This window comes from Mobula birostris, chromosome 19 (genome assembly GCF_030028105.1).
Source record: "Mobula birostris isolate sMobBir1 chromosome 19, sMobBir1.hap1, whole genome shotgun sequence".
NCBI classification, from domain to species: Eukaryota; Metazoa; Chordata; class Chondrichthyes; order Myliobatiformes; family Myliobatidae; genus Mobula; species Mobula birostris.
Genome location: NC_092388.1, coordinates 32338253 through 32447240, shown reverse-complemented (window position 1 = coordinate 32447240; position 108988 = coordinate 32338253). Strand labels below are relative to the sequence as shown.

General features: G+C 41.2%; 2 protein-coding genes across 4 annotated transcripts; both read right to left on the bottom strand.

The window, feature by feature from the left end:
* Positions 1–1432: 1432 nt before the first annotated feature.
* Positions 1433–55604, bottom strand: LOC140212501 (sodium-dependent neutral amino acid transporter B(0)AT3-like). 3 transcript variants are annotated; one of them, XM_072283375.1, is made up of 12 exons: positions 55383–55604; positions 49436–49576; positions 47151–47288; positions 36902–37086; positions 29774–29884; positions 25169–25281; positions 21601–21729; positions 20456–20612; positions 11802–12006; positions 5831–5990; positions 2896–3058; positions 1433–1799 (listed from the first exon to the last, which is right to left on the bottom strand). In XM_072283375.1, the coding sequence occupies exons 1-12, from the start codon at positions 55537–55539 to the stop codon at positions 1617–1619; spliced, it is 1842 nt and encodes a 613-aa protein (XP_072139476.1). In that variant the 5' UTR covers positions 55540–55604; the 3' UTR covers positions 1433–1616. The 3 variants fall into 3 exon arrangements, with proteins under 3 accessions (XP_072139476.1, XP_072139477.1, XP_072139478.1); XM_072283376.1 differs by lacking the exon at positions 47151–47288; XM_072283377.1 differs by lacking the exons at positions 47151–47288; positions 49436–49576.
* Positions 55605–58361: 2757 nt separating this feature from the next.
* On the bottom strand, positions 58362–88031 carry slc6a19a.1 (solute carrier family 6 member 19a, tandem duplicate 1). Its single transcript, XM_072283374.1, has 12 exons — positions 87735–88031; positions 79015–79155; positions 77744–77881; positions 77388–77569; positions 76824–76934; positions 75809–75921; positions 75575–75703; positions 73202–73358; positions 71622–71826; positions 66531–66690; positions 62944–63106; positions 58362–60720 (listed from the first exon to the last, which is right to left on the bottom strand). Exons 1-12 carry the CDS (start codon positions 87949–87951, stop codon positions 60511–60513), a joined length of 1926 nt encoding a protein of 641 aa, XP_072139475.1. The 5' UTR covers positions 87952–88031; the 3' UTR covers positions 58362–60510.
* Between the last annotated feature and the right edge of the window lie 20957 nt (positions 88032–108988).

Sequence of the window (108988 nt, the reverse complement as noted above, 5' to 3'; positions counted from 1 at the left end):
GCTCCATCATCTGCAAAAAGTGATTTACCCAGCCAGTACCTATCTCAGAAAATATTATCAATCGTAACAGTAAACAATAAAGGGCTACAAATATTGCCTTGCGGGGTCCCATTCTTGATCTCATACCTACCCTTACCTGCATTGACTATCCAAATTAAAAAACTAAAAAAAAAGCCTTCCTTCTCAATCCTAATGTCCATAATTTAATCAAAAGACTTTCCTTCCATAACAGATCATATGCTTTTTCAATATCAAAAAATACTGCTATTACAACTTCCTTATTCACCTGTGCTTTCCTAATATAATCTTCCAAACATAAAAATGAATTCAACGTCATTCTACCCTTCTGATAAAATTCTATATCGCCTCTCTTTTCCAAAATATAATTCAACTGCTTTATTATCGTACGTTTCATAAGCTTACACAAATGGGATGTAATGATATCGGTCTATAGCTAGAAGAATCTGACTGGGGATGATCAGATTTCTCCTTCTCTATCCCTTTATGTTTTCCACCTATCACCTCCCAGCTTCTTACTTTATTCCCCCACCCCACCCCCCCATCTGGCTTCACCTGTCACCTTCTAGCTTGTACTCTTTCCCCTCCCCCACCACCTTATTCTGCCGCCTTCCCCGTTCCTTTCCAGTCCCGATGAAGGGCCTTGGCCTGAAATGTCGACTGTTTATTCATGTCTATAGACGCTGCCTGATCTGCTGAGTTCCTCCAGCAATTTGTCTGTGTTACTCCAATCAGTGCTCTGCAGAAGTACCACCAGAATCACTTGCGAGAAAGGGAGGTCCTTGTTGGGACGAAAAGGACAAATCCTGCGGCTGTGTGTATATTCCTCAACATTGGAGACTTGTCTTTAGTGGAGGTATTGTGACCACATTTGTTTCATGTTCATGATCAGACACCAAGGAATTTCGAGCCCTGAGGCCTTAGTGTTGTGATGAATTGCAAATATGGAAATGATTGTGCTGTTCCAAAGCCTACAATTGTATAGCAAATTCATCCCAGATATTTTAAAGTATATTTTGCTTTCAAAATACTAAAAAAAAGTTTTTGTTGCCAAACATTGCAGCAGGTATTTTTGCAAATTATTAGTTAGAAGGCTATCAATATTTTCCTCAGAGCTCCACAATACCCTGAAATGTCTCTCGGTCCAGACATGAAAAGCATGCAGTATGCTATAAAATTGTTGGATATTATTTCTAAGTATCACATTTGTAATGAAAAAGTGTTATAAAACAAAATGAATTGAAATATTTTAATTATTGTAAACCAATTTGGTTACATCGTCATCGAAACATCATTATAGGATGATAATGTTTACTGTGGTGAAAACATCTTGTGAAGAAAAAAACTGAACTATGTGAAATAGCAACCAGTACGTATTTGCTCCCTTAAAGATGATAGGTTTAACTCAGGTAAATTAAAATCAAACATTTAATTGTGTCCATGAGGATACATCATATAATAATCTTAAGAATTTGGTGGGAAATAAGCCATCACAAATTAATTGAACAGTTATTAAATGAAGAATGTTTCATTACGTGGCAAAATAGCAACTTCAGTACAGCATTAATGATAATTGCAAGTTGAAATCCTGGAATACTTTATAATTCAAAAGCTGGGTTGTCAATCGAACTTCCTTCTTTCTGGCAGCCTCCAAATTTACATTTGATAAACTGATACAGAGCAGTAAGAGGAATAAAAATTGTTGGCAATATGACCAGGAAGGCACATATGAATATTACCCAGCCTGCATACTCCTTCTCCTCTTTCTTGGGGAACTCCGCCTGTTGAAGTAAAGGATGTGAGAGATTCTGTGTTCAACCTTTGTATTTAGTTTGGATGACTCAATCACAGCCCAAAAATGCAGTGATTACACCTGACCTACCCGGATATTTGATGGCCTTGGAAGTTGTTTTTCAACTCAGTTATGGCCTTTCTCCATACCTGTTGATGATCTTCAGTTTACAGGTCAGCCCCATGGCTGTAAATTGCTGTTTTCTATTGTATTCATTACAATAAAACTAGCATCCCACTAATCTTTTTCTCATTTGCTTTTTGAACTACTAATGTTCTGACGCCAGAATCTGGATTTAATGCCCTCCAACAGTAGCACCATCCTCACGTCCAAATGCCCTGGAACCTTCACTTTACCACAGGTAAACCTTCTGGAAACCTACTTTCATTGATAGAGGATGATAGTATGATTAAACATCATTATCTGCTGTGTAGAGGAGTCGTTAGAAAGAATGGGATTGTTCAGTGTTCAGAAACTGGCATTTGTGACTTTAGCGGAATAGTTCCGGGCACACAGGATTGAAATGGGCATATGGGTGACACACCACAATGGAGGAAGGGGCAGGAAAATATGGGAGGATGATTGCAAATTATAGAATGGAATGTTTATTCAGTTTTGTAAAGGTAACAGTTGGTGGCTAATCAAAGCATTAATGATGTGAGATAACAGGGCTGGGTAAGGCAGGATTGTCAAGAATTTAAATGGAAGCGGTAGTACCCACAAGAACCCGCAGAGAGCCAAATGACCCAGGTTAAAGTAATGGCTTAGAAGAGAACTTATACTAAGAAACTTAAAACAAGTTCTTCCCATACACAATGATTCCTAACCCACATAAGCAGGGGGGTGCTGGAGTATGCCTTGGGCATTGGAAAACCTGGGGACCTCCCATTGGAATATCAATGAAAAAAGCATTGATTTTATGTTTTTTAAAGCCATCATGGAGTATCAATGTTTTTTGGTGGCAGATAAAATTCAGGAAATATTAGTGAAATAAGTTTGAGCAAATTAAATGGATTATTCATGGAAAGATAAAACAAGACCCTAGAGTCAAATGAAATGGGTATTTCAATACAAAATGTACTTACATAGTCAGGGTTCCATGTCTCGTAAGATAAGTGCTGCTGCATTTCAATAGCAACATATGCCACAAACACAATAAATAGCAGTAAAGGGCTAATAAATCTCCAGGTCACATGCCAGTAAATATTGGGCCTTCGTCCAGTCATAAATTCCAAACCATCACAGAAGCTGAGAAGAAGAAAATCTAGTTTTCTGTCGGATTTTCAAGATGAGGCTTTAAGATTGAAAATGAACATAATCCTATTTTATCTTACCAAACAAATATACTACTTATTTAATGACAATACAACAGATTCCAGGGGTGGGATGCTTATTAATACACCTCTACATGGTCAAGTAAAAATTACAGATTACATACATAATCAGGAGAAATGTTAAATTTGAGTTCTTTGAAGTAAGAGATCATCTGTTCAATAAGTGTAAAAGAAATGGTGATTGTGTAATTATGGAAACTGGATGAATCAAGCAGTATGTTGTTGCTCTGGACATCAGCCAACTGGCAGGTTAATACTTTACTTCTGAGTCAGTGTTCTCTACAGATTGCCAGTACATATAAAACCTATTCCTTATTTTGCAGTACCTGCAGTGTCAATCAGTCTAGATCACTGTGGTCAGGTTATGAAACTGGCAATTTTATTAGGATGAAGCAACACTCAAACACACACATGCTCGCTCGCTCACTCACTCATACACTCACACTCACACACTCACACTCTCTCTCACACACTCACTCACTGCTGGAGGAATTCAGCAGGCCAAGCGGCATCCATGGAAACGAGTAAACAGTCACTGTTTCGGGCTGAGACCCTTTATCAGGTCTGAAAAGGAAGGGGGGCAAAATTCAGACTAAGAAGGTAGGGGTGCGGAGGCAGAAGTACAAGGGGGAAGGTGATAAGTGACACTGGGAGATGGGGGTGTGGTTGAAGTAAAGAGCTGGGAAATTGGTGAAACAGATACTGGGCTGGATAAGGCCTGATAGGAGAGGACAGAAGACTACAGAAGAAATGGAAAGGGGGAGAACACTAGAGGGGAGTGATGGGCACGTAAGGAGAGAAGGTAAGAGAGGGAAACAGGAGTGAAGAATGGTGAAGGGGGGGTATTATCAGAAGTTAGAAAAATGATGTTCATGCTATCAGCTTGGTGGCTACCCAGACAGAATACAAGGTGTTGCTCCTCGAACCTGAGTGTAGCAATGAGGCCATGAACTGACATCAGAATGGGAAACGGAAATTGGTGGCCACCGGGAAATCCCACTTTTTGTGGCAAATGGAGCGAAAGTGCTGGACAAAGCGGTCTCCCAGTCTACGTTGGGTCTCACTGGTATACAGGAGGCCACATCGGGAGCACTGGACACAGTAGATGACGCCAACAGACTCACAGGTGAAGTGTCACTTCACCTGGAAGGACTGTTTATGGCCTTGAATGGTGGTAAAGGAGGACGTGTAGGGGCAGGGGTGGCACTTGTTCCACTTGCAAGGACAGGTACCAGGAGGGAGATCAGTGTGGAGGGACAAGTGGGCAAAAGAGTCATGTAGGGAGTGATCCCTGTGGAAAGTGTGTGGCGGGGGGAAGGGAGAAAGGATGTGCTTGGTGGTGGGATCCTGTTGGAGATGGTGGAAGTTATGGAGAATTATGTGCTGGATGCATAGTCTAGAATGGTGGCTGGTGAGGAGAAGAGGAACCCTATTCCTGGTGTGGCAGCGAGAGGATGGTGTGAGGGCAGATGTGTGCGAAATGGAAGAGATGCAGGTGAAGGCAGTGTTGATGGTGGAGGAATGGAAGCACCTTTCTTTGAAAAAGGAGGAAACCTCAGTAGCTCTAGAATGAAAAGCCTCATCCTGAGAGAAGGATGAGATACTGATTGCTTTTCTCAAGTAGATTAAGTCACATTGAGAATTCTATATTCCCTACTCCTTGACAGGTTAAGGACAATCTAAGGTAATGTGAAGTTTCTTGCAATTTTTCTCAGGCAAAGAATACTGAAGAGCTTTATAGGGAGGAAAAAGTCCAAACTTTGATGTAGTACCTTCTGTAAAGACAGAATCATTCACCATTAATAACCAGAGAACCTGACAACATCTTCAGAATTTCTGACAAAGGATCCTCAACCCCAAATATTACTTCTGTTTCTCTCTTCGCATATATGATCTAACCTGCTGAATATATTACTTCTGTTTCTCTCTTCGCATATATGATCTAACCTGCTGAATATTTCCACTATTCTCTGTCTTTATTTTAGCAACTCTAACATAACATATTTTGCAACATAATGTAAAGATTCCAGAATTTTAGTCAGTAACTTTCTACATGTTTGTGGGGTGTTAATGTGTAGACTTCTTCATTTCTGAACTGAAATCACTTGAACAAAATTAAAGCCTTTGAATAAAGTGGGCCCTGTAAAATATTCTGAATGGCAAATCAACTAGAATTCCTCTAAGGCAAGCCTTACAGGACAAAAATCTAATTTCATCCACCTGTAATGTACCTATTTGGAAAAACTTAAATCAAACTTGTACTTTAATCATCTGTATCTGATCCATTTTTATTTAGTATTCTAATGCACAAAACCTTCCCAGCTCCGAAATCAATTGATGATATTAGTATCTCAGTCATTTGATTATGTCATAGCTGCTGGATATCAGGGATCCCATTTCCCACCATCTGATAGAGCAGACATGAGTAGATTATCTTTAGGATGCCATGCCATCGCTAACACTGGACCAATATTATTCAGACATTCATCCTGGAAGAAATAAAGGCTTGGCAGGAGTTTGGAAAGAATAGTAGAAATTGACAATAGACAATAGGTGCAGGAGTAGGTCATTCGGCCCTTCAAGCCAGCACCAATATGGAATAAAAAAAGATAGTCTAGTTACTCTGGGAGTCTACTATATTAAGTGAAAAGGCAAATAGTTAATCCAGAGTTGTTTTTTTACTTACTTATTAATACCATACATATAAGTGACTCCAATAAGCTCAAAGAAAGCTACGATCAGAAGAGGCAAAGCAGTTCCGTATTTGTCAAAAATTGCCAGCCAGTAATTCCCAGACGATGTTGTGAAAATAAGTGCAAATAAAAAGGACACCAGGCATATCATGGCTAAAGGAAAGATAAAAAAAATAGAATATTTAGGCAAAACATTTTTCTAAACATGATCTCTTAAGTAGCAGAATAAATAAATCTTAGGAACATATATTAGGAACAAATTTGATCAATCTCAATCTTGTACACCTTGTCACCATGTGAGACTGCCAACAACAATGGTGTAATCAGTGACATTGGCTGAGCTCTGAGCTGAGGCTGAGACCTACTCCTCCTGCTCCAGGCTCCGTGTCTATGGAAACAACAGGAATTCTGCAGATGCTGGAAGTTCAAGAAACACACATCAAAGTTGCTGGTGAACGCAGCAGGCCAGGCAGCATCTGTAGGAAGAGGTGCAGTCGACGTTTCAGGCCGAGACCCTTCGTCAGGACTAACTGAAGGAAGAGTGAGTAAGGGATTTGAAAGTTGGAGGGGGAGGGGGAGATCCAAAATGATAGGAGAAGACAGGAGGGGGAGGGATGGAGCCAAGAACTGGACAGGCGATTGGCAAAAGGGGATACGAGAGGATCATGGGACAGGAGGTCCGGGAAGAAAGACAAGGTGGGGGGGGGGGACCCAGAGGATGGGCAAGAGGTCTATTCAGAAGGACAGAGGGAGAAAAAGGAGAGTGAGAGAAAGAATGTGTGTATAAAAATAAGTAACAGATGGGGTACGAGGGGGAGGTGGGACATTAGCGGAAGTTAGAGAAGTCGATGTTCATACCATCAGGTTGGAGGCTACCCAGACGGAATATAAGGTGTTGTTCCTCCAACCTGAGTGTGACTTCATCTTTACAGTAGAGGAGGCTGTGGATAGACATGTCAGAATGGGAATGGGATGTGGAATTAAAATGTGTGGCCACTGGGAGATCCTGCTTTCTCTGGCGGACAGAGCATAGGTGTTCAGCAAAGCGGTCTCCCAGTCTGCGTCAGGTCTCGCCAATATATAAAAGGCCACATCGGGAGCACCGGACGCAGTATATCACCCCAGCCGACTCACAGGTGAAGTGTTGCCTCACCTGGAAGGACTGTTTGGGGCCCTGAATGGTGGTAAGGGAGGAAGTGTAAGGGCATGTGTAGCACTTGTTCCGCTTACACGGATAAGTGCCAGGAGGGAGATCAGTGGGGAGGGATGGGGGGGACGAATGGACAAGGGAGTTGCGTAGGGAGCGATCCCTGCGGAATGCAGAGAGAGGGGGGGAAGGAAAGATGTGCTTAATGGTGGGATCCCATTGGAGGTGGCGGAAGTTACGGAGAATAATATGTTGGACCCGGAGGCTGGTGGGGTGGTAGGTGAGGACCAGGGGAACCTTATTCCTAGTGGGGTGGCGGGAGGATGGAGTGAGAGCAGATGTACGTGAAATGGGGGAGATGCGTTTAAGAGCAGAGTTGATAGTGGAGGAAGGGAAGCCCCTTTCTTTAAAAAAGGAAGACATCTCCCTCATTCTAGAATGAAAAGCCTCATCCTGAGAGCAGATGCGGCGGAGACGGAGGAATTGCGAGAAGGGGATGGCGTTTTTGCAAGAGACAGGGTGAGAAGAGGAATAGTCCAGATAGCTGTGAGAGTCAGTAGGCTTATAGTAGACATCAGTGGATAAGCTGTCTCCAGAGACAGAGACAGAAAGATCTAGAAAGGGGAGGGAGGTGTCGGAAATGGACCAGGTAAACTCGAGGGCAGGGTGAATGTTGGAGGCAAAATTAATAAAATCAACGAGCTCTGCATGCGTGCAGGAAGCAGCGCCAATGCAGTCGTCGATGTAGCGAAGGAAAAGTGGGGGACAGATACCAGAACAGGCACGGAACATAGATTGTTCCACAAAGCCAACAAAAAAGCAGGCATAGCTAGGACCCATACGGGTGCCCATAGCTACACCTTTAGTTTGGAGGAAGTGGGAGGAGCCAAAGGAGAAATTATTAAGAGTAAGAACTAATTCCGCTAGACAGAGCAGGCTGGTGGTAGAGGGCAACTGATTAGGTCTGGAATCCAAAAAGAAGCGTAGAGCTTTGAGACCTTCCTGGTGGGGGGATGGAGGTATATAGGGACTGGACATCCATGGTGAAAATAAAGCGGTGGGGGCCAGGGAACTTAAAATTATCAAAAAGTTTAAGAGCATGAGAAGTGTCACGAACATAGGTTGGAAAGGATTGAACAAGGGGGGATAAAACCGTGTCGAGGTATGCAGAAACGAGTTCGGTGGGGCAGGAGCAAGCTGAGACAATAGGTCTGCCAGGACAGGCAGGTTTGTGGATCTTGGGTAGGAGGTAGAAACGGGAAGTGCGGGGTGTGGGAACTATCAGCTTGGTAGCAGTGGATGGGAGATCCCCTGAGCGGATAAAGTCGGTGATGGTGTGGGAGACAATGGCCTGGTGCTCCTTAGTGGGGTCACGATCGAGGGGTAAATAAGAGGAGGTATCCGTGAGTTGTCGCTGTGCCTCGGCAAGGTAGAGGTCAGTACGCCAGACTACAATAGCAACCCCCTTATCGGCGGGTTTAATAACAAGGTTAGGATTAGTGCGGAGGGAGTGGAGAGCAGAGCGTTCCGAAGGAGTGAGGTTGGAATGGGGACAAGATGCGGTGAAGTCGAGACGGTTGATGTCCCGTCAGCAGTTAGCAACAAAGAGATCCAGAGCAGACAGAAGACCAGAGCGGGGTGTCCATGGAGGTTTGAAGATGGGAGAAGGGGTCATCGGTGGGGGTGGAAGAGTCCTTGCCGAAAAAGTAGGCTCGGAGACGGAGACGGCGGAAGAAAAGTTCCGCATCATGGCGAACACGGAACTCACTGAGGTGTGGGTGAAGGGGGAAAAAGGTGAGGCCCTTACTGAGGACCGAGTGTTCTGCCTCCGACAGTTGAAGGTCGGAAGGGATGGTAAAGACCCGGCACGGATGAGAACTGGGATCAGAGGGGGGAGGGGGGAGGCTGGGGGTGTCAGTGGAGAGGAGAGGGTTGGGGTGAGAGGAAAATGGAGCCTCTGAGGGCCCAGGAGTTGACGGTGGGATCTGAGGGAGACGGGATTGCAGAGTATTGGTGGGGGAAGGGGAGACGGGAGTCACAATAGCAGCACATAAAGACCCGGCCTGGAGTTCAAGGCTGGAATCTTGAGAGCTGGGATCAGAGGCGGGAGGGGGGAGGGTTGGGGTGAGAGGGAGATGGAGCCTCTGAGGGCCCAGGAGTTGACGGTGGGATCTGAGGGAGACAGGGTTGCAGAGTGGTGGTGGTGTGCTTCCTGCACGCATGCAGAACTCGTTAACTTTATTAACTTTCCGACTGCATTGGCGCTGCTTCCTGCATGCATACAGAGCTCGTTGACTTTATTAACTTTGCCTCCAACTTCCACCCTGCCCTCAAGTTTACCTGGTCCATTTCCGACACCTCCCTCCCCTTTCTAGATCTTTCTGTCTCTGTCTCTGGAGACAGCTTATCCACTGATGTCTACTATAAGCCTACTGACTCTCACAGCTATCTGGACTATTCCTCTTCTCACCCTGTCTCTTGCAAAAACGCCATCCCCTTCTCGCAATTCCTCCGTCTCTGCTGCATCTGCTCTCAGGATGAGGGAGATGTCTTCCTTTTTTTAAAGAAAGGGGCTTCCCTTCCTCCACTATCAACTCTGCTCTTAAACGCATCTCCCCCATTTCATGTACATCTGCTCTCACTCCATCCTCCCGCCACCCCACTAGGAATAGGGTTCCCCTGGTCCTCACCTACCACCCCACCAGCTCCCGGGTCCAACATATTATTCTCCGTAACTTCCGCCGCCTCCAACGGGATCCCACCACTAAGCACATCTTTCCTTCCCCCCGTCTCTCTGCATTCCGCAGGGATCGCTCCCTACGCAACTCCCTTGTCCATTCATCCCCCCCATCCCTCCCCACTGATCTCCCTCCTGGCACTTATCCATGTAAGCGGAACAAGTGCTACACATGCCCTTACACTTCTTCCCTTACCACCATTCAGGGCCCCAGACAGTATTTCCAGGTGAGGCAACACTTCACCTGTGAGTCGGCTGGGGTGATATACTGCGTCTGGTGCTCCCGATGTGGCCTTTTATATATTGGCGAGACCCGACGCAGACTGGGAGACCGCTTTGCTGAACATCTACACTCTGTCCGCCAGAGAAAGCAGGAACTCCCAGTGGCCACACATTTTAATTCCACATCCCATTCCTATTCTGACATGTCTATCCACAGCCTCCTCTACTGTAAAGATGAAGCCACACTCAGGTTGGAGGAACAACACCTTATATTCCGTCTGGGTAGCCTCCAACCTGATGGCATGAACATCGACTTCTCTAACTTCCGCTAATGTCCCACCTCCCCCTCGTACCCCATCTGTTACTTATTTTTATACTCACATTCTTTCTCTCACTCTCCTTTTTCTCCCTCTGTCCCTCTGAATATACCCCTTGCCCATCCTCTGGGTCCCCCCCCCCCCACCTTGTCTTTCTTCCCGGACCTCCTGTCCAATGATCCTCTTGTATCCCTTTTGCCAATCGCCTGTCCAGCTCTTGGCTCCATCCCTCCCCCTCCTGTCTTCTCCTATCATTTTGGATCTCCCCCTCCCCCTCCCACTTTCAAATCCCTTACTCACTCTTCCTTCAGTTAGTCCTGATGAAGGGTCTCGGCCTGAAACGTCAACTGCACCTTTTCCTAGAGATGCTGCCTGGCCTGCTGCATTCACCAGCAACTTTTATGTGTGTTCCGTGTCTATGGACTCATTTTATTTTGAATGCTACTTACTTACTTTCATTGTTTGCAGGATGTGTTTTTTCCCTATCTGCTCTTTGGGTGTTTTGACAGTCTTTTTTTTATGGGATCTTTTGGGTTTCTTTGTTTTGTAGCTGCCTGCAAGGAGACTAATCTCGAGATTGTATCATGTCTGCATACTTTGATAATAAATGTACTTTGAACTTTAAACTTATAGATGGCGTTTGAGCTGCGCCTAGCTGCAGAGTCATGAGTGTGTGAACATTGGGTTAAGCATGCATCTTTGAGGTGCAGCTGTGATGATTATAAGCAAGGAGGAGATGTTATTGCCAATCTGTAATGACTGTTGCCTCCCGTTGAGGAAGTCAAGAAACTATTTGCAAGGGGATGTACTGAAGTTTTTTGTTTTGTAGTTTTTTGATTAGTACTGAGGGGCTGATTGTGTTGAATGCTGAGCTGTAATCAATAAACAGAAGCTTGATGTAGTTATTGCTGTTATCAAAGCCATGTTTTCCATGACTAATCAGGAAAACCCTTGTGGAAAATCCTTACCACCGATGACAATAAATCTCTCTTTTGATATAACGGTTTATCTATATTGGACTCTATTTCTAAAACATCCCTAATGATTTCAGTGGAGTTGCAGCTGAGAGACTAGAAGAAGCTAAATTACGGTTCTACAGGAGAATGTTAAAAATACCATGGACCACATACACATCAAATGAAGAAGTTCTCAGAAGAGCCCAAGCAGTTCGATCAGTCATACCAACAATAAGAGAAAGACAATTCAGATTCCTAGGACACATCATGCGGAAAGATGAACTAGAAAAACTCATACTCTCTGGAAAGATTGAGGGGAGCAAACCTAGAGGAAGCCCTCGGCTTATGTACGTCTAAAGCCTAGCCAGGTGGCTACACATCGAGGAAATGGAAGTCATCCAAAAACCGAAGGATAGATCTATATGGAAAACCATGGTCACCAAAGTCCGCATTGGATATGGTACCTAGACAGACAGACAGGAGTTGCAGCAAAGAGCGACTAATATTCAAAGGTATCTATCATTCAGTGCGAAGCCAGCTTCTCCTGTTGCAGTACAATGATACACGATGGCAGTGACCGCGTACCTGTAATCATCTCTTTAGGAATATACTTTGGAAACACCTTCAAATCCAAGAAAGGAGTAAGAATGCTCTCTATATTGCCGAACATTGATGACAGACCCAGAGTGAAGAGCATGAGGAAGAACAATATGGCCCATATCTGCGGGACTGGCATTCGGACAATGGCTTCAGTAAACGCAATAAATGCAAGTCCAGTACCCGAGGCACCCTGAGCAGAAGAAAATTGAAAGGAAACATTCAACATTTACTCTTTTAAAAGGAAAATTAGTAAAACTACAAATGGATACAAGCAATAATTCTTCCCTTTCCCCCACTGTGTGTTACCTAAAGTTTAAAAGAAATGCAGACAAAATATTTCATTGCTATTAAATGGAAACTAAGTCTTTCCTTGGATTTATGTTCCCTCTGAATGAGCAGCATTCTAGTGAATGCACAGTATCCTCAATAACTTTATCATGTGGTTGAGCTCACAGATCTGAACAAGTTTAAGATTTTGCCATTTTAATTAAAACCATATTATTGTCATTAATGTCAGAATGATAGGGTACTAAGACATGTTGATGAACTGAGGTTTAAATCTATTATTTCCCCAATAGTGGCATTAGAGGTAGTTAGGACAATGGAGAAAGGAATATGGCATTCCTGCCTTTCTGGATCAGGGCGTCGTATATAAAAGTGTGGACTAAGAGATGCTGCAGATGCTGGAAATCTCACACACTGTATGCTAGAGGAACTCAGTAAGGCAGACAGAATCCATGGAGGGAAATGAGCAGTCAATGTTTCAGTCTGACATCTTCCATCAGGATTATACACGTGTGGACGTTATGTTGCAATGTTACAAAACACTGATTAGGCCAAACCTAGAGTGTCATGTGCAGTTCTGGCCATCACGCTGTGGGAAGGGTGCGATTGTTCTTGAGAAAGTGCAGAGGAGATTCATCAGGATATCGCCTGGAAAGGAGGACTTTAGTTATGGAGAAAAATTGGATAGCTGGATTTGTTTTCCTTGAAAGGAGGTAATGCTATCAGGAGGTAACCTGATAGAAGTACCTATATAAATTATAAGAGGCATGTATTCGCAAAGTTAAAGTCTTTTTTACCTTGGTATAGGGATCAGAAACGTGAGATAATATTGTTTAAGGTGAGAGGCAAGAGTTTGAAAGGAATTTTAGGAAAGCATCATGGGTGGTTGATAACTAGCTTACATTGTGAGAGGAGGTAGTTGTATCAGATACAATTAGTATATTTAAGAGATTATGTAGATAGGCATAAAGAGGTGAGGCATAAAAGGATATAGAATTCTGGGATTGTGTCAATGGGCAAAACAGTTAACATGGATGTCCTGGGCTGAAGGACTTTGCTTTGTGCTGTAAAAATACATCATTTTAAGCAAGATGCTTTATTTAATACTTACTGTTGTATACTTGAATCTATGTCTATCAGACATTGGTTAATATTGTTCATCTTGTTCTTTCTCCCAAGCGTTGTTTTCTATGGGATCAAACATTTTCCCACCTCCTTCTCATCAGGAGGAAAAGAAACAATCGAGGAGTGGAGATTGAAAAGATAGCAGACATACTAGCTAATTATACAACACATTTTTTAAAAATTAAGTTATTCAAGTCTCAGCTCAGATGTTTTAAATAATTTTCCATGCAAATTCTGCTGAAGGTTTGAGTTGTGTTTTGACGACGTATTTCTCTGCCCAGAAGAAGGCAAACAAATCACTTCTGTAGAAAAAATTTGCCAAGAACAATCATGGTCAATAGACCATGATCACTCACGCCATGTAAGATGGCACATAATGATGATGATGAAAAAGGATCTAGTGCTTTCCCGGCATATTTTACGAATAAACTCTTCTCAGGCTTCCAGCCAGGCATAGGTATCAATTATAACTGACATTCCAATGACAAACTCTGCTATTTTAAGATGAATGAGTTTGTGATCAAGCTGTTGGTTATAATCGATACCTGTACCTGGCTGATAGCCTGAGAAGAGTTTATTCACCATGATGGTGTTTATTCATAGTACTGGTCTTTTAATGGATACACGATTATCAATGGATGATCATGGATGATCAATGCCACTATAAACTCTGTCATGTTTTCCACTGATTATCATTACATTTTGTAGTCCTGCAGGTCCTCTCTGAGTGGATGTCTCTCTTCCACTGCTCTTCTACCCTAGGGGCAGAAAGTGTGTAGCAACTAAATCTCAGACAGCAGATCCTGTAGCCTCACCCTAGCAGTTCTAATGGCCTTTTGAGAGCTGACTATGTTCAAAGGCCTTTGAAGTGTTTTTATTTTAAAAACGTCTTTGGATTACTGGAAATGTTTAAGTGAAATTTAAGAAAAATTATAATTTAATTTCAAAATATTTCCAAATACTCATTTAATTAAACAGCACGATCCCTCTGACCCTCCACACTGCCAAGAGTCTTAACATTAATACTATATTCTGCCATCATATTTGACCTACCAAAATGAACCACTTCACACTTATCTGGGTTGAACTCTATCTGCCACTCCTCAGCCCAGTTTTGCATCCTATCGATGTCCTGCTGTAACCTCTGACAGCCCTTCACACTATCTAAAACACCCCCAATCTTTGTGTTATCATCCCTCCACTTCCTCATCCAGGTCATTTATAAAAATCATGAAGAGAAGGGTTCCCAGAACAGATCCCTGAGGTACACCACTGGTCACCAACCTCCATGCAGAATATGACCCGTCTACAACCAATCTTCACCTTCTATGTGCAAGCCAGTTCTGGATCCACAAAGCAATGTCCCATTGGATCCCATGCCTCCTTACTTTCTCAATAAGCCTTGCATGGGTTACCTTATCAAATGCCTTGCTGAAATCCATATACACTACATCTACTGCTCTACCTTCATCAACGTGTTTAGTCACATCCTCAAGAAATTCAGTCAGGCTCATAAGGCACGACCTGCCTTTGACAAAGCCACGCTGACTATTCCTAATCATATTATGCCTCTCCAAACGTTCATAAATCTTGCCTCTCAGGATCTTCTCCATCAATTTACCAACCACTGAAGCAAGACTCACCGGTCTATAATTTCCTGAGCTATCTTTATTCCCTTTCTTGAATAAGGGAACAAGATCTACAACCCTCTAATCCTCCGGAACCTCTCCCGTCCCCATTGATGATGCAGAGATCATCACCAGAGGCTCAGCAATTTCCTCCTTTGCCTCCCACAGTAGCTGGGTACATCCTGTCTGGTCCCAGTGACTTATCCAACTTAATGCTTTCCAATAGCTCCAGCACATCCTCTTTCTTAATGTCTATATGCTCAAGCTTTTCAATCTGCTGTAAGTCATTTCTACAATCGCCAAGGTCCTTTTCCATAGTGAATACTGAAGCCAAGTATTCATTAAGTACCTCTGCCATCTCCTCCAACTCCATGCACACGTTTCCACTGTCACACTTCATTGGTCCTATTCTCTCACATCTTATCCTCAAGCAACATACTTATAGAATGCCTTGGGGTTTTCCTTAATCTTGTTCGCCAAGGCCTTCTCATGGCCCCTTCTGGCTCTCCTAATTTCATTCTTAAACTCCTTCCTGCTAGCCTTATCGTCTTCTGGATCTCTATCATTACCTACTTTTTTGAAACCTTTTGTAAGTTTCTCTTTTCTTCTTAACTAGATTTTCAACTGCCTTTGTACACCATGGTTCCTGTACCCTACCATCCTCTCCCTGTCTCATTGGAACATACCTGTGCAGAACGCCACACAAATATCCCCTGAACATTTGCCTTATTTCTGCCATACATTTTCCTGAGAACATCTGTTCCCAATTTATGCTTCCAAGTTCCTGCCTGATAGCTTTATATTTCCCCTTACTCCAATTAAATGCTTTCCTAACTTGTCTGTTCCTATCTCTCTCCAATGCTATGGTAAAGGAGATAGAATTGTGATCACTATCTCCAAAATGCTCTCCCACTGAGAGACCTGACATCTGCCCAGGTTCATTTCCCAATACCAGATCAAGTACAGCCTCTCCTCTTGCAGGCTTATCTAGATACTTGTCAGGAAACCTTCCTGAATACACCTAACAAACTCCACCCCATATAAACCCTTTGCTCAAGTGAGATGCCAATCAATATTGGGGAAATTAAAATCCCCCACCACGGCAACCCTGCACTGTTCCAGAATCTGTCTCCCTATCTGCTCCTAGATGTCCCTGTTACTATTGGGTGGTCTATAAAAAACACCCCTTCCTGTTTCTAACTTCCACCTACAGAGACTCAGTAGACAATCCCTCTATGACTTCCTCCTTTTCTGCAGCTGTGACACTATCTCTGATCAGCAGTGCCACGCCCCCACCTCTTTTGCCCCCCTCCTTGTCCTTTCTGAAACAACTAAAGCCTAGCACTCTAAGTAACTATTCCTGTCCCTGAGCCATCCAAGTCTCTGTAATGGCCACAACATCATACCTCCAAGTACTGATCCACACTCTAAGCTCATCCGCTTTGTTCATGACGCTTCTTGCATTAAGTTCTGTTCTTCAATGCATATGCATGGAAGTCAGAAACTTGTTTGCCCAAACACAGTGGTAGCCAAAGGTTCTTTGGAGAGCACCTGTCCAAAACGTAGGATGTTCTAGCTCGTTGTGTTTTTTATATCTGTACTTTTGCAAATTCAGGTGAATTTTAAAAGGCCACTGCAGACGGATGAGACAATTACTATACATTTGAAGAATTAGAATGGGGAAAATTATACTTCGATAAGGACCAGGGCATATGTGACACCCCCCAAAAAAGATGACTAGAACTATTAACCCTCAGTGACAGAATTATTGATCAAGTACTAGAATTGATACAAAAACAGATGGAGGGGTATGTTTCGATAAGGACATTGTGATTCTGCAGTGGGATATAGATAGTACGCGTTACAGGGCAAAACCTGGTAAAGGGAGGTTAGTGTGAGAAAATGCAAGGTCGTGCACTGCATTCAGAATAATCAAAAGGTGGATTATTATCTAAATGGAAGAGATTACAAGTGAGAGAAGTCCAGAGGTGTCTAGGTCAGGAGTCACAAGAGATTAACAGGCAGTTTGAGAATGGGGAAGTTTTTACTGCAGCTGTAGAGGTGTGTTGGTGAAGCCACACCTGGAACACCACACACCAATTTAGTCCCTTCATCAAAAAGGAAAGGATATAAAAGATTTGGAGGCAGTCCAAATGAATTTTACCAGGCTAATTCCGAAGAGAAGAAGCTTGTCCTATCAAGAGAGGCTAGGAAGTTTGAGTATGTATTCCACGGAGTTTAGAAGAATGTATGGTGAACTTTTTCAAACATACTAGATCCTCAGGGGCTTTGACAGAACTGATATTGAAATACTGTCATTAGTAGAAGAGTCATGAACAAGGGGACAGAGTAAAAAATAAAGGTCTAGTTGTTTAAAACTTAAGTGTTTATAAACTCCTCTCTGAGGATAGTGAAACTCTGGAATTTTTTTCCCTCCAAGGGTAGTAGAGGCTAAATCATCAAATATATCTAAGGTGGAGATAGATAAATATTTGAAAGACAAGAACTGAGGGTTGTGAGGAACTGGCACCAAAAGAAATTGAGGTCATTTTAGGCCAGCTGTAGTGAATTGTGAACCTTATTGAATGGTGGGGCAAGTTTGAAAGGACTGGTGGTCACTTCCCTCTTCTCCTCACCTGTATACCCCACCCCCTCCCCCGGTGCCCCTTCTCTATGCTTTTCCCCTACGATCCATTCCCCTCTCCTTCTTCTCCAGCCCTTTGCCTTATCACCTCCCAGCTTCTTACTTCATTCTTCCTGCACCTGCTTGGCTTCATCTTCTAGTTTGTCCTCCTCCTCCTCCTCCTCCCTCCACCTTCTTGTTCTGGCATCTTCCCCTTCCTTTCCAGTCCTGTTGAAGAGTTTTGGCCTGAAATGTCAACTGTTTATTCATTTCCATAGATGCTGCCTGATCTGCTGAGTTCCTCCAGGATTGTTTTGTGTGTTGCTCGAGAGGAAGTTGAAATTGATTTAGATATTTCAGCTTTCATATCAGGCAGAAGATAAGGTTGGCTCAGTGTAGCAATCCAAAGAAGAAGGTCATAAGTTCAAATTCCATTCCATAGCCTTGAATGTGAAATGGAGATTAGAAATTCAGTGCAGTGTTGAGATCATTTAAATGAGTTTAACTGTTCACATGAGAGATCACATGACATTATTCAAAACCGACAATGTAAGCTTGATTTATGGCCTCACTAATATGACCTTAACCCATTTCATTAAAATACTTTATTCTCTTGTCACATTGTTGACTACATTCACTTCCAAATGCTTCTTCAGTAAGGACCTATTGATCCATTGAATTACTCAAAGCTGAATGGAAGAAGTTCTGGCCTGCATCAGGTTATATCAGTGATCAACATGAACATTTTACAAGGACTCAAGAGAATGGGAGGACAGGTAAGGAGAAGAGGGAAGAGGTCAGAGTGTGAAAATGAAGAAGAGGAAAGGGGGAGGGGAATAAATCTCTGTAAATTGGAGAAATCAATGTTTATCCCATCAGGTTGGAAGCTACCTAGACTGAATATGAGGTGTTACTCCTCCAACCTGAGAGTGGCCTCATCATGACAGAGGAGGAGCAAAATGTCAGAATGGAGATATAAATTGACTCTTAACTCAGGAACCCCTCAGGGCTGTGTACTAAGTCCTCTCCTTTACTCTCTGTATACCCATGACTGTGTCGCCACCTACAACTCCAATCTGCTAATTGAATTTGCTGACGACACTACATTGATTGGCCTAATCGCAAACAATAATGAAGTGGCCTACAGGGAAGAAGTCATCTCTCTGACACAGTGGTGTCAAGAAAACAACCTCCCCCTCAATGTCGCAAAAACAAAGGAGCAGGTTGTGGATCACAGGAGGAATGCAGATGGGCTAACCCTTATTGACATCAATGGCTCTGGGGTTGAGAGGGTAAACAGCTTTAAGTTCCTCGGCATCCACATCACTGAGGACCTCACGTGGTCTGTATACACCAGCTGCATGGTGAAAAAGGCACAACAGCGCCTCTTTCACCTCAGATGGTTAAAGTCTGGTATGGGGCCCCAAATCCTAATATCTTTCTACAGTGGCACAATTGAGAGCATCCTGACTGGCTGCATCACTGCCTGGTATGGGAACTGTACCTCCCCTAATCGCGGGATTCTGCAGAGAGTGGTGCAGACAGCCCAGCACATCTGTAGTTGTGAAATTCCCATGATTCAGAGCATTTACAAAGACAGGTGTGAAAAAAGGGCCCGAAGGATCATTTGGGACCCAAGTCACCACAACCACAATCTATTCTAGCTGCTACCATCCAGGAGACAGTACCGCAGCATAAAAGCCAGACCAACAGGCTCCGGGACAGCTTCCTCCACCAGGCCATCTGATTGATTAACTCATGCTGATTTTGTAAATTTCTATGTAACATTGATTGTTCTATTTATTATAAATTATTATAAAATACTATGATTGCACATTACACATTTAGACAGAGATGTAACATAAAGATTTTTACTCCTCATGTATGTGAAGGATGTAAGAAATAAAGTCAATTCAATTCAAATGGTTGGCCACCGGGAAATTCTGCATTTTGCTCATGGAGCTAAACAAAGCGTATCTCTGCAGTGTAGAGGAGGCCACAGGTGAAATGTTGCCTCACTTGGAAGACCGTTTGGGGCCCTAAATGGAGGTAAGGGAAGAGGTGAATGGGCAACAATAGCATTTCTTGCCCCTACAGGGAAAAGTACCAGGAGGGAGATTCATGGTGGGGGTCAAATGGACAAGGGAATCACAGAGGGAGCGATTCCTGCAGAAATTAGAGAGCTGGGTTGGGTGGGGGGAAGGTGAAGATGTATTTGGTGGTAGGCTGATAACAAGCACTTTCTACGTATGAGTCAGGAATATTTCTAACAATCAGCACTTTTTGTGTTACTGGAACAGAATATGCAGAGTCAACGTTGTTGAGATATAATACGAGGTAATAATGTTGTAAATTAATTGGTCAGTCAAGATAATATGTGCCATTTGACAATTGCTCACGGTTTATGACATTGTCTCAACATCTAACGAGATGTATTGCTGTTTCCTGTTCCTTAACCATTAATATTCTATCATTGAGTCTGATTGTAAAAAATGATTGAATATATTCACTGTTCTGTATGGTTCTGAATGCATAGACATCAAATGGGATACTGAAGTTGTTTGGGTGAGGGAAAATGGTAAAACTGGGAAATAGATCACATTCCCTATTTATCAGGGTCTTTGTAGACAGGATACTGAGGGGTTTAGTTGGAATGGTTAAAAACATTAACTGGAGAAAAATGCAGTGAGTTATGATCTAGAATCACTAGGAAAAAGGAAACAAATTCAATTGTATCTTTAAAATGAGAATTCGATGCCTCAGCAGTGGGAACATATCGCTGCTTTTGGAGCAGGAATTTAGGTGATTTGAGCAGCTCTTTAATAATTTCAGCAGATGTGATCATACAATAGAAAAACCAGGCTGAGATGCAACAGGAATACTACAATTCTTTGTATCCTCCAGAGCAGGGGATTCTGTTTCATAAAATTCACTTAAAATAAACAAGGGTGTCAAAAATTGGCATTAAATTGAATTACCTGATTAAGAAAATTCTGAAGATCACAGCTCTTCAAATCAAGTAACGTGATTCTGTCATATTGGGTAGCATTCAGATAACTTATCCAACTAACATAATTTTCTTTTGTAATATTTCCATCCTGAATGTCAAATTCATTTGATAAGAGTAATATATTCCTGTTCAGAGAAGTTAATACAAATACGAACAGAATGATTAAGGAATTCCAGACTTCCTGAAAGGTTAGTTCACACATCCCATTTGTCTACAAACTTGCAAGGCCATGAAATGAAACTTGTCTAATGGTGATGTCCTCTGCTTCTGTGGCTGGGATGTCAGAGAAAACTCTTTGTCATGTGCATAGAATTTGTGGATGTGCCTCTGCCTCTTGGGTGCCTTGGATCCCTGTCCACTATGCCCCTAAGTCCTCAGAATTACCCTGCCGTTGCCTATGCCACCATGCTACTTCCAACTTTATTTGTTCCATGGGACTCACCTCCCATTCTTCTGATTGCTTCCTGACACACCTCAGCTCACCTTGCAATAATTATTACTCTTTCCAATGAATCTAGACACTTCTTTCAATACAGGGGTCTTTTTCTTTTCTTCTCAGAAACACACACTACCCAACCTCTTCCAACATTTAAAATTGGCCAACATGTCATTCACGCCCAGCTTGATACTCACCTCTTCCTGCTAATGCATCTTTGAATCTTTGGTTTGGTTTTGGGCTTGTAACAATTCCACACTAGCTGCCAGTGACTCTTTCCTATGCCAGACTTCATTTTATCCTTCTTAAGCATCGTCCCTTTGCTGAATACAAGTATGACATTCTCTGTGTAATGGGGTACAACAACTCCAGTACCCTCATATCATTGTGGGTAACCTCATCCATGCACAGGTGAAATCAATCTTTTGCCCAACATATAAATAGTCTCTTTCAAAATCTCTACAGAAAGGTCAAACTCTGAATCAGTTTGACCCTGAAGTGCCACAAAAAGCATTAGTGTGTACATTATGCTATGACTCCTCAGAAGTGCACAGCAAAGATGTATTAACCCTTAGTGAAATATTTAATCGTAGACACCAAAGTTTTTGGAGTAGAACACTCTTGAATGAACTGGCATAAATTTTAATAAACAGAGTAGTTTGTAGAACTCCACTTACTCGTTCAAGCAATCCCAAAAAGCCATAGTTGCCTTAAATCCCAGCATGGAGAAGACAGGTATGGAAGCAAAGATGGACGTAAAGCTGTTGATAACAGCTACTGTCACAGCATCCACCTCACAGTTATTCCTTCAAAGCAGAAGAAATTTTTGTTTAATTTACATCAGACAGTTGATTTATACCAGATAGGGAAAACTAGAACTATTAACTAGGGTGGTTAAGTTAGTGAGTATTGTGTTTATTAATGTAATTCAATAATAGAAATGACTGTGTTTGAAGTTCTCTTGATTATGCCTTGGGCAAGATCTGCAAACTGTAATTTTATCTATTTGATGGTTTCTGTGTATATCAATGATCCATTCCTCATGTTTCCACTCAGAATGAATTGGGTTTTCTCATTAAATAATAAAAGCATAGTTACCTAAACATTCATTTATCTTAGTGCAACTGTCGTATGTTCTGTTCCATAGATAAATAAAAATCTAGTTCAGAACGACCAACATTTTGCACCCGAAGGCCTTTATCTAATGTTGAGATACTTTCCTTATCTTACCCAAGTAGACCCTTATCTCTGAGTCAGATTTTTGAGTGTTCAAGTCTCATTTTAAATAAGGGCTTTTGTTAATGAACTCATTTGCAGAATCTGGACTTTTCAAACAAAACCAGCATTAATCACCCATCCTTAACTGCCCATGAAGAGGGGGTTATGAGCTGATCGCTTGACCCACTGCGGTCCTTCTAATGATAGGACACATCCACAGTGCTGTTGGGTGGGAAGATCCAGGATTTAAACCCGAAGAATGACTGGCTATAGATTTCCAAGTCAGAATGGTGCGTGACTTGCAGGGGAACCTCCCCATGGTGGTGTTCCCATGCACCTTCCATCCTTGTCCTTCTTGGTATAGAGTTTGCAGATTTGGGCGATATCGTCAGAGGTAGCCAGTGCGAGTTATTTTGGAAATACCACACAGTGCACTGATGATGGGGAATACGTGTATTTTGAGTGGTTAATGTGGTGCCAATCAGGCAGGCTGCTTAGTACTGCATGATGTGGAGCTTTAAAGAGTTATTGGCACTGACTCATCCAGGAAAGTGGGAAATATTCCTGATTTGTGATTTGGAGAAGATGGAAAGGCTTTGTGGTGCCTGGAGGGACAGTAAGTCATTCACCACAAAATACACAGCGTCTTTTCTCTTGTCTTTACACTATGTGACTGGTCCAATTGAATTTCTGCTTAATGGTGACCATCCTAGGATATTAATTGTGGGGGGCTCAGCAATGATGATGCCATTGAATATCTTTTGTTTAGAGCTGGTCAGTGTCTGGCATCGCTGTGGCACAAAAATTCCTCGCCACCTATAAGCTCATGTTGTCTAGCTCTTGCTTCATGCAGGTAAGATGCTTCATTTGCTGTGGAGTTGCAAATTAAATATTATGCAAATTATCAGAGGTTATCCATATTTCTGTACATAAAATGGCAAGAAGTTCATTGATGAAGTAGCTGAAGATAGTTGGGCCTACGACATTACTCTGCGAACACCTTGCGATTGTCTTTTTGGACTGGGATGATTAACCCCTGACTATGACAGCCATATCCAGGACCTTCAGTACTGCAGAGGGGTTGTTGCCTGGTCGCTAAACCTTTGTCATATCGAATGCTCTCAGCTGCTTCTTAAAGTAACTTGGAGTGATTTAGATGGGCTAGTCAGCGTCTTCAATGATAGTGGAAACCTCTTGAGGAAAGAAGATTACTTACTACTGTACTTAAGCTTTATACATTATACTTTATTGTCGCCAAATAATTGGTACTAGAATGTACAATCATCACAGCGATATTTGATTCTGCGCTTCACACTCCCTGGATTACAAATATTAAATAGTAAAAACATTAAAAATAGTTAAAATTAGTAAATATTAAAAATTTAAATTATAAATCATAAACAGAAAATAGGAAAAGGGAAGTAAGGTAGTGCAAAAAAACCGAAGGGCAGGTCCGGATATTTGGAGGGTACGGCCTAGATCTGGGTCAGGATCCGTTCAGCAGTCTTATCACAGTTGGAAAGAAGCTGATGGTACGGCCTGATGGTCCGATTCTCTGAAGTGAGGTCGTGGGACTGAACGGTAGGCATCCTTGACTGCTGTGTAGCAGTGGTCAAGTACATTCGGGCCTCTAGTAGGGCAGGAGACATGTTGGTATAACTTTGGCAGCGCCTTTCTGAGGTTGGCCTGGTTAAGGTCCCTGGCTATAATGAGCAAAGCCTCTGGATACCTGGTCTCAAGTTCACTGATGTTGGCATACAGTATGTTCAGAGCACACTCCATGTCCGCCTGGGGGGGAATGTATACCGCTGTCAGTATGACCGAGGTGAATTCCCATGGCAGATAGTAGGACGACACTTCACCGACAGATGTTCCAGGTCCGGGCTGCAGGAGCTTGTCAGTGCCACTGTGTCCGAGCACCACCCAGTGTTGATCAGTAGGCAGACACCACCTCCACTCATCTTGCCCGAAGACGCCGTGCTGTCCAACTGATGGATCGAAAATCCCTTCAGTCGGATGGCACAGTTGGAGGTGGCAGGGGAGAGCCAGGTCTCGGTGAAACAGAATACACAGCATACTACTACATAAGGGCTTGATGAAACCTCACTTAGGTGCTGCCTGACCTGCTGAGTTCTCATGCATTTTGTGCGGGTTGCTTGGATTTCCAGCATCTGCAGATTTTCTCTTAGAGTTTTGTGCGCAGTCTTTCTTCTTCCTATCTGGGAAAGGGTGTTCTTGCCACGTAGGGTGGGTAATGAATGTCTACTACACCGATTGCTGGGATGAATTGATGTATGAGGTAAGACTGGCTCAATTAATCACTAGAGTGTAGAAGAATAAGAGGAGATCTCATAGAAACCTATAAAATTCTAATAGGCCTATGTATATTAGATAAAGGGAGGATAAACCTGATGGTTGAAGAATCCAGAACCGGCGGGGGTGGGTGGGGGGGTGGGTATTGGGGGGAGGTTGGAGTGGTCACAGACAGAATGACACTTTGAAACAAGATCAGGAGAAATTTCTTTACACAGTTTGCATTGAACTTGTCAAATTCCCTGTCACTGAAGGTAGTGATGCTAAGCAAATCTATTCAAGAAGGAAGAAGACACATTTCTTAATGTTAAAGTGATCAGGGGATATGAGGAGAAGTGGAAACAGGATTATCAAGGAGATGGTCAGCCATATTGAAAAGTGGAGAAGGTCTGGACAGCAAAATGGCTGCTCCTACTTATTTTTCCGTTGTGTCATAGATATCACCTTACTGAAGGACATTAACATATGGATTCTTAGCACATTTATATGTAATTAATTTATACACATTTTTAATGGATGCTCTTTTGTATGCTTGGTTAGCAGCTGTTAATGCAGCAAAAAGAATAATTTCATATGAATAGTGTATGTCACATTGGAAATATGTTGATGATATAGATTTAATATAATGTCTTTATAAACTATTAAATTCCTCATTTCCTTCACTTGTTCCTTAGTTATAATAGTGAAGGCTATTACAGAAAGTAATATTCTTACTTCATTGAATTATAGCTGGAGAATGCAATTAGTCCTCCAAAACCCAAAGACAATGAGAAAAAGATTTGGACCGCTGCATCTAGCCATACTCTTGGCTGGCTCAGAACAGTCAACTGAAATAAAATGAAATTAAATCAGAGAATAAATGTACTTTCTAAACACAATCACCAGTTATATTAGCTTTGATTTTAACTATGTTTTTTCCTTTGTCGATATCTGAGTGTCTTATGCACGTAGAAACTCATAGCTATACATAAAAATTGTCATAACACAGAAGTATGTGCTGTACATGTCAGATGTGAAATGTACTATCCCTCACTATCGGACTTCCATCCCTTTTCCTAAATCCAGAGAGCTAAGCCATAAGATGACAGAACCAAAATCCATCATCCTCAGGTACTAGTGACTGTACAGTCTCAGAAGAGACAAAACCTCGAGTAGGTCATACAATTTTGGCCTACTTGTTAAAGCAACAATATGGCTTAGATGTGGTACAGAGAAGGTTCACAGATTAATCTGTGGGATGTTTTAACAGGAAATATTAAGCAGAGCAGGAAAAACTCATTAAAACATGAGTATGTGGGAGGAATCTAATAGTGAATATATTTGAATGTGACCCTAGGAATTCACATTGGCCTGTTAAAAAGGAGATGACTTGGAAATCCTTCTCTTAGAATTCCTGAATCTTTGGAACTTTCCACCTGCGTCAACCTCCAATAAAACCACAACCTTTCCCTCAACAACTCCATTCAAGCTGCTCCCTTATGACTATGCTGTTGCTTGCAAGCAGAAATTGATGATTGCAAAACCCAATTAAAAACACACAGTCCTCTGTATATTGTGATTCCTTTGTTGTCTGTGGGAACACTGAGGTCTCTCTTCTTGTGAAGAGGAACTGACGTGAATTAAACCAAATCCTTGTCACAGTCTCAGAACAGTTTCAAGATTATCCTGTTTATTTTAGAACGCTTCATGTGAACCTCATCTCACTACATAGCTCCTCCGTCTCCATCCTTACTGAACTTCTCAGAGTTGAACTACCAGTTCTACTTAGAACCGTAGAACACTACAGCACAGAAAACCGGCCATTCGGCCCTTCTAGTCTGTGCTGAAACTTTATTCCGTTAGTCCCATTGACCTGCACCCAGTCCATAACCCTCCAGACCTCTCCCATCCATGTATCTATCCAATTTATTCTTAAAACTTAAGAGTGAGCCCGCATTTACCACGTCAGATGGCAGCTCGTTCCAGACTCTCACTCTCTGAGTGAAGAAGTTCCCCCAATGTTCCTCCTAAACCTTTCACCTTTCACCCTAAAGCCATGTCCTCTCGTATTTATCTCTCTTAATCTAAGTGGAAAGAGCCTACGCACATTTACTCTGTCTATACCCTTCATAATTTTGTAAACCTCTATCAAATCTCCCCTCATTCTTCTACGCTCCAAGGAATAAAGTCCTAACCTGTTCAACCTTTCCCTGTAACTCAACTCCTGAAGACCTGGCAACATCCTAGTAAATTTTCTCTGCACTCTTTCAATCTTACTGATATCCTTCGTATAGGTAGGTGACCAGAACTGTACACAATACTCCAAATTTGGCCTCACCAATGTCTTATACAATCTCACCATAACATCCCAACTCCTATTCTCAATACTATGAATGCCAGGATGCCAAAAGCCTTCTTTACAACCCTCTCTACCTGTGACACCACTTTCAGGGAATGATGTATCTGAACTCTCAGATCCCTTTGTTCCTCCGCACTCCTCAGTGCCCTACCATTTACTGTGTATGTCCTACCTTGATTTGTCCTTCCAAAATACAACACCTCACACTTGTCTGCATTAAATTCCATCTGCCATTTTCTGGCCCATTTTTCTAGTTGGTCCAGATCCCACTGCAAGCTTTGAAAGTCCTCCTCGCTGTTCACAACACCTCCAATCTTAGTGTCATCAGCAAACTTGCTAATCCAATTTACCACATTATCATCTAGAACATTGATATAGACAACAAATAACAATGGTCCCAGCACAGATCCCTGAGGCGCACCACTAGTCACAGGCCTCCAGTCTGAGAAGCAATCATCCACTACCACTCTCTGTCTTCTCCCACACAGCCAATTTCAAATCCAGTTTACAACCTCTCCATGGATACCTAGTGTCTGAACCATCTGAACTACCCTCCCATGTGGGACCTTGTCAAAGGCCTTACTAAGGTCCGTGTAGACAACATCCACATTCTTTCCTTCATCTATTTCCTTGGTAACCTCCTCGAAAAACTCTACAAGATTCGTTAAACATGATCTACCACACACAAAGCCATGCTGTCTAAACACTTGTATATCCGATCTCTCAGAACACCTTCCAATAATTTACTTACTACTGATATCAGGCTCACCGGCCTGTAATTACCTGGTTTACTTTTGGATGACTGGCTCATAGCAACACTTCCTAATGCAAGATCTGTCTAATGATAGTGTACAAAGTTTAGTCAATATTAATGGACATAGGCCTCCAGTTTAGTCAATATTAATGGACCACTTCAACTCCAGAAGCAATTAGAATTTTCAATTCCACATCAATGCTTGTGCTTCTATGGTATTTATAGCTTGGAAGCAAATCATTTGGTCCATAGTGCTGGTGTTTACTTGTCAACTTGAATTAACGTTTTCTTAATCTCTCCCTTCCCTTCTTTTTCAATGTGTCATTGTTATCTTATTTTCTGATTTTTCTCTATATATTTATGTAACATTACTTCCGTGTGAATTTTTCTCCACTTGAAATTTAGTATATTTCCCTTAATCCTGCATGGACATCTGCTAAAATTTTAAAATGGATTCCACTGATTTTGTATCAAACCTATCTGAAACTGGACTGCTGAGAGGAATTTATTAGCAATTGACCCATTGAAGTGTTGAACAACAGTGTCACTAAACAATTAATGCAGCAAAATAAATGGCATACTAATACATCACTCTGTTAGCTAAAACACATTTGCATTGCCCACATGTGAGGTTTTGCAACACTGTGCCCGTCCTCGTGGTTGGTGTACTGTAGAGGGGTAGAGGCAAATTGTAAACTGGTAAATTGGTTAATTATCCTCATATGTACCGAGCTACAGTGAAAAACGTTTTGCATATTGGTCACACAGATCAATTCATTACCACAATACATTGAAGTAGCACAAGGTAAAATAATAACAAAATGTAGAATGAAGTATTACCATTATGGAGAAAGTACAGTGCAGGTGGACAGTAAGGTTGAGTCATAACGAGGTAAGTTTTGAGGTCAAGAATCCATCTTATTATACAAGGGAAGTGTTCAATAACAGTAGGATAGAAACTATCTTTGAGTCTGGTGATATGTGATTTTAGATTTTTGTATCTTCTGCCCAATGGGAAGAAGGAGAAGACCATAAGAGCATAAGGCATAGGAATTAGAATTAGGCCATCTGACCCATTGAGTCTGCTCCGCCATTCAATCATGGCTGATCCTTTTTCCTATCTCCTCCTCAACCTCAGTTCCTGGCCTTCGCCCTGTCCAATCAAGAACCAATCAATCTCTGAAAGAGAGAAGGTCTAGGTACTGCAGGTGGAGTCTTTGTTTATGTTGACTGCTTTACTGGGGCAGGGAGAAGTGAAGACAGAGTCCAAAGAGGGGAGGCTGGTTTCTATGATATGCTGAATTATGTCCAGAACACTCTGAAGTTCCTTGAGGTGATGGGCAGAGCAGTTGCCATACCAAGCTATGATGCATCCTGATACTTTCTATGGAGCATTGATGTAAATTTGCCAATTTCAATTTATTTATTTATTGAGAGACAGCACGGACAAGACCCTTCGAGCTTCTCAGCAATCCCCCGATTTTATCCTAGAAAATCACTGTACAATTTTTACAATGACCAATTAACCTACCAACCTGTACGTCTTTGAACTGTGGCAGGAAACCCACGTGGTCACGGGAAGAGCGTACAAACTCCTTACAGGCAGTGGAAGGAATTGAACTCTGGTCCCCTCTATTGTAAAGTGTTGTGCTGACCACTAGGCTACCATGCCACCCCAAATGGACACAATTTTGCAACATTGTGCCTGCCCTCGTGGCTAGTATTCTATAGAGGAGTGGAAGCAAGTTGTCCTCAATTCTGTGGAATTGTCTAGGCAAAGAAATTGCTATAAAAATTGCTAATAAGAATTCTGATGTATTACTGACATTACCAGAGGGATACATTAGTAGGAATGGACATACTTTAGTTGGGTTATTGCACAAGTACATAAAAAAGTCTAGGCTATTGATTCATAGATAAGTTTGGCATATAAAAGATAGTATCGGCAATAATAAGGTTCGCAGTTTGTAATTGTTGTAAAATTCCATTGTGTTGCAACATGCCTTCAAGGCAGCAAATGTGCAATATGCAATTCTAAAGTGGTCTGATCTGACCCACCAAGATTGTTGACTCTTAATTGCTGTCATAAATAGTGTCAGCTCAGGGATCCATTAGATCTAGGCAGTTCACATTAGCCTTGCAGGCAACATCTAAATCACATATAAAATAATACCAAAAAAAAATCTTAATGCATATTATTGACATACAACTAAGTGTGCTTACTTACCTCTGGGGTAATTAGGTAGACTAAACCATTAATGGCCCCGGGCAGTGTTAAACCTCGTACAAGGAAAATGAGTAGTACAAAATAAGGGAAAGTTGCAGTGAAGTAAATGGCCTGCAACAAAAAAGGGCAGGTTTTTAATTAATTAATAATGTTCGCCCCCTGTTTGAAATCTGAAATTGTTTAATTGAAAATCATTCTGTGGTTATGAAGTTATGGACGCAAGTGATTCTGCAGATCAATGCACAAAATGCTTGAAGAACTCAGCAGGTCAGGCAGCATCTATGGAAATGCATAAACAGTCGACGTTTTGGGCCGAGACCCTTCGGGGCTGGAAGGGAAGAGGAAAGATAACAGAATAAGAAGGTGGGAGGAGAGGAAGGAGTACACTAGAAGCTGATAGGTGAAGTCAGGTGGGTGGGGAAGGGGAGATGAAGTATGAAACTGGGTGATGATAGGTGGAAAAGCTAAAAGGCTGGAGAAGACGGAATCTGAAAGGAGTGGAGAATGGACCACAGAAGAAAAGGAGAGAAGAAGGGCACCAGGAGGTTTAAGCAATTGTGGAGAAAACGTGGGGGGACCAGAGTAGGGTATTGAAGAAGAAGGAAGGGGGAGGGGGAAAGTTACTGGAAGTTGGAGAAATCAATGTTCATACCAACAGATTATGCCATGTGAATGGGAATAGGGACTGGATTTGAAATGGCTGGCTACTGGGAGACCCTGCTTTTTGTGGATGGAGCAAACATGCTCTGCAATGTGGTCCCCCAACCTGATGCAACCCCAGCAGATTCACAGATGAAGTGTTGCCTCACCTGGAAATACTGTTTGAATGGACATGAGTGAGGAGGTGAATGGGCAGCTGTAGCTCTTCTTCTGCTTGCAAGGTCATGCTTTGCTGAGCAACTTTGTTCCATCTGCAAAAACCAGGATTTAATTCTAATCCCCATTCCCATTCTGACATGTTGGTCTATGGCCTCCTCTTGTTCCATGATGAGGCCACTCTCAGGTCAGAGGCAGAACACCTCATATTCTCTCCAGGTAGCCTCCAACTTGAGGGCATGAACAATAATTGCTCCATCTTATGGTATTTCCCCCCTCCCCCATCCCTCTTCTTCTATTCTCCACTCTGCCCCCCCCCCCCGCTTCCCTCTTCCATATTCATGCATGGAAATACAAAATAACACACACAAAATGCCGGAGGAACTCAGCAGGGCTGGCAGCAACAATGGAGAGTTAAAAAGAGTCAGTCTAATAAAGGGCCTTAGCCTGAAACATCAACTTTATATTCCGCTCCTGTTCTGCTGAGTTTCTCCGGAATTTTCTTTGTATGATTATGAAATTATGGATTGCATAATTATGGATTGATTAGAATGAGAACCAGTCAGTCAGCATCTATGGAGGGAACAGTGAACATAGTCCATGTTTGCGGGTCTTCTTTCCCCTTCCTTTCCAGTCTTGATTAAGGATCTTGGCATAAAACATCGACTGGTTATTCATCACCATAGATGCTGACTGGCCCATTGGCTTCCTCCAACATTTTAGATGTTTCTCTGAATTTTCAGCATCTGCAGAACCTCTTGTGCTTTTGAGAACCAATCATCAGGAAGTAAAATCTGAACACAGTTTAACTTCCAACTGGTAATTTGTGGTTAATGGCCTGAATCATTGGGTGTGGGACATTTTCTGCCCTATTGAAACTACAAAAACTTCAAAGTTCAAAGTAAATTTACTATCAAGGTGTTGGCCATGGCAGGTTTGTAATATCGAAGAAAATGTCAGGCTGGAATGGGTCGAGGACAGTGGGATGTAGGCGCCCATTTTGTGACACTGTCCTTGCAGTCTCCACCCATTTTGTAGAATCTGAACTGACTCCTGCTCTGGGATAATTTAATCGAAGCAATTGAATACGGACTCAAGGAGCTTCAGGTCAGGACCTGCTAAACCTGAGACCATTCTCAGACGAGTAGCTATTTATTGTGTAAAGTTCCAGACCTACTGAAGAAGCGATCTGTAATCTAATTAGACTCTGTGTCTGGGTTGCCTAGTTAAAGTCACAAAGCTTAAAACATAAAATACTGTGGGTTGTAGCCCTGAACCAGAGCCAATAGGGTCAACCAGGTGATGTGTATCCAATGACACCAGAATGCTACATTTGAATTGATAAGGACTGAATATAAAAGGGGACACTTTGAATGCACTAACAGTGATAACATTTTTTAGAGCATCACCATCGCAAGGAAGAACCCCTTTTGCCAGGTCTGGGAGAAGAAAGAATTGATCATCTGGCCAGCAGAGATCCTCTGTTTTGGTGTTATAAATTGGAAGAGTGGTCTGAGTGAGTATTGGTACGGAGGGAACAGTAGAATTCATCTTCTAAGTTGTTGGCCTGGTGTCAACATAGTTACGGGTTGTTGTTTGTGCAGAGATAATAAAGTGTGAGCTTCAATTAAATACGAGTCGCGTAGTGTTTTCTAACCTAGTTCTGTTGATGAATGGTCAACCAAAGTACACACATGTCACCATATACAACCCGAGATTCATTTTCTTGTGGGCGGGTGTACTCAATAAATCCAATAACCGTAATAAAGTTAATGAAAGACCGCACCAACTGGACGGGCAACCAATGTGCAAAAGACAACAGACTGTGCAAATACAAAAAGAAAGAATTAATAATAACTGCTGAAGTGCTTACAGAGAGTAGAAAGGATGCCTTAAGAGTACGCAAGGATGTAAAGGACCAGTGATAATACTATTGATGCTGCCCTCACCTGCATCTCCTCCATCTCCCATAAATCCATGCTCACCCCATTTTCCTGCCGCTGTAATAGTGATAGCATTCCTCTTGTCCTTACCTACCACCCCATCAGCCTCCGATCCAACACGTCACCTTCCGGCATCTCAAAAGGGATCCTACTGCTAAATGTATCTTTCCCTCCCCCCACTTCCGCTTTCTGCAGAGATGACTCCTCCTCGATTCCCTTATTCATTCGTTCCTCCCCACTAATCCTCTTCCTGGCGCTTATCCCCGCCCATTCACCTCCTCCATCACCTCCATTCAGGGCCCCAAACAGTCCAACCAGGTGGGTCCAAACTTCACCTGCGAATCTGCTGGGTCTGTCTATTGGCAGGTAAGTGCAGAACATTAAACATAATGAAAGGTGTGATAGAACTAGTAGACTATAAAACTGAGCAGCAGGATACTATGCATCCGATGGATGAATATGAAACATATACCGTAAGTATTTGGGATTTCATTGTGCGATAAAGGGAAAATTTTCAACTGAGTTTACTTCAAGGCTTAAAATCTGCCAAACAGAGCTCAGTAGTAAAAATGTAACAAAGACAATAAACACTTTAGCTATTAACACATTCTCTTGGCATAATATCTTGGTCCAAAACCAATTTAGAAAATTTACAAAGAAAAATAAGAAATGAAATGACAAATTTTAGAAAATACTACGTATACTCAAACACACTTAGATTAACACTACCTAGGGCAGGAGGAGGTAAAGGAATAACAGTCATTAAATATTTACACAACAGTCAGATAAAACTTATAAGGATATATTTTCATCAATAAAAACAGGGTTCCGCTCTCTATGCAAGCATGTGCAATTCTGATAAGAAGTACACACCACGAAACTTAAATGAAAGCACAACCCAGAAAAATGATCACTATAGAAGAAAAGGTTAAACTATATTTAGTTGATAAACTATATTTAGTTGACAATTGTTTGAACGAAGAAAGACTTCCTCCCACAAACTGATTCCGGAAACATGTAATACCCAATCTTTCCCATTGTTTAAAAATAACATCAGTCATAGAAGGCTTAAAAAAATAATTTTTAAAAATGGGACTAGAAAGGGAGAATCCCAATAAACCAAAATGTTTTCTAAATTGTATCCAAATCCTCAAAGTAAGTTTGACTACCACATTTTCAGTTATCTTACTTAAGGATAAAGGAAGTGAAGATTCCAAAAGGGAGATAACAGAAAATTTATTAACTGAGTTAGCTTCTAAAGAAACCCACCCGGGACAGTCCTCGTGATTAATATTGTATGAACGAAATGTGAGATTTCATATATTAGCTGCCCAGCAATAAAACCTAAACTTTGGTAAAGCTAAACCTCCATTCTTTTTAACTTTCCAGAGATGGACTTTATTTAATTGAGGACGTTTATTTTTCCATATGTAGGAGGAGTCCAGAGAGTCAAAAAAGGATTTAGGAAAAAAAACAGGTAATGCCTGAAAGAGATATATAAATTTAGGTAAAACATTCGTTTTAATAAAATTAATTCTATTCTATTCTATGAGATGTTATGGCATGCCTAAATTTTGAAAAGATTCAATTTCTGAATCTAACCAAGATTTTCAAAATTTGTGGGGGCCGTTTTTAAATTATTTTCATAATCTTTGACTTCTTGTTAAAGTACAGAAGTTGGTTAATAGTATATTTTATTATCTGAAAAGTTTTTTTTTCTTTTTTTTCCCAAACAGCTTTGACTTTGGTAGTGGCTGTATATCTTTTTTTTTATAAAATGGTTTATATTCTAATACACGAATGAATCTAATCTATATGAATATAGAGTGAGGAGTTCGTTAACGTGATTCAATATATTGTATCTGATATTATTATATTTTTTCTTTTGTTTTATAATATGTATTCTCTTGGACTCTGTATTTTTCTATATAGAAATCAATAAAAATACTGGAAAAAAGAAAGAAGAAAAGGTTAACCAATGGAAGAGCATGACCCTCCATGGAAGACATCCCCATGATCTGAGCAGACTAGATGTTGACAAGAAATTGTCAAACACCTAGTTCAGAGCTGGAGACCTCTTCCCAGAAACAGAGGGGTTCCTTGTGGCAATACAGGACCAGGTGGTTAACACAAAAAATGATCAAGAATACATAAAAGACCAACAAGATGATAAATGCAGAAAATGCCAAGAGAAACAAGAAACGATCCAATACATTATAGGATCCTGAAGCAGTTTAACTCAATCTGATTACTTACACAGACATAATCAAGTGGCAAACATCATTCACCAAAATCTTGCTTTAAAATACATACTCATAATGGACACAATACCTTACTATAGATATAAGCCTGATCCGGTTTTAGAGTCAGAGTCCTACAAATTATATTACGACCAATCTATTACTACAGATCGGACAATCCATAATAACTGGCTGAATATAATACTACAGGATAAACAAGCAAGAACAACTTACTTAATAGATATAGCCATTCCAAACCAGATTACATACAGAAATCAAGAAGTGAAAAACACCAGAAATATGCTGAATTAAAAGAGGAAGTTGAAAGACTATGGAACATGAACAGGGTATACATTGTCCCAATAGTAAAATCTACAACTGGTATAAACCAAAGTCACTACACAATAGCATTAAACAATTAGGCCTAGACAGTGGTATTCATGTAAATCTGTGTATTTATGTGAATACACAGACAGTGGTTGATATCTGCAAAGGTCTGCCAGTGGAGGTGGTGAAATTAGATGCATTCTGTATATTTAAGATATTCAGACAGTCAACTAATTAGGCACAGTATAAAAGGGCACAGATATTTATGGATTTAAATTTAAGGTGATTGGAGGAAGGAATTTGGGGGACATCAGAGGTAAGTGTTTTACACAGAGGAGGTGGATGTGTAGAGGCAGATACATTAAAGACATTCAAAAGACTCTTAGATAGGCACATGGATGAAAGGAAAATGGAAGATGTGGGAGGGGAGGGTTAGATTGATTTTGGAATAGATTAAAAGGTTGGCACAACGTAGGCTGAAGAGCATGTACAGTGCTGTATTGCTCTATGTTCTACAGGTGAATAGTTTTATTGTCAATGGACAAAAAGGTCAGCATTGAGATGTGGGGCCAAAGGGCCTGTATCTATGCTCTATGACACCATGCCAAAGACTGGTAGATAGATTTGATGTTCTGGGTTCACCGGATGGGTACATAACATGCAGGTACTAATGGTGTTTTGTGTTCTCTCTGCTCCTTGCAATAGAACCTGGGGAACATATGTTTATTTTGAATGCATCCTGAGAAAATTAACATTCATGATATTATATTTAAACTAGTACATCTTTTAAGGGTTCAGACCTGGTCTGCGCTCCACCTTTTGGATCTACATAGAGTTTTGTGAAAGACCATAAGACATAGGAGCAGAATTAGGCCATTCGGCCCATCAAGTCTGCTCTGCATTCCCCCATGGCTGAATTATTATCCCTCTTAATTCCACTCTTCTGCCTTCTCCCTGTAATTTTTGATCCTCTTATTAATCAAAAACCTATCAACCTCCTTTAAATATACTCAATGACTTCGCCTCCACAGCCATCTGTGGCAATGAATTCCACAGATTCCCCACTCACTGGCCAAAGAAATTCCTTCTCATCTCTGTTCTAAAAGGATGTCCTTCTAGTCTGAGACTGTTCCCTCTGATTCTAGACTCTCCCACAATAAGAAAAATCCTCTCCACATTCACTCTATCTAGTCTTTCAATATTCTTCAAAGGTCCAGTGAGCACGGGCCCGGAACCATCAAATGCTTCGCATACGTTAACTCTTTCATCGCCAGGATTATTCTCGTAAACCTCTCGATCCTCTCCAATGCCAGCCATCCACCCATATGGGGCCCAAAACTGCTCACAATACTTCAAATTGTACCCCCCTCCCCGCCACCGCCCGCTCCCATTCTGAAGTTAATGGCCAGACAGCCAGCTCTTTTGTTTTTTTAACATTCATGGTAAATTGTTGTCATGACAACATGCCACTGGGCTCTCTATTTGCTTCTGTACTTACACTCAGAGGTGTGAATCCTATCAACTGAGCCTTCAGAGATCCAGGCTCTGAATAGGATCCTGGCCACTGTCACCTTAACACTTTAAACTATCTGGATTATAAATGAGAACTCTGCCCGAAGAATTCTGTAAAACTAAAACTCAATGTGACCAGTAAGAATAATGTGTATGACAATTCAGAGGTTAGGGTTGGGGTAATTTTGCGGATAAAGTTACGCTGGCTGAACATAACAAATACCCTTACCAAATATTCTTAAAGTATTAATGAATCTAAAATGTCATATGCTATTTTATTTACAACTCACCTTTCCAAAGCTTTCAAACCCTCTTGTAACACAGAGATACAAAATCAACCAAGTAGCAACGAGGCACAAAACCATCCTCCATTGCAGGCCGTCTCCAATTAAGCTAATATCAGGACTGATATTCAAGGTCTCTCTGTACCAGAAGTAATCTACGGAAGTACTCTGTTCACACTCTTTAATAAACCCTACAAAAAATATGAAAGATAGTGAGTAGAATTGCCCAAAAGCAAGGTGTCAAAAATATTACTAAATAAATAAAATTAAATGTGGAACAAAGTAGACATTAATATGCAAAATTATTAGGAGACATGATGTACCAGCAACTTGGAGAATATAGGAGCTTCTAGTGTGAATAATCCTGGAACTCAAAGTATAAATGAACTTTATATGTTGGGCAAACCAGCGAAACATTAAATTGAATTACTTAATAAATAATGGAACGAGAAGTTCACTCTATCAATATTATTTCCTTCATAGACTATTTCCTGGCTTGTTGATTATCAGGATTTCCTAGTCTGTTAAGTCCTTGAGTGGTCAGTCAATACAGATACAAGGCAACAAATTTTGTAATACGCCCTTTCACTCGGGGAAATGAAGAATGTATTAATGCAACCCTTCGCCAACACCTACTGTTACCTGCAATGATATATTCTTGATAACAACTACAAGGAAATATTTGATTTTTATACAACAATTCATCATCCATTTTTAACCTCATCCTTATATGTTTTAAATTAAGACTTGTACCGTGCTTGAACAATAAAGAAAATCACAATATTAATCCATTTATTGTGGTGTCACTGGATGTTACCCATAAACACCACAGGGAATAGATTTCAACCTATGACTTATCCTGAAAGCTCTGATATGTATTTTGCTATGTTTTGTAACTTCAAAGGAAGACATGGGAGTTCGGGAATGCGGGTCTAACCTTGTGTTTACTTTAAGTGAGGTGCGCATGTATTCACAAGATCACAAGACAAAGGAGCAGAAGTAGGCCATTCGGCCCATCGAGTCTGCTTTGCAACTCCCCCATGAGCTAAACTATTCACCCATCTAGTTCCAATTTCCGGCTTTTTCCCCATATCCCTTGATACCCTGACTAATTAGATACCTGTCAATCTCCTCCTTAAACACCCTCAATGATCGGGCCTCCACAGCTGTATGTGGCAACGAATTCCACAAATCCACGACCCTCTGGCTAAAAAAATTTCTCCTCATCTCTGTTTTAACTGGGTACCCTCTAATTCTAAGACTATGGCCTCTTGTCCTGGACTCACCCACCAAGGGAAACAACCTTTCCACATCTACTCTGTCCAATCCTTTCAACATTCGAAATGTTTCTATGAGATCCCCTCTCATTCTTCTATACTCTAATGAATACAGTCTAATACAGTATTACATGGTAGCTTGATGCAATTCACATATTGATACATATAACCAGTAATTTATTATTTAAATGAAGAAGAATGCTTAATCAATCAATACATACATACAAGATTACTCAAATATTGCTTAATATTAACTACACAACACTCCTCTCAGCTTGGCTATAAACTTCAACTCAATAGAGAATGCATCTCAACTATATACACAGTATATTATATAATACAACTACTATATACAGACATCCACAGCAAGGTAAATTTTATGTTGTCCCATTCAGGCCTAAAGATTTCATCGCAGCAGATGGTGTCTCACTCTTGTGAGATAATATCTTTTCTGACATGCATGATCACTCTGCTTGAAAACATTCTCTGGTTCTGGGGTTCCTTCTGCGGTGGTTGTAGGGTTGATTCTGAGATTGTGTGAAATGGTCTGATAACCCTGGATATCTTGCTTCCTTTTTCTAGTTTGTGCATCTTGATCTTTGGAAGCTGTATTTAATTTACTGGAGTATTCTCTTATTAATCCTTCTATGCTTCCTTTTCAATTTGGTCTCTGCTCTTGGTTTCCTCATCCACAAAATCATCTCATGAATCCTCTGTTTTCGTATCTCCATTGAAAACTTTGTTTTTGGTTTTCCATTCATCCAGCTTGGCTTTGGTGTTTGCATCTAGTTTTACAAGCAGCTTTTTGTCTTCCACTTGATGTTCATGCAGTAACCTTAATACACGCAGAGTAGATTCTGGTTCTTTATATTCACAAAAGCTGAATGCTTACAACTGCTTGAACTCTCTTCCAGCCTAAAACCAATCAACATTTCACAAGTGACTGCCTGATTAACCTATCAGAAGCATTCTGAGATGTTTCCTACAAAAACTGTTGTAGTTGGACCACTGCTTTCATCACTTTCACTCTTCCTCTCAGTAGCATGTTCCTTCCTTGTCCAATGTGCTTTCAGCCAGAGGCACAGATGTTGGGACAATATTTATTTGCCCTCTGTTGGGCAACGATTCATGGTGTTCAGCATGGAGAGAGTTGTGCCATCATCCAGTACCTTTCTTAATTCACTTTTCTTAATCAATCCATGAGATGGGGGAGATCTTAAATACATTTTTTGAATCTGTTTTTACTCAGGAGATGGACACAGGATCTACAGAAGTGAGGCAAAGCACCATCAATTTCATGGCCTCTTTATAAATTACAGAGGAGGAGGTATTTTCTGTCTTGAGGCAAATTAATGTGGATAAATCTGCAGGGCCTGACAAAGTGTTCCCTCGGACCCCGCAGGAGGCATTTGCAGAAACTGTTGGGCCCCCTAGCAGATATATTTAAATCATCTTTAGCAACAGGTGAGGTGCCAGAGGATTGGGGAATAACTAATGTTGTTCCGCTGGTTAAGAAAGGCTCAAAGAATAAGCCAGGAAATTATAAATTGGTGAGCCTGTTATCAATAGGGGGAATGTTATTGAAAGCTATTCTAAGGGACTGGATAGCGCATATGAGTATTTGTCTAGACATGGACTGATTAAGGATAGTCTTTGTGTGTGGTAGGATGTGCCTAACCAATCTTATAGTGCTTTTCAAGGAATTTACCAGGAAAGTTGATGAAGGCAAGGAAATGGATGTTGTCTACATTGACTTTAGCAATTGCCAAGTTCCTGCTTGGAAGGTTAGTTAAGAAGGTTCAGTCGCTCGGTATTCAAGATGAGGTAGAAGATTGGCTTTGTGGGAGAAGGCAGAAAGCTGTAGTAGAGGGTTGCCTCTCAGACTGGATGCCTGTGACTGGAGTTCCACGGGGATCGTTATTGGGACTGGTATTTTTTGTTATCCATATCAATGATCTAGATGATAATATGGTTAACTGGATCAGCAAATTTGCAGATGACAGCAAGATTGGGGTTGTAGTGGAGAGCGAGGTAGCCTATCGTGGTTTGCAGCAGAATATGGACCAGCTGGAAAAATGCAGACAAGTGCAAGATGTTGCACCTCGGTTAGACCAACCAGGGTAGGTTTTACACAGTGAATGGTAGGGCACTGTGGAGCGGGGTAGAACAAAGTGATCTTGGAATACAGGTCCATAATTCATTGAAAGTGGTGTCACAGGTTGATAGAGTCATAAAGAAAGCTGTTGGCACATTGGCCTGCATAAATTTAAGTACTGAGCATAGGAGATGGAATGTTATATTGAATTTGTATAAGGCATTGCTGAGGCTTAATTTGGAGTACTGTGTGCAGTTTTGGTCACCTACCTATGGGAAACATGTAAACAAGGTTAAAAAAGTACAGAGAAAATTTACAAAGATGTTGCCAGGTCTGGGGGACCTGAGTTATAAGGTAAGATTGAATAGGTTAGGACTTCATATCTTGGAACATAGAAGATTGCGTTACATACCTGAAGGAGATCTTGTGACTTTCTTGTGAGAATGATGTAATGGTCTTTTGGATGTCACCTGATGTAATTTTCCCCCCCAATGCGAGGTCATGTGAGGACATGTTCACCACGGGTATATAAGGAAAGACCTTAGATGACGCAGTTAGTTTTTAGTTTTTAGTTTTCCAGCTAGAACGTGCATCTGTGTCTCCGTTTCTGTTGTGTATTTATTTTGTGACGCAGTTTCATTTTTAAAATGGAGTGTTACGTTCTGTTGCAAGGTACAATAGTGCTGGACTGGCAATTTTTACTAGATGTGTTGATGTACCTTTTTCCAGCAGTATTGGAGAGTGAAGACTTTATTGAAGTACAGGATATGAAGGTGTTAAGAGAAGTTGGGAATGTTTTGGCAGTTTAATAAAGGATCGACCTTATTGAGTCTTCGTTGAAGAAGTAGCGACCTGCATCGAAGATAACTCCTGCCGAAAGAGCAGGGTAGTTCATGTGGGATTTTCTCTCTAGAAGAAATTAAGGTCAGTTGTTTTAAGCTGTTTATTTCCTTCATCGTGAATCCTTTGGACTGAACCAGCAGGAAAGTCGCGTCCATGAAGAAATCCTTCTCCAGAGAAATCTCTCCCAATTGAATGTATAAATCTGTTGGACTTTCGAATTTACTATTTTAAGAACTGTATCTGACTTTACTGCTTTAAGAACTGTTTTCCCATTTAATGCTTTAAGAACCAGTGCCGAGTGACGATTTGTTGAATGGCTGCATAGCGGTTAACTTCCGGTTAAGGTTTTCATTTGTTTTTATTTTTTTATCCGTGTTTAATAAATGTTTGGTTGTTTTTATATAACCTGTCTCGATTGATATTCATTGTTGCTGGTTACGTAACAATTGAGAGGAGATTTGATAGAGGTATACAAAATTATGAGGGGCACCAATAAGGTAATGCAAGCAGGTTTTTTCCCACCGAGGTTAGGTGGGACTACAACTAGAGGTCATGGGTTAAAGGTAAAAGGTGAAAAGTTTAACGGGAAAATGAGGGGAAACTTCTTCACTCAGAGGGTTATGGGATTGTGGGATGAACTGCCAGTGCAAGAGGTGCATATGAGCTTGATTTCAACATTTAAGAGAAGTTTGGATAAGTACATGAATACTAGGGGTATGGAGGGCAATGGTGCAGTACAGGTTGATTGGAGTAGGCAGTTTAAAATGCTCAGACTAGATGGGCAGAATGGCCTGTTTATGTGCTGTACTTTTCTATGACTCTATGACTTTGAATTGACTTAATTGCAGGAGATGTGACATGCAAATGGTGAATGGATCTCTAATCAAGTTGTGGTTGTCTCAGCCAATCACACCCCCACAATGTTGATCCTCCTGGTTTTACCACATAAAAGCTCAATGTGGCTTGCTGGTTGTTGTATTTCACTGTTACGAGCAACATTACCACTGGAGTTATCTTTTCTCAAGTTTAAGTTCTTAGTTGGATAGTTGCAGGCTTCAGATTAGTCTCTTTGAAATGTTGTTCATGCACGTTCTGTGGAATGACTGAAACAGATGAACCAGTGTCCAATTCCATATTAATTAATTTGTTATTCACTTCTGGAGCAAGCCATATTGCTTGTTTATTGCCAGTTATCACTTTGTAAATCTAAAGGCTATTCAGTCCTGAGTCACTCTGATCACTCTCAGATTTTTCATCAACAGCATGCAGGTTAGTGCTCTTCTTTGAAACTGCATATTGACTTTTTATCTTCTTCCTCTTCCTTCCGCAGTCCATTTATTTTTGTCTGCCCAACATACTCGTTGTATGTGTCCTATGTTGTTGCATTTTCTGCAGGTGTCACTTCTAAGTCTGCATTGAACTAGTCTATGTGAGGCCCTGTCACAACAGTAACACAATTTGTTCAGCCAAGCTGGTTTCTGTTTAGACTTTGCAATTTTGTTCACATTCACCTTCATTCCTGAATGCAACTCAACTACATCTCTGTTTGCAGTTTCCATTGAAATTGTGATTTCAACTGCTCTTTTAAATGTAAGTTGCGCTGTCTTTGAATGCTTTCTTGTAAAATTCCACAAACTAAATGATCTTTCAGTGCATCATTAAGCCCATTACTGAACTGACAATGTTCAGACAATCTCTTCAATTCAGCCATGTACACCGAAATGGACTCCCCTTCTTTTTGATTCTGTTTAAGGAACTTACAGTGTTCTGCAATCAACAATGGCTTCAGTTCTAAATGTTCCTCCATTACTTTGACAATATCAGCAAAACTCAATTCTGCTGGTTTGGCTGGAGCAGGTAAACTTTGAAGCAAATTGTATGTCTTTAAACCCAATGCACATAACAGAATTGGTACTTGCTTCTCATTGGCTATTTCATTTGCTTCAAAATATTATTGAACTGGCTCAGCATACATATTCTGGTTATCTTTTGTGTAATCAAGTGTGTCAATTTCTCTGAAGTAGCCAATCATTTCTGATTTTTTTAATGATTGCTATCTCCCAGTACTCACTCTTTATGAATCCTGAATTCTTCTGTGTACTGCTTTTTTTAAACTCGATCTTGGTTACTTTCCTTCCAAAGAACATGGACTGCTCTGTTTGGGTGTTCCTCACTGTGCTTTTTTTAAACTTGAATTTCTCACTGCACTTGAATGTGTCAGTAGAACACTTGCAGTCCCCGTCTAAGGTTTGTTTTAAAAATATCTCGTGGCTAATGTTATTTTTTGTAACGTCAGAACATTAAACTAATTCAAAGGAAGACATAGGACTTTAAGCAAGGCACACACCTCGCATGGTAGAGTGATGACATATGCAATTCACATATTCATACATATAACTTGTAATCAATTATTTAAATGAACAAGACTGCTTAATCAACCAATATATACAGTATATACAATATTACTCAAATATTACTTAAATATTAAATACACAACATAATTAGCCTTCAGTTTTGCAAATATAGACTGAATTAAGTGATCTGCTTAAATCTATATTACATAAGCTGTTTATTATTTCTGGATACATTAGTCAGATCTCATCTCTCTGCTGTTTACATACTGAATTCTCTAAGCATTATTTATGTGTGTGGTAATCCTACAGTCAGGTTACAAGCATCAGTTCTTCTTTTATAATAAAAATATCAGGCCTGGGAGAGTTTTACTCCTTTGGCCTAATCTTCATGCCCTCTGTCAAATAACCTCTCAAAATATTATGAAGTAGCTATTGGTTGGTGTATGGGAGTCTAACTTTGGGCACCAACAATGTTGCCTGGTACTTGGGAAATTTGCCAAGAGGAAGTTACAGATGTAGTAATTCAGGAGTGGGGATCTGAGCCTGGAGCAGGAGTAATTTACCTTTCCTTGTTACAAATGCTCAATATTCTGTCCTCACAAAGGAATGCAAAGAAGGAGAAAGATATATTTCGGGCCTCTTCTAACCAGTTTCACTTTATTTTGCAGGCCAGAAGTGAAAAGCCTGTGGGCTATTCAGGACACCAGTTAGAATTACGCATGAGGTCCCATGACAGTTTCAGTGTGGCCTCATTGTCATCTGCTCAGAAAACTAGGCAATGCAAATAAAAGAAAACTTGACACATTAAGTCACACGAACAAACTGAACTAAATGTTTTGATGCTGTCTTAGAACAGTTCTCAATCATCAATCATCACTCTGTTGTAATATCCAAAGAATGCTATGGTGATGCTGTAGATGTATTTAACTAATGTTGCTAATGAGTTATCTGGAATTTAGCTTATTTAAGTTTTTTTTACATCATGGGACTGAAAAATTGTATGAAGATTCAGATAAAAAAATGGAAATTCCCTGCATACTTATAGCATTTATATTAAAATGTGCACTTATAGGAAGTATATTTAAAATTTTTTTTTTGTCATTGTTTTGTACAGTTTGGAAAAAACTAAAGTATGAATGACTTGTAAGTGGCTTTAGAAAAATTGCTTAAGATGGCATTAGTGGTCTTGGGCAGACATCTCATATATACATCAGATCATCTCACAGCCCAACCTGAACTGCCTTTGGTGAATCAAGTCAGTTTCATTGGTGGTGCTGCTCAGTTTACATTAGAACAGTCAACAAAATTTCATTGGCTGTGACTGCTTTGCAATGACGTGAGGTCACAAAATAAATGGTGGAATAAAGTTTATCTATTTTCTTTAAAATAATGGATTTTCAGACTGGGCATATCATTGACTCTATTTTTATTAGTCCACCCCAAACCCTGATGGCATAGAGTGGAATTAACGACACCGCAATCCTGCTTTCCTTCAGCTACGCAGTTAGCCATATGATGGTCATGCCACAGGTCAAGAACAATAACCAACCCACTGGTAATCGTTAGCAGAAGCCAACTGGACAGTAACCGAAGCAGCAAGTTTCCAGGCATGTCAACAGCTGAATCTCGATGACTATCTAGAATTGGAGAGAAACAATTTCTGTGGACAGCGTTTTGAGTTAATATCAAACCAGACATTGTTTTTTTTCTCTCTACCCTGATACTGTTGTTATCAAGCAGAGGGAATTATTGTTAAAAAACTTCCATAGAAAGCTATAGAAAGTGGAACTGTAGCTGTGTGTGATCACGCTTCTCATGGAATTTACTGAAATATGCCAATAGTAATTTTATTGTGATAGGTATAGAACTGTTTACATTTTATGGAGAATGGTAGCAGGTATTCATATTAAGATTCCACATTATAAACAAAATACCAACAGAGCGACGATTCTGTTAAATATTCACTTCTCATATGGCATTGGCTGGACACTGGTTAACCACACTTCTCTTTAATCTTTGAAACCTGATTGTAATTCCAGCTCAAACTCCAAAAAATATTACCCCCCTTATGGGAACTGTAAAGGCGGGTTCTGAAACTGTTAGTCACACCCAATTCTTTACCGTGTTCCTCAAATGACGCCACCTGCAATTCGTAGAACACAGAACATAGAAATCTACAGCACATTACAGGCCCTTCAGCCCACAATGTTGTGCTGACCATGTAACCTACTCTGGAAACTGCCTAGAATTATCCTGCCATATAGCCCTCTATTTTTCTAAGCTCCCTGTACCTATCTAAGCGTCTCTATAAACACCCCATTGTAACCACCTCTACCACTGTCGCCGGCAGTGCATCCCATGCACCCACCACTGTCAGTATGAAAAACTTACCCCTGACGTCCCCTGCATACCTACTTCCAAGCAGCTTAAAACTATGCACCCTCATGTTAGCCATTTCAGCCCTGGGGAAAAGTCTATAGCTATCCACACGATCAATGCCTCTCATCATCTTATACACCTCTGTCAGGTCACCTCTCATCCTCCGTCACTCCAAGGGGAAAAGGCCAAGTTCACTCAACCTATTCTCAAACGGTATGCTTTCCAATCCAGGCAACATCCTTGTAAATCTCCTCTGCTCTCTTTCTATGGTACCCACTGTAAATCTCCTCTGCACTCTTTCTATAGTTTCCACTGTAAATCTCCTTTGCACTCTTTCTACAGTATCAATAAAATCTCACTTATAAGTCAACAGCATCTGCATTAGACTCAACTTGCATCTAGAATCTACAAGTTTCAGATAGTAATAAAAACAAAAGGAAACTATTTCGGTGGGATTTGGATTCACGCTGAGTTGGAGTTTCAGACCACCCCCAGCTAGGTTTATGAAACCCGCCAATAGAATATTAAAATATTAAAAAGGGGATATTAGAAAGCTACTCATTTCTTTTATTCTCGAGCAGATGTAAGGTGCCGATCATCATCATCTGCATGGAACCGGGTGAGAATGAGATGTGGACCAACTGAGGAGGATTTAAAAGAATCTCGGAATTGTTCCAAGGAAGTGCATTTGCAATTTCAAACTTCCTTCTGTCAGTGTTTCCAGTTAGCAGTGAGAATTTCATGACTGTTAGTGAATTTAAGTATTTATATAGCCACAATAGTTTTTTATTGGATGTGGGGTTTGATAATGAATCTTGAGGTGGTGTATTTGCAGTGGAAAGAATAGAGGTATAGTCAGGGCAGATCACCCAGTAAGTATGCTTGAGACTCCCACTGATTCTGAACATTCACCCAGTGATTGGTAACTCCCAATAACTGCCATTGTTGGTGGAGTTCCCAATTTCCAGTAGAAGTTGTGTCAATTGCCTAAATAAGGGACATTACAGTGACTAACCATTGTGCTCTGTGCTGGAATGTAAAGGAAGTGCAGCGATCAACAGCAGATTTTGATTATGTGGCCACATCCGCCCAGATACGATGAATCTTTCCTGCAACTATATGTCATTGAGCAGATAAACCAAAGGACAAAAGTAAAATGCCCTGGACGTTGAAATCTGGAAATATTACCAGAAAAGACTCTAAATGATAAGTTGGTCAGGTTGCATCTGGCAAATAAAAAGTACTGTTAGGGAGGCAGGCCATTGACCTTAAATTAGAAGACAATTAAACTCATCTTTATCTTTAACCTTTTCGGTTGTTGTTTAAAGGACAGTTTTTCCAAGGCAGTGGTTCCTCAAATGAATGAAAGAAGTACCACAGGGTCCATGCAAGGAGACTGGTATAGAACAGCCCTTGCTGGAAAGTTGTCAGCATTGAGGCAATGCCTGTGACAAAACAAAGAAGATATTGATCAGAACTGAAACGAATAACTAAGTTACAAGATACTTTATATTGGAATTGACAATTAAATCTACAAAATATAAACTTATAGAGAGGGTATTTACTATTTGCATTAGCAGACGGTCTTCTGCTTACGTTTAAAGGCTACTTGATTGTATAATATATCTGTTAATGAGCAACAGTTAACTATTTATCTGTCTCATTATTGTTGTGAGAGGTCTGTGCACACAAGTATACACCAGGTAGATGCATGGATTCAAACCTTACTAATTTTCAGTGCCACACACAAAAAATATTGGACTTGACAAAGGGTCTCGGCCCGAAACTTCGACTGTACCTCTTCCTATAGATGCTGCCTGGTCTGCTGCGTTCACCAGCATTTTTTGTGTGTGTCGCTTGAATTTCCAGCGTCTGCAGATTTCCTCGTGTTTTAATTTTCAGTGTACCAGAGTGGAAACTGGAATCATTTATGAAAACATTGACCAATTTTGCTATGAAATTGGAATCTCCCGTGACTAGTTGAAATCACAGAGATTACAGAAAAAAATCAGATTTTAAAGAGTTCCATGCTACTTGAGGAAAAGAGAGGTAAGATAGTGTGGGGGGTAAGCACCTTTCCGGCATATAGTATTCAAAAAGTAAACCAAGTAGACAGAGAGCACAAGCATCCATGATTGTTGAGCTTAGGAGGGAGATGGCGCCTAACAGCGACGTCTTTGCTTGTATCTTCGGAAACAGCTCTATTTCTATCTTTGATATCTCCTTTTTCCCCTTCCAAGTTCTTCTGAAGACCCCAACCTGGAGTTACGCGCTGACTTTGGCTCTTTGCGGAAATGGGACCCGCTCTCAAGGCCTCACAACTGGCCGCTTTTTGATATGCCAAGGACGTGGCCTGGAAGACTAGCACACCATCAGGGTGCCCAGTTTTCACTGCTCTGGAGACGGGCTGATTTGAGGCTGGTGCTGCCGACTGATATGTTGTGGGAGAAAACCGAAGGTGGAAAGCAGCAAAATGGCTGCTGGCTGTGTGCCCAGGGTCCCAAGTTCTTTGGGCAAAGATTGGAAAAAGAGACGCAACAGACTTCTAACACCATAAATCATCGAGTTGTTTTGTTATGTCTCCCCTCTTGCTGTGAAATGAGGACATCTCTTTTTCCCTTATTAGTGAGAGAGCGAGCCGGCGGTATGTCGAATACTGGGTGAACGAGTAATCTTTGGGGTAGTGCAAGACTGTGTCTTTATTGATGCTTCGCTGCACGCTTCAGTGCTTGGTGGGGGGGGGTGTCAATGCTTTTTTGCTGGTGGGGGAGGGGGGATTGTTGCTTGGTTGCTGCTTATGCGTTGCATGGTGAGTTGGGGGCTCTTTGGGGTTCTAACATTTAACTGTCATTCATTCTTTGCAGTCCTCCTGTTTTTGTGGATGCTTGCAATACAGGATATATATCATATGCATTTGTATATCGTATGCATATTGAACCTATTGAGGTTGGTGTCAATTTGAAAAGCAGACAGGTTATCACTGCTATAGCAGTGAAACGTTGCTATCTAGTATTATCTGTCATTAGGCAGGTTTGGAAGGAGAAATCAGTTACCCTCCTAGGGTGCTTTCAATGGTGGTTTTAATATTTTCAAATTATGGGCTAGAAATAATTTTAAAATGAACAGCTGTTGGGAGTTATTAGTGCGTTGAATGGGATGAGATAGTGGAAATTACTTGAGAATTTTTGTTCCTGGACCATTGTTTGTCAGGGAGCAGCAGTGTCTGAACAACAGCTACACTAGGAAAGTATTATAAGTTGATTATCTTTATTTTTCCTATGATCAAGATGTAAACTGATTTTACACTTTTTGTTACTCTGCATGCTTGGTACCTTGTTAGTATTACTACAATAATGAACTCCCCGGCCCCAATTAAAAACCTTTGTTAATGTCAACAGTTGACCTCATGCCAAATAGGCTCATAGTCATCCAAGATCAAATTCTATTCTACAGCACAGCTCCTCTCATTGTGAACCTTAAGCTTGGGGGATCTACAAATAATGTATAAATGCAATCTATTCAAGAACATTAATGATGTTTATTTGCTAAATTAAAACAGTTATTTTTTTAAATCTCAAAAGTGAGAACTTACCTATACCTCCCAGATAGGGAGAAATAGATCTCCAGACACCAATACTACCTCTTCGGAAATGCTGACCAATTGCCAGCTCAAGGTGAAGCAGTGGAATCCCCTCAATGATTAGTGCAATAAAGTAAGGAATTAAAAAGGCTCCTGTGATCATAAATTGAAAAGACAAAGAAAGAACTTCAGCAAAATTTTGTTTTTGTTTGTGGTTGAGTGCCTTTCTTTCCTCTCTGCAATTCTTCCCCATTTTGCACTTCATTGCCTGGGATTTAATTCCCAGTGGGTAGCACTGAAAATGATGTACGCTTATGAGATTAACAGCAGTGAGTAACTATACTCCACTGTCAGAAAAATTATGAGTTCTGATCCAAAATATTGACAAGACTTGCACTGAAATTGAGCAGGAAGAAGGAGATTAAATGAAATATGAAGAATTGTGCAGGTGAAGTTTGAGCAATGTTGCTTCAACACCTCTTCAGATGGAAGTCCTCATAAGACCGTGGACATCCTTTGCCTGTTGTTTTGGGTCTGGTCTGTTGGGAGAGGTGCAAAAGTGGGGCAACCATGAAATTGAATCCTTAGACAAAAGATAGAATGGGGCCTTGCAGCTCTGAGATATCAAAATATGGAAAATTAAAATTATATGTTTATAACATTTTAAAAAAAGTATTGCACTGTTCCCCACTTTAATCTCTCATTCAGATATATATCTTAGGAGGCAGACTGCAGCATTAAATGCTGAAACATTAGCTTTGTTTCTTTCCCCCAGAGATGCTGCTCGACCTGCTAATTAATTCCAAGGTTTCATATTTTTATTCTGTGCAATGACTGTGAAATTGACAGGCTTCACATTATTTCTCTCTGAAACTGGTAACCACTTCGATAATTATACATACACAGTTTTAACAGGAAGTTCTGAAGGTTGCTGTTCATGCACACTTCACTGATCCTTGAATTAATAAATTGATGCAAACTCTTTTATTTTAAGTAATCCTGTTGCAGTGGAATCACTGAAAATGTTAAGCATCATCGATAAGATGTTTCTTGTTTTTAAAACCTGCTAATACATGCTGAATAGCATTTCTGGACCTGAGAAACAAATTTTACAAACGTTAAGTATTTTTCCTGCAGAATAATTGATTCAAACTTCAAATTCTGGCCTTGCTTATTAAGCCCACATCTCATAAATGAATTTTTAAAAATGCTTAGGTCTTGAGAGGAAAGTTTTGATAGACATTTTCAGGCAAGTACATATGATCAGTGTTTCACTTTGAACAGAAAGTGTTTATAAAGTCTAGAGGCAAGTTAGTAACTGCACATGATGAGGAACCATCACCAAGAGTTGACTCCTTATTTAAGCACACCATTCTTGGGAAAGGTTTATTAAGGCATACTTAGTTTTAAATGGAAACCTTAACTATCAGAATCAGAATTAGATTTATTATCATAGACTTAAATGATGTGCAATGTATTGTTTTGTGACAGCAGTATAGTGCATAGATGTAAAGTTATTATAAATTACAAGAATATATAAATAGTGCAAAATGTAATAATGAGGACACTTGCGTGGGTCCCACCTTTCAAATCTGCTCCTCAGCTTTTTTCTCCAGACCTGCCAAAGAGTTTCAGCCAGAAAAGTCAACTGTACTTTTTTTTCATAGATGCTGCCTGGCCTGCTGAGTTCCTCCAGCATTTTTTTTTTGTGCGTTGCTCAGATTTCCAGCATCTGCAGATTTTCTCTTGTTTGTAATAGTGAGGTTGTTGTTCATGGGTTTGTGGATTGTTCAGACCGTTCTTATGTTGGCGATAGAAAAGCAAATCGAAACTACGAATGCCAGCCACCTATCATTTTAGCTGTCCATCCCACTTCCACTCTGAGCTCTTTGCCTTTGACATTAGAACATTAGAAAGTTTTTGACAAGAACAGGCCATTCAGCCCAACAAAGCTTGCCAAATTCCTAATCACATAATGTGTTGTAATAACCATTGAGTTTAGATTTGGAAGTCTCTAAGGTACTATTCTCAACTACACCCCTAGTTCGTTCCATGCGTCTACAACTTGCTGTGTAAAGAAATGCTTCCTGATGTTAGTTTGAAATCTCCCTTCATCGAGTCTCCTCCTAAGGCCCCGTGTCCTCGTTGCTGGATTAATTTTGAAGTAGTAGCTGGCATCCACCTTACTTATAGCCTTAATGATTTTGAACACTTCTACCATGTCTCCTCTCATTCTACGTTTACTTAGGCTAAAAAGATTTAATTATTGCAACCTTTCCTCATGACTATTACCCTGCAGACATGGAAGGAGTCTCATGGCCCTTTTCTGAACTCTCTCCAGTACTTTTACATCCCTTGCAAAATATGGAGACCAAAGTTGTACACAGTATCAAGGTGTGGCCTCCTAAGTGCGTTATACAGCTTAAGGAAAATGTCTCTAGACTCGAATTCCACTGACTGCATTATATATCCCAACATTCGATTAGACTTCCTAATCGCTTCTGTGCATTGTCTAGATGTTGATAGTGGTGAGTCTACCAGAACACCCAAATCCTTCTCATTCAGTGCACTTTCTAACTCAAGACCCCCCATTGTATATTTGTATCTAATATTTCTACTTCTACTTGGGCACGTGGCCAAGTGGTTAAGGCATTGGACTGGCTACCTGAGGGTCGTGAGTTTGAGCCCCAGCTGAGGCAACGTGTTGTGTCCTTGAGCAAGGCACTTAATCACACATTGCTCTGCGACGACACTGGTGCCAAGCTGTATGGGTCCTAATGCCCTTCCCTTGGACAACATTGGTGTCGTGGAGAGGGGAGACTTGCAGCATGGGCAACTGCTGGTCTTCCATACAACCTTGCCCAGGCCTGCGCCCTGGAGAGCGAAGACTTTCCAGGCGCAGATTCATGGTCTCGCAAGACTAACGGATGCCTTAAATTTCTACTTCCTATATGTAATATCTTACATTTCTTACATTGAATTTCATCGGTTATTTAGCTGCCCACCTCTGGATTTTGTTTAGATCTAACTGTATTGATTCTGCTGCCTGAATGTTATCAGCCCATCCCCCAATTTTGCTTTAATGGATTATTTGTTATGTGATTATCCAAATGCATAAAGTAAATTAAAAATAGCAGCAGCCCCAAAACTGATCACTGCAGAACCCCACTTTTAACATCTTCTAGGTGTGAAAGTGATCCTCTCACTAGAACTCATTGTTTTCTGTTTTTGAGCCAATTCTGCACCGATTCACATACTTTACTCCGAATCCATATCTCCTCTGTATTTTGATTATGAACCTCATGTGAGGTATCTTGTCAAAAGCCATCTGAAAGTCAAAGTAAAGTTCACTATGACCCAGACAAGGAGATCACCCCGCATGCAATGCCTCGCCCTATGGAGTCGGGGCAGTTCTCTCACATGTAATGGAGGACCGTTCAGAGAAGCTGTGGAGAAGGGGTATCCACAGCTAGACAAAGAAGGTCTGGCCATTGTTTTTGCAGTCGAATGCTTTCATCAGTACCTTTATGGACGCGTATTTACAATTTATACCGATCATAAACCACTGATGAGCCTGTTCAGTGAGACTAGATGCATCCCACTGCTAGCCTCAGCCAGGATACAGCGTTGGGCTCTTACATTGTCAGCCTACCGGTATACTATAGTGTACAGAGTGGGTGGGGATATTGCAAACACCGATGCACAGAGTCGACTACCTTTACCTGAGACACCTGTTACTACATATGTGCCTCCAGAGACTGTGTTTTCATTGGAGAGGCTGTCAGAGACACCTGTAAAGGCAACCCAGATCAAGCAGTAGACAGAGAGGGACCCAGTACTGTCCCAAGTCAAGACTTTTCTTTTACAAGGTTGGTCCAGAGTCATGGAAGGAGAGGAACTGAGGCCTTATGCCAAACGCAAGACAGAGCTCAGTCTGCAGGATGTCTGCATTTCCTGGGGGGGCGAGAGTCATCGTGCCTCCCCATGGCCGTTCACAGATTGCGGAGGAAATTCATGAAACTCATCCAGGGGTGTCTCGAATGAAAAGCCTTGCAAGATCCTATGTTTGGTGGCCAGGAATGGATCAGGATCTGGAGAACAAGGTAAAATCATGCACGCAATGTCAGGCTAATCAGAATATGCCACCACCAGCTCCTTTGCACCCATGGGAGTGGCCAGACCACCACTGGTCTAGGCTACATTTGGACTTTGCTGGCTCTTTTATGGGGCAGATGTTTCTTGGAATGGTAGATGCACATTCTAAATGGATCAAAGCAACGTCACAGCCCCCTCAACCATAGACAAACTCAGGCAAGTGTTTGCAGTCCACAGGTTTCCTGACACTCTGGTCACTGATAATGGCCCGACGTTCACTAGTGAGCTGTTCAGTGAGTTCATGCAGCAGAATGGCATTCATCACATTCCGACGGCCCCTTTCCATCCAGCCTCCAATGGTTTGGCTGAGCGGGCTGTTCAGACAGTGGAGGAAGGCCTGAAGCAGATGACAGGGGACTCTCTTAGCATTCGGCTTTCACGTTTCCTGTTTCAATACCGCCTCACGCCACAGACTACGACTGCCCGCATTCCAGCAGAGATGCTGATGGGGCGTAGGCCCAAGTCAAGATTGGACCTGCTGCGCCTGGACATGAAGGCAAAAGTGGAGAGAAAGCAGGAAAAGCAGAAGGAGGGACATGATCAATATGCGAGAGAGAGAGAGAGAGTTAAAACGGGATGACAATGTCTATGTGAGAAACAATCAGCAATGGCTGCCTGGGGTTGTTCTTAAGCAGAGTGGTCCCGTCTCCTATATTGTTAAGCTGACTGATGGGCGTGTTTTCCACAGACATCAGGACCACGTGCGCCTGCATCATGATACCGGCTCAGAGGCAGACAGTTCCATGGAGTTTCCATTTGTGAGACAGACTACAGTGGAAGCATGTCCATCAGTGACTTTGCCAGAGGGAGGGATGCTGGCAGGGGGGTCGGGATCCCCTGAGGAGGATGGACATTCTCATGCAGACACACAGACCCCTCTCATGCCCCCAAAACCAGATCCGCCCAAAACACCCTCACCAGCGATGCCTGCTGGGTCACCGGGGGCAGTGCGCAGATCACAGCCCACTCGTAAACCTCCTGACAGACTGAATCTTTGACGAGACAGTTTTTTTTGTTGTCGTTGGATTGAATGTTGAATCTGTCATGTTTTCCAGATGTTTTAAAAAGTAGTGAGGTGGTGTTCAAGGGTTCAATGTCCATTTAGAAATTGGATGGCAGAGGGGAAGAAGCTGTTTCTAAATCGCTGAGTGTGTGCCTTCAGGCTTCTGTACCTCCTCCCTGAGGGTAACAGTGACAAGGGGGTGCGCCTGGGTGGTGGGGATCCTTAATGATGGACAACACCTTCCCCAGGCTCTGCTCCTTGAAGCTGTCTTGGATATTACGGAGGTAGTACCCATGATGGAGCTGACTAATTTAGTCAAATAGATGACTTGACTGGCATATGCAAGCTCTGCTGAAAGGCCTCTTTCTGTACTTCATTATTAATTAAGACAATAGTGCCTTGGTTTCATATAATAGTGCCTGACCAAAGTGGAAAATATTTGAGGAAATTATAAGTCATGGACAAAAATAATTGAATCATGTTCTCCTGTTACAAGAATGATAAGTGTTTCTTTAGAGAAAGGACTAATTTTAGTTTTTGATTATTTCACAAATCAACCCACAAATCACTGCAAGTGATGAGAATAGAAATGGAATGAGTTCTATTGATTTTTTTGACGAATTACTTCTACGCAGCTATTAAACTATTTATTTTAAACACTTCCATGCCTCTACTATGTTGCTATAATTTCATATGTTTAAAGCACAGTGACTTTCAAACTAAAGAATTGCAGATAGCAGGAAAAATTGTGAAGGTAAGCCACAGGCATATGTATGAGATCTACCTGTGATGTTTACTTACCTCCTCCGTAGGTCTGACAGAAATACGGGAATCTCCACACATTCCCCAGACCCACTGCAAATCCAACGCAGCTCAGGATATATTGAAACTTATTGTCCCACTTTGCCCTCTCCTCCTTGTTTTCCAGAACACCATCATTCACTCCATTAGCCTCCATGATATTTAGTTGTGATTAGCTAGAGGGAAATGTTCAGTTTCTGTGCTTTCTTGTGATTTCAAATAATGTGTTATATATTTTCTTAATATAAAGTAATGGATGATCTAGTTCTGTGGGAAACCACAAATCAAGGTCAGCTGGAGGGACCTTTTCACTTGATCACATATCCTCTCTAGCACAGACTCCATGTACAGCTAGCTAGTTTCCTAGAATAGGTGTGATTTACTGTTTCGGTGAATTTGTCAATTGATAACAAAACAACGGGAACTTGAGTAATCACAAGGCTTCAAATGCAAATGATGTTGACAATATTTAATGAAGGTAGAAAGTTATTCATAGCTTCTACGAATCCTTCAAGAGTTAATGCTTAAAATGTCACTAGTGCCATTTGTGTTTTTAAATTAAAAATTAAACAATCTGTTCATGTTTATTCATTGAATTTTTCTCATGGAGTTGATGTTGTATACACGTTGAACTTACCTTCCATCCACAAACATGAAGCAGTGACAGATGTCGCTGGAGAGGAAACAGAAGCCCATGGCTGATTCTTCACGTTTGTTGTCTAGGGACATTAAAGTGAATAGGATCACCCTCATTACTCTAACTCAGGGATCGAAGCGGTGATCTTGCGGTGTAACTCTTTACAGCTCAGTATAGTACCGGGCACTGCATTTGCCAATGGAGCTTTGAGGGGAAGGGGTCAAGGCAGATTAGTTGTCTTGTTTTTGCAGATTTCAACATGTGCAGGAACACACAGGGGGAGTGAGCAGAGGAGAGTTACTGAAGCCCAAGTACTGGGGTCCATATTTTATCAGTGGTCATTGACACAGGGTTCATCACTGAACTTCCTGCTCAATATTTGTTTTCTCTTCAGCATTCAGATTCAGTCACAGTGCAAGTTCACCTAGTAATAATAGGACTGTTTAAAATTTCAAATACCAATATGTCACATAGAATATGCTTATGTATGAATATTAATTTGATGGGATTTATTTTAAAACCATTTCAGACAAAGCTTTGCAAGATTCTGGTGAAGGACATGTATAGTAAACCAATACAAGGATAGAATAGCTAGCTTTCAAATTCTGATGCCACATTATTGCATAGATCTGGTGTTGCAATTGAATTTCCTGGCTGAAATACAGAACCACTGATTTGTTTTGTTCATAATTCTTTCTTAAAATGAACTTCAAAACATGTCAAATTTATAACTTGTTTAAATTCAGATCTGGTCTGATTGATCCTGTTTGACTTTCATATCGTATTTGGATGAAGAGAGATTAAATTGTCTTCACAATCTTCAGAATTAAAATTGATCTCATTGAATTGCAGTTTGCTGGTTCTCCAAGCTAGGTGCAAACTGGAATTATGGTCCTGAGTAAAGTGTTGGCCTTTCAATAAAGGGTAAGCAGATTGGAATGAAATGCTGCACTCAATGTTGGTCAGCGTTTAGCATCCTCTGTCCCATTGGACTATGAATACCCAGTCAGAGACATCATTCATGACTTGGGCTGGTGATTTTTAAACATGAATGAAATGCAGTGTGGAGTCAAGAGATCAAAGTTTAAAGGGACCAAATTCTTACATCGCCTGTTTTTTTCAGAGAGCATGGGAACATCTGTAACTCTCTATCCAATAGGAATGTGAAGTAAATTATTAGGAGGATCTAAAGAGGAAGTATATACATGTTTGATAGATCAGGGACATGAGAGCGATAGGGAACGTGCAGAAATGGAGGTAAGATCTAGGGCATATCAACCATGTTCGTACTGAATGGTGACAGGTGTGAAGGGCCAGGTGATCCACTCCTGTCCCTATTGTGTCTGCATGTTTTAATTGTCAAATTTATCTACTTTATCACAGAACAGAGAATCTGGCAGGAATTATCAACTGCCCTTTATACGAGCCATTGAATTTTATTTCTGTTAATTTCATGGAGAGAACATAGAATGGACCAAGTCCTTCCTGCAATATTCCCTGGAAGATTATTTTCTGCAAGTCTATTGCATTTGAGTTTAACTTCTAGCAATTCAGTTAACAACCATGATTCTTACCATGTAATTTTAAGACATTAAGGTTTCTCATAGGGAGTATTTTGGCTCATAGTGGATTGCCCTACTGTTTATGATAAGCCATTTCAATCCCCATGGTGATGCCTCCACAGTAATAATAAAAATATAAAAAATGCAGATAATGAAAATCTAAAATAAAAACAGAAAATGCTGGGAATACTCAGCAGGTGAGCCTGTATCTGTGGGAAGAGAAACAGAGTTAACATTTCAGGTCAAAGGGTCTTTATCAGAAATAGGAAGGAGAGAGGCACCTTGCCATTTTTGGGTGGGTTAGTCAGTAGGCTGTATTGATAACCTGAAATTTGCTCAGATCATTAGTTATAACTTCATGCCACTGTATGCTATACATGCCAATCTTTTTACTAGAAAATGAACACATCCATGGTTTTTACATAAATTGAAGAATACAGTTTCTCAAAATAGAAACTGTGGTGCCATCTTGTATCTCCTGCCCCCACCCGCTCACCTTTATATTCTGGTTTTTGCTTTCTTTCCAGTCCCGATGAAGGGCATTGGGCCAAAAGGTCAACTGTTTATTTCCCTTCATAGACGCTGCCTGACCTGCTGAGTTTCTCCAGCATTTTTTATGTGTTACTGTAGTGTTCTTAAGGATTTGTCAAAATATTTAGATAAAACCTTAGATTATGGACCTTTCAAAAAGAATATGTGAACTATCATTAAGTTGTATGCATAAAACATTAGTTAATTTCTGTCTAAAGTGAGATGAACACAATTATCTTTGATTGCATATTTGTTTTCCAAAGAAAAATCATTTATTTTTGGCAAAGTTTACGTACACAGTCCCATATTTTTCTCAACTTCTGTGAAATATGAAAGATGTACAGTGTATGTGCAAAATTTCTACAGTTTTCATACAGAAAATGTTACTTAGCTTGGAAATGGTGGACTAGGAACAATTTGAAACTATTTCTGCTTTTGCTTTCATGTTTTAAAGATCACCAAAAATATTATTACTCACAAACAAGCAAGCATAAAAGCAAATTGTACACATTTGAAACTGACTGCTGTGCTTGCAGATCAAAGTAAGTTATTATTACCTTGAGGATGACTGAAAAGTTTTGAAGAGATTTTATCTGGTTTGATCAGTGTAAATATTGAAACAAGCAATTCATATGCCTTAAAAGATGGCCTTTAAACTTGTCTTTTCATATACAGTGTTCACTTACAGAAGGTTATGACATCAGAATTAGAAAAATATCATACTTTGTCCCTGTATCTGCTGTTTCTATGAAAAATAAACAGAGTTAAGTGTCCAATGATGAAAATATTTTTGGAGTGTGAGAAGAATACAGCATTTTCAGAATTAGGTTGCTACTCTACAGTTGGTATAAATTATATTATGGGATTTCATATTACATTAAGGCACTATATCGCTACTTAATTCTATCTCATTAAATTGATGGCAAATCACTTTTGGCTCAAGGTAGCTGACATAAACTCACAAAATTATCAACGATGAATGGTCATTGACCTGAAACTTTAATTCTGTTTCGCTTCCCACAGATGATGAATATTATCATCCATTGCAGGTTTGCTTATTGTGACATAATATCACCTTTACTGATAACCTATAATATACATTAGCTAACTGTCTACCATCATGGACGTTTGAATTAGCTGATCACCAATAAATTGCTCACCTCCTCATATCAAGTTAGCAGAATGAGGGAGCAGGAAATTAAACATAAATTGTTTTTACTAGTGTTGAAGGATACTTCCTCTGAACGCAATGGATCAGAAAAGTTACAAAAATCATAACTCCTTTACCTTTACTAATTGTCATTGTAGGACAGGAGTGATCTTTGTGGTGACCTTAAAGCAGAAAAAATGTTAAATATTGTTTACTTATTCACACTAAATATATTACTTGTTATCTGAGCCCATGGCCAGTAGATGTTAAAGCCCAAATAAGTACACATGGTATAAAATGGCTAATTCAAGCACAAAATGATTGCCAGAGGTATTTAAGTGACAGTATAGACCTCTACAATATTTAGTTATTTTATTTCATTTAGAGATACAGCACGGTAACAGGTCCTTCCAGCCCAACGAGCCTACACGGACCAATTACACCCATCTGACCAATTAATCTCCTAAGCAGTGTATCTTTGGAATGTGGGAGGAAAATAGAGCACCCAGAGGAGACCCATGCAGTCACAAACTCCTTACCAAGAGCAGTGGGAACTGAACCTGAGTTGCTGGTGCTGTAATAGTGTTATGCCAACAACTACGCCACTGTAATGGCATAACAAATCCCTTTGGCATACTTAACTTCAAGCTGACATAATTCCCCTTTAAGCTATGCATGAACAATGAAGATTATTTTAATTATGTGTAAGCACTGTGCCTTTTTTATTATTTATTCATTTTTTCAGACTTCTATATATTGCCATCCTAGAATGTATTTGATTTGGATGTTGGCCACTTCAATCATAAGTCAGTCATACATTGGTTAATGCAGACTTGCTGTATTTGTAAATCCTGGTAAGAACTGGAAAATTTCCTTCTTAAAGAATAGTTGTGAAGCAAGGATTGTAAGTTTTTATGACAGTCTGATTGGTTAGTGATCATCACTACTAACAATTTATAGTTCCAGATAATAAAGCAAATTGAAATTTCATCGCTGATGTGGTGGGATTTCAACTTGGAACTCAGGATAGGTGCAGTAGTCTAGCTTCAGAGTTGATAGTCTGAAGTAATCTAACCACTCCACCATCACCAAACGTTTGCCATATATAAACAACAAACCAATGTTTATCAGAATAAAAAATAAGATCAAATTTAGACATTCCAGCATCGTCACGTTCTTTGTTTGTTTGAATTGCAAGTTGGCCCAAAGTGAGCGGTGCAAATTGCTACGGTGGCCTGCAGAGTTCGGTTACATTCCATTATTCACTACTCCTTTCTCGAGGGTTTCGGGTATTGTATAGACCAAGGTTTTCTTGTCATCCTTCTTCCCGTACTTGTTTTTGATGAACATGTAGATAGCTGCACCAGGTATGCATAAGGCAGGCACTCCAGCCAGAAGTACAATGATCACCGTCACCCAACCAGGATAATGCTCCACAGAAAGCTGGGGGAAATTTTCCTATTGAGGGTTGGAGAAAGATACACCTATTAGTTATAATGACAAAGCATACAATACTAGGTCTTTACAGTAGTCTCAGATATTTCAGAATGACTCTACTCTCATTCTGGCAGGTCACATCTGTAAATACTATCCAATGCTATCAGAAAAATAATCCTTTCTGTACAGAGGAAGTGCCAAAGAACACTGGTGATGAATTCTCTCCTCCACATTAGCATAGTGGTTAGCACAAAACTTTACAGTACCAGTGACCCGGGTTCAATTCCTGCCACTGGCTGTTAGGAATTTGAACATTTCCTCCAGGTGCTCCAGTTTCCTCCTACTGTCCAATGGTGTACCGATTGATAGATTAATTGGTCATTGTAAATTGCCCTATGATAAGGCTATAGTTAATTTGGGGGTCGCTGGGTGGCGCAGCTCGAAGAGCTGGAAGGACCTATTCCACACTATATCCCAATAAATAAATAAATGGCAAAGTAATTTTTAAATTTAGAGATACAGCCTGGTAACAGGCCCTTCTGGCCCAATGAGTCGACGCCGCCCAATTATATACCCTTGTGACTAATTAACTTACTAACCTACATGTCTTTGAATTGTGGGAGGAAACCAGAGCATCTGGAGGAAACCCATGAAGTTATGGGGAGCATGTACAAACTCCCCACAGACAGCAGTAGAACTGAACCTGGGTCAGTGGCACTGTAATAGCATTATTCGAATCACTATGCTACTGTACCAGCTTAATATTCTTAGACTAAACACGCAGATATGGAAAGTTACACAGCAATAGCCTTAAATATTATGTCAAGAAGCTGCATTGCTTATTGAAGAAGAACAGTTCAACCAAAAAGGAGGGCCTGTGGATTTATCAAAGATAAAACCTTTCACAGCAGCCAGTCACCAGGGCCTGCATCAGTGAATGACGAAGAAGAAAATCAGGAGGTACGAGTGTCCACTCTGTAACTAGAGGAGAGGTCAACCTAATCACTTGATTTGAGAAGGGACCTATTCCTAAACTGACTAGCCGAGGGGAGTGATTGTACACAGTAACTATCAGTTACGTTGGGGATCTGTGAGTTGGACAGTTTCTAAGCGATGTGGAAATAATGCAACTTGCAGAAGTAACACACGAAATGCGGGAGAATCTCAGCACATCAGGTGGCATTAATGGAAGGGAACAAAGAGTCAATGTTTTGGCCAAGACTCTTCATCTGGACCAAATGGGAGGTTGAAGGGCCTTGACCTGAAACATTGACGTCTTTATTTCTTTGTATAGATGCTGCCTGACTTGATGAGCCCCTCCAGCGTTTTGTGTGTTTTACCCTGACTTCCGGCATCTGCAGAATCTCTTGTGTTTTCAGGGGGAGCTACGTTGGAGACAAAACTTGCAACTTCCATCAAGTTATTTAGTTAAAGATACTGAATCATCTATCGTCTTGCGAATCACATATTTGATATTCTTGAAGGGACAGGAGAGGCGGTAAGGGTCCTGTTCCTGCAAAGCACCATATACTTTAGGATGAAGAGTCTCGGCCTGAAACGTCGACTGCACCTCTTCCTACAGATGCTGCTTGGCCTGCTGCATTCACCAGCAACTTTGATGTGTGTTGCATATGCTTTAGGACTTCTCTGGGTGTTGCCCTCATTCTCCTTTAAATTCATGACAGTAACACAGATGAGACCTATCCATCTTTTCCCAACAGAAGCTTCATGCTACGTTGATTACCCAACAACATGTTGAGTGGAAAGATCTAGTTTTCATTCTGAGAAGTCTCAGTCTCTCCCTAATCCTCGGATCTTCTCCAAATCTTTCATTCATATCTTCCATGATTGGTGACCTTCAACCCATTACTTGTCTATTTCCCCCATGGCAGCTCTGTAAGAAGTTGCATTTGAGCTAGAGTCCTGGAGTCTGATTGGTATGGGTGGGTGGTGGGGTGGTGGGAAGGGACTTCACAAAACACACAAGCCTCTCACACATCGCCGTTTTTTAAGGTGCAGCAACAATTTTAAGTGCCTCACAACATAGAGAGCCAACAAGGAACAAACTGCTGGAGGAATTTAATAGTTCTAGTTAGATCACAAACTCAAGTGAAATGCATTGAGAAGGTTGGCAAGCAGCAGGTATATTCTGAGTGCAGTATACAGTATATGAAATCAAGTGCCCCAGGCCATTTTGTGGGAGAATAAGGAGTGCATGTGCTATTAGTTGAATAGTTTACTTACATATTCTGGATCCCAAACGATGTATGTCAGCTTGCTGGTCACTTTTATTACAAAATAAAATATGAATATAACCAGCATTATGAGGGGGCTTATAAATCTCCAGGTGGCTTGCCAGAAGATATTTGGCTTGTGGCCAATCATCCATTCAATATCATTGTTGAACCTGCAATGAAGTGTATAAAAATTATGTAGGTTCACAGCTTCATGTTTTCAATGTGATTGGTTAAAAATATCTAGCAAGAGAGCAATGGCTAGCAAATTTCATGATCACTGTTTTCTTCTCCATGTGCACATAAATTTATGGATTTTTTTGTACCAATGCATCACAGTTTACCTGCAGACTGGCTGCCATGCCAAAAGTCATGTGTTGGGGAAGGATTTACATCACGTAGATACTGGAGACTAAATAGCTTAGACCATAAGACATAGAGGCAGAACTAGGCCAGTTAGCCTATTGTGTCTGCTCTGCCATTCCAACATACAGGATTCTATTGCTCTCAACTGCACTCTCTGCCTTTTCCCCGTAACCTTTGATGCCCTGACTAATCAAGAACCAGTCAACTTCTTCTTTAAGCATACCCAATAACTTGGCCTTCATGACCATTTGTAGCAATGAATTTTACAGATTCACCACTCTCTGGCTAAAGAAGGCAGAGCTGCAGCTTGGAAAGCTGGCAAGGATAAAATGGTGTCAGAAAGAAGTGAATTGACATCAGGCTGCTGGTTCACTTTTAACCTTTCCAATGCATCATTTCCATAGGGCAGGTTTTAAAGTAGACTCCAAGGCAGGTAGCACACTTAATTGCCCATGTATACCTTGCATAAGAGGATAACTTTCTGCTCAAGGACTGGGGAATTTCAATAGAGTACATTGATGGACACTTTTCAACAGTGGTTGATGAATTTACTTCACACTTTAATGCATTTGAGTATTATTCCTCAGGGTTGGACAGACAGAAAAAAACTATTAATCTCTAAACAAATTTCATCCATATCAAATTAATTCTCCAATGTTAATCATACAGAAGTATCATGAATCTATTTATACATCAATAATTCCAAAGCTACCAATGATCTCTCAATAAAATATATCTCCTGGTCCTAAAGCTGCAGGAAATAAAGACTGACACAAATACAGAATTTATCTCAGGTTATTCCAGTATGGCTCTAATCTTCCTCCATTGTGTATTCCAATAATTTGAATGTAACAGTGATGTGAATCCCATTAGAGCCATGGCTTTTCAGGAATGTAGGAAACAAGAGCAGGAATGGGCCCGCAAGCTCACTCCATCTTTCAGTGAGATTCTGACTGATACAGTCTTGATTTCAAAACCATTTTCATGTTTTCTCCACATGTCATTTGACATGCATGTGGTTCAAATAACTTTCAATCTTTGCCTTGACTACTTCAGCAGCTCTCCGAGATAGAGAATTCTAAATGTTCATATCCCTGTGAAAGAAGAAATTCCTCATCACCTCCTTCCAACACAAGTAATTCTTTACTCCAAACTCCTAGTTCTAAATAGCCCTATTGTAGAAACATCCTCTCAGCACCCATCCAGACAATCCCACTCAGAATCTGGTATCTTTCATCAAAATCACATCATGTTTTATTAAACTTCAATGAGCATGAGATATCCTGCACAAACTTTCTTCATCCATCAACTCCCTCACCCCTGGAAGCAAACTAAAGAAGTTTCCCTACACTGCCTCCAATGCAAGCACATCTGTCCTTAAATCTGAAGAGTGAGCACTGCCCCAAAAATACCCTGGAGTGTCCATGAAATGAAAATTAATCCTGTGGAAAACTTTAGAAGCAACCCAAGAGAAAAGCCATTGGAACATGACAAATGGAAGCTCTTCTACATATTCCGTGAAGGTGGATCGTTGAAGTATTTGGGCAGCTGCTTGACTGTGCAGTTCTGAGTAAAGTGGAAAGTTCGATGAAGCAAGCTCCAGGACTGTGGTTCATCAGAATTAAAAACCCTAATCATATTGCCTGAATTAACATTAATCCTATAGAACCAAAAGAATTGGAGAGGAAGGGGCATGGCGATATTAGGGAGAACATAATGACAGTGTGCAGGGAGGATGTCTTTGAAGTTTCTTTCACTGAGACCATATGAGTAGAATTTAGAAATAAGAAAAAGAGTAATCACTTTATTGTGGTTATTCTACAGACTTTCCAATTGTCAGTGGGAGACAGAGAAGCAGATATATTGACATTATGTGTATATTATATGTAAAAACAATAAGATTATAATACTGCGGGGATTTAGACTTCTCTAATACTGATTGGGATTGCTTTAGTATGAAGGACTTAGATGGGAAGGAATTTTAATTTGTGACGTACACCTGGGAGAATTTTTTGAGCCAAGACATAGTGATAGATCTGCTGGAGAGGTGGTTCATCTAGACTTATTCTTAGGGAATGAAGCTGGCTCCAGGTGGAAATGTCAGTAGGTAACAGTGATCATAGTTCTGTAACTTTCAAGGTAGGAATGATGCACTGAAGGACTTGGAGTTCTTTGAATAGGGCAGCAGAAATAGAGAGGGAGGTCAAGAAGGTGCATGGGATGCTTACTTTCATTGGCTGTGGCATAAAATATAAGAGATGGGGCATTATGTTACAGGCTTATAAAGCATTAGTTAGGATTATTGTGTGCAGCTATGATTATCATACTATAGGAAAGATGCAATTGTGCAGGAGATGCTGCAGAAGAAATTCATCAGGATGTTGCTTGGATTCGATCATTTCAAGTTGGATAGAGAAGCTGGATAGCTTGGGCTTGTTTTCCTGGAGCAGAGAGGGTGGAGAAGAGACCTGATAGAGCATTATAAAATTATGAAGGGGAATAGATAGGATCAATACCAAAATCATCTTCTTATAGCGGAGAAGTTCAAGACAAAAGAGCAGAGGTTTAAGATGAGAGGTAGGAAGGGATCTGAGGGAGATCTTTTTCACACAGAGGGTGGTTGGAATCTAGAATGAGGAGGTGGTGGAAGTCAATACTTTCATGAAGACGCACCTGTAGAATAGGTTTAATCACCAGAGAATAGAATGCCTCCAGACTTAATAAGGATAAATACTGTAGATAGGTATGCATGAACATAGTTGGACAAAGAGAGGTTTCAGTCCACTACTCTTCATGAAATAGTCAACTGGAATGGGATGGTGAGAAGAAATTGTAAAGATGGTGCTGGAGAGTGGTGATTCATCAAATATTCCCTACAGGAACTACTACAGCAGAAATCTACAATTATAGCTATGGGCACTCAGTATGCACCATTGTCTAAAGACATCTAAGAATCCATTGATCTTCAAATTCCACAGCCGCTGGACCACAGGCCACCCAAGTAGCAAGTGCAGTTTTCCTTTAAGAAAGTGTGGCCAATGGGCTGGGCTTTAGTTTCTCAGGTAAAACTGAAATGCAGAGGCCTGGGGTTCAATTCAATACATCCACCTGGCTAATGTACAGTCTTTGATTGACGATCCAAAACTGTGTATCAGAAATTATACTGTTGGCATTCCAATTCAATGCGGAATTACCATGCCCACTGAAAATTTAAAGGATGAAAGTTGTTACCTGTCAATGCCGTAAATGTAGACAACACCCACCATTTCACAGAATGCGATAACTAGCAGAGGGATGGAGCCAGCATAGCCATCAAACAAAGCCAGCCAATAATTGCCAGAGTTTAAGATAAAGATGAAGGCGATTAGAAAGCACACTAGACAAATCAGGCCTATAAAAGAAAAAAAAAATCAAAAGTATTTGTTTTGATCAATTTAGCAGAATTGATTGACCAAACTCTCACCAGAAAATCTAAGGAAACTCATGAATAAATAAAACTAAGGTCCAGTAGCTATTATCCCTCACCAGCATTCCCTTCTCCAATCATGTGGCTAGCAACAATAACCTGCACCCAGTATAGGCTAGGATTTTGCATATTTTGATGAAGGTTGCTTTTGATAATTAAACTGGGTGATTATTCCTTTCTCTTGTATGTCAGTACATTATGAATGCTATTTAAATACAATGCAGAGTACATGTTTCACTTCATCTGGAAATTGGTGACTTCTTGTCCGCACCAACCATCCTGTTGCATTTTTGGGTGAGATTGCCAACAGGAGAAAATATTGTGCTACAACTTTATTTTCTTCTTGAATGGGATTGAAGGAATCCAAAACACATAGGATTCTGCAGATTCCGGCGATTCAGAGCAACACACACAAAATGCTGAAGGAACTCAGCAGGTCAGGCAGTATCTATGGAAGCAAATAAACCATTGACGTTTTGGACCGAGACCCTTCATCAGGACTGGAAAGGAAGAGGGAAGATGCCAGAATAAGATGTTGGGGGGAGGAGAAGGAGGATAAGCTAGAAGATGATAGATGAAGCCTGGTGAGTGGGGGAGGCAGAATGAAGAAAGATGCTGGGAGGTGATAGGTGGAAAAGGCAATGGGCTGGAGAAGAAGGAATCTAATAGGTGAGGAGAACAGACCATGAGAGAGAGGGAAGTAGGATGAGCACCGGGGGGGGGGGGGCGGTGAGGAGGTAAGAGGCTAGAGTAGGGAACTGAAGAAGAGGAAAGGGAGAGGGAAAATTACCAGAAGTTGGAGAAATCAGTATTCATGTCATCAGGTTGGAGGCTACCTAGACAGAACATGAGCTGTTGCTCCTCCAACCTGAGCGTGTCTTCATCATATCAGAAGAACAAGGCTGACATGTTGGAATGGGAATGCGGATAGGAGTAAAACTGGTTGGCCACCAGGAAATTCTGGTTTTTTTTTGCAGATGGAGATGAGGTGCTAGACAAAGTGGTCCCCCAATCTACGTTGGGTCTCACCAGTGCAGAGGAGTCTGCATCAGGAGCACCGGATACAGTAGACAGTCCCAGAGGATTCGCAGGTGAAGTGTTGCGTCACGTGGAAGGATTGTTTGGGACCCTGAATGGAGGTGAGGGAAGAGGCAAGTAGGTAGGGGCAGCACTTCTGCTGCTTGCAGGGGTACGTGCCAGAAGGGAGACTAATGGGGAGGAACGAATGGACAAGGGAATCAAGGAGGAAGTGATCCCTGTGGAAAGCGGAGATGGGGGTGGGGAGGTAAGGGCATATTTGGTGGTGGGATCCCTTTGAAGATTGTGGGAATTGCAGAGAATGAAGTGTTGGATGTGGAGTACTAGGTGAGGACACGAGGATCTCAATCTCTGTTAAGGCAGTGTGAAGATGAGGGGTGAGTGTGAAAGACCAGGAAATGGTGGAGGATTTCAGGTGAGAGCAGCATCAATGGTGGAGGAAAGGAAAGCCCATTCTTTGACGAAGGGGGACATCTTTGATGTTCTGGAAAAGAAAGTGTCATTCTGGGACCACATGCAGTGAAGGCAAATGAACTAAGAATTCTATTTCACACGGGTTTCCTGCAGTCAACAGATGAAGAAGACTTCAACCCAATCAGCTTGAACTGTGGACTAAGAGGTCAATTGCTCAGTACCTAATCAAATGTTGTACCAATTTTCTCTGATCATTGTGTTGTAGCAAATCTCTACAGTACTTCCGTAGAGTTGACGATACTTTGATGAAGGAATATTGTCCATTCCATTGGAACAAGCAAAATTCAGCAGTTTGTTATTTCTGCAGTGCTGTATAAAAATGTATCTTGATATGCCATGCAAGTACAATGTACGTTCATCATTTCCATTTCAATCTGGGAACCCTCCCATAAGTTGACCCTTTGATTTCTCAACTATCCAAATATAGTTTGCAAAGTCAGTCTCATACTGTGCAGTTAAAACCTGGGAACTGAAGCTTGAAGGCCCAAGGTTGGGTATCTGCATGCAGTCCAAAGGTTGTCTACTCACATGAAGGCTTGAAATGGGACATCCAATGCAGAACTGAGATCAGATGCAAAAACATGGGCAGAATATTGGGTATCCAGAGTATGTACCCATGGCAGGCTGGAGTGTGGCTGGCTAGAATTCATAGTGAAGTGCCTGGAGACCAGACATTTTCTATAGACTACCAGAGACTGGAGCTCAGGTTACAGTGAGATCCTGTCTGATGATTTTGATTACATGCTTGAGGGATCATGAATTGCATTGATGGGGATTAGTATAGGTAAAGTGGTCTTCAGCAAGGCCTTCGGCAAAGATCCCATGTGGGTAACTGGTTTAAAAGGTTAGGGCTCATGGATCCAGGGTGAGTTTCAAAATGGATTCAAAGGGAAGCACGGGGTTTTGATTGAGGGTTTTTTTTGTGTGATTGGTGTGGTTCCACAGAAATCTGTGGAGGAAGCCTTAAGTGTTGATGATTCAGATATGAGTATAAGAATTCTGTTAGTAACTTGCATATGCACATAAAACTCATTTGTCTTGTTGAAAGAGAAGAAGGTTGTGATTGGCTACAGGAGGATATAGAATAGCTAATAAGATGGGCAAAGCTGTGGCAAATAGGATTTAAGTTTAGTAAGTGCAATGTGATGCACTTGGGGGAACCAGTAAGGGTAGGACATAGACAATGAATGGTTGAGCCTGAAATTATATTGAGCAATGTTCCCTCTAAGCAGTGTGGATGTACGGCTGCCCAGTAACTTAAATGCTCCCACACACATATCTTTTGTTGCCACGCAGCTGGAATTTTCTTTTACACAATGTTGATATAATTCTGAGATCTGCGTCAATAAAATTATGAAATAACCTGTAATAGATTATGTGTTAATGAATATAATTCATAAATGTTCTAAATAATTAATGTACCACAACCTTTACTTTCAAACATTTTAGGGCTTCAATGTATTTACATTGTCAGTGTTTCAAGTTACAAATTGTAATAGTAAACACAGAATGGAAATCAGTAGCTCATTGTTAATAAAAACACCAGCCCATATCTTTCATTTGGGTGTGAATTTATTCTGGGCAGTGTTTATTAAGAATGGATTTGTAATAAAGACATCGAGAAACGGTCTATGAAATGTGAAATATTTTCTCTGTTGTACTGTATATCATTATACCTTTCAATTAATAAATACGATCAAACTTATGTGATTTTTCAATTTTCATTCTAAATATTTGTAGTATACATATTATAAAAAAAAGTAATTAAGTTGTCGCACAGCATTTGGGACTTGCAAAAATTCCTGGTCAAAGCAGCTGTTGGTTCGCACAGCTATATGAAAAAAATTAAAGGGAACATTGATATTGAGGAAGAAAGGGTCTCTGCAGGTGTTACTAGGCACTGTCCGATTACACTCATGTGACCAATTAACCCATTAAAACCTCTATGTCTTTGGACTGTGGGAGGAAACTGGAACAATCAGAGGAAGCCCACGCGGTTTGTAGGGAGAACATACAAACTCCTTGCAGGTGGTATTGGAACTGAACTCCAAACTCCGGAACATTCTGAGCTGTAATAGCATTGCCCTGATGGCTGTGCCACTATAGCCAGGGCACTGTGTATAAGTACAGGGAGTTATAGTACAACTTTTTGGTTAGGCCATTAGCCTGTGTACTGCCTACAATTCTGACTACTGCGGTGTAGAAGGATGTGACTGCAAAGAATGCTGGGGAGAAGCACCAGCATGTTGCCTAGTGTGGAGCATCTTAGTTATGAGAAAGGCTGGAGATGCTGGGTTTGTTTTCCCCGGAATGGAGGAGGTAGATAGCATTAAGGAGAACATTATAGGGAAGACAGTAGGAGGGTATCGGCTTAGGATAAGGAATAAGAGGCTTAGGGATGATCTGAGGAAGGACTTTTCACCCAGGACAGTTGAAACCTAGAGTTCACTGTCAGGAAGAGACAAGTGTTTAAGGACTTTATAGATGCGCACTTTAATCAGCGTAGTGGATCAAATGTAAATGTAATAAAGTATAGAAGATTGACATGGGTGTGGTGGGTCAAAAGGCCCATTTATATGCTACATAACCCTTTAATTCTATGGCTGTAAACTTGGAATTCTCCCACACACACTTGTTTGCGATTATGTTGCTGGTAGAGCAGAAAGCACCTGTCACAGAACCAGAGGTGAGTTCAGTCAAACCTGTTGCATAGTCCACACTTACACGCTCCTTGTGGACCATTGTGCCGTGAATTTGCTCTGAAACTTGCTTTAATGCCCCAGCTTTGTGGCAGAATTTTAGTTGCTGGTGGTTACACAGTTTCAGCTGTCATAAGAGCAGTGGTGAGTCTTTCTCCCCAGGCCTCCCGTCCCCTGATCCTCTCCCTTCTCCAGCCTCGTATTCCTTTTGCCAATGAACTGTCCAGCTCTTGGCTCCATCCCTCCCCCTCCTGTCATCTCCTATCCTTTCGGTTCTCCCCCTCCCCCTCCCACTTTCAAATCTCTTACTATCTCTTCTTTCAGTTAGTCCTGACGAAGGGTCTCGGCCTGAAACGTCAACTGTACCTCTTCCTATAAATGCTGCCTGGCCTGCTGCGTTCACCACCATTTTTTATGTGTGTTGCGTGATTCTACATTTCTTGTTTTAGGTGTGTAAGCCCGTGCAGAATAAATCTGATACTGTAAGACTGCACAATTTTCAATTAGAAATTTAAACAAATTCTTGTTTAAAGAATAAATTAAACCATTGGATTATTTGGTAAGCATATCAATAAGGAGATAACAGCTTTATTTTTTACAGCACACACTAACAGTAAGCATATCGATAACTGAGTAAGTGCTTACCAGTTACTAGTTCCTTGGGCCACTTTTTTGGCAAGAGTTTTAAATCTTCCAGTGGAACCAAGACACCTTCTATATTCCCAAACATTGAAGAAAGTCCGAGACAGAATAACATCAGAAAGAATGCAATGGACCATATAAAAGAGGCAGGCATTTTAGTAATTGCTTCCGTAAAGACGATAAAGGCCAATCCAGTGCCTTCGACCCCCTGCATAAAAGGAGATGGAAAAGAGCTCAGCAGGTTTCAAAGCAGCCCAATAACCCAGCAGTTGGGTTGGACATAGAGTTGAGTTAAGCGCTCCAGCACTAAGTCCCATGGCCAGATATTGATCAATGATAATAACAGATGTATCCCCATTATTGTGTTGTCCAATATAAATTTTGTGGCGGCACAATTGCTGCACCCTGTGCAGATTGCAAAATTAATGTAGGCTGGTTGAGAACCATTAATAGAGCCATATAGCACAAAAAACATTAAAGATTTTCCTTCATTTTCTGCCTTTCCTATATTTAGAACTGACTTAAAGATGGGGACCTTTCAGAAACTGTTGAGTTGATTATGTTCATTCCCAATAACATTGCTCGCTTAAACCTGAATCTGTTAAGGTAATAATACTCTCTAATTAATGCTGGATAGCTAATAATTCACGTATACTTGGAACTCTATATGGATATGAACCTGTACATGATTGTTATTTTATGTTGCAGGTTCTTTTAGGAAGAGAATGATAAAACACCATCTGTCATGCTGATGAATGAAAAGAGACCCTACCATGGCATGAGGGGAATGGTGTCCGGAGGAGGAAGAAGAGGGGTATAGGTAGGGTATATTCTTTAGAGATACGCTGCTGAATAGGCTCTTCCAGCCCTTCCAGCTGCACCACCCAACAACCCCAATTCAACCCTAGCCTAAGCTTGGGACAATTTACAACAACCAATTAAACTACTATCCGATACTGTGAAAGGAAACCCGAGGACCCGGAGAAAACCCATGCTTTCCACGGGGAGCATGTACAGACTCCTTACAGGTGACGTCAGAATTGAACTTCAACCACCAAAGTGCCGAGCTGTAATAATGTTGTGCTAACCGCTACACTACCCTACTGCCCACAGTGAGTGAAAGCAGGCTTCTTCCACTGAGGTTGGGTGAGACTAGAGCTAGAGGTCATGGGGTAAGGGTGAAAGGTGAAATGTTTAGGGGGTCTCTTCTTCACTCAGGTGCTGAGAGTGTGGAACGAGCTACCAGCATAAGTGGTGGATGTGGGTTCAATTTCAACTTTTATGAGAAGTTTGGATAAGTACATGGATGAGAGGGATATGGAGTGCAATGTTCTGGGTGTAGTTCAATGGGAATAAGCAGAATAATAGTTTGGCAAGGACTAGATGGGCTGAAGGGCCTGTTTCTGTGCTGTACTGTTCTATGGCTCTGTGACTCTAAAAGCCAATGCTGAGTGGCGAACCTTCCCACAGCAAATGGTAAACCTTTTCAAAGAGGCCCTGGACCCACCTGTCAGTTTGGAGGACACGAATTTATTAACTGCCTGCACAATTCAACAAACAGGGTCGAAACAAAGGAGGTGTACCTGGCTCAGCAATGCCTGCAGGTCACAGGTTTTCAAGCCCAAAGAGGCGACCTTTGCTGGATTAGTGCTGTTTAAGTAGTGAAGCATTTCTTCATAGTTTGCATGGGTCAAATTTTGCTCTGGTAGATCAAAAGCATTGGTCAAACTCATGACGTTTCTGCAAAAAGACAAGAAATATATGTTTTAATCAATAAACAAAGTTGCACACTTCTTTTGTAATACCTAGTATCCCAGAAATCGAGTTCATCCACCTTTAGTCCTCCTAACAGTTGCTGTGTTTTAGTTATTTATTCAGAGCTAAGAATGGAACAGGTCCTTCTGGTCCAACACACTGTACCGCCCAGCAACCCATTTACTTAACACTAACCTCATCACAGGACAATTTATAATGACCAATTAACCTACTAACCAGTAAGTCTTTGGACTTTGGGAGAAAATTGAAGCACCTGGAGGAAACCCACTCAGTCATGGGGTGAAAGTAGAAACTCCTTACAGACCCGACCAGAATTGAACTCTGAATTCTGATGTGCCGCGCTGTAATAGTGTCGTGCTAACCGCTATGCGACTGCAGTGCCCTCATGCCAATTTCTGGATCAACAAATAAACAAACGTGAAATGGAGACCTTGTTTTTGTGGTTCCCTCCTGTTTACAAGCAATAGAGCTTGGCCTGCAGCTTCAGCGATAGTACTTGCTTTCTGAGCGGACAGCTGTCTCATTGTTTGTACACTGCACTCTGGGAATCAAATCAGTGCCAAAACTGATCTCCTCATACGGAGAGGGAGGTCCTCTCTTCATATCAAGAGGGAAGGGAGAAAAGGGAGAAGGAAAGGGATGAATAACAGAGAAAAGAGGGGAGTGCCTGATTGGGAAGTGAAAGTCATGACACAGTGACTTTTTCCAAGAAGAGAGGCTTCTTGTTGGAACCACTTTAACAAAACTTGTAGGGATTTCTATTGCTGAATCTCATAATTCGGCAATTCTTAGATTACCAATGGTCACAAACTCAGCAAGACAAGGCAGAAAATTACTATCACCACTGTAACAGGGGAGGAGTTGGGAGTTCAGCACACAACCTCCCAATCTTTAGTCACCCATTTCTCCAAGGATTCACCGACACCAACGAGAATGAACTCAGTGGTGGAATGGAATGCTCTTTACTTGCCTGGTTGAGTACGTAGTTCACTAGTGAAGGAGTTCAAGAGCAAGGACAACGCAACCTGTTTTATCAGCAGCTCGTTTGCTTCTTTAAGCATCTATTTATTCAAATACAAATGCACTGCGGTTCCAACATGGCCTATACTCAGGCTGCACTGCAACAACTCTGTCTTTCTGTAGACCAAACATCTATTTGTGAATTTACTTCGGACCGCTTGACCTGCATTGAAAATTTGATTGCATTTTCCTCTTCCATCCAATGATTATTTTTATTCTTGGAATGAGATTGTCACTGGCACCTTTACTGAATAGAAAGACGGGAGCAGAAGGTGCATAGGAACGTCACACTATCCAAGTACTGACCCAGGGTTTGCACCTTCCAGATTGGGACATAGATGGCTAGTCCTTCACTGCTGATGGGTCTGTTGTTGTGTGAATGAATTCACCAGAGAAAATTACTGGTAGATACAAAGCAGCTTCTTTATTCGACAAAACATGGTACAGCAGGCATCGTATGGAGATGCTTTCAGTCAAGATGCCATGCTGGCCCAACATGGTGCTTGATAATTTATGTGCCAAACATCAAAAGACAATTCCATATTTCTTTGAAACCACATACAACCTTCACACCTCTTGATTGGCACCCACACCACAGACATCCAAATGAATTTTAAATGGCATTGATTCACAGCTTTTAGGAACCCATTGTTCAGAGCTGCACTCCAAATTAAACCCACAATACATATTCAGATTTGAAGACTGGTAGCCAAGGTCAATTGATAAATGTATGTGTTCTAAACCCAAAAATCACTCTCAACAGGTCAACCTCCTGGAAATCACTAGTGATTAAGACTTTCACCAGTCAGGCAGCTGTGATTTGTGTAAAAGGGCTCCCTAAACACTTTTCCAAAGGTAAAAGTGGGGCATGTCAAGTTTTGCCCTGCAAATCCTACCATTAATGTACACCTTTCAAGCATATACAAAAATATACAATGAAAAAGAAAGACACAATAAAAGCATGAAAAGTTGATTTGCACAGTCTCAAGTAGCATTATATAATAAATGTTGGAAGTATAACTATACTTTTTTTCAAATACATCCGTGGATTTGAAGATTTTTAATGTAAAATATTTGAATTGCTCAATCATTTGAATTGTGATGTAATATTGCAAAATTAAGATCTGTGCTAAAAAGCGGCAATATTCCAGACAACTTACCTATCAAAACAGGCATCAAATTGCTCTGTTGCTCGGAAGCCAATAATGGAATATATTACTGTGGCTGCATATACTGATGTGAAACCGTTAATGATGGAGATAAGCACAGCATCTTGCTCACAGTTGTTGCTGAGGAAAAGAGTTATATAGTCAGTCATTCAATATTAATTTGTTTTAATAGAACTAGATTGTAGTTTCTTTGCCACTTGGGAATTCACATTAGGTACTACTTACTGAACAGAATTATAACTGGAGAAGGATATAAGTCCACCGAAAGCCAAGGAGAAAGAATAAAATACTTGGGCTCCAGCATCCAACCAGGTGGTTGGATTTGACAACTCGTTCACCTTGAAATCAAAGAGAGGGATGCCTAATTATTTTTACCAAAATGGGAAATTTTTGGATTTATACTAGGCGATTTTAAACAGCAGAATTTTATTTCTTGCAAAACATATGTTTGTTTGGCTTTATTGATATTGGGATCATCTTCTGGAAATGTCACATATTTGGGAATCTGAGCAATGAGAAGGGCAGAAAATAACACAGGTGGCTTTAGTAGGATGCACAAATGGGAAGGCAATACATCTTCGAAGGACATCAAAGGACAAGGTCATACAACCAATGGAAACACTTTGAAAGGTGCCATTTCCTATCAATGGGAGTCTTGGAAGTGATGTTAGGTTATGTTGGTGGACAAACAATAACCTAGAATTCATGTCCAGTTAGTGTAGGAGAATATTATTGAACTAATAATAAACAAAAAACAAATCTCACATCATATAAGGAAATCTGATTCGGAAACTATCTAAATCCACATCACAATGATGTATAGATTATGTATTGGATTAATAATCATCTTAATTCACCAATTGTGAATATGTATTCAATGCAAAAAAGTTATCATTTAACAAATGGTAGCCTTGGTGCTGCTGGATTGTCACAACAATCCTAAATGGTTCACTAATCATTCTCAGGAAGAAAATTTGATATTTTGGCTTTTATGTGACTCTGGTGTCAAACTGGCTTTTAACATTGTCTTGTTGTAGTCAGCTTTAACATTGTCTTTGTTGGGGTAAGCTTTGAGAACTTAAAAAAAAATTATCTTCCATTCCAACTTCAAACTACTGTATGCATTTTTGAGGGTCAAAGTTACCATTTCTATTTTTCTTTTCGGTAATAAGTATCAGAATAGAAATTACTGACTTAACAAAATCTCACATAACTGAGAGAAAAAGCAATAAATACTTACATCTGGTGTAAAGAGAAATTTTATTCCATCAACAGATCCTTTTAATGTCAGGCCCCGTATCAAGAAGATTGTAAGTATCAGATAAGGCATAGTAGAAGTAATATATACAGCCTGCAAGAAAAGAGAGAAGATTAAATCCATTGTATTAGAGCAGTGGTTCTCAACCTTTTTATGCCATGGACCAATACCATTAACCAAGGAGTCTGTAGATCCCATATTGGGAACCTCTGTCTCGAGAAATCTAGTCACTTTACACATTCTCTTTGACATAATGTCTGTTCTATTATACATTGAAACCATACATTGCTCGGTCCACATTTTAAGCTGCAGTTATTGTAATCAAGCTATAGAACAAAATGTTCATATGTACATTTATCACATTTTAATCACTTAGATTCATAATACCATTTGATGTTACAGAACATATCAGTAAATACAAATCTCAAATACAGCATTCTGTCAATAAATATTCTGAAAGATAATTCTGAGTATGAGGAAAGTTATACTGTCTCCTAAGGATTGGAGTGAAAATTGTACAATAGGTAAAATGAATTGGTACTGTACCTTGCCAGTTGTTTCAATGCCTCTGATTGTGCATACATATAGGACAGACCAAGCACAGATAAGACTGAGCAGTAGCCACCATTGGATTGTGCCTGAATCATCAATGCTGGTTGAAATGTTTAATGATTCTCTGTACCAAAAATAATCTACTGAAGAGCTCCTGGCACATTCATCCACAAATCCTATCAAAACATGAATAAAAATAGTACTATTCCTGAAATCAGTGTGCTGCAATAATATCCTTGCTTGTCTTGAGAATCAGGCAAGCAGGTTGACGCCATTATATCAGTCGGCAAGTATGTTTTGTTGTGGATTGAGTAAGGATATTGCAAATAGTAGGCAAAAGTCATCTATACCTGTACCGTTTTCTGCCATTGGGCAATGGCTCCAAGGTAGTGGCTCTTGAAATGAATTAAAGATGTACCACATAACCAATGCAATTATGCTGTTGTAATATAAACCCACCAGGAATGAAACCAACATTGATGCTATACCTAAAAAAAAACAAGAGTCAATATAAATGATATAAATACTGCAAAGCCAACAAAGGCAATAATGTATTTGTACATCAGTGTAATATCTAAGTTAAAGAACTGAGCCGAGGAGACTGCGGGGGTCATGAGCCAATGTTTGACTCTATTTCACCGATTGAAGCTTCCACTGTTCACCGATTAAAGCAGCAAAGGAGACTGAAACGTCGAAGCGAATGCGGAGGGTGAGCGCCGGCTGCTTGCTGGCGGGATTGCTCTGCCGCTGGAGAGGGGAGCCTATGTGGCCTGTCACTGTGCCCAGAGGACATTATCAAGATTTTTCTGCGTTTATGGGTGTAGATAGGGATATGTATTTGAACTATGGTCTATGGACTTTTTTTCAGTCTTATAATTTTTTATATTCTGTGTTCTCACCTGTTCTTTCTCATTTTTTTTTGAGAAGGGCAGGTTTTTTTTTGTTAGTTTCTTTGTGCAGGCAGAGGGGGATTTAGAGGCCGCTGTTCTTTTTGCATTTCATGTGGGGGGGTGGGTTTGGGGGTTGTTTTCTTGTTGTGTTATGTCCAGTTTTGTTTTGTGCAGGGAGGGGGTGATTTGGGCACCGATGTTTAGTTGCATTTCATACAAGGGAGGAGGGTTTGAGAGTTGATGAACATATTACCAATTTTTTTCTTGGTTTCATGGCTACCTGGAGAAGAAGAATCTCAGAATTGTATACTGTACTTTGATAATAAATGAACCTTTGAATCCTTTACAAGGGTTCCCAACCTTTTTTATGCCATGGACTAATACTATTAAGCAAGCGATCCATGGACCCCATGTTGGGAATCCCTGCTCTAACAGATTATTTTTATTGTAATTGATGAATTGTGTACTGGTTCATTTAGAAATATTGACAACTAATTTTTCCCAACTAATGAAAGTTCATCAACCTGTTGTGTAAACTCTATTTCTCTCCTTACAGATGCTACCAGGTCTGATGAATTTTTAAAAAATTTCAGGTACATCTTCTTCTTCGACTTTTGTTTTGGTTTTTACATGTACATGCAAAAGGAAGTTATAGAACAATGTTCAAATCCGGACATGTTCATCTTTTCAATCATGTTACTGCATTGAAAATCGGAACGCTAATGACTTACCCACTCCTTTAAGGTAAGGATGGACAGAACTCCAGACCCCAACACTGCCTTTCCGCAATCGCTGTCCCATCGCAAACTCCAGATGCAACAGCGGGATACCCTCGAGCACCAAGAGGATGAGGAATGGAATCATGAATGCGCCTGGCAAAGATGAAAAATGCATTGATGCAATAATGGAACATGAGTGTTCTTATCAATCCTCCTTAACACTTCTGGGTTCATTAGAAATACCTGGGGGGCAGGGAATGGATAACATCTCATTTCAAGCATCCGGATTTATAAACTTCCGTATCAGAGTGGCAAATTTAGTCTATGCACAAAATCTTCTCCTTTTTTACCATGGGAAGAAAATCCACTTGTTCATCAGCCGACATTTCACACAAACCTTCCTGAGCAAGAAAATGGCTGAGTGGAGACAGATTTGGAGTTGTTTAATAATGAAGGCCCACATTTTTATTGACTGGGTTGACTCCTCAAATACACTCAGTTGGCACTTTATTCGATACCTCTTGTGCCTAATAAAGTGGCCTCTGAGTGTATGCTCATCGTCTTCTGCTGCTGCAGCCCATCCGCTTCAGGGTTCAAAGTGCTGTGCATTCAGAAATACTCTCCTGCACACCACTGTTGTTACGTGTGGCTATCTGAGTTACTGCCACCTTCCTGGCAGCTTGAACCTGTCTGCCCATTCTCCTATGACCTCTCTCATTTAACAAGGTGTTTTCATCCACAGGACTTCCGCTCTCTAGACGTGTTTTTGTTCTTTGCTCTATTCTCTGTAAACGCTAAGAGACAGTTGTGCATGAAACTCCCAGGAGATCAGGAGTTTCTGGGTTAATCAAACCACCCCTCTGACACCATCAATCATTCCATGGGCAAAGTCACCCAGATCACATTGCTTTCCCATTCTAACGTTTGGTCTGAACAACAACGGAACCTTTCGAGCAGGTCTGCATACTTTTATGCTTTGAGCTGCTGCCACGATTGGCTGATTAGATATTTGCATCAACGAACAGCCGTACAGGTGTACCTAATAAGATGGCCACTGACTGTAGCTTGTGCATGGATCCTTACTGTCCATACAGAAGACTTTGAATATATAAACGTCACTTGAGCCAAATCCAAAATCCCTTAGCTGAGGGGTCAGAACATAATCCAGCATATCAGCGCCCAATCACAGCTCATTCACATGATAAGGGATTACTCAAATTTACAACCATAGAAAATAGACTGGTTTGTAATTCCTATATGTTCCTTATCTAGATACATATTGACTAACAACATAGGTGGAAACATAGTCTCATATTTTGTTGAACACTTGAAGTGAAGACTTAGGCCAATTGACATAATTTGTGATTATAATGCCTAATTATAGCAAGAGAATTCGAGTACAGGAGCAGGGAGGTACTACTGTAGTTGTACAAGGCCTTGGTGAGACCACACCTGGAGTACTGTGTGTAGTTTTGGTCCCCTAATCTGAGGAAAGATATCCTTGCCATAGAGGGAGTACAAAGAAGGTTCACCAGATTGATTCCTGGGATGGCAGGACTTTCATATGATGAAAGACTGGATGAACTAGGCTTATACTCGTTGGAATTTAGAAGATTGAGGGGGGGATCTTATTGAAACGTATAAAATCCTAAAAGGATTGGACAGGCTAGATGCAAGAAGATTGTTCCCAATGTTGGGGAAGTCCAGAACGAGGGGTCACCATTTGAGGATAAAGGGAAAGGCTTTTAGGACCGAAATTAGGAAAAACTTCTTCACACAGAGAGTGGTGAATCTGTGGAATTCTCTGCCACAGAAAACAGTTGAGGCCAGTTCATTGGCTATATTTAAGAGGGAGTTAGATATGGCCCTTGTGGCTAAAGGGATCAGGGGATATGGAGGGAAGGCTGTTACAGGGTTCTGAGTTGGATGATCAGCCATGATCATACCGAATGGCAGTGCAGGCTGGAAGGGCTGAATGGCCTACTCCTGCACCTATTTTCTATGTTTCTATGTTTAATTATCTCCAGACTATCTCCAAGCTGAAGAAAATGTTACTTCCAGAAATCAATTAGCACTCAGAAGCAATAGATACTTTTCATATTTACAGCAGCAATTTGTCAAAGCTTCCTTGACAATAGTCTTTAAAATTTATCAGCTGGAAGATGAAGAGGGCCAACTCCATTCAAGCGGTCCTCCAAATTACACAACACCTTGAATATATTGCTGTCTCTTTGTCCCTCTTTACCAAACAGTTCTGTGGGATTAACTTTAAGATCACAGCAATAGAACAAAATACTATTTAAACTTACAATAATGCACACACCTCACGAGTAGATAAAAATAGAATACTCTGCTAATTGATAAATGAACGACTAATTACTTACTAGTTCAAATTCAAGTCTAATCATCATTCAACCATATATGAATCTATCCAAATGAAACAGCATTCCTCTGGGACCAAATTGCAAAACAGATTACCAACAGTACACAGCACACTGCAAATAGCACATATGGTTATGATTTCAGAAAAACAGTCACAAAGGAAAACAATAATATAGCCCGAGTCCCTGAATGGCTAGATAAATAGAGTGTATAAAGCTGAATAAGACTATGCTTGATTCACCCAGCACCACACTTGATCTTTGTGCTAATTCCACTGGGTGTGGCTGTCTGATGCACTGCTGAAACCATGCTGAAGGCATCCACTGCTCGGGCCGTCCATCTGTTGGAGTTGGCTGCGCAAAGCACCTGGTCTCAAGCAAAACATCTAGAGGGCCTGCTTCCCACTAGCACCTTCATGCCCATTGACATGTTGGGTTAAGATATTTTCACTGCTTTAAAATAACTCTAATATTTAAATTTCAATAGGTCACACATGCTCTCAGTACAGTACTGGTTGAAAATAATAACCATTATCCTGTAATGTTCTCAAATCTGTGAGTAGCACATTGAAAGAAGCTGCTACCTGATTAAAGGTGATCGCTGATTGTGTTGGGAAAATTGCTCCAGAGGAGATTGGTAAAAGTTGAAATACAGAGAGAAAGCATGTTCTATTTTAAAACCAATTTACCTTGCTGACATTGAAAAGAAACTCATTACTTTTAATTATTGCTGAAGTCATTCTTTCCTCTCTCTTTCAACTTTCTTTCCTAATCCAAATGTTCTCCTTTCTTTATTGTTCATCTTCTGTATCTGATTTGGAAATGAATTCATCAATCATTCACTAAATTATTCAGTTACACACATTGTTGATGTGCATTTTGTAACTCATCAGAACACTAAAATCTGGCATTGAACACCACCCTCAGTTTCTCATTAAATTTTTTTAACATTAGTTGACAACTAATATTCATAAAACATCCAAAGCACATGCACTTAGAGAGATAATAAGCATTTGTTCCCTTCACAGTTTGAAAGGTCACCAGCATTCTAAAGTGCACCAGAAAAATAGATAGCTTTCTTTACAATTATCAGTTAAATTAGATATTTGCTTTAAAGAAAGAGTTTTGTAGTTTAAAGTGGACATCAGGTAAATTAACAGTTTTTATACAGATCTTTACTTCTGTATATTTTAATGCAAGATGTGCAAGTAGGGGAATTATAACTATCAATGGAGGCTAAAATAGAGAAAGAATATGACTCAAATTAACAAAAAGGACAGCTCAAAATGTTTTCTGAAATATTAGAGCATCGGCTTCTGATTCTGATTTTGCTTTGGACCAAAGAACTTCTCATTCGCAGACTAGACTAATACTTAGTGCAGAATAAGTGAACTATCTCAAAGCATTCATATTTGAGTTACGCACAGATTCTGCCAAGTGGAGATTAAAAGTACCTATGCATGCAGTTTGAAGGGGCTTTCTCATTTCTCCCCTTGTACAATATGGGTTATTCAACTGACATGGTTCTATGACAAGTATTTTCTTTCAAAGGAGTGTGGGCTTCCCCACATACGTACCTCTACCAATCCTAAAGCTGAGAAATTAACTGAGCCTTTTTCAGAGGACTGTTTAGAAACCTGGAGTCACAAATAGGAAAGACTGGACAAGCGTTGCATGTTATTTTCCTAAGGGACAACAGTGAAGCAGATGGTTTTACAAAAATACTATACTTTCATTAATGCTTCAGTTCCAGACTTAAATCATGAGCTATCAGAACTTACGTTCCTTGGTTATCTGTGATGAGATTTGAGCTCATTTCTCTTATTTGACCAGAGACTTCCTCAGAGTGATTGGAATCTAAAATCCTGATTTATACTCAAGGAATCTCTCTTAGCCTCAAAAAAACTCTTTATGGGACCAAAATGCTGCTAAATATTACTTTTTCCTCTTTTCAGTTGCTTTGTACATCGGCCACCTTTTGGTTTCATTATCCAGTTTTGAGCATTTGCAATTCTAAAGTTGGTGACTAAACAGTTAATTGTTTTTCTTAACCTTGACCTTGTTCTGCTGCCCCCTGAAATCATGATAGACTTTGATACAAAATCAATAAAATGCTAGTCAAGGTTCACCGTGACATGCATAAACCATTACATATTTATCAAGTTACGCAGTGCAATTCACTTGGATAAGAAACTGATGGAAATCTCTTGGTTAATATCCCAGTCTATGTGGAAGAATAAGTAGTCTTTGCTTTCATAGAGCATAGACAGCACAGCACAGTATAGGCCATTTAGCACAGTTTATAACTCTAAACAATCTAATCCTATCCTCCTACATAGTCCTCCGTTTTCCCATCTGCCACTTCTAGCCCAGATCTGCATCTTGTCAATGTCCTACGGCAACTTTCTACACTATTCATTCTGGCTCAAAAGCTGCCCTGAATATTATTTTTACAACAAAGCAGTATTCCCTTTGAAGAGCTGAAAAAAAAAGGGATAGAAATTCGCCATATGTTTCTAATTCAATTCTGAATAGTTTTCCCCAGGGTGGATGAAGATGGACATTGAAAACAGATTTTGTCAGTGATGACTGCATCCCAGGAATTAATAAATGAAAACAGACTAAATTAGCAAGAATTTTGAGATGCAGGAACAGGTAAGGACAGCTAGTATTGATTTTTTAAGGCAAATAACATTTTACATATACAATATATTTTTTCTCAAAGCAAAGCAACTAATTGGACAGAATAGTGGAAACCTGGAGGTGGATTAAAAGACTCTCTCCTTCCAATCCCACTTGTTACTCTTTGGGAGAATCATTAGATCCTAGGATTATCAATCTGTTTAAAGTATGTTTCCTGCACATTGTTGAAAACGCAGCTCTCTTGAAATAATTTGAAATTGCAGTTGTGGCAATATTCAGACAGATGGGAGCTGTTTACAACACACTAATACATTATATAATGCTACTTGGGACTGTTTTATGATCAGGTGAGTTAATAATTTACTGACAAATAATAAAGCAAACAGCTCTTCAAAAAAATCTATTTTGGTTCTAAAATCTAATGTGAGTGTGGTGTATCAGGAAGAAAGGGGGAAAAATAGAAAGGATGTGATACCAATTTGTTATGTAGAAAATAGCTCTTTAAGGTAATTTTACTCTTAAACCAACCAGAAGAAGGGGCGGAAATACAAACAGAAGGACTAATATGTTTATTCTATAGAATCATCACAGTCTGCTTGCAGGATTTTAAGTAATATTTATTGGCTTAATGGTTATGAATTTTGAACATGAGCAACTAAACCCAAGTTAGCAGTATATCCATTGCCTTAAAAACAGGTATTAGAAAACAACGTGTTCCCCAGCCTACACACACATTTACACATACTCCAATGTTTAGAAAGTTGCACCTCCTGATTTGACAGACTCTTTTTAATATATCCATTGACGTTTATTAACTACTTTTCAAAGATGGATGTGGTTTCAATTATAGAAGCATGTCTATTTATTTTTACCTCAAAAATAAATTATGAGTCCCACAAAGAAAATGCACCAGTACAAATGTCATTATTTGTAACAGTGTAAAACAGGGAAGGAAAAAATAGCGGGATTCTATAAGAATCTTTTTTTATCTCAGAGAAGTATTTACTGGGAGTTTGAGGAGATTTTGTTATGTCACCAAAGACACTAGCAAATCACTGCAGATGTACAATGGAGAGCATTCTAACTGGTTACATCACTGTCTGGTATGGAGGGGCCACTGCACAGGGCTGGAAAAAGATGAAGAAAGTTGACAGCCCAGCAAGCTCCATCACGGGCAATTGGCTCTCCAACATCAAGAACATCTTCAAAAGGTGATGGCTTAAGAAAGATGACGTCCGTTACTAAGGACCCCATCACCCAGGACATGCCCTCTTCTCATTGCTACCCTCAGGGAGGAGGTACAAGTACCTGAAGGCACATACTCAACATTTTAGGAGCAGCTTCTTCCCCTCTGCCGTCAGAATTCTGAATGGCTGATGAATCAACCCATGAATACTACCTGACTATTTTTTGCTCTCTTTCTGCCCACTTAACTAACTTTTATACATATTTTATTGCAATTTATAGCTTTTATGTATTTCACTGTACTGCTGCAGCAAAACAACAAATTTCATGACATGCATATGTCAGTGATAGACCATAGGACCATAAGACTTAAGAGTAGAATTAGGCTATTCAGCTCATCGAGTCTGCTCCTCCATTTCAAAATAACTGAGATATTATCCCTGTCATTAAACCTGGTTCTGATTATTTAGAAATTGGTCAACATAATCATCTCTTACCTGAAGATGCATTACATCACAATGTGTCTTTTATTCAGAGACAATGTTTTTTTCTGTGTTCTTTATATTTCCCTGTTTGTTTATGGAATAAACTTCTATCAATTTCAAGTTATTTTCCTTTGTCTACGTTCCTCTCCATCTGAGAATTGACATTGTTGGTAACTGACTTATTCTGAGTTATCTTTTGAACAGAATGATCTACAAAGCTATAGGGAAAGAGATTGTTGGCATTGTGTTAGCTGGAATCAATACAGGTTTGATGGACAGAACACCCTCCTGTGTATGATCTTTTTGATTCTAGGATTAAATAGCCTGGATTATGAACATCTCCTCAAACTTTCTCTAACCAGAGAAATTTCAGCTTCTCCCTACTGAGTTTTCCTCAGGTCATTAGGGCTAAAGACATCACCTAACAATGTCTGTGTGCTACATCCCATATGAGAAATACTGAATTTTCCTACAGATACTACTTAATCATCTTTCAGAGGAATTTTTTATTCCATTCATGGTGCACAGCTGCAGCAGCTAAGTTATACATTTTTTAAACCTCTGTACTGGCCTACTTCTGCGATCCTAAAATATCTCAATAATAATTATGCTAGATGACAGATATCTATTTATAAAGGTAATTTATATGACATATTACATATTATATTACATGCACAATGATGCAAATGTAAGTGTTTTACTTGCATCATCTTTTATTTTACATTCTGGGAAGTTGAAGTGTTGCTCACATCTTTCAGAGCCTACCTCTGAATCATACTCTTTACAACAGAAATTTAATCTAACCTATATTTTCACTACTTCATTCCACATTCATTCTTATTCTTGTGTGTTGATTAGTAAGTACCAATGTGTTTTATGTTGCATCAACTAATATGATAATATGCAGAATTAGTGCTTTAAACACAGGAACTTATAAAAATGAAAAAGACACTGTTCACACTCTTGAGCTAGCAGAGATATTATTGAATTTAATGCTCCCATACCTGTTCTTCAAAATAAGAGATATCCAGCAGCCAGCCCCTTGGCCACTGCAGCTTGACTAGAAATTTATCATGTGTGAGCACTAGTCCTACATTAATCCCATTTTAAAATTCTTCTCACACTGTCATCATTTCTACTTTGATTCTACCACTCACGTGGATACTAGAGATTCACCAGACTGATTCCTGGGATTGCGGGATATCCCTAAGAAGAGAGAGAGGGTCAACTAATCCTATATCCTTCCCACTGAAATTCTAACAGTAACTGACAAACTAGATACAGTGAGAATGTTGCCACTGTCTGGGGTGTACAGAACCAGAGGTCACAAACAAGGCAGCGAGGCCAGGTCATTGAATAGGTTTAAGTACGTAGATTTCTTCATATGAATTGAATTCAAAGGTATGGATAGAAATTGGAAATATGGTATTGAATCTGCTATGATCACATTGAATAGCAGAAGATGCTCGAAGGGCTGAATGGCCTACTTCTGTGATTCTACGTTTATAGTGCCCTCTTACTGAGAATCACATTACCCAATACAATGGTGCTAGCCTAATTCATTCTTTATTTGTAATCAAATAGCACTTTACAAAAACTAAGCTGCTGGTGGCAGTATGTAAACACTGAAGGAAAATAAATGAAAATAAATGCATTAGAAAATGATCAAATTACATGGCGTTCCTTCAATTAATTTGAACAATTACAGCCCAACCTGACACTTGCCTTTTACAAGATGAATTTCCACTGAAGCACGTCTTTGCAACATTGAAATCCACAGGCTACCTGATATTAATGCTCTTATTAACAAAGTCCAGCAAAGACTTATTTTCGTTCGGAAAAATTATTGGTCTTCACACTTCGTTCAAGAAGTACTCTAGCTTGCATTCACTTATCCTTCCACCCATTCTGTTCTTTAAGATAAATATCACATTGTACTCTAATTTCCACTTAATAATACATATTCACAGTAAGAATTGTAGAATTTATTTTTGCTTCTTTATATCAGTTGATGATTAACAACTGTTTTGTTACATACCTCCTCCGTGGCTTTGACAAAGATAGGGGAATCGCCACACATTTCCTAATCCCACGCAAAAACCAACACATGTTAACAAATACTGAGCTTTGTTGTCCCATTTGGGTCGATCGTCCACCTCTTCTATTTCTCTCCTCTCGAGTTCCTCATAGGTCGGAATTCTATCTTCCAGACCAGGATTTGGCAAAACGAGTTTTGAGAGTTGGAACCTTGGCATGATGGGTTTGAGACACCAGCTCACAATGGGAACAGAGTGGCAGAGGGATGTCTGAATAAAGTGGAAGGTGCTGTTGTTAACTATGTGCTTTTATAGGGAACCTTTAGCACCAGCATCTGTAGGTGTATCTTCTGCAAACTGATGTGTTAGCAGAATGTTTGGCCGTCCTAGTAAAATTTGATAATTATTAATGCATTTTATCACTTGGAAGATTACAGTTCTGAGATACAATTACAGATTTTGTATCAATTTAGATTTATTTGATTCTGTAATGATTGCAAAGCATTCAAGTCCCCTCCTTTTTTAAAATTTTATAGTCCACTTTTTTAACTGCAAGGAAATCTACCCTTTTTAAATTTAAATTGTATTAACAGATCACAGGCAACAAAAATGCAGTAAATATATAGGAAGTAGGAATAATTATTATCATCTGATCATTTCAATACATTTATACGAAGCCATGTTTTTCATTTGCACAACCTCACAGCTTATCAGAAGCTGTAGTTTATGTTATTTTTTGGGTCACCTGGAGATCTGGATAATAAGCCTAAAAAAAGTAGTGGATACAGCCCAGGCCATCACAGGCAAAGCTCTCTCCACCATTGAGCACATCTACAAGTCACAGGGAGGAAGTATCCATCATCAAGAACCCCACCATCCGGGCCAGGCTTTCTTCTCTCTGCTGCTATTGGAAAGGTGGTTCAGGAGCCTTAGGTCCCTCACCATCAGGGTAACTCATAGTTATTTCTCTTCAGCCATCAGGCTCCTGAACCACTGTGGATAACTTCACTCACTTCAACTCTGAACCGAGTCCACAGTTCTCAGTACTACTTATTTATTTATATGCTTATTTACTATTGTTATTTTTTTTGTTTTTGCACAGATTGTCTTGTTTTTGCACATTGTTTGCTTGTCGGTCTTTGTTTATGTGTAGCTTCTATTGTGTTTCTTTGTTCTACTGTGAATGCCTGAAACAAAATGAATCTCAGGGTAGTATGTGGTGACGTACATGTACAGCACTTTGATAATAAAGTTAATCTGAACTTTGAATTTGGAGACATGCTTTCAAATTCTCTCAAGGCAGCTTTGTACTTGAAATAGAAAGCGAGTATCGTCAGTATTGACCATGAACCTACAGATTGTCGTGGCAAGCCATTTGGTTTATTGATGCCTCTTTAGGGAATGAAATTTACCTCTCTTACCTTGTCTACTCTACATGGCACATAAGTTAATTTAATTCCTTGCTAACATGTTATATGCTTGTTAAACTGTGTTAATGACGTTGTTCTGTAAAACATTGACAGGAATGCGTAATCTTCACTTTCATCAAATATTCCAATAGTCCCTTGTACCTGAGCCTATCTAGTCATGTTTCAGATACTTGAATGGTGAATTCAAAGGATGCTTTGTAATGATCAAAGAATTAAATAGTTGGAACAAGAGCTGTCTGGCAGCTAATTGTGATTAAAGATCATTTTAAGAAAGGAAGCAGAGAGACAGACAGACAGACGGACCGAGATATACAGAGACAGAGAGACAGAGACAGAAACAGAACAGAAGAGAGGGCAATGGAAGAAAACCATACTTTTGGGCTCTGTAGCCGTTATGAAGTAGGAGACTCACCATTAAATGAACCATAGAGGAATGAAGACATTAGTTGATGGGAACATTGAGCCCTGCCTGATCTGGACTGACTACCAGAACCTCTCATTCATTTAACAGACCTGTCAACTCAACTTACATCAGGCTCGCTGGGTAAAGGACCAGAATTTATGTCAGATATATTTTTCTACCATTCTTCAGAGTAAATTCAATGAATATACTGCATATCATAGTTCACTCAGGTTCGACGTAGCTCGCTTGGGTTTGCTGATTGAGTAGAAAAGGCAACGACTCGCGGCAGTTTGGAGCTTTTATCAGTAGCAGATTGGAGATCAGAAGCCTGAGATGACATAGCTCACTCAGGTTCACCGACTGAGTAGAAAAGGCAGCAACTCGTGGCAGTCTGGTGCTTTGAGCAGCAGCCTACTGCATTCGGGATTGATTAGCAAGATCAAACTAAAGTAAGGAGAGATCAGAGTGAGAGAGGAGAATTTTTAGGCTTTAGATCTTTTTGATGAGAGGTTTCAGGGAGAGAAGGCAAAAAAGCTGTAGGTAGATATCCTTCCCCTACCTCACACCTCCGCAGTTTATTGTCCTTCCTTTTTTATAGTTGCTCAATTCAAACAGTAGAGATGCCAGGTAAGATAGATGAAAGCTCCTCTTGCAGGACGTGCAAAGGCAGGGAGTCCTCCAGTGTCCCTGACGACTACACCTCTGAGAAGTGCATCCAGCTGCAGCTTCTAACAATCTGCATTAAGGAGTTGGAGCTGGAACCAAATGAACTCCAGATCATTCAGGAGGCTGAGGGGGGTGATAGTTAGGACATATAGCGAAGCAGTTACACCCAAGATGCTGGACCCAGGAAACTGGGTGACAGTCAGGAGGGGGAAAGGGGTTAAATGGCCAGTGCACAATACTCTTGTGGGGATTCCTATCATCAACAGGTATACCTCTTTGGATACTGTTGGTAGAGATGACCTAACAGACGAAGGCCAGGTCTCTGGCATTGAATCTGACTTTGCTACTCAGAAGGAGAGCGGTGAGAAGAGGCACGCTGTGGAGATAGGGGACTTACTTGTCAGGGGAACTGAAAGGAGGTTCTGTGGACAAGAACGATATTCCTGGATGGTATGTTGCCTCTTGTGTGCAAGAGCAAATTAAAGTAAGGCAGTGGCCACGGCCCCTCGGGGACATCTCGGATTGAGTCCTCAGTAATCCCAAGAAGGAGGGTGAACAGCTATAGGTCGTAGTCCATTTAGGTACCAATGACATGGGTAGGATAAGTGACGAGGTTCTGCAAAGGGATTTGAAGGAGTTAGGTGCAAAGTCAAGGGGCAGGATCTTCAGGGTTGTGATCTCAGGATTACTACCTATGCCATGTGCTAGTGAGGCAAGAAGTAGAAGATTATACAGTTTAATACGTGTCTAAGGAGTTGGTGTAGGAGGGAGGGCATAAGATTTTTGGATCATTGGGCTCCCTTTCCAGGGAAGGTGGGACCTGCACAGAATAGACAGTTTGCAGCTGAGATGGAAGGGGGCTAATATCACAGCAGGACCATTTGTTGATGCTGTATGGAGTCGGGGAGGGGATTAAAGTAAAGTTGCATGAGCATGGGAATCAGATTTCCAGTACAGATAGTGGAGAGGTTGGAGTGACAGATGTTAAAACCTCAGACAAAGTCAAAAGGGTGAGCATAGTGGGACTAATTTTCGGAGCTGTGTATAGTTCACTGTAAGGGTATCATAGGAAAGGCAGATGAGCTCAGGGCATGGTTAGACACCTGGAATTATGATATTGTAGACATTAGTGAGACTTGGCTGCAGGAGGAATAGGACTGGCATCTCAATTTTCTGGGGCTTCAGTTGTTTTACACATGAAAGAGTGGGAAGGGTTAAAGGATGAGTGGTGGCATTAATAGTCAATGAAAATGTCATGGCAGTGCTCATTCAGGACAGGCTGGAGAACTTGGCTAGTGAGGCATTATGGGTGGAACTGAGAAATAAGAAATGTATGACTATGTTAAGGGAGCTATATTACAGGCCACCCAACAGTCTGATGGATTCACAGGAACAAATTTTCAGGCAAATCGCAAACTGTCGCAAGAGACATACAATTGTTATAGAAACATAGAAAACCTACAGCACAATACAGGCCCTTTGGCCCACAAAGCTGTGCCGAACATGTCCTTACCTTAGAACTACCTAGGCTTACCCATAGTCCTCCATTTTTCTAAGCTCCATGTACCCATCCGGGAGTCTCTTAAAAGACCCTATCGTATCCACCCCCACCACCGCCGCCAGCAGCCCATTCCACGCACTCACCATTCTCTGCGTAAAAAAACTTACCTCTGACATCTCCTCTGTACCTACTTCCAAGCACCTTAAAACTATGCCCTCTCGTGCTAGCCATTTCAACTCTGGGAAAAAGCCTCTGACTATCCACACGATCAATGCCTCTCATTATCTTCTACACCTTTATCAGGTCACCTCTCATCCTCCATTGCTCCAAGGAGAAAAAGCTGAGTTCACTCAACCTATTCTCATAAGACATGCTTCCCAATCCAGGCAACATCCTTGTAAATCTCCTCTGCATCTTTTCTATGGTTTCCACATCCTTCCTGTGGTAAGGTGACCAGAATTGAGCACAGTACTCCAAGTGGGGTCTGACCAGGGTCCTATATAGCTACAACATTACCTCTCAGCTCTTAAACACAATCCCATGATTGATGAAGGCCAATGCACCATATGCCTTCTTAATCACAGAGTCAACCTGCATAGCAGCTTTAAGTGTCCTATAGACTTGGACTCCAAGATCCCTCTGATCCTCCACACTGCCGAGATTCTTGCCATTAATGCTATATTCTGCCATCATATTTGACCTACCAAAATGAACCACCTCACACTTATCTGGGTTGAACTCCATCTGCCACTTCTCAGCCCAGTTTTGCATCCTATTAATGTCCCACTGTAATCTCTGACAGTCCTCCACACTATCCACAACACCCCAACCTTTGTGTCATCAGCAAATTTACTAACCCATCCCTCCACTTCCTCATCTAGATCATTTATAAAAATCACAAAGAGTTGGGGTCCCAGAATAGATCCCTGAGGCACACCACTGGTCACAGGCCTCCATGCAGAATATGGTCCATCTACAACCACTCTTTGCCTTCTGTGGGCAAGCCAATTCTGGATCCACAAAGGAATATCCCCTTGGATCCCATGCCTCCTTACTTTCTCAATAAGCCTTGCATAGGGTACCTTATCAAATGCCTTGCTAAAATCCATATACACTACATCTATGGCTTTACCTCCATCAATGTGTTTAGTCACATCTTCAAAAAATTCAGTCATACTCGTAAGGCACGACCTGCCTTTGACAAAGCCATGTTGACTATTCCTAATCATATTATGCCTCTCCAAGTGCTCATAAATCCTGCCTCTTAGGATCTTCTCCATCAACTTACCAAGTAAGACTCACTGGTCTATAATTTCCTGGGCTATCCCTACTCTCTTTCTTGAATAACGAAACAACATCCGCAACCCTCCAATCCTCCAGCACCTCTCCCGTCCTCATTGATGATGCAAAGATCATCGCCAGAGGCTCAGCAGTCTCCTCCCTCACTTCCCACAGTAGCCTAGGGTACATCCTGTCTGGTCCCAGTGACTTATCCAAATTGATGCTTTCCAAAAGTTCTAGCACATCCTCTTCCTTAATATCTACATGCTCAAGCTTTTCAGTCCACAGCAAGTCATCCCTATGATCAATTTTCCATAGTGTATACTGAAGCAAAGTATTCATTAAGTACCTCTGCCATCTCCTTTGGTTCCATACACATTTTTCCACTGTCACACTTCATTGGTCCTATTCTCTCACGTCTTATCCTTTTGCTCTTCACATACTTGTAGAATGCCTTGGGGTTTTCCTTAATTCTGTCCGCCAAGACCTTCTCATGGCCCCTTCTGGCTTTCCTAATTTCATTCTTAAGCTCCTTCCTGCTAGCCTTATAATCTTCCAGGTCTCTATCATTACCTAGTTATAGTATAGTAAGCGATTTTAACTTTCTACATATTGACTGGGACTTCCATATTGTAAAAGGACTAGATGGGGTAGAGTTTGTCAAATGTGTTCAGGAAAGCTTCCTTAATCAGTATGTAGAAGTCCCAATGAGAGAGTGTATGATACTTGATCTGCTATTGGAATATGAGACAAGACAAGTGACAGAAGTTTGTGTAGGAGAACATTTTGCATCAAGTGATCACAATGCCATTAGTCTCAAAGTAAATATGTAAAAAGCAACGTACACAAAGTGCTCTTTTCCATGGATACTGCCTGACTTGCTGAGTTCCACCAGAATTTTGTATGTGTTGCTTTGGATTTCCAGCACCTGCTGATTTTGTTGTGTTTGTAAGTATGCAAAATGAAAGGTTTGGTCCACAGGTTAAGATTCTAAATTGAAGAAGGGCCAATTTTGACGGTATCGGAAAGGATATGGCAAGTGTGGATTGGGACAGGACACCTTCTGGCAAAGATCTTCTTGATAAGAGGAAGTGCAATATTGAGAGTATAGTATATTCCTCTCAGATAACGATAATATGTGTAGGGAACCTTGGCTCTTGTAAGATATTGAGGCCCTGGTTAAGCAAATGAAGGAAGTATATAGCAGGTATAGACAGGTAGGAACAAATGGGGTGCTTATGTAGTATAATAGATCTAAGAGAACACTTAAAGGAAGAAACAAGAGAAAATCTGCAGACGCTGGAAATCTGAGCAACACATACAAAATGCTGGAGGAGCTCAGCAGGTCAGGCAGTATCTAGGAAAAGTGCACAGTTGGCGTTTCGGGTTGAAACCTTTCAGCAGGACTTGAGTAAAAAGCTGAAGACAAGACTTAAAATGTGGGGCGATAGGAGAGAGAAACACCAGGTTATAGGTGAAACCTGGAGGGTTAATGATGAAGTAAAGAGCCTGGAAGTTGATTGGTGAAAGAGACAGAAGGCCATGGAGGAAGGAAAAGGCCAGAAGCACCAGAGGGAGGTGATGGGCAGGCAAGGAGATAAGGTGAGAGAGGGAAAAGGGAATGAGAAATGGTGAAGGTGGCGGGGGGGTGGGGGCATTACCAGACGTTTGAGAAATTGATGTTCATGCCACCAGGTTGGAGGCTACCCAAATGGAATATAAGGTGTTGTTCCTCCAATCTAAGTGTGACCTCATCACAACAGTGGAGGAGGCCATCAATAGACATATTGGAATGGGAATGGAAATGGGAGTTGAATTAAAATGGGAAGAAATCAGGAATGCTAAAAGAAGAAATGGTGTTGTCCTAGCAGACAACTTGAAGGAGAATCCTAAGTGATTCGACAGACATTTTAAGTGCAAAATGGTTACAAGGGACATAATTGTTCCTCCGGAAGATCAGAGTTGTCACCTACGCATGGAGCCAAAAGAGCTGGGGGAGATCTTAAACAGAGCTTTTGCACTTGAATTTATTCAGGTGGTGGACACAGAGTCTATAGAGTGAGGCAGGATGTCATCAACTTCATGGACCTTATGTAGATTGCAGAGGAGGAGGCGTTTTCTGTCCTGAGGCAAATTAGGGTGGATAAATACCTTGGGCCCTGAGGGAAGCAAGTGCAGAAATTGCCTGGGCCCTTGGAGAGGTACTTAGGTCATCCTTAGTGGCAGGTGAGGTACCAGAGTATGAGAGGACAGCCAATGTTGTTCTGCTACTTAAAAAAAGGCTTTAAAAATAAACCATAAAATTATAGGCCAGTGAGACTGAGTCAATTGCGGGATGATTATTAGAAGGTATTCTAAGAAACCAGATATATAAATATTTGAATAGACATGGACTGATTAAGGATAGTCAGCATGGCTTCATGAGTGGCAGTTCATGTCTAACCAATCTTACAGAGTTTTTTGAGATGTTACAAGAAAGGTGGATGAAGGCAAGACAATGAATGTTGGCTACGTGGACTTTAGCAAGGCACTTGACATGGTCCCACATGGGAGGTTGTTGAAGAAGGTTCAGTCGCTCGGCATTCAAGATGAGGTATTAAACTGGATTAGACATTGGCTTTGTGGGAGACGGCAGAGAGTGGTGGTAGATTTTGCCTCTCTGAGTGGTGGCCTGGGACTAATGGAGTGCTGGTGCTGGGTCCATTGTTGTTTGTAATCTACATTAACAAACTGGATGATAATGTGCTTAACTCTATCAGCAAATTTATGGATGAGTCCAAGATTGTAGGTGTAGTGGACAGCAAGGAAAGCTATCAATGCTTGTAGTGAGGTCTGGACCAGCTGGAGAAATGGGCTGAAAAATGGCAGATGAAATTTAATGCATAAAAGTCCTCTTTGGTAGGACCAACCAAGGTAGGTCTTACACAGTGAGTGGTAGAGCGGTTAAGGATGAGGTTATGGAGTACTTGTGACACAGGACAAGATAGGACAAAGTCAGCATGGTTTCCTGAAAGGAAAATCTTGCCTGACAAATCTGTCGGAATTCTTTGAGGAGATTACAAGAAGGATAGATAAAGGAGATGTAGTGGATGTTGTATATTTGGACTTTTGGAAGACCCTTTGACAAGGTGCCACACATGAGGCTGCTTACCAAGTTAAGAACCTATAGAATTATAGGAAAGGTACTGGCATGGTTAGAGCATTAGCTGATTGGTAGATGATGAAAGGATGTTTCCCATGGTGGGGGAGTCTAGGACAAGAGGGCACAGGCTCAGGATAGAGGGGCATCCACTTAAAACATAGATGTGGAGAATTTACTTTAGCCAAAGGGTGGTGAATTTGTGGAATTTATTACTACAGGCAGCTGTGGAGGCCAGGACATTGGGTGTATTTAAGGTAGAACTTGAAAGGTTCTTGATTGGACAGAGCAACAAAAGTTGCGGGGAGAAGGTCAGGAAATGAGGCTGAGGAAGGGAGAAAAGGGTCAGCCATAATTGAATGGTGGAGCAGACTCGATGGGCCAAATAGCCTAATTCTGCTCCTATGTCTTATGGTCTAATAGTCTTATGGCTCTGAGGACTGCGGTAGAACAAAGGGATCTGTGAATAAAGGTCCATAATTCATTGAAAGTGCCGTCACAGGTAGATAATGTAGTAAAGAAAGGTTTTGGTACATTGGCTTTCATTAATCAATGTATTGATTACAGGGGATGTGATCAACATACACAAAATGCGGAGGAACTCAGCAGGCCAGGCAACATCTAGGAAAAAAGTACAGTCGACATTTTGGGTTGAAACCCTTCAGCCGGACTGGAGAAAAAAGCTGAGGAGTAGATTTAAAAGGTGAGGAGAGGGGAGAGAGAAACACCAGGTAATAGGTGAAACCTGGAGGAGGAAGAATGAATTAAAGAGCTGGGAAGTTGATTGGTGAAATAGACAGAAGGCCATGGAAGAAAGAAAAGGTGGAAGGAGCACCAGTGGGAGGCAATGGGCAGGCAAGGAGACAAGGTGAGAGGGGGAAAAGAGGATGGGAAATGGTGAAAGAAGGGGTTTGGGGAACAGTACCGGAAGTTTGAGAAATTGATGTTTATGTCATCAGTTTGGAGGCTATCCAAATGGAATATAAGATGTTGTTCCAGCAGTCGGTGCTCCCGGTGTGGCCTCCTATATATCGGTGAGATCCAATGTAGATTGGGAGACTGCTTCACCGAGCACTTATGCTCTGTCCACTAGAGAAAGCAGGATCTCCCAGTGGCCACCCATTTTAGTTCCACATCCCAGTCCCATTCCAATATGTCCATTATCCACTGTCGTGATGAGGCCACAATGAGGTTGCAGGAACAACACCGTTTGGGTAGCTTCCAACCTGATGACATGAACATCAATTTCTCAAACTTCCAGTAATGTCCCCCAACCCCCCTAACCCCCTCCTTCACTATTTCCCATCCTCTTTTCCCTCTCTCACCCTATCTCCTTTCCCACCCATCGCCTCCCTCTGGTGTACACCCCCTTTTCTTTTTTCCATGGCTTTCTGTCTCTTTCACTAATCAAATTCCCAGCTCTTTACTTCATCCCTCCCCCTCCAGGTTTCACCTATCACCTGTGTTTCTCTCTCCCCTCCCCCCACCTTTGAAATTACCCCTCAGTTCTTTCTCCAGTCCTGCCGAAGAGTTTTGTCCAGAAACATCGACTGTACTCTTTTCCATAGATGCTGCCTGGCCTGCTGAGTTCTCCAGCACTTTGTGTGTGTTGCTTGGATTTCCAGCATCTGCAGATTTTCTTGTGTTTGTGATAGGGGATGGGATGTTATGTTGAAGTTGTGTAAGACATTGATGAGGCCAAATTTGGAGTATTGTGTGCAGTTTGGGCCACCTACCTACAGAAAAAGATGTAAATAAAGTTGAAAGAGTACAGAGGAAATTTACAAAGATGTTGCTGGGTCTGGAGGAACTGTGACATAAAGAAAGGTTGAATAGGTTAGGACTTTATTCCTTAGAATATAAAAGATTGAAGAGAGATTTGATAGAGGTGTACAAAATTATGAAGGGTATAGATAGGGTAATTGCAAGCAGGCTTTTTCCAATGATGTTGGGTGTGACTACAATCAGAGGTCATGGGTTAAGGGTGATGGGTGAAAAGTTTGAGGGTAACATGGGGGAAGGTTCTTCACCAAGGTGGTCAAGAGAGTGTGGTGTGAGCTGCCAACCCAAGTGATGCATGTGAGCTCAATTTCAGCATTTAAAAGAAGTTTGGGTAGGGATGTGGATGGTAAGGGTATGGTTGGCAATGGTCCCGCTGTAGGTCGATGAGAGTAGACAGATTAAATGGTTTGGCATGGACTAGATGGGGCAAAGTTCCCGTTTCTATGCTGTCTTTTTCTGTGACCAGAAATGAATAAACAGTCAATATTTTGGGTCCAAACCCTTCTTCAGAACATAATAAGTATGTTGTTCAAGTGTCAACAGAAGAAACTGTTCTTCTCTTTCCGAGCCTGAACACTTAGCACACAATGGTGTCTGTTTCATTACTGCTTTCATTTACATATGAATAGTTTACTTTGAAGACTGGTTCTCCTGTTATGTTAATAGCTACTATGTTGATAGCTAATTGTATCAATGACTACTATACTTTATACTTTGTACTTTCTGATTATGCTGCTTCTTCTGAACACACCTGTTCCTTAATTTCTGGAACTTCAAGAACTTTTCTACTTCCTCACTGAATACACTCAGTCACTGGGCCTCCATAAACCACTGGGGGTATAAGAAATTCCAGAGATTCAACACGTTCTGTGAGAAGTACAACCTCACCACTTCAGTTTTCACACTCTGCAAAGATTCTGCTGACCTCAGTTTTCACACTTTGCAACGATCCTACCCACCTCAAGTTTTAAAAGACTGCCCCCTCATTTAAGATTCTCCCATTACTGGAAACATCTTAAAGTTTACTCTGTAAATTTATATGTTAAGATTATTCTTATAAATTTCCTAATTCTTCTGAACTCCAAAGAATGTGGATCTAATCTCTTCGGCAGCCCACAACAGGACAACACTCTCATCCCAGGAATTAGCCTAGTGGATTTCTTTTGCATTGATCCCTATGCCATTATATGTTTTACTTAAATAAGAGAAACAAAACTCTGTACAGATTAGTGAGGAATGGCAAAAAGGGTGGGCATGAATATGGTGGGCAGAAGAGACTATTTCTGCACCATACAACTCTCTGACTTCAATAATCCAAGTGTGGATTCACTTGTATCTGTATAATTATACAGTTTCTACTGAAATTCTAAACTCCAACATAAAGTCCAATATACCACACTTCTTCGTAACTACTTGCTGCATCTTCCTCCTAACCTTTTTTTGTTGCACTTCAACAGAAGAAATAGAAGCACAGACTATTTTCTAAATGGAGAGAAAATTCAAAAATCTGAAGTGCAAAGGGACTTGGGAGAGCTTGTGCAAGATTCCCTGAAGGTTAGTTTGCAGGTTCAGTCTGTGGTGAGTAAGGCAAATGTGATGTTAGCATTCATTTTCAGTGGACTAGAATATAAAGGCAATATGTAATGCTGAGGCTTTATAAGGCACTGGTAAGACCTCATTTGGAGTATTATGAGCAGTGTTTGGCCCCTTATCTAAGAAAGGAAGTGCTGAGATTGCAAAGAGTTCAAAGGAGGTTCACAAAAATTATTCCAGCATTGAAAGCCTTGTCATATGAGGTGCGCTTGATGGCTCTGGGCCTCTACTCACTGGAATTCAGAAGAATGAGGGACAACCTCATTGAAACTTATTGAACCTTGAAAGGGCTTGATAGAGGTGATAGGAGATGATATTTCCTGTGGTGGGGGAGTCTAAGACCAGAGGACACAGTCTCAGAATAGAAAGGTGTCCTTTTAGAACAGAGAGAGGGAGGAATTTCTTCAGCCAGAGAATGGTGAATCTGTGGAATTCATTGCCACAGGCAGCTGTAAAGGCCAAGTCATTGAGTATACTTAAGGTAGCGGTTGATAGATTCTTGATTAGTCAGAGCATGAAGTGATATGGAGAGAAGACAGGAGACTGGGGCTGAGAGGGAAATTTGGATCAGCCATGATGAAATGGCAGAGCAAACGCGATGGGCCAAATGGCCTAATTCTGCTCCTATAACTTATGGTCTTTTGTGATTCAGTAACTGTCTAGAATTCTCTTACTTCACCTGGTGACCTTCGGTAATTACAACTGCGACATAATTTTGCAATTTTATTTAGAAACCCAGATACATAAATGCTAATTGCATGTTGAAATTGTGTCCAGCTGTGACAGCAATTTAACTTCTTGCTCCAGAGGAAGAATAGGTGTACCTCTTAAAACCTCTTAATGCTAGTCAGCAAGTCAGATTGAATCCAGCTATATAAAGTGTTGAAAGTTTCTATTGATTTATAAGACGATGATAATCATAATTAAGTTTATTGCTCTAAGAAGTAATCAAGTGCAATATCTCTCAGGTAAGTTATTTCTGGGCTGGTTAAATTGCCTATCTTTGCATTTTGACTCAGTTCTCTTTGTATGATTTAACCAATGATTCAGGTATAAAGGTCACAATAGGTAGTTCTGTAAACATAAGCAACAACAAACTCTATGAGAAGAAATGGCATGAATGCACTCAAAGCATAGACAGGTTGCATAAGGGACTGCTAACAATGCAATAGACATTGCTGATCAAATAAGATACAACAGGCTGAATTTGGAATATTGTGTTCAGTTTTGGTGACCACACTATTGGAGAAGTACCATTAAGCTGGAAAGAATGCTGAAAGGATTTATGAGTATGTTGCCAGAATTTGAGGGAAGGTTGTTAGCAGGCAGAGAACTTTTCTTCTGCTGTCTCTGTCTCCGAGCCTACTTCTTCGGCAAGGACTCTTTCACCCCCACCGATGACCCCTTCTCCCGTCTTCAACCCTCCTCTTCTTCATGGACACCCCGCTCTGGTCTCCTGCCTGCTCTGGATCTCTTCATCGCTAACTGCCGACGGGACATCAATCGTCTCGACTTCACCGCACCTTGTCCCCATTCCAACCTCACTCCTTCGGAACGCTCTGCTCTCCACTCCCTCCGCACTAATCCTAACCTTATTATTAAACCCGCCGATAAGGGGGGTGCTGTTGTAGTCTGGTGTACTGACCTCTACCTTGCCGAGGCACAGCGACAACTCGCGGATACCTCCTCTTATTTACCCCTTGATCGTGACCCCACTAAGGAGCACCAGGCCATTGTCTCCCACACCATCACCGACTTTATCCGCTCAGGGGATCTCCCATCCACTGCTACCAACCTTATAGTTCCCACACCCCGCACTTCCCGTTTCTACCTCCTACCCAAGATCCACAAACCTGCCTGTCCTGGCTGACCTATTGTCTCAGCTTGCTCCTGCCCCACCGAACTCATTTCTGCATACCTTGACACGGTTTTATCACCCCTTGTTCAATCCTTTCCGACCTATGTTTAAACTAGTCCTGACGAAGGGTCTCGGCCTGAAACGTCGACTGCACCTCTTCCTACCGATGCTGCCTGGCCTGCTGCGTTCACCAGCAACTTTGATGTGTGTTGCAGAGACTTTATTTGTTGGAGTATAGGAGATTGGGGGGTGTTCTTATAGAGATGCATAAAATCATGAGGGGCATTGTTAAGGTGAATGCATTCAGTTTTTTTTTCCCAGAGTTGGGGAATCAAGGATTAGAGGGTTTAAGAAGAGAGGGGGAAGATTTAACAGGAGGTTCAGGGGCAACTTTTTCATTCAGAGGGTGGTCCACGTGTGAAGTGAGCTACCTGAGGAAGAGGCTGAGGCAACTGTATAAACAACCTTTCAAAGGTACTTGGACAGGTTCATGAATAGGAAAGATATAGAGGGCCAAACAAGGGGAAATAGGACTAGCTTAGATGGGTATCTTGGCCAGTATGGATCATAGATTCATAGAGAAGTACGGCACAGAAACAGGCCCTTTGGCCCATCGAGTCCATGCCGAACCATTCCAACTGCCTAGTTCCATCGACTGGCACCCAGACCATAGCCATCCATACCCCTACCATCCACGTACCTATGCAAACATCTCTTAAAGAGTGAAATTGAGCTTACACTCACCATGCTCATTCCACACTCTTATGACCCTCTGAGTGAAGAAGCTTCCGCTCATATTCCCCTTAAACATTTTCGCCTTGCACCCATAACCCATGACCTCTAGTTGTAGACCCACCCTACCTCAGTGGGAAAAACCTGGTCCAGTTAACCACATTATCATCCAGATCACTGATATAAATGACAAGCAATAACTGATCCTTGTGGCACTTTACTAGTCACAGGCCTCCAGTCAGAGAGGCAAACATCCACTATCACTCGCTGGCTTCTCCCACAAAGCCAATGTCTAATCCAATTTTCTACCTCATCTTGAATGCTGAGAGATGGGACATAGAAACATAGAACTATAGGAAACATCCAGCACAATACAGGCCCTTCAGCCCACAAAGCTGTGCCGAACATGTCCCTACCTTAGAACTACCTAGGCTTACCCATAGCCCTCTATTTTTCTAAGCTCCATGTAGCCATCCAGGAGTCTCTTAAAAGACCCTATTGTTTCCGCCTCCACCACCACCACCGGCAGCCTATTCCATGCACTCACCACTCTCTGCGCTAAAGACTTACCCCTGACATCTCCTCTGTACCTACTTCCAAGCACCTTAAAACTGTGCCCTCTCATGCTAGCCACTTCAGCCCTGGGAAAAAACCTCTGACTATCCACATGATCAATGCCTCTCATTATCTTCTACACCTCTGTCAGGTCACCTCTCATCCTTCGTCGCTCCAAGGAGAAAAGGCCGAGTTCACTCAACCTGTTCTCATAAGGTATGCTCTCCAATCCAGGCAACATCCTTGTAAATTTCCTCTGCACCCTTTCTATGGCTTCCATGTCCTTCCTGCAGTGAGGTGACCAGAACTGAGCACAGTGGGGTCTGGCCAGAGCCCTATAGAGCTGCAACATTACCTCTTGGCTTTTAAACTCAATCCCATGATTGATGAAGGCGAATGCACCGTATGCCTTCTTAATCACAGAGCCAACCTGTGTAGTAGCTTTGAGTGTCCTATGGACTCGGACCCCAAGATCCCTTTGGTGCTTCTTGATCGACCTCCCATGTGGGACCTTGTCGGATTCCTTGCAAAAGTCCTTTCAGCCAACATCCAATGCTTTGCCTTCATTTACTTTCCTGGTAACTTCCTTGAAAAACTCTATAAGGTTTGTTAGACACGACCTTTCCCTGGCTATCGAAATACTCATATATCCAATCCCTTAGAATACCTTCCAATAATTTTCCCACTAACCTTTCCATAATCTCTTTAAAACTAATGGGATTATGATCACTAGATGCTAAGTGTTCCCTTACCCAAACTTCAGTCACCTAGCCTATCTCATTCCCTAATAGCAGATCAAGTATCGCACATTCTCTCGATGGGACTTCTACGTACTGATTAAGGAAACTTTCCTGAACATATTTGATGAACTCTATCCCATCTAATTCTTTTGCAGTATGAGAGTCCCAATCATTATGTGGAAAGTTAAGATCACATATCATAAAAACCTTATGTTCCTTAAACCAGTCTGCGATTCCCTAAATCCAATGGACTGTTGAGTGGTCTGTAATATAGCTTAACTAACATGGTCCTACCTTCCTTATTCCTCAGTTCCACCCATAAATCCTCACTAGTTGAGTTCTCCAGTCTGTCCTGACTGAGCACTGCCTTGAAATTTTCCCTGACTAGTAACGCCACCCCTCTCCCTTTAATTCCTCCCGCTCTGTCACATCTAAGACAACAGAACCCCAGAGTACCAAGCTGCTAGTCCTGTCCCTCCTACAGCCAAGTCTCACTAATGGCTACAATATCATAATTCTATGTGTTGATCCGTGCCCTGTGCTCATCTACCTTTCCTACAATGCATCTTGCATTGAAATATACACAGCTTAGAACATAGTCACACAAAAGACCTACCTTTTGATTTCTGACTTTGTCTTAGTTCTTAAAAACATCTGTCTCCACAACCTCTGCACTATCTGTGCTGGAATTTTGTTTTCCATCCCCCACTGTGCAGTAGCAGTAAGCCTTCCCGCTAAGACAGGGGTCCCCAACCTTTTTGGCACAGCGGACTGGTTTAATATTGACAATATTCTTGCAGACTGGCTGACTTGGGGGGTGGGGGTGGTGTTAATTATGACCGGAATATAGGTGATAAGTCACTTATAAGTGGCTAATACACTCAATTTTGTTTCTAAAAGGGTTTATCTAACAAAGTTAATATTAAACACATAGCACATATTTTCCTCGTATGAATGTAGTGGTAAGTCAATTATAACAGTGGTTCCCAACCTCCGGGCATTGGAACGATACATTGCCCTGAAGAATGCAGCAGTGCAGCGGTAGTCCGAACGCACCCAGCACATCGGAAGAAAAAAGCCGAAATAAACAAGCTAATTGATTAGGTGCCGCCTGGCAATTGGCAATCGTCTCTGATCTGGGCCGACATTTACGTGCCAGACAGCACCTAATCAATTTGCTTGTTTATTTCAGCTTTTTTCTTAAAGATGTGCTGGGTGCATTCTGATCACCGCTGCACTGCTGCATGCTTCGCAGCCCGGAGGTTTGGGACCACTGAATTATAAGTCACTTATAAGTAAATAGCATCATAACATTGTAAGTAACGTTTAGATAATAAACACACAGCGCATATTTTCATATTTTCCCCGTATGAACATATAAAATCATTGCAACACACCAATATCGCTGAATCAGTGGGAGACCTGGTCTTGTTTCCCTGCAACAACACAGTCCCATCGAGGGGTGGTGGGAGACAGCAATACTCAAAGGGGGTTCCTCATGTCCAGTCTATTCCGCAATTTAGTTTTCATTGCATTCATCGCAGAAAACTCCGCTTCGCAGCGATATGATGTTGGAAATGGAAGCAATGTTTTCAGTGCTTTTGTGGCTATCTCAGGATATTCAGCCTTGACTTTGTGACGAGAATACAAATAGATAAGATGTTAGCTGTCCTGTGTGATCAGCAGTTGGTCTGCCACCTGTCCTCAGGGGGGAAGGAGAGATAAGGAACAATGAAGCAGCATGTGGAGATGTTAATGAAGGAGCCATCAGTCTGGGTATTGCCAAGATCGGCTCCCCCTTTGAACCCTGAACTGTTTGAAGTGATGGACAGGCAATACCCCAGCAGGGGGATAAAAAGGGACAGGTTCGCTAAGGCAGGACACACACGACACCCAAGGTAACGAGACCCTGGAAGCGGTGCGCCTCTCACGAGTCGGTGGGAAGTACCGGACAACGCACAGGGTGGAAAGGTACGATCAGCGGGAACCCGGTGTGTGTCCGCCTTTGCTTGGGTGCCGAGTTCACTGCAGAGGATCAACCGCATCTGGAGGAGGGGTCACAGTTGGTGACCTCAGGTGACATCACCAAGGACCTGCCCAAAAGCTGCTTGTGAGCCATATCGCCGGTCTGTGAGTGGAAGCCGTGTCTGAATGATCAGTCGTTCCTGTTCTCTCTCTCTCCCCCCCACGTTGTCCATCGCCATGGCAACGATTACTGCGAACTGAACTAAATTGGACTGAACTTTTGTGTCACTTTGAAATTTGGTCATTTACCCCTAGACAACGATAGTGCTTGATTGATGCTGTTATCTTAATTCTGTGCACATGTGTGTTTATCATTGCTGACCTGTTGCATTTATTATCCTTTCGATTACTGTGTTGCTTGTTTCTTTAATAAAACTTCCTTAGTTCTAGTAATCCAGACTCCAACTGAGTGATCCATTTCTGCTGGTTTGGCAACCCAGTTACGGGGTACATAACATAAGTGGGGGCTCGTCCGGGATTTTGAACGCTAAATTTGGGACGGAGTAAATTGGTTGGGTTAAAATTCCCAAAAGAAAGAAAAGACAAACAGCAGAAATGGAGGCTGAGGGATTTATAAAGGCGTCGACCTTGGAGGCACTAGAGGATGCCAGGAAATCGGAATTGGTAGCTGTGGCCAAATGGTTGAATCTTGCTAAGGTGAAGTCGACAATGAGGAGAGAGGAGATACACAGAGCTATTGTAGAGCACTATGTATCTAAAGGTGTGTTTCCCCAAGGCGAGCTGGGGGTGGTGTCTATTGAAAAACCTGCTGGAGACGCAGTACAGGTCAGCTTGAAAAACTGAGATTCGAGCACGAGTTCCGGGTACGACAGTTGGAGCGAGAAGAGAAGGAGAGGGACAGACAGTTGGAGAGAGAGGAGAAAGAGAGGGACAGACAGTTGGAGAGAGAGGAGAAACAGAGGGAAAGGGAATTCGAATTGGAGAAGTTAAGGTTAAGGGCAGAGCAGGGGCTCGTGAACCAACGTGGAGGGTTCCGGGCGACCCAGGAGGTTAGGCTGGTTCCCTCATTTGGCGATACGACGTGGATCGGTACTTTCTCCACTTCGAAAAAGTGGCTATAAGTCAGGACTGGCCGAGGGATAAGTGGGTTGTCTTACTTCAGAGTGTACTGAAAGGGAAAGCCCAAGAAGCTTACTCCGCTTTGTCCGCGGAAGATGCCCAGAGGTATGAGGTGGTAAAAGAGGCCATCCTCAGGATTTATGAGTTGGTCCCGGAGGCATACCGGCAGAGGTTCCGGAATGCGAGGAAGCAGTGGGACCGCACGTATTTGGAGTTTGCCCATGAGATGCAGACATATTGTGAGAATTGGTGCGCCTCGAAAGGGGGAGAGGGGGATTATGACAGACTGCTACAGCTGATCCTGATTGAGCAGTTTAAAGGTTGTGTCCCTGAGGGTATGAGACCCTACCTCGATGAGAAAGAGGCAGCCACGTTAGCCGCAACTGCTAACTGCTAACGCATAAAATGAAGGTTGCCCCGAGTAAAGGCTACCAGAAGGGTAGTCAGGACAGCGGGGAGAGTCCGCCGGAACAGTCAGAAAGTAAGCCGGGGACTAGTGAGAAGGATAAGGTAGACCGGGAGCAGTCTGGCAGGAAGTCTCCTGGGGTCGTCTGTTATAATTGTGGGAAAGCTGGACACTTTGCGTCCAGGTGCTTTGCCCCAAGGAAGGAGACGGGGAAAGGAAAAGCGGAAATTTTGAATGGCTGTATCGAGCTGTTAAACGAACCGCTAGGGACGGTCAGGTCTGCCAAAATTCAGGAAGGGCGCGAGAGGTTTATCTCGGCCGGATTGGTGTCAGTGAAGGAGGGGTTAAAACCAGTTCCAGTGCGGATCTGGAGAGACACGGGAGCGTGTCAGTCACTAATACTGAAGAGTGTATTAGAGTTTAGCTCAGAGACCCAGACTGGGGAGGTAGAGGTCAAAGGTGTTGGGGAAGGGACAGAGTCAGTCCCTTTGCACCAGATACACTTACAAAGTAACCTGGTCTCTGGACTAGTCACGATCGGGGTGAGGTCCGAATTACCGATGAAAGGCGTGGAAGTCTTGCTCGGTAATGACATCGCCGGGGGAATCGTGTTCCCAGTCGTGAGATTGACAGGTCGGCCTGCCAGCAGTGAGGCCCCGCCCATGGACTCACAGGTTCATCATGGGGCTGCGGTGGTGAATTTAGCTGAAACGTTTCTGCTAGCCTTGTACGAGAAGAGGGTAGAAAATGGAAAGAAAGAGTGTCGTGAGACAAGAGGCAGTGAGGGAGCTGGGGCAGACGTAGCAGTAGCCAGGAAAGAATTTGTGCAGACGCGGGAGCGAGACGAGGGGCTGATGGTTTTGGCAGAGACAGCTCTCTCTGACACAGCTTTAACAAGGGAACTAGTAGGCTATTGTGTGGAGGACGAAGTGCTAAGGAAAAAAGGGAAATCAAGTACAGTACCCGTAGATGAGGAGTGGGGGGTGGTGCAAAAGAGTTATGGGGGTGAGGTTTTTAACATGGCCCACGAGGTACCCCCCGGTGGACATCTTGGAGGAAACAGTTGGTGGAATCATGAAAGAGGTTTACCGGCTGCCCAGGGGGAAGGATGTTATTGATCATGACCGACGCGAACTGAGACGGTCACCGGCTTTTGATATGCTAACAACCCTAGTCGGTGTTAGCGTGGAAATCAATGAAGCTAGGGGCCCGCTGATAAGAGGAAAGAACCACTTTGAAAAGATTAGTATGGGATCGATCAGATGGGAGAAGGCTATTGTTTTGGCCAGGTCTACTGATAAGGCCTCTCCCTTAATCCTCGAACAAAGCGAATCATTAGCAGAAGTAATTAAACGACTCGCACCCGTGTGCTTGATTGTCCCGAGGCGATGCAGGGAACTGGGACGTTGGGTGATGTCTGTTACAATAGGGCAGCCTAGCAAACAACAGTCATATATAATAAGTAATTCAGTGACTAAAGGGCTGATGAACACAGAGGTGTGTATTGGCAATTTAATACGGCTGTCTGAAGCCAGCTTGATAGTGAACCTTGAAAAAAATGAATTCGGCCACACGAGGGTCACTTACCTGGGAATTGTGGTAACACAGGGGCAGCTGGCAGCGATGCAAGCTACAGTGCAGGCTATCACTGACCTCCCAACCCCGACAGACAAGAGGGCCCTCAGAAGGCTCTTGGAGATGGTGGGGTACTGTAGGAAGTTTTACAATAACTCTGCGGTCACTACCCCTCCCCCTCCTGCTAAGCCCTTGCGAGAGAAAACTAAGTCGGAATGGGACGACCCTTGTTATTGTGGTCCGGGACAAAACCAAATGAGAGGTTACATTGATCGAAATTCATCAGTGTTTTTGGCCACTATGAAGTTTGCTGAGTTGGAGCCTGGTCTAAAGGATTATTAATAACACATGTAAAAGGAACAGAAAATGCGATGACTGTCTGTCAAGGGTGTTGACAACTTCAAACTTGCTGTGTTAGCCAAATAGCTGATAAAGATGTATATTTGTGCGTGTATCAAATAATATATTCATGTTTGTAATTTTTACCTCC

Excerpts from the sequence above, each read along its gene's own strand:
- slc6a19a.1 (XM_072283374.1), bottom strand. The coding sequence starts at position 87,951 with ATGCCAAGGTTCCAACTCTCAAAACTCGTTTTGCCAAATCCTGGTCTG. Across the intron at positions 76,935-77,387 it reads GCATTGAAACAACTGGCAAG|GCTGTATATATTACTTCTAC; the intron begins GTACAGTACCAA and ends CTTTTCTTGCAG. Across the intron at positions 66,691-71,621 it reads GCCCAAGGAACTAGTAACTG|GCCTGATTTGTCTAGTGTGC; the intron begins GTAAGCACTTAC and ends TTTCTTTTATAG.
- LOC140212501 (XM_072283375.1), bottom strand. The coding sequence starts at position 55,539 with ATGGAGGCTAATGGAGTGAATGATGGTGTTCTGGAAAACAAGGAGGAG. Across the intron at positions 47,289-49,435 it reads TCCCTATCTGGGAGGTATAG|GCATTGCCTCAATGCTGACA; the intron begins GTAAGTTCTCAC and ends GTTTTGTCACAG. Across the intron at positions 1,800-2,895 it reads AGACATGGAACCCTGACTAT|GCGGAGTTCCCCAAGAAAGA; the intron begins GTAAGTACATTT and ends TTACTTCAACAG.